This window comes from Ovis aries, chromosome 1 (assembly GCF_016772045.2).
Source record: "Ovis aries strain OAR_USU_Benz2616 breed Rambouillet chromosome 1, ARS-UI_Ramb_v3.0, whole genome shotgun sequence".
Lineage (NCBI taxonomy): Eukaryota > Metazoa > Chordata > Mammalia > Artiodactyla > Bovidae > Ovis > Ovis aries.
The window spans coordinates 163815014-163944264 of NC_056054.1; the positions used below are offsets into that span (position 1 = coordinate 163815014).

Sequence of the window (129251 nt, forward strand, 5' to 3'; positions counted from 1 at the left end):
GACTTCCTGGAAGTCCAGTGGTTAGAGGCCAGCTTTTCACTGCTGTGGGCCCCAGTGGGATCTCGGGGGGGAAACTAAGGTCCTGCAGCCAGGCCATGAAGCCAAAAGAAAAATAAAAATAAAACTGTAAGAAGGACTGTTATTGGCTAATTTGTCCCTTAAATATCCAATTTTAATTTCTAGTAGTAGATAATTAAGCCATTGGGGGTGGTTTCTACGTTTTTTCTTTGTGGCTGCTGCTGCTGCTAAGTCACTTCAGTCGTGTCTGACTCTTCGCAACCCCATAGACAGCAACCCACCAGGCTCCCCCGTCCCTGGGATTCTCCAGGCAAGAACACTGGAGTGGGTTGCCATTTCCTTCTCCAATGCATAAAAGTGAAAGTGAACTCACTCATCAATGGAACTTCCATGGCTACAGGTCAAACCAGTTGTTCAAGGCAGATATTTTATCATCCACAGATAACTACATCCAGTGGCTCCCACACAGAGAACATTCTTGGCTGGATGGGTATACTTGACTTCCTAGCAGATTCAATGAGTGTTAAATGCCTGGATTAAGAAGTGAATAAACTACATTAGAGAAAGTTTTAGCCATAGTATAACTTGCCAGGAGGCTGAGTTGGCAAAGGAAAAGAAAGGTAACTATCGCTGTATAATGTGACCCACTGCAGGGAACATGGGGGCTGAGTGAGCACCAAGAGGGGACCAAGCCCAACCTGGAAGCCTGGTAGGTCTTTTGGCAGAAGAGACACCAGAGCTGAAGAACCTTAAGGTGGTTTGGCCCTCAGCAGAGACAGGGAGAGTCCAGGGGCCGTGGGTGAAGATAAAGAAACGTTGTTGCCATGGTCGACTTAGTTGCTTAGTGTCCAGCTCTTTGTGACCCCATGGACTGTAGCCCACCAGGCTCCTCCATCCATGGGGTTTTCCCGGCAGGAATACTGGAGTGGGTTGCAATTTTCTTCTCCAGGGGACCTTCCCAACTCAGGGATGGAACCTGTGTCTCCTACATTGGCAGACAGATTCTTTACCACTGAGCCACCAGGGAAGCCCAAAAGAAACATTAGTTGGGTATTAACACTTCTTGCGGAGAAGGCAATGGCACCCTACTCCAGTACTCTTGCCTGGAAAATCCCATGGACGGAGGAGCCTGGTGGGCTGCAGTCCATGGGGTCACTAAGAGTCAGACACGACTGAACAACTTCACTTTCACTTTTCACTTTCATGCATTGGAGAAGGAAATGGTAACCCACTCCAGTGTTCTTGCCTGGACAATCCCAGGGACGGGAGAGCCTGGTGGACTGCTGTCTATGGGGTCGCACAGAGTCAGACACGACTGAAGTGACTTAGCAGCAGCAACGCTTCTTCAGAAGTCTAGACCATTGGAAAGAATACCTCAAGATGCAAGAGAGGAGATGAAGGGCAGATGGTGTCTGTATTCAGAGAAGAAAGATCCACTGGGCAGTCTGGGACCTCAACCCCATCAGGGATACTCTTGCTGCATGCTGGATTCCAGGCCAGTGCACCAGCCCACAGTCACTAATCACTGTTAATCCCATTCCTGCCCCCCTTCTCTTTACCTGACCAACTCTTGTGTGCCCTTCAGAACTGGACTCTGGCCTCGCCTCCCATGATGCCATCCCTGACACTCGCAGGTTGACTTGGATAGCATCTCCTCCCCTCGGACCCTGTGCTCACCTCTACCTAATACTTGTCCTACAGACAACAATATCTGTTTACCCTACCAGGCTGTGAGCTTCATTAGAGCAGGGTCTTTGTATCCCCAGCACCTACCACAGTGCCCAGAATGTAGTTGGCCCTGAATGCTTATAGAATGAATGAACAGAGGGCAGACTAGACAGGAGAAACAGCCAGGTGTTCCGAAGGAATCAAGAAGAGTGTTGTGAGACAGTGAAATGGGGCCAGGGGGGAGAAAATGAATGAAGGGAGTTAAAAGATACAAACTTTCAGTTATAAAATAAGCCCTGGGACTGTAAGCTACAAGCGTGATGACTATAGTTAACAATACTATATTGTATATTTGAAAGTTGCTAAAGGAGTAGGTCTTAAAAGTTCTTATCACAAGAAAAAAATGTTAACTCTGTATGGTGATAGATGTTAACTAGCTTATTGCAACCATCATTCTGCAATAGATACATGCTTATAAAATCATTATGTTGTACAACTAAAATCAATTTAATATTATAGTTCAATTATACCTTAATTAAAAAAAAGCAAACAAACAGAAAAAGAACTGTCACTCAAGAAAGGGTTTATTTGCCTTTTCCAGATGCCTGTGATGGAATTTGACTGAGCCTGGTTGTGATGAATGAAATTCATTAATAAATGAATTCATAAATAAATTAATTAATAATTAATTAATTCATTAATAAATCATTCATTAATAAAAAGGAAACTTTCTGGCCTATTAGTGCCTTAATTCTGGGAATACCCATAAAGTTAGTAAAAGATAAGCAGGCACAGGCTATTTTGAACATTTGTTCAGGCAGATAGGCTGGTCTTGAGCCCAACTGTCTGCTAGTTTCCAGATTTCCACCCCTCCCCATCCTTAGCCTTTCTATGCCCGGGGCCTCTCTCATTTCTTCTGGTTTCCAGTGCCTTCCCTACCCTCACCTTGTTATGCTATGCTTGAAAAAAAGACCTTAACAGCCTGATCAGTGCGAATTTAAACCACAATTCCTAGGGATTCAAATTGTCTCCAAGGAAGACACTAGTATGTAAGTTTTATTTGTCACTGTAGAGTAAAAGACAAGTCCTAATCAAGCAGTTTCAAGCATCAGAAAGTTGGCAGGGATAAAATCTTGCAAGTTTACAGTAAGTGGTAAGACTTAAGGTGTAAGGTAGAGGTTCTCATCCTTTTCGAACCCAGGTGCCTGCACTGCTTTGCGTTCCATGTGACCCTACCAGCCAAAAGATTCTGGCTAGCCTTATTCCAGGTCACAAGGTATAGGTACATTATCAGTTTTCAAATCCACATGCTTCTCAGAATCCTTATGGACTTCCCCTCCTCTATGCCCTAAAGTTGTCAACTAAAACACATCTCACAACCTAAATGTTAACAGTTGTGTTTCATTTGATGATAATTTTTAGGAGGCAGCATCTCAAGTAATCCTGAGAGAACTGTTTTGAGAAGGTGAGGGGTGGAGGTGGGGAGTCAGGATTTATAGAAAATTTGCAACAAAGGGCAGGTAGTCTGAAGTCAAAGGTTATTAACAATAAAGAAAACCAGATAGCTCAAGTTAAGGAATTTAGTGCCTTTTCTATGCATGAGAAGGTGGAAGAGCCTGGGCTCTCTGAAATAATTCCTTTGATATGCACCTCACCTATGGGGCCAATATCCTGTGTTTTCACAACCTGAGTTCCCTCAGGGCTCACTAGCTCACTGTCCTGTGGTGGCTGCAATCTCTGATGGTTGTGATAGCCTTTGTTTACTGATACGGCAGGAAATATCCCATTTATCAAAGCTCTGTTGAATAACTGACTTCAGGCCTGCCAATAATATATGAGTCTCCCTTTTGTAGAGAGAATTAGAAGAGACCCTGACATCCCTCTGGTACCTTTCCTGCCTTCTAACAACACACACAGTCATAACTCCACTGCAGTTACTAAATTGTATTATGTTCACCAATTCCCAAGTCTGGAGAGCCAAACGTAAGAAATGTATTATTCAAGTGACTCAGTTTAGTTACTTTCAGCTAGCTACAGAGTCAGGCTAATTATTAGCAAAGTACTGTATTGCAAAACAGATAGATATGTTTGACTTGGCTTACTTAGGCCAATTTATCAGAAATTCTAATGGGGGTGGTTGTTGGTTTATAGGGCTTCTCAGATGTTGCTACTGATAAAGAATCCACTAGCCAGTGCAGGAGACAGAAGAGACTCGGGTTTTATCCCCCGGTCAGGAAGATCCCCTGGAAGAAGGCATGGCAACCCATTCCGGTATTCTTGCCTGGAGAATCCCATGGACAGAGGAGCCTGGCGGGCTACAATCCATGTGGTTTTACAGAATCAGACATGACTAAAGCAGGTTAGTACGCACAAACGTGGATTGATAGCAGTGAGATTATCAAAGAAGTGGAATATTTTAAATTTTTACTCTATTTTTGACTGAGAATTTGTATTCTAAACGTTTAGGTCTTTAGGGGCAAATATTTCCATGAATCATTAAAATGATTTTTAAAGCTAAATATAAGCTAAATATCCAATTCAGTGTTGCTGACTTGCTCTTTTTCTTTACTGAAGTAATTTCAAAATTAGCTTTTCATAGAGGTATAGATATTACCAAGTATTCTAGAAAATTTGTATAAAATAAAGAAAACCATGGTGCCAGCCCCTTAAGTCTTTCATTTTCTGTCTTTAGCTCCTCTGTAATTCTTCCCTAGAGTAATATGTATGTGATATCTGGAGTTGCAGCAACTATTTTGTGACCAAGATTAAGAAAGTCCCATGAGAAATATATTTCTCCTTCAATATTACAGAGCAGTAATATTGAAAGAGCCTGGCTCCTGACGACATTCTCGATCGGATGCACCAGCCCTGGGCTGTCTACCTTTGTAGTTGTTGTAATACAGGAAAAAATAAAGAAGGTACTAGTTGTCAGATTTTGTTTTACTTGCAGTTTAAGTCTTTCTAATACTCTAATTATTCCTCCTTTGCTCAGATACCCACCCTGGAAGCAATCAACAATAGCTAAGGGTAGAAGATAGGATCATGTTAAGACACAGGGGACCTCCCTCTATAATTAGTGTTGGAGAGAATGGGTGGTGAGTGTGGGATGTTATTTCTAGAAAATGACAATTAAATAGAAAGGAAAATGATATTGTAAATGCCTACTTTAGAGAGAAGTTTTTGAAGATGATTCCAGCAATTGAGCCAGTGTGGATCTAAAATTAACAAAAATATGAAATTCAGAAAGAGAGGAGATAGGAGGTAATAACTTTGATCCAGACAGTTATTGAAAGCGTTATTTCCTCCAGCTTAGCTGACGCTCTCCAGATGGTCATTTGCGTGAATGCAGGAGTTCCACTTCTTTCCACCCACCCCTTCACTATACTATGTTCTCAGCATCCATTCTAGATGGCTTAAAAATATCATGGGTCAACTGAAAAGAGGAAGCAGGGGGGTCATTTTGGAAAATGTTAGGGGAAAAGTGTGATATATGCAAGTGTCCTTTCTGTTAGGCAGTCAAGGAACAATGGGCATTAGATTGCTACTGAGTAATCTTAATGAGCAGACAGAAATAAGAATAACAATAACATTGCTCCTGGGTACCTGCCTCCATGATAACTTCACTTGCAACTGGTGGTTTTTGCATAAGAGATGAAAGCTGCTCCTCCCATTCACATCATGGAGAATTCATCTCAGGCTGTGGATGGACTAGAATATTGTCTTGGAAAAGGAGAGGGTAACAGGCAGGAAGGCTAGGGGCCCCGAACAGAGGAACTAGGCTGCAAGTGTCAGATGTTTTTTGTCTCTCTCTTAAGTGGCAGGAGGGAAAAAGCTACAAGTGTCAGATTTTTTTTTCCCTTTTCTATACAAAATTAAAAGGAGGTTTCTTTTAGAATTCTGTGTTGACATGATGATACCTGGTTCCATCTGAACTTAACTTTTCTCAAACCTTGAGCTAACCGATGTCTTTTTCTTATGGAAATATTCTTCTTGAGCTATGTTAATGAATTATGTATTTACCCTAGACTCTGTCTTGCTTCAAGTCGGTTCTGCCTAAGACTCAGAACCTATAATGTTTCAACAAACCAGTGCGTTTTACCCATGGAAATGTTCTCTTAAGCTGTGTTAATGAGCCTATGTATTTACTTGGAAACCTGTCTTTCTTCAAGACTCATGTCAATCATTTTATGGCCCAGGATGACACCTTGTGCCAGTGTTATCTCAAAATGAATGTTGTGGGGTGCGGGGCCTGGTGCCACTCTCTGAGTTCTGAGACATTTCCTTTCTCTAATTAGCAGCCTGCTGATAGGTATGTAACTTCTTGCTAAAAACTAGCAATGGGGCACTCTTTCTGCCCCCTCTGATGTCTGTGTCAGAAGCTTTCTTTCTTTTACACTTTAATAAAACTTTATGACACAAAAACTCTGAGTGATCAAGCCTTGTCACTGGCCCTGGATCGAATTCCTCTCCTCTGGAGGCCAAGAATCCAGGCATCTTTCATGGCTCAGCAGCAATCTTTCAGAAAAATATACATTTTAAAGCCTTTTGACGTAAACCCATAAACCCAAACATTTTAGTAAGTTTAGGAGCCAAGAATCAGTTTCCTTTGTTCTCTGCATCTATCTAGAGTGAGCTTTTCTCCCCTATCTGTTTAGCTAGAACCAGGAGTTTCTTCTAGAAGTGATGGGGTTGAATGAATGTAGAGGGAGATAGAAGCACATTTGAAACACTTCCCTCATTACAGACACATTGAACTTAAGATCGTGGTGGTGTGTGTAAACTGAAATGTGGGTCTAGAGAGGCATAAGGACTGAAAGGGTAGATTTATGAGATACCCATAGCTGAAATGATGTAAAGTTCACAGAATAACTTTGAAACAAAGGGATAAAGGGCTCAAAGTTAGAAGACAGGGCACCAGACACATTTAGGGACAAAAGAAACAAGAAGTCTTATGTCCCAGAAGCATGAGATGAGGAGCCAAGGAGATAAGTGTGGCCAGTGGATAGAAAGCTGAACTTTCTGATTGGAGAGCTTAGTGCTGAGTACTGGATACTAGAAATTATGAAATCACTAGATGCCTTTGTAACAAGAGGTTCAGAAAACCAGAGGAGGGCAGGTAATTTAAAGGAATCTGTAGAACAATAATAGCTTGGGTAGGCACTTGTAAGACTGATCTTTTGTCTGAGTTGGAAGACTTGAGCATGTTTTTTGTTTTTTGCTGAGAAGAGTGAGGCAACAGAGAGAACCAAAAAGGCAAGAATAGGCACCATTAGGAGACCCTGAGGCCAGACCCAAGGTCTAATTCCTTTGCTCCTTTTCCCAAATTGAACCATTCAACCTCCAGTAAGAGAGCACAAAGGTCAAGGGGAATAGGAATGAGGACTGAGGGAAAAGATTAAATACTTTTGGTGCTAATACATGTAGCTTCAAGGGATCAGGCTTTCTTGCTCCATGTATTTGACCCCCCTCTCACCCTCATTCTCACTAGTTCTGAGGCAGCCTGTCCTAGTCTCCACTGTAATTCAAGAGGTTATGAGAACTTTGTGGGATAACTATTCTCAGTGATACTGAGTCCTGGTCACTCATTCTTCTATAGACATTTATTTAGCACCTTTTATGTGCTACATTGAAAACAACCTCATAAAAGAAAGAACCACTGTTACTACCCTCACGTGATGGATCAAGAAACTGAAGCTTAGGTTTAGACATAGAGCAAGCGTGGAGTTTGTTTCTAATGTTGTTTTAACATCACTTTACTATCTGATTCAGAGCCTTTCTACTAAAACAATGAGATCAATATTTTCTAAATCCTTACATCTTGCTAGAAACTTCAGAGTACACAAAGGAGCTAATACCCTCTCCCACTGTCCCAGAAAGAAATTCCATTTGAGCCACCAGACAATTTCCTTAAATGAAATATCACACAGTCAGTACCCATTTTGCATAAAAATGACCATGTGAACAGAAGCTAAACCAATCAATCTTAATAATCAATGTAAAAAAAGAACTGACTGTTCTGTAATCTTTAAACTATTTTGTCAAAACATTAAAGATTTGGTTACTGTAAGTTATAAATAAAAAAATATCAAAACTTGTAAGGCTCGGAGAACCGTGCTCTGAAAAGGACACTCAGGGACAGCCTCTAGTGGACTGACAAAGTTTATTACCCAGTTGTGTAGTTTTATAATTTTCAGGGAATAGAGCATAAGGCTGACTTGCACGTAGCCATTCCAGATAAACATTAAAGCATTCAAGCATAAAATACAGTTCCTACCGCCCAAGCCATAACGTAGCTTTGGCGAAACTCTAAAGGGAGTCTTATCATGAAACAACAGTCCTTGCTCTCAGAAACAGGTGGTCAGAAGGAAGCCTTCGAACGCCTCAAGGCCGGACGTATTGACCCTTTGTCATCCGTTCCCAGCCTTGGGCACTCAGTGAACGCTCATAACCCTTTGTTATGCTCGTCCCAGCTTCCAACCTTCGTCAGGAGTGGAGCAAATATATTTTCAGTATTTGCTTAAAGCCTTCCAGCTTCTCCACAAAAACTAATATTTACTTAGTTCCCTTCAATTTAAAACATTAGAAACATTCGGAAGTAAAGTGTTATATATCAAGAATAGTTTTGGGAATTGCTTGGCTATCCAGTGGTTAGGACTCTGTGCTTTCACTGCAAGCACATGGATTCAGTCCCTGGTCAGGAAACTAAGATATTGCAAGCAGTGAGGTGTGGCAAAAAAAAAAACAACAAACTGCCTTTTTTGTTGTATATCTTGCAATATGAAACAAGCATCTTTTCTATTCCTTGGTGAATTGTCAGTCTTCTTTCTAAGTTTGTATTAGCTTCTGATATTTTATCCTTGCACTTTTGATGTTGTCAAATATTCCAAGAGTTTTGTAATGTGAAGATTTCCTGTTTGTTTCTTTGTTTACCACCAACACTTCCTCTGGGACATCTTTATGTGGCTTGTCATAACCAGTTTTTTCATCTGTGTCAATAAGTTAACCTTCACGAAGTTCCTTTGATGCTTAATGCTGCTAAGTCACTTCAGTCGTGTCCAACTCTGTGTGACCCCATAGACAGCGGCCAACCAGGCTCCTCCATCCATGGGATTTTCCAGGCAAGAGTACTGGAGTGGGGTGCCATTGCCTTCTCCGAATGATGCTTAATGTTATGTATCAACTTGGTTGGGCCATTGTGTCCAGATATTTAGTCACATCTTGAATTACACCATCGGCTTTCACCTAGGTCTCCAGTACGCTGGTTCACTCTGCGCATTTTCACATGTTGGCCTCCATAGTCATGTGAGCCAACTCTTTAAAATATGTCTCTCATTATGTGTGTGCGTGTGCATGTGTGTGTATGTGTGTATATATACAAGTCCTATTGACTCTGTTTCTCTGGAGAACACAGACTAACAGTTCCTCTGGCTAAGCATCTGTGTCTCAAACAGCGGCAGTGATGACATTTCCTTGATCAGCTTTTTCTAATTCCATTTATATTCAATTAGAATTTCACTTTTTGTTTCTTTACTCCACTTTCATCTCTACTGTCCAATTATCATTTTTGTAAAATGTCACATGGATTTATCACTGGTAGACAAAGAAGCAACATAGCTACACACTCTGCTCTCTGTACGTAAACTGAGTAGCAGATGCGCAGTGGCCAGTCACCACAAAGCTCTTTTTAATTTTTATTTTATATGGAGTACAGTTGATTGACAATGTTGTGTTAGTTTCAGGTGCACGGCAAAGTGATTCAGTTATACTGATATGTATACATCTATTATCCCATTCTTTTTCAAGTTCTCTTCCCGTGTGGGTTTAAAAAATATTGAGTAGAATTCCCGGAGCTGCACATTTGATCCTCATTGATTACCTGTTTTTAAAAATAATCCATCTTATTTATTTTTGGTTGTGCTGAATCTTCATTGCTGCATGCAGGCTTTCTCTAGTTGCAGTGAGCAGGGGCTGCTCTTCATTGCAATGCATGGGCTTCTTATTGTGGTGGCTTCTCTCGTTGCGGAGCACAAGCTCTAGGCACACAGACTTCAGTAGCTGCAACACTTGGGCTCAGTAGTTGTGGTGCATGGGTGCAGCTGCTCCATGACACGTGGGATCTTCCTGGACCAGGGATCAAACCTGTGTCTCCTGCATTGGCAGGCAGATCTCCATCCACTGTGCCACCAGGAAAGTCCGGAAGTCCCAATTATCTGTTTTGTATATAGTAGTGTATATGTGTTAATCCCAACCTTCTAATTTATCCCCCACCCCAGCCCCATTTCCTCTTTGGTAACCATAAGTTTGTTTCTGAAATCTGTGAATCTGTTTCTATTTTGAAAATAAGTTCATTTGTATCATTTTTTTAATTCCACATATAAGTGATATCATATGGCGTTTGCCTTTGTCTGACATATTTCACTTAGTATGATAATCTCCAGGCCCACCCATGTCGCCGCAAATGGCATTATTTTATGGCTGAGTAATATTCCATTGTATATATGTACTACATCTTTTTTATCCATTCCTCTGTCAATGGACATTTAGATTGCCACCAATAGACTTTCCAAAAAAGTAATGTGATTGGTCCGTGAAGAGCATGTGCATCTCTTATCTATGTAGTGATCTGTGGACTGAAGAGCTAGCACCCAGTTTGTACTTTATGTATCCATCTCTATCTCTGTCTACAACATATATGTGTGTGTGTATGTGTGTGTGTGGGGGGGTGGGGTGGGTGTAGTAACTGAAATTTGAACTGTGTGGTTCGGCAACCAGTGATATTTAACTAAACCATAGTAACTAATTAAATGTATGCATATTGAAGCCATGCAATGCAAGGACTGCTTCTATTTACTTTTGAACTAATTGTCTAGGTCCATAAATCTCTACTATGAAGGACAGTCCCTTGGACAGGAAAGAGATCAAATGAGTCAATCCTAAAGAAAATCAACCCTGAAATATTCATTGGAGGGACTGATGCTGAAGCTGAAGCTCCAATACTGTGGCCACCTGATTCAAAAAGCCGATCCATTAGAAAAGACCCTGATAAAGCTTGAGGGCAGGAGGAGAAGGGGGCAACAGAGGATTAGATGGTTGGATGGCATCACCAACTCAATGGACATGAGTTTGAGCAAACTCTAGGAGATAGTAAAGGATAGGGGAGCCTGGCATGCTGCAGTTCATGGGGTCTCAAAGAGTCACACACAACTTAGCAACTGAAGAACAACTCTGATGGATAACAAAACAGGTTCTCAACTGAATCAGTAGCACCTATGTAAAAGTTGTATCATTTCATTAACTGTTATTCTTGAAATACCTGATACTTGCTTTCTTGCCTATTTTCTGTGAATAGCTGGCTGCTTAGCAAATCACATAAAAATGTTCAAATATAGAAGGTGGTTTGTGGTACAGACAACTATTTGTCCACTGAAAATCCGTTCTGCAATCCTTTCTTGAATTGTGAAAGTCACAGTTTTAATTCTAACTAATGGATGGTTTCCTGTTTGGGAATATGCAATAATGTAACATAGTAATACAGGGGATTTACATATATTTATAACACACTAAAGAGTTAATTGATTCTCTTCCCTTCCAGCTCTAACTTAAAGAGGATAAGAAAAAACAAGGTTCTAAGTGTAATCCCCTTCTGAGAAAATAAATTGAGCAGAACCTGTTGAAGACAATTAATGATGTCACGAAGCCACCACAGATAGGATGAGTAAGATCTGCCACTCTGCAATGTGCATGTGATGTTTCACAGTTAGCAGTTACTGCGCACTAAGGCTATGAGCCTCCATGTCTAGTCATCAGACATGCTGGGATGAAGGCTTCCAATAATTAAATTTCCAGGAGCTGCTAAAATCTGATGAGAGACAGTTACTGCAATAATTACATAATTTTTGTGGCAAAATAAATTTAATATAGTGTTAATCAGTTAAGTTATTGACATGGAAATACTTTATCCTAATGCAGTTCTTAAAATTTGTGCATCATGCAATGTGGCTTCTCAGTAAGCAACATATTTAAAAGATCTGATTTAACATGAACAAATGCGTAACACTTCTCTTGTGCCTCAGCTGGTAAAGAATCGGCCTGCATTGCGGGAGACCTGGGTTGCGAAGATCCCCTGGAGAAGGAAAAGGCTACCCTTTCCAGTATTCTGGCCTGGAGAGTTCCATGGACTGTATTCATTAGTCAATTCAATGTGTAACACTTATGTATATGCACTAGAGGGCACTCACCTACTGTTTTCTAGTTGAGCAAAATGGTTTCAAACAAGGCTATTGAAGAATTGCCTTAGAATCTTGTTTAAAATATAGACTCTTAGACTGTAAAGGAGCCCTGTGAATCTGCATTTTTAGTAAGAGCATATTATAAGGGAGCATGGTTAAGAGGATGACTTGTGAAGCTTGACTGCCAGGATTTGAAACCTGGCTTTGATACTTGTGAACTAGGATAATTATTTAATCTCTCTTTACCTAAGTTTCCTTATCTGCCAGATACAGTCAGGAATAGCACCTATGTCTTAGGTTGTTGAAAAGATTAAGAGAGTTAACCTAGAAGATACAATATAATGCCTGGCAGTAAATATTCACTCTATTATTAAAAGTTTTTTGTTTGTTTGTTGTTTTGGTTTTTGGTTTACCCAAACAATTTTATTTGGGCAGCCCTGGGGACTGGGAAGAACTGCACATAAAATAAGGTATTGGGCCTCTTGTTGGTGAACGTGGCCTGTGCTAGCAATGCAGGACCTGATGGGGCAGTGCGAAGTTACACACTGAATTGATCTTGGAGTAGCGGAACTGCTTGACTCCTGGTCAGCGGCACTCATACTGACTGTGGTCTCCTCCACCTTCATGATCAGTATTCAGTGTGCTCAGGCACCCACATCTCTGTCTGCAGGGATTGAGAGAGGGCACAGTACATGTGTACATTCCCCCATACCTCCCATCACATATAGGGGAAGAAGGCACTCGGGGACCCAATGGCCACAGCATCCGTCCCCAGCAGGCACTGGCTACCAGAGCTGTAGAACCTTCAAATTCATTTTGAGGGGCAAGGCCAGAGCCTCCCAAAGGCAATGAAATCCACTTGGTACTAGCACCTCTCTTTAAACTATAGCTATAAGGAACAGCAGGCTTCCTTGGCGGCTCAATGATAAAGAATACACCTGCCAACGCAGGAGACTCAAATTGGATCCCTGGGTCGAGAAGATCCCCTGCAGAAGGAAAAGGCAACCCACTCTAGTATCCTTGCCCAGGAAATCCCATGGACAGAGGAGTCTGGTGGGCTACAGTCCCTGGGATTGCAAAAGAGTCAGACACCACTTAGTGACTAAACAAGAAACAGCAGTTTTCAGGTTTAGGTGCTTAGAAGTATTTTTTTTTTACTAAAGATGCACATTGATATTGTTGCAAGAAGACTTGATAACTACTCTTGAGCAGCACAAGACTATTTTTAAAAGGAAAAAGAAGATATTCTCAACATTCTACCCAGCTGGGCTAAAACTTCAGGTTCTGACCCCCAGCTAGAGTGACCACAGAATGGGAAGAACCAAAGGTACAGGATAAAGCTGGTGTTTGTATGTTCTGCCAAACAGTTTTTCCTTTATTCAGAAGTCAATGGAAAGTCATCACACGCATTGAGGCAGAAGAAGGCAAGACCAGGTCTATATGTGAGATGGATTACTCTGCAAGCAGAGTGGGGGTTGGAATGGGATGGGTTACATTGGAGGCAGATGGGTGAGGGAGCTCGGGTAGATACAACGCTTCTCCTTTTCCAGCCCAGGGAACGGTCTCCAGAAAGCATTGCAATTATCCACATCAGTGACTCTAGTATTAACAATTTGAACCTTATAAATCTTTTCTTCTTAGGTGAAAATAGAGTTTGTTATAAAACACTCTGTGCCAACTCTACCCGATGTTTTATACACAGTATAGAGCACACAGTACCTGGAAGGCATCCTCCCTAAGTTTTGAGGCAGCTATGCAGTCATCAAGGAAAAACTGGACTGCTTTCCACCATACCGGAGGCTATGAAAGGACCACATTCTGTGCATCAACTGGTAAGCCTGTCAAGGTTGGGGTAGATTTCCAGGAACTGTGGCAGCTTTGAAGTGTCTGACCTAAGAGAGATTAAAATAAACTTCAGTTCTGCTCTATCACACCCCAGCCAAAATGGGAGGAGCCGCCAGGGGGGCAGGAGAAAGTGGTGGAGGAGGAGGGGAAAATTGAAGTCACAGTCTCCTCGTTGGTTTTGCCTTGAATTCACCAACACTGCTCTGCTGTCATTAAATTAGTGGAGTCAACAGTGCTTGGGGAAATAGCTACAATACATGAGTCTTTTCTCTAGTTGCTGAGGAGGGGCTATGAATGATTTTATGAGAAAAGAATCCATCCCTGGGGCCCTCTCTAACAGGATCAATTCCTGCTTGCTCCCTCAGCCACGCCTCATGTATCGCCCATCTACCTAGTCACTTAGTTCCTTAGAAACATATCTGTTTCTGAGTCTCTGAAAACCCACACACTATAAAATGATAAAACAACTCTTTCCTCTGTTAACATTGCAGAATCAATCTTAGACTGCGTAGAGCTAGAAAGAATCTAATCCAATGGTTTTCAAGTTCGTTTTAGTATCTGATCCCTTCAGAGGAAATCCAGTGAAGAAGTTCAAATAATATGTGAACAGAAAGCAGAGCTGCTTTTTTGAAAGGGATTTCTGGCTGGGCAATGCCTCTATCTCCAACACCCTATTTTGTGAATTAATTCTTTGAACACCCAGGACTTAAAGGAGCAAAGTCTGAAAGTCATGATTAAACAAGTTCTTCCATTTTACAGAGGACAAAAATGAGTCCCAGAGAGTTCAGAGTTATTTGGTTTCATGAGGGCTCCCCAGAGTAGTCATTTGCTAAGAAACACTTGTGAAAAAAAAAATGTTTTCTTGATGGATGATGATGTAGGTACACAGATATATTAAATGCAACTAGAGCATTTATCAGTGGATATTATTTTTTATTCAGCCCCTTAATTTTCACATTATATTTTAAAAAGTAAAGGAAGTGAATTTGCCATTAACCATATGAAAATTTTTGGAACGAACTGATTCTCCCTAAGGCTTACTAAGAGAAAAATTTAACCCTAAAGTTATAGCCAAACATATGAGACTATGAGAAAATCAGAATACTCAAAAATTAATCCAGAAAATGAGTGTATCCCATGCATGCATGCGTGGTCAGTCATGTCTGGCTCTTTGAGACCTCATAAACTGTAGCCCACCAGGCTCCTCTGTCCATGGGATTTCCCAGGCAAGAATACTGGAGTGGGTTGCTATTTCCTTCTCCAGAAGATCTTCCTGACCCAGGGACTGAACCCACATCTCTTGCATTGACAGGTGGATTGTTTACCGCTGAGCCATGACACACTTTATAACTTGTATTTTTTATATATACATATAGTAGCTTTATTGAGCTATGATTCACATATTATGCAATTCACCATTTAAAATATACAGTTAGGGGGCTGAGATTGTGGAGTAGGAAGAGCCTAAGCTCACCTTCCACAGGCGTATCAAAATTACAACTATTTACAGAGCAACTATTAATGAGAAGGATGTGAAGACTAGCTGAGAAGATCTCTACAGCTGAAGATATGAAGATGGGTAATGAAGATGGGTAAGAGGGGCAGAGATGTGAGATATGTGAGACCCACATTCTCAGGTAGATGACTCACAACAAAAAAGATAATTACAGACATTCTTCCCAAGGAGCTAGGAGTCTGAGCCCAATACAGAGCTCTAGGCCTGAAGAATCCTACACTGGGAGGTTAAGCCACCAAAACAACTGGCTTGGAAGGCCAGTGGGGGTTTTATATACGTATATGTGGTATGTTAGACCACAAAACCCATCTCAGTGAATTTAAGAAGACTAAAACTATATCAAGCATCTTGTCCAACAATATAGGACTAGAAATCAACTACAAGGGAAAAAAATTTGTGGAAAACCACAAACACACAGAGGCCAAATAATATGCTACTAAACAACCACTGGGGCTTCCCATATGATGTAGAGGTAAAGAATCTGCCTGCCAATGCAGGAGACTCAGGAGACATGGGTTCAATCCCCGGATCAGAAAGATCCCCTGGAGAAGGAAATGGCAAGCTGCTCCAATATTTTTGCCTGGAAAGTTCCATGGACAGAGAAAACTGGTGGGCATGAAAACTGATCGATAGGGTCACAGAGTCAGATGCTACTGAACGACTGAGAACACACAACCAATGGATCAATGCAGAAATCAAAGAGGAAATTAAAAAAAAAAAAACAAACACCTGGAGACAAATGAAAATGAAAACAATGATCCAAAAATCTGTGGGATGCAGCAAAAGCAGGGCCAGGAGGGAAGTTGACAGCAATACAACCCTTCCCTAAGGAAATAAGAAAAATCTCAAACAATCGAAACATACACCTCAAGACACTAGAAAAAGGAGGACAAACAAAACTCAGTTGAGAATGTTTCCTTTAAATCAAAGATTAACCAATGTAGTTCACCATTGTAACAGAATAAAGAGGGGGGAAAAAAAACATAAGAACTAAACAGGCGATGATAAAGGTACTTGATAAACTTCAACATTTATTCTTGCCTGGAGAATCCCAGGGACAAGGGAGCCTTCTGGGCTGCCATCTATGGCGTCGCACAGAGCCGGACACGACTGAAGCTACTCAGCAGCAGCAGCAACAGCATTTATTTGTGGTTTAAAAACCTCTGTGGTATAGCCACACTGGGAAATAGTTTGGGACTTCTTTATAAAACTAAGCATGAAACCGCCATACGACGCAGCAATATGCACTCACGGACATTTATCCCAGAGAAGTGAAAACTTACATTCACACAAAAATCTATACATAAATTTGCAGAGCAGCTTTATTTGTTTAGCCCCAAACTGAAACAACCCAGATGTCTTTCAATGGGTGAATGTTTGCACAAAGTGTGATATATCCATACTAAGGAAAGCAGTAAAAAAAGAATGAATTCTTTATCTGTGAAACAACTTGGATGAATCTCCACGGAATTATATTGAGTGAAAAAAAAAAAACAGTTCCTGAAGATTGCATACTACATGATTTATTTGATTTGTATAACATTTTTTAAGATGAAATTTTAGAAATTAAGAACAGATTAGTGATTCACAGGAGTTAGGGAAAGAGCTGTGCATACAAAAGGGCCACATGAGCAATCTTTGTGATGATGAAAATGTTCTGTATTTTGACTATGGTCAATTCACATGTGATGAAATCACATAGAACTAAATACACATGAGTATAAGTAAAGTGGAGAAAGAAACGGCAACCCACTCCAGTACTCTTGCCTGGAGAATCCCATGGACAGAGGAGCCTGGTGGGCTACAGTCCACGGGGTCACAAAGAGTCGGACACGACTGAGCAACTTCAATTTCACTTTCACTTTCACTATAAGTAAAATGGGAGAAGTCTGAATAAGATTGTGGGATTGTAATGTCAAGGTCCTGATTGTAACATTACACTATATCTCTGCAAGATGGTACCATGGGAATAAACTGGGTAGATGGGACAGACTTTCTCAGTATTATTTCTTACAACTGTGTGTAAATCTACAAATTACCGCAAAAGCGAAGTTTAATTGAAAAAACTTCTCCTAAAAACCTAGTAATAGGTGAGAACTTCCAAATCCGATCAACAGTAGTTCTAAAAAGCATATAACAAACATACTTCTGGGGAAAATATTGAAAGCTTTTCTTGAATATTAAGAACAAGATAAATGCCTGCTTTCCCCCATTTTTATTTGTCACTGAATTAAAGGTTCCAGCTACAGAATAATGCAAAAATAAATAAATAAATCTAAGTTATAAGGGCAGGAAAAGAACTAAAATTACTATTAGTCATAGGTCATATGGTTGCATATGTAAAATTCCAAAAGGAAGTACAGTTAAATTTCAGAATCAATAAGTATATTAGCAAAGCTAGAGGAAAAGTCAGCGTACAAGACTGTGTAATAGTATTCAAAAATCAATTGTAACGTTAGCCAAAAGAACCCCAAAATATCTACAATATGACATTTAAAATAAAATTAAACACATGAATAAATCTACCAAAAGATATGCAAGGCCTCTACACAGAAAACTATTAGGATTATTAGGAAAAATCGTTGTTCAGTTGTTCAGTCATGTCCAGCTCTTTGTGATCCCATGGAATGAAGCATGCCAGGCTTCCCTATCCTTCACCATCTACAGGAGTTTACTCAAACTCGCGTTTGTGTATGCCATCCATCGAGTCAGTGACGCCATACAACTATCTCATCCTCTGTCGTATACCTCAGATGTTTTAAATGCCCGTGTTATAAAGCGGTCAAGTTCCTGAGTTAATCTATGCAGCAGGTGCAATACTGATCCAAATCCCAGTGAATTTTTGTTATTGCCTTTTCTGAAATTGACAAGTGGTTTTGCAATTAATATTGAAATGTAGAGAGGTAAGGAAAGACAAACTGCTGTTAAAGAACATCATGGGAAGGACTTCCCTGGTCATCCAGAGGCTAAGGCGTCACACTTTCAAAGCAGGTGGCCCAAGTTTAATCCTTTGTCCCAAACTAGATGCCACATCTGCAACTAAGTTCACACGTTGCAACTGAAAAAAAGAACCTGCCACAAAGAAGATCTCGTGGGCCACAGCTGAGACCCAGTGCAGCCAAATAAATTAATTTTTAAAAAATCATGGGAAATTTTGCTCTGAGAATTAGTTCACAGAACTACTTAAAACATTAAAATCTTATAGAAGTTAAAGGAGTAAGATTTGTTGTTGTTCAGTTGCTAAGCCATATCTGACTCTTAGTTGCAACCCCATGGACTACAGCATGCCAGGCTCTCTTGTCCTTCACTGTCTCCTGGAGTTTGCTCAAACTCACACCCATTGAGTCGGCGATGCTATTCAACCGTCTTGTCCTCTGTTTCTCACTTCCCCTGCTACCTTCAATCTTTCCTAGCATCAGGGTCTGTCCCAATGAATACAAAGGTGTACAGTACTGGCACAAAAAATGGACCAAAAGACCACTAAAACAGAAGAGAGCATGTAGAAATAGGCAGTGAATAGATGGATACACAATTATGAGAAAAGTGGAGGTACAGAGAAGTGGGTAAAAGACAGCCTTTTCAAAAAATAGTGCTGGATCGATGCGTAAAGTTTCTGTAGCTGCAATAACAAATAACCACAAACTTAGTGGCTTAAAACAACACATTTATTATCTTACCATTATTTAAGTCAGCAGCCCAACACAAACCTCACTAAGATAAAATAACCGATTGGCAGAAACGTTCTTTTCTGGAGGCTCTAGGAGGGAATTAATTTCCTTGCCATTTCCAGATTTCTAAAACCACTGGAGAATCCCATGGACGGAGGAGCCTGGTAGGCTGCAGTCCATGGGGTCGTTAAGAGTCGGACACGACTGAGTAAATTCACTTTCACTTTTCACCTTCATGCATTGGAGAAAGAAATGGCAACCCACTCCAGTGTTCTTGCCTGGAGAATCCCAGGGACGGGGGAGCCTGGTGGGCTGCCGTCTATGGCGTCGCTCAGAGTCGGACACGACTGAAGCGACTTAGCAGCAGCAGCAGCAAAACCACCCACATCCCCTATTCTACATTGGCTTGTGGCCCCTTTCCTCAATCTTCAAGATCAGCAGTGTTGCATCTCTCTGGCTTGTTCTTCCCTAATTAAGTTTCCTTTTGACTGCAGCCTGGAAAGATTCTATTTTAGAGCTCTATTTGGTTAAGCTGGGCTCAATCAGATAATACAGGATAAACTGGTCATCCCAGAGTCACATCTGCAAGGTCCTCTCTGCAGCAGAAGGTAACATATTATGAGGCTCCAGGGATCAGGACCAGGACATCTTTGCAGGGTCCTCATTCTGCCTACGACAGTCAACTAGATACTCTTAGTGAAAAATAAGAAAACTTCCTTCACCACTCATCAAATACCAAATCAATTCCAGATGGGCCATAACTCTACATGTGAGAGTTTGAAAAATTAAACTTTTGGAAGAAAATATAGAAAAACGTTTTCATGATATGGGGGTAGTAAAGGATTTCATGACCAGAACAACAACAACAACAACAAAACACCTAAGACTGAGAAATTGATTGAGATTAAAGTTAAGAATTTTTCAACAAAATCTCCTATGAATAATGAAAATGCAAGCCACAGAGTGGGAGAAGGTATGGGCAACACACATCATCAATGAAGGGCTGTGTCAAAGTTTGGGTTCCCCTGAAAGCAGAACCTGAGAAAAAGGCTTGGTACAGGAGCTTCCAGGGATCCATCGTGTGTGTTAGGCTTCACAATAAAACAAGTTAACACCAATAAAAACAAAAGTCTTAAATGTAATATCTAACATTTATTCAATGCTTTCTATGGGCTAAACTCTGTTCTAAGCATTTTATGCAAATCAACTCGGTTAATGCCTCAGACATGCCCAGAAGTAGATGCCTTTATGGGCTTCCCTGGTGGCTTAGACAATAAAGAAGCTGCCTCCAATGCAGGAGACCCAAGTTCAATCCCTGGGTTAGGAAGATCCCCCAGAGAAGGGCATGGCAACCCACTCCAGTATTCTTGCCTGGAAAATCCCACAGAGAGAGGAGTCTGGCAGGCTACAGTCCATGGGGTTGCAAAAGAGTCAGATGTGACTGAAGTGATTTAGCAAGCAAGCAAGATGCCTTTGTAATCCCTGGAGAAGGAAACTGAATCACAGTGTAGTTAATGTCCTAAAGCTACTAGGCAAGGTTGTGATGGCAGGGATTGCTGTCTGTTTTGTTGACTGCTACATTCCCACTGCCTGGAAAAGTGCCTCTTCATTGAATAAAGTTGCAAAATAAGATTCACACCCATGCTGCCTTTGGCAAATCTTGCATTCTTAACCATAACACGGAACAGCTTATAATGTTATTCACTTAAAATCTCCTATTCAGATCCAGGGTAAGCAGAGAAAAATTAAAATTATTTTTTAATTTAAAAATTAAGTTTTTATTAAAAAAAATAAAGATGCATTTAAAAATGTTATCCATTCATCTAGATTTCTTAGAAGAAAGGGGGATGGGAGAAACCAAAGGCCAGAAGAATGTTTTCAAATACTTTTCTTCCCCACAGGTTTGTTTAAGATCATATTCCCGTCTTTGCCAGCCAGCATTTTAGCCCTTGCCAATGAACTTTCCAGATCACGGAAAGCCACCTCATAACCCTTTTCCCAAGAACTGAGCCTAATCCCAACCCTCTCTCAACTGAAAGACATGTTCGTGTTGACTGTTGGTTCAGCAGTTGTGTTTCTAACCACTGAATCAAATTAAACTGAAATCAAAACCAAACACATGTTCCTCTAAGAAACAGCCAAGACTTTCACGCTAAATACCAAACATTCTCCCTCCAGCAGTTCAGGAGTTCTAGCACACAACTTTAAGATGTTAACCAAGAATTGTCCAGACTACAGATCATTGCTTGGAAAATTTCTGTTGCTGCTGGTGGTGATGATGTGTGTGTGTGTTTAAAACCAGTGTAGAAAAGTTCATGTAACAATATGCTCCCATTTTAAGAAAAAATGATTACGGTATAATTTTGTACAATAAAGTCTCTTCTGAGTGATCACAGTTTTTCTTCTGTTGGATGATGTTTTTGGTGGTCAAGGGAAATATTGAAAAGTAGTATTCTTTCTTTTTTAATGAAATGGGCATTTAAATGAACCATAAATCAACATTAGTCAATTGAAGCTATGGAAGTGACTGTTACAATGACTTTATTATTATTTTTTTTATATTGGTGTAAACCAACAATGTCATGTTAGTTTCAAGTATATAGTAAAGTGATTAACTTATACATATATATGTATATATTCTTTTTCAAATTCTTTTCCCATTCAGGTTGTTACAAAATATTGAGTAGAGTTCCCTGTGCTATACAGCAGGTCCTTGTTGGTTATCCATTTTAAATATAGCAGTGTGTACATGTCCATCCCAAACTCCCAAGGTTTTGGTGCAATGTCTCCAAAGAAACTACGCAGCCTAAAATAATAATATATTACTACTCTGTGTACATTTTACTTTCTATGAACTATATTTATGTACATATCCATTTTCATATCAAATCATAATCCCTGCTTATTATTATTTCCTTGAGCCTATTAAAATACATGATTTCTATTTTCCCTAGAAGTTCATACACAGTGTTTTATTCAGTCATAAAAAACATTTTTAAAAACTAAGGTCATGGCATCCAGTCCTATCACTTCACGGCAAATAAAAAGGGGAAAACTAGAAGCAGTGACAGATTTTACTTTCTTGAACTCAAAATTCACTGCAGACAGTGACTGCAGCCATGTAATTAAAAGATACTTGTTCCTTGAAAGGAAAGCTATGACAAACCTAGGCAACATGTTAAAAAGCAGAGACATCACTTTGCTAACAAAGGTCTATCTAGTCAAAGCGATGGTTTTTCCACTGTCATGTACAGAGCACCAAAGAACTGATGCTTTGGAATTGCAGTGCTGGAGAGGACTCTTGAGAGTCCCTTGGATTGAAAGGAGATTAAATCAATGAATCCTAAAGAAAATCAACCCTGAACATTCATTGAAAGGATTGATGCTGAAGCTGAAGCTCCAATACTTTGGCTACCTGATGGGAAGAACCAACTCACTGGAAAAGACCCTGATGCTGAGAAAGATCAAAGGCAACAGGAGAAAGATGTGGCAGAGGACGAAATGGCTAGATAGCGTAACTGACTCAACGGACGTGAATTTGAGCAAACTCTGGAAGACAGCAAAGGACAGGGAAGCCTGGTGTGCTACAGTCCATGGGGTTGCAAAGAGTCAGACAAGACTGAGCAACTGAACAGCAACAATGAACAATAAAACTCTATTCATTCAAATTATTGACTTAAGAAATATAAATAAAAAAGATAAAGTAGACTGTAACGCCTTGTAACATGTCACTGGAGCCTTGTGCTAAGGTGTTCCCAATCCAATAAATGGCTACCTTTGATTTTCAGATGCCTTCTAGTGTAACTACGTGTATTATCATCTGGTACATATTTCTACATCTTTTCCACCAAGATATAGAAGTCTTTAGTTGTATTCTGGCATTCCTCTCCAATATTCTTTAAACATTACCAAAGTACTTCTATAGTCTCTCACAGAAGTCATTATGCCAACCAAAGAATAAAGTTCATCTAGACCTGGACATGTCCTACCTAGATTTAAATTACCTAGGTACCCTTATTCCCTACTACTCTATCTGGACTTCCTTCAGTCTTCTTGGGTGGCTCAGACAGTAAATAAAATCTGCCTGCAATACAGGAGACTTGGGTTTGATCCCTGGGTCAGGAAGATCCCCCAGAGAAAGGAATGGCAATTGACTTCAGTATTCTTGCCTGGAGAATCCCATGGACAGAGGAATCTGGTGGGCTATAGTCTATGGAGTCACAAAGAGTTGGACACAACTGAGTGACTAACACACACACACGCACACTACTTCCTACTTCCCTACTATTCATATTTCTCTATTAATATTTGAGATTGGGTTTATCTACATGTTTCTCTTTTATATACCACTTCAGTTATTCTGCTTTCTCTCTGTCTTTGTCTAACTTCAATTTTTGTCCCATTAGTGTGTCTCTTTCTCTCTACTGTGTTCTCTTTTTTTCATTTAATGGTCTTTGTTTTTGGCTGTTCTGGGTCCTCATTGTCGTGCGCAGACTTTCTCCGGTTTTGGCAGCTGGGGGCTACTCTCTAGTGCGGAGCTTGGACTTCTCACTGCGGTGGCTTCTCTCGTTTCAGAGCATGGGCTCCAGGCGCACAGGCCTCAGTAGTTGCGGTGCACCACCTTAGTTGTCCTGAGGCATGTGGAATCTTCTTGCACCAGGCATCAAAGCCATGTCCCCGGAACTGGCGGGCAGATTTTTTAACCACTGGACCACCAGGGAATTTCTCTACTTTGTTCTTTTTGGCTAAAAACATCTCCATCTCCTAACCCTGCCATGTACTTCTTGCCTCAGATCTTTGTTGCTATTAGCTTGAAACATATGAATACATATGAAAGTTCATATTGCCTGATATTTCTTTTACATTCCATTCCCCCGTATATTTGTCTTCCGTGTTTCTGTTTTTGCCCTCCCAGTGTTTGACCATTTACGCATTCACTCTTAGTGGATGAATATCTATTGACGACCTGCAACGTCCAGGTCTATGCTAGATGATGGTAATACCAAGTCATGACCCAGCAAGCACCTTCAAAGAGCTCATGAACTCGTAGAGAATTCATACAGATAAGCAAGAAGTCACAAAGATGTGGAAAGAATGACTATAACCAAGGAGCACAAAGGTGGGGATACCAAACCCAGACTGTGAAAGTCAGAAAACATGTTCTGGAAAATAAGATAGCCATTCTAAAGCCAGAAGTAGAGGCTACAGGACATATGTGCAGGCACACAGATTTCTGGAGATGTCTTTTTTCATCAGAATCACTTGTGACATCTGAACTTTTAAAGTTTACTAGTGAGCTATCTTGATAAATTACTTCTCACTCTTTCATTAATAAAAATGTTTAAGGACCCACTCAGTACCAGGACCACATTAAGTGTGGTCTTTTCTTTTTAAGGCTCATTCTTCAATATTTGTTTTAATTTATTTATCTCATCTTAGCTGCAGCATGTGGGTTCTTCAATCTTCATTGAGCCACACAGAATCTTTTTTAGTTGTGGCTTGTGAAATCTATTTCCCTGACCAGGGATCGAAACTTCATTGGAAGCATGAAGTCTTAGCTACTAGTCCACCAGGCAAGTCCCTAAGACTCATTTTAAAGATTCAAGGAATTCCCTGCTTTCACCCTCCCCCATAATTTGGGGGAACTTTTAACCTGCTTTTCCAAAATGCAAAGTACTCATTTGGCTCTTGCTACTGTTTCTTCCTCGACAACAAATGACTTTAAATTTTTAGTTTCCTTTTTACTTTGAAACTGCTCAGTGTAATTTATCGAGTGCTTTCTATGGACAAGGCACCATACTATGAGCTCTACAAAGAGATATACAAAGATGACTAAGCTTCCTCATGAAGCTTATAAACTAATAAGGGAAACGTGCACAAAGAACAGAATATAGAGAATAATAGATGCTCTACTAAAGATATTTTATGTTTAAAGATAAGGATTTATTAGTTTTAATTAAATTCAGAAGAGCATTGCTTGTTTTTTCCTGAATCATTAGAGAGTTGATAAGATTAGGACAGAAAGTCTAGATTAGGTCAAAACATTTTTGAGAGGCATTGTGCAATTTTTTAAAAACTATTTTTGTTTTCAATAGATCCCAGAGGAAAGGGTGCCTGTACCAGTCTGATTGTATCCAATAATTCAGAAGTCAGTTCATTAGATTAACAAAATTTAATAGTGGTATTATGGATCAAATTAGCTTTTAAAATAGGTATTGGAATTTCAGTGTTACCCCTGGGCTTTCACATTCTACATTATGTATTTCTGTAATTTTGGAATACTTCTTAGTAATGATAATGCGTTACTTTTTTAACTAGAAAAAATATATTCATAAATACATATATGGAGCTACAATTAGGAAATGAATGTGTGCGCTAAGTCACTTCAGTCATGTCTGACTCTTTGCAACTCCTCTCTCCATGGAATTTTCCAGGCAAGAAATCCTGGAATGGGTTACCATTTCCTACTCCAGGGGATCTTCCTGACCCAGACTGAACATTCACCTCTAATGTCTCCTGCGTTGGCAGGTGGGTTCTTCACCACTAGCGCCACCTAGGAAACCCAATTAGGAAAATACATTGTGCTAATTCTCCAGAAAGGTATCTGTTAGCTTCCTTTTTTAAAATGAAATATATATATACATAATTATAAAAGTTGAAAAAATATGGGAAAAAATTACTTATAAAGCCACTACACTAACTCAGTTGTTTTTTATGATGTGTTATTTCCCTCTTGTTTTTTCTATACATTGATGAGGTTGTTTTTAAGTGATTGGATAGCAACAGTTCATTTTAAAATGTTAATTTGTCTTATTGAAGTATGGCTAACTTACAGTGTTGTGTTAGTTTCTGATATAGAGCAAATAATTCAGTTATGCTGCTGCTGCTGCTAAGTCACTTCAGTCGTGTCTGACTCTGTTCGACCCCATAGACGGCAGCCCACCAGGCTCCCCCGTCCCTGGGATTCTCCAGGCAAGAACACTGGAGTGGGTTGCCATTTCCTTCTCCAATGCATTAAAGTGAAAAGTGAAAGTGAAGTCACTCAGTCGTGTCCGACTCCTAGCAACCCCATGGACTGCAGCCCACCAGGATCCTCCATCCATGGGACTTTCCAGGCAAGAGTACTGGAGTGAGGTGCCATTGCCTTCTCCAATTCAGTTATACAGGTATACAATAGTTTGCATTTGTTTATCCCAAACTCCCAATGCATTCCTTCCCAGCCCTCCTCCTTTTTGGCAATCACGAATCTGTTCTCTATGTCCTGTGAGTCTGCTTCTGTTTATAGATAAGTTTGTTTGTGTCATATTTTATTTATTTATTTTTATTTTATATTGGAGTATAGTTGATTAACAATGTTGTGTTCTTTTCAAGTGTACAGCAAAGTGATTCAGTTATATGTACATATATGAAAGTGAAAATCACTCAGTCATATCTGACTCTTTATGACACCATGGACTATATAGTCCATGGAATTCTCTAGGCCAGAATACTGGAAAGGGTAGCCTTTCCCTTCTCCAGGGATCTTCCTAACCCAGGGATCGAATCTAGTTCTCCTGCATTGTAGGCAGATTCTTTACCAGCTGAGGCACCAAAGAAGCCCAAGAATATTGGAGTGGGTAGCCTATCCCTTCTCTAGTGGATCTTCCTGACCCAGGAATCAAACCATGGTCTTCTGCTTTGCAGGCAGATTCTTTACCAGCTATACATGTATTTATTCTTTCTTCAATATCTTTTCCCATTTAGGTTATTACAGAATATTTAGTGGAGTTCCCTGTGCTATACAGTGGGTCCTTGTTGGTTGTCTATTTTAAATATAGTAGTGTGTCACACCAATGTTTGCTGCAGCGCTGTTTACAACAGCCAATACATGTAAGCAACCTAAATGTTCATCAATAGAATAATGGATAAATAAGATGCGGTGTGTGTCTATATATACACCACATATATATATATATATATATACACACACAACGTATATGTATAAAGACCCCACACCACATTCTTTTTAACGGCTGAGTAATATTCCATCATATATATATATATATATATATATATATATATATGTACACATAAATAATGCTGTTTGCAGCAACATGGTACTCTTGCATGGAAAATCTCATGGATGGAGGAGCCTGGTAGGCTGTAGTCCATGGGGTCGCTAAGAGTCAGGCACAACTGAGTGACTTCACTTTCACTTTTCACTTTCATGCATTGGAGAAGGAAATGGCAACCCACTCCAGTGTTCTTGCCTGGAGAATCCCAGGGACGGGGGAGCCTGGTGGGCTGTCATCTATGGGGTCACACAGAGTCAGACATGACTGAAGTGACTTAGCAGCAGTAGCAGGATAGACTCTAAGAGATTATCATACTAAGCAAAGTAAGTCAGAGAAAGACAAATATCATATGATACCACTTTTATGCAGAATCTAAACAAAATAATACAATTGAACTTGTATTTACAAAACAGAAATAGGCTTACAGACTTAGAAAACAAACATATGGTCACCAGAGGGGAAATGAGGTGCAGTGAGGGATAATTGGGAGTTTGGGATTGAGAGAGCAATATTTCTTAATAATATTTAATCCACAAGAATAGGAACATTTTCTTCAGATGTGTGCAGTTATGTGTTTTTGGCCCAGATGGAAAGGTAGAATCATGGAATATTTACATAAAAATATCTTCTAGATTATCCTGAAATATTCAAACTCTCATTATCATCTCCCACTAGGTAAAACCATTATCTTCCAGATTTACAACTTGTAGATGGAGTCATATTAACAGTAATAATCCAGATTTTGTTGACACTTGTCATGAACAGAGGTTCATGACATTGTACAGGAGGCAGGGATCAGGACCATCCCCAAGAAAAAGAAATGCAAAAAAGGAAAAGGGCTGTCTGAGGAGGCCTTACAAATAGCTGTGAAAAGAAGGAAAGCAAAAAGCAAAGGAGAAAAGGAAAGCTATACCCATTTGAATGCAGAATTCCAAAGCGTAGCAAGGAGAGATAAGAAAGCCTTCCTCAGTGATCAGTGCAAAGAAATAGAGGAAAATGATAGAATGGGAAAGACAAGAGATCTCTTCAAGAAAGTCAGAGATATCAAGGGAACCATTTCATGCAAAGATGGGCATAATAAAGGACAGAAATGGTATGGACCTAACAGTAGCAGAAGATATTAAGAAGAGGTGGCAAGAATACACAGAAGAACTGTGTCAAAAAGATGTTTATGACCCAGATAACCAGGATGGTGTGATCACTTACCTAGAGCCAGACATCCTGGAATGTGAAGTCAAGTGACTTAGGAAGCATCACTGTGAACAAAGCTAGTGGAGGTTATGAAATTCCAGTTGAGCTATTTCAAATCCTGAAAGATGATGCTGTGAAAGTGCTACACTCAATATGCCAGCAAATTTGGAAAACTCAGCAGTGGCCACAGGACTGGAAAATGTCAGTTTTCATTCCAGTCTCAAAGAATGGCAATGCCAAAGAAAGCTTGAACTACCACACAATTGCACTCGTCTCACACACTAGCAAAGTAATGCTCAAAATTCTCCAAGCCAGGCTTCAACAGTATGTGAACTCTGAACTTCCAGATGTTCAAGCTGGATTTAGAAAAGGCAGAGGAATCAGAGGTCAAATTGCCAACATCCGTTGGATCATTGAAAAAGCAAGAGAGTTCCAAAAAAACATCTACTTCTGCTTTATTGACTATGCTAAATCCTTGACTGTGTGGATCACAACAAATTGTGGAAAATTCTAAAAGAGATGGGAATACCAGACCACCTTACCTGCCTCCTGAGAAATTTGTATGCAGGTCAGGAAGCAACAGTTAGAACTGGACATGGAACAATAGACTGGTTCCAAATAGGGAAAGGAGTATGTCAAGGCTGTATATTGTCACCCTGCTTATTTAACTTCTGTGCAGAGTACAGCATGAGAAATGCTAGGCTGGATGAAGCACAAGCTGGAATCAAGCTTGTTGGAAGAAATATCAATAACCTCAGATATGCATATGTTACCACCCTTATGGCAGAAAGTGAAGAACTAAAGAGCCTCTTGATGGAAAGTGAAAGAGGAGGGTGAAAAAGGTGGCTTAAAACATTCAGAAAACTAAGATCATGGCATTTGGTCCTATCACTTCACGGCAAATAGATGGGGAAACAGTGGGAATAGTGAGAGACTTTATTTTGGGGGGCTCCCAAATCACTTGCAGATGGTGACTACAGCCATGAAATGAAAAAACACTTGCTCCTTAGAAGAAAAGCTATGACCAACCTAGATAGCATATTATAAAGCAGAGACATCACTTTGCCAAAAATGTTCTGTCTAGTCAAAGCTATGGTTATTCCAGTAGTCATGTATGGATGTGAGAGTTGGACTATAAAGAGAGCTGAGTGCTGAAGAATTGATGCTTTTGAACTGTGGTGTTGGGGAAGACTTTTGAGAGTCCCTTGGACAGCAAGGAGATCCAACCAGTCCATCCTAAAGGAAATCAGTCCTGAATATTCATTGCAAGGACTGATGCTGAAGCTTAAACTCCAATACTTGGCCACCTGATTTGAAGAACTGACTGTTTTGAAAAGACCCTGATGCTGGGAAAGATTGAAGGGAGGAGAAGGGGACAACAGAGGATGAGATGGTTGGATAGCATCACTGACTCAATGGATGTGAGTTTGAGTAAGCTCCAGGAATTGGTGATGGACAGGGAGGCCTGGCGTGCTGCAGTCCATGAGGTCACAAAGAGTTGGACTGTGCAACTGAGCTGAATGGAACTGTCTTCACTTCTCACATAGGACCGTAATGTCACGAAAAGGTCCCCCAAATTTTTCTGGGATTTCAGATAATGTTTCACTTGTGCTATAAGTAAAACCAGTTACCTGTCTAGTCACCTCCTTTTTTCTTTCCTCTTCTCAGCTCTAACCATCATGGGCTAGATGTTGCTGAGTTCTCTAGTGACACTGCCTTCCCCAGGATGCTGCCACAGACGTCCTGGAAATGCCAAAGCAGTGCTGTGGTGTGTGCAGAAGCATAGACTGCACTTCCCTGGTGGTTGATAATCTGCCTTCCAAAGCAGGGAACATGGGTTCGGTGCCAGGTCAGGGAACTAAGATCCCACATGCTGCAGGGTGACTAAGCCCTGAGCACCACAATGAAGATCCCAGTGCCTCAACTCAGACGTATTTACATTGATGTATGACAGAAACCAAACCAATATTATAAAGCAATCATCAGTCAATTAAAAATAAAATTTTTAAATAATATAGATATTTTTTTTTAAACAAAAGGAAACACGGAATGTCCCCTTGGAGGTTCCCCAGCAGACTATTTGTGTCCCATGTCTTGGGACAATTTCTACTCAAAATGTGATCCATGGGCCAGCATCATTGGGCAGAATTGTTAGAAATGCAGACTCTCAGGTCCTGTATATCAGAATCTGCCTTTTAAGAAGAGTCCCAGGTGATTCATATACAAGTGACGGTCTGAGGAACACCCACTCAAGACACACTCTGAGGCTACAATAAGAGCAGTGTTGGGTCAGAAAACAAAAGTAGCAAATAATAGCCCCTTTTATAATGATTTCTTCTCTCTGAAGAACTTGTCTTCATGACTGGGCCAAACGTAGGCTGCGTGGCCCCTTCTCTTAGGATGCACTCTCCCTCAGGAGCCCCTCGATCCTCACTGCCTCACCGAGAGAGACTTTTGATGACCTGTCACTTCTATTTCAGTGTAACCAGATGTGGCTTAGGCTCAAACTAAGAATCCACCACACTATGGGAGATCTTATACCACTACACATGTAAAATAATTTTTTTGGTAACAAATATTGATTCAGCAGCTATCATTTCCTAATGGAGAAAGAACCAAAAGGTTCCCACATGGAAGGGTCTTACTGTAGCTTGGAGAAACCAGCCTTATATCTGGACCCTACAGCCTGTCTGTGCCCTTTCTCCAGGTGAAACACCCTCTTCCAGTTCTATTTCTCTACATTCTTACCCACACTCCAAGGCCAATTTCAAATGCCAGTTTATCAATGTAACCCGCTGTAATTCCCTCCTATAAATATGCCTTTAAGAATTCAGAAGCTTGTGTGTGTTCAGTTGTGTCTGACTCTTTGCAACCCTGTGGACTGTAGCTCACCAGGTTCTCTGTCCATGGAATTTTCCCAGCAAGAATGCTGGAATGGGTTGCCATTTCCTCCTCCAGGGGATCTTCCTGACCTAGGGATCGAACCCGCGTCTCTTGTGTCTCCTGAGTTGGCAAGCAGATTCTTTACCACTGGGGAGCTCTGACAAGTCAGAAGTCCCATCATATCCTGCTCTAAGATTGTATATGTTGAGGCCTTGTGAGAAGGGAATATGTCCCTTATAGGCAAAAAGTGTATTTTAGTCAGTTTTCTTAGATTCTCCATAGGACCTAGCATCATATGCCATAAGTACTTTTTGAAAAAAAGGAAACAATTAAAGGTAATGAGTCTATTCTGTTACTGCTTCCCCATTCAGGAAGTGTTTAAATCAGCCTCCTCAAATCAGTCAGAGAACATGAGGGCAAATACAAAACACTGGCTGGGATAGTTAGGAGAATTCACTTTTTTCCCCACCTTTTCCTCTATCAGATTGGTTCTTTCATGCAAAACAACATCCGCATTGGTAGGTCAGTAGCTGTAATCTCAGCTGAATAGCATTTCATCTTGTTTCCAGCTGAATAGAAGTGGGCTGGCTATATATATATTTAAGCCTGTTAGTATTTAAGAAGTCTCTTACTTTGGCGGGCAGCACTTTTTATGCCTGGTTTTTCCTAACGTTGAGATGGCATCCCAGGCAAAGGGCCTTCTTTCTGAAGAATGTAGGGATGCTATTAATCGGATAGCATCTTACGAGCTGCATGTCAGTGATGCTTATTTATCTATGGTTAGTATGTGTCCTGGAGTCACTGTCAGGGAGGTTTCAGATCTGGTCTGGGTAATATATCTCACAAAGCCTTACTCATTTTTGTTGCAGGCATGTTTGTTGTTTGATACTAGAGGGAACAACAATTTAGCAGCTGGGATTTTGGTGCTCTGAGGCCCAGTGATTTAGACCTGTGATTGCAAACTGTGGGTGAATAGTTGGAGGAATAATTCTTTTCCAGAGTAGTCCCAAAATTGGCGTGGGCATCAGACACGGTTATAAATAATTTTTCATCTATCTGCTAGTGTGAAGCTAGTGTTGATATGGTAGGGTTAATGAAATAGTTTGACTTTCGTAGAGTTCAATGGTTTTACACATTTTCTTAAGTTTATTTACTTACTGGCTGCGTTGGGTCTTCATTGCTGTTGTGTGTGCTTTCTCTAGTTATGGTGAGTAGAAAGTACTGTAGTTGCAGTGCATGGACTTCTCGTTACAGTCACTTCTCTTATTGTAGAGTACAGGCTCCAGGGCACATGGGCTTAGTTGCCCTGCAGTATGTGGGATCTTCCTGGACTAGGGATCAAACCAGTTTCCTTTGCATTGGTGGGTGGATTCTTAACCACTGGACCACCAGAGACGTCCCAAGATTGACTCTTGAACGTCACTTACTTTATGCTGGACTTCTGCCAGTTGTCCACATAAATACTGGTTATAGTGCTAGCATATAGGGTTCATAAACCTGACCCTTAAAGAGGCCTAATGGCCAAATGCTAGGCACCAGTGTGTTAAAACCTGAGTCGCATCTCTTTGAGGTAGCCTGGGTTTATGAAGGCAGTTGGGGCCTTCTGGAAGTCAAAGAGCAAACTGAGAACCCTGGACTGAACAAAGAAGGCCTCTTTTGGACAGCCATAGAGATAACAGTGTGTTTGCGTGAGATTCTGGTCCTAAACATCGACTCCTCTCACCTGCAGTCTCTCCCCATTCTTATCCCTGCTCCAGGCCTGTTATTACATTGAAGATTCAGAAGCACCTACTTTTCATACATTCTTCCAAGACCAAGCTGATGTGAAGAGGGAGCATGCAAAGCAGTTCATAAAATATCTAAGAAAATATAAGTGTACAATCTGTCTTCCGGTGATTAAGGTGATGATGTAGCTTTGTTATGGTGATCTCTATAGGGCCTTTGCTGGGTCTAGATAACAAAGTTATTAGTTGTTGTCTGACTTGTTTCATTACTCATGTTCCTACATGGGATTATAGCAGCTGACTGAGGGTAAGCAAGTATCTTGTTTATAACCTCTTCATATCATTTTGAGTAAATTTCAGTCACTAAATCTTAGTTTTTCTTTTCTGAAAGAGCGATACAAAGTGTGACCCTCTGGACCAGCAGCACCAGTGTCACCTGGGACCTTATTAGAAATGCAAATTCATAGGCCCCACTCTAAGAAACTGAGTTACCCTCTCTAAGAGTGGGGCCCAAGGAGCTAAAGAGCTTAACAAGCGCTCCAGATGATTCTAATCCTCTGTATAGTTTTGAGATCTACTGTTCTCTTCTAGAGTGGTTTGTATCTTATGTTAGCTCTTTAATTCAGATACATCCTCATGTAGTTAATACAGCTGCCTCTTCAATGTATTTAATAAAACAAACCTTTTTTCCACTGGAACAGACTCTACATTTGTAGAGTTGTACATTCTAATTGCTACATGCTGCCACTGCCGCTTAGTTGCCTCAGTTGTGTCTGTCGACTCTGTGCGACCCTATGGACTGAAGCCTGCCAGACTCCTCCGTCCATGGGATTCTCTAGGCAAGAGTAAAAGAGTGGGTTGCCATGCTCTCCTCCAGGGGATCTTCCCAATCCAGGGATTGAACCTGGGTCTCCTGCATTACAGGCAGATTCTTTAACGCTGGGCCACCAGGGAAGCCCTGTTGCTACACACTTGTCTCTTATTTCCTCTTTCTTAGGAATAATTACTATTACCAACTTAAACATTATGAATAGGGACACACCCAAATGATAGAGAATAGGCATTTATGTTCTCAAAGGGCTTCCCCTGTGGCTCAGATGGTAAAGAATCTGCCTGCAATGTAGAAGACCTGGATTTAATTCCTGGGTCAGGAAGATCCTTTGGAGAAGGGACTGGCAACCCACTCCAGTATTCTTGCCTGGAGAATCCAGTGGATACAGGAGCTTGGCGGGCTACAGTCCATGGGGTCTCAAAGAGTCGGACACAACTGAGTGACTAACACAAACATACATATTTATGTTCTAAAACCAGGAAAGAGAAAGTGACAATCTAAAATTGATTTACTCCTAATCTTTCTGATATACTCTAAAGAAACAATCTAAACCTTACTTGAAGCTATTACATTTGGAAATATCCCTCCTTTTCTGAAGGGTTCTTCTAACTCCAGGTCTCCAAAGACAACTAAATGTCTGGTGATGATTGAACTGAACTACTCTCCAAAGCTAAAGGAATTCCAGAGCTAATGGAAGAGCACACATAACTGTGCCTAGTGGTAGCCATGCTTTGCAGAACATTAAAGTCACCTGGAGAACTTTGAAAAGCCCTGCTCCTCAGTACCAATTAAGTCAGAAGGTCTGCTGCTGAAAGCCAGACAGCAGTATTTAAGGGGCTTCACTGATTCCATCATGCCACAAACCATGGAAACTACTGGCCTCTGCAGGCCTATAAATCTACCCAGGAAGTAGGGTATAACTAAGCTGTGCCTCAGCTAGGAGAGTGACTTCCCTGTTTCTCTCCAACAGAGGCCTGATTTAGATAACTGGGGAACTGGTAAACAAGCTCTACTGTCTGCTGTGCAGTTGGAGAATGAGTTAAATGAGCTCCTTCAAGACCTGAAGGCCTCAGCTTCTAGGAACAGAGAAACCAATGTAAGTAGTAAACGGGTCATTTCACTTCTAGATGATGGCTTGCTTCTAGGAAATGAACCCAAGGCAATGGATCATCTAATGAGTTTATTTCCTCTGAAGGAAGTATATGAACTTATTTCTTAGAGTAGTTGGGAGGTGGAGGAGTAGAGGAGCAGGGACCCTGGTAAGGAGGAATGCAACTCAACACAAAATGGAGAAGACTTTTCGGGGATAATCTGCACTCTGGATATTTAAATAAACCCATCTTGAGAATTGCTATCCTAGACTACCCCCACAAAAGTGAATGTCGATGGTGACCTATTCTATAGACTTCTCTGAAGTGTTCTTTGGTCAATGTGAACACTCTATTGCAGTGATAACATTTCTCACCAAACTTCTTAGTTTCTCTGGAGGTTGAAGAAAATGATCTAGTAGAAGAGCTATCAGCCTTGCTGCATATTGGACTCACTGTAGACCCCTGAAAACTATCAAATGCCTGAGCCTTACACCAGAACCCTAAAATTTCAGTGCTTGGGAATGAGGTCTGGGAGCCTACTTGACACTTACCTACGATTCAAATAGGGTGAAAAACCACTACACTAGTAGCTTATTAAATTAATCTGTGCTTTTGAAGAGATGCCTTAATGCTCATACTCACTGAAAGTGGGTGTTTGGTGAGAGGGGGGTTCAGAATGGCGGGGGGAGACACACATATTCCTGTGGCCAATTCATGTTGATACATGGCAAAAACAATCACAGTATTGCAAAGTAATTATCCTCCAATTAAAATAATTTTAAGAAAAGATAACATTGTAAACCAACTATACTCAAATAACTTTTTAAAAAAGTGGATGTTTGTGTTCATCTGGAGGTCTTGAATGTCAGAGATTGATGCCTTTGAACTTCATTATGCATGTAAATCATCTAGTTCCTTCTTAAAACATAGATTTTGATTTAGTAGGAGTGGAAGAGATTCGAGATTCTGCATTTCTGACAAGCTCCTAAAACTGCTTGTCCATGAACTATAATTTGGGTAGCAGATTAGATTGTCTCCTGCTGCAGACAAGGTCCTTAATGAGTTTTTTCTTGTTTTTATTTCTGTAGCTCTTACGCTTCACGAAAAAGTTCCTGGATGAACAGACCAGGAATTTAAGCTATCTGGAATACCAGCTTAATTATCAGATGGATTTGGAAAAGTCAACCCAGAGTGAAGGACAGCCTGAAAATGTCGCCGGACCATCTGGAACAGCAGGTCAAGAGACAGAATCTGCAGGCAACTCTCCAAGTCCTCCTGCCCAGAAGGTCCCAAAGTCAGCTCCTTAAGAATCCTGATCTCCATTCGACAGAAGTATGTTTTTCTTTTCATCTCAGATCCTAATCCTCCTTGTTGTACATGCAAATAAATGTGTTTTGCATTATGATTATGTGTAGAAAAATTGCTATTGGAGCACAAGTAAGTTAGGTTCATACATGGGAGTTTGAAAGCTTCCTGAAGTACCGTGGATGCATTAGACTTAAAAAACAAAAAAAAATCCCTCAACACCCAGATGTAGAGTCAGGTTCTAGTAGACTCAGTTAGTCCAAGTGGACACAGATGAAATTAAATAGCAAAACCTAATGTCTTGCTAATTCTCCTCCCCACAACTTAATATATTGCTGCTGCTGCTGCTAAGTTGCTTCATTCATGTCCGACTCTGTGCGACCCTATAGACAGCAGCCCACCAGGCTCCTCTGTCCACAGGATTCTCTAGGCAAGAATACTGGAGTGGGTTGCCATTTCTTTCTCCCCTGAATATATTAAGTTTACAAAATACTAGGGTTTTCTAGTAAATGCAAAGCTAAACTTAAACAAGAGCTCTTGGTCTAGAAAAGATGACTTCACTTGAAAGATATACAGTGAATACATAGCTGCAACCCAGGTGCCCTTCCAGTGCTGGAGGCAGGCATAGAGAACGGGTACACAGGTAACTAAGACACGACAGACCAGTGTTAGGATGGCCCTACCCCCTCCTCTGTGGGCTAGCCAGCAACTACTGGGGGAATTGCTTTCAGGAGCAAAGAATGAGCATGCAATCACGGATCACACCCAAGGGCCTCAGGTGTCTAGTAGCACCTCGGTAAAGGAGGGGTCTGTAACAGGTGCCTAAACTCTGGGATCTAATGTCTGATGATCTGAGGTGGAGTTGATGTAATAATAGAAATAAAGTGTGCAATAAATGTACTTGAGTCATCCTGAAACCATCCCCAACCCCTGGTCGGCAGAAATACCTTCCTTGAAACCGGTCATTGGTACCAGAAGATTGGAGACCACTGCTCTATAGGATTGTGTCCTGACTTGAAAACTAACTCAGTGGCTTCAAATAAGTTTATTTGCCTTACTCATTGATCTAGTTTAATCATCTGTAAAGTGGGATTACTATTACTTAGTTCATAAAGTTAATAAAAGGATTGTGCTGTGTTGTGCTTAGTTGGTTAGTCATGTCCAAATAAAAGGATTAAGGATTATATAAAGTATCTAAAAACAGTGCCTGCTCAGATTATGTATTCTGTTATTTGTTCAATAAATAGTGCCACTGCTTAAACATGTAGAAAGCCGGTACATAAGAGAAGCACTGACAGTAAGAAAACAAATCACTGAAATTAAGCCAGAATCTTAATACACTTAATCTTAGAATAATCTTGTTTGAAACAAGGATAAGTGATCATGAGAAAGAACCAACTATATATCTTGGGAAAACTGAAGTTAACAAATGGGCTGAATATTCAAATAAACACAGCTAATCAAACAAGTGATCTGGAAGTAAGCTAAGAAGTTCTCTGGCAAAAGAATAAAGAAATGGTCTTTAAAAGTTAAAACATGGAGTTGCAACAAAAGATCTAATTAGAGTTCCAAGAGGAAAGAAATCTATTATAGTGACATTTTAAAGCATCAAGGATGAAAAAGTTTGCCATTAAGTCATCATTTAAGGAAAACTGATGTATTAACTTTGGAGGGGCTCCAAAATCACTGCAGATGGTGATTGCAGCCATGAAATTAAAAGACACTTACTCCTTGGAAGAAAAGTTATGACCAACCTAGACAGTATATTAAAAAGCAGAGATATTACTTTGTCAACAAAGGTCTGTCTAGTCAAGACTATGGTTTTTCCAATGGTCATGTATGGATGTGAGAGTTGGACTGTGAAGAAAGATGAGCGCTTAAGAGTTGATGCTTTTTAACTGTGGTGCTGAGAAGACTCTTGCGAGTCCCTTAGACTGCAAGGAGATCCAACCAGTCCATCCTAAAGGAGATCAGTCCTCGGTGTTCATTGGAAGGACTGATGCTGAAGCTGAAACTCCAATACTTTGGCCACCTCATGCAAGGAGTTGACTCACTGGAAAAGACCCTGATGCTGGGAGGGATTGGGGGCAGGAGGAGACGGGGACGACGGAGGATGAGATGGCCAGATGACATCACCGACTTGATGGACATGAGTTTGAGTGAGCTCTGGGAGCTGGTGATGGACAGGGATGCCTGGCATGTTGTGATTCATGGGGTTGCCAAGAGTCGGACACAACTGAGCAACTGAGCTGATGTATTAATAACAGCTTTTTCACCAATATTAGAAGCAGAAATAAGAAAAATCTTCCAAACACTGGAAGGGGAAATTAATAGACCTAGGATAGAATAGACCAATTCAGGTATACACTAAACTTATCAGAAGCTTTTAACCTGAAGACCTTTACTGTGAACAATATCACTGTTTCAATAGCAAAATGTAAGGGCATGGGCTTCTATGGGCAGATTCAAAGTAACCTAGCTGATATTAATATAAGTGTGCTATGCTTGAGCAATTCTAATGGGAAAGGGTATGCCCCTAGGGAATAGTCAACCACATCATGGATTTTTCCTACCTTTTCTACAAGTCACACATCTTGAAAATCATTGCCATGTCAAACTTGTCACCACTGGAGAAATACTAGTGTACAAAGCACTCTTCAATAAAGTTCTCACTTTTACAGTTACTAATTTATATTAATTTTATACTTATTAGTGAATGATAGAAATTCATATTAAATTGAGAATAAGACAAAACCACATTATCCTCAGCACTAATTATTTTGTTCTGAACGTTAAACAGCATTTCTCAACCTCAGTACTATTTTTTTTTAATTGATGATATTCCCCATTCTATATATTACATTCCTGTGACTAATTTTTTTTATTATTTTATTTATTTTTGGCTGTGCTGGGTCCTCATTGCTGAGCAGGTTTTCTCTAGTTGTGGCGAGTGGGGGGCTACTCTCTGGCTGTGGTGCACAGGCTTCTCACTGTGGTGCTTTCTCTTGTTGTGGAGCACAGGCTCTAAGGCACATGGGCTTCAGTAGTTGCAGCACATGGACTTAGTAGTTTTGAGTGCCAGGCTCTAGAGCACAGGATCAATAGATGCAGTACAAGGGCTTAGTTGCACCATGGCATGTGGGATCCTCCTGGAAAAGGGATTGAACCCATGTCTCCTGCATTGGCAGGCAGATTCTTTACCACTGAGCCACCAAAGAAGACCTCGACCTCAGCACTATTAGTATTTTGAGGCTAACGACCCATTGTTATAGGGAGTAATCCTTCCCATTGTAAGGTGTCTAGGAGCATCCCTGGCCTCTAACTATTAGATAGAGCCTTCTCCAGTTGTAACAAAAATGTCATTCTCTTGTGGCTAAGCAATATTCTATTGTATATACATATTACATCTTCTTTATCCATTCATCTGTTGATGGATTCATAGGTTGCTTCCGTACTTTGGCAATTATAACTAATGCTGCTATGAATGTTGGGGTACATGTATCTTTCTGAATTAGTGTTTCTGTTCTTTTCAAAATTTACCTAGGAATTAAATGGCTGGGCCATGTGGTATTTCTATTTTTAGTTTTTTGGGAAGCCTCCATACTGCTTTCCACAGTGGCTGCAGCAATTAACATTCCCACCAACACTTCAGGAGGGTTCCCTTTTCTCCACATCCTCACTAACATTTATTTCTGTTCTTTTTTTAAAATGTGACTTTGGATTGTTCTTTTTATATTTATTTATGTTCCACTTCATGGCATGTAGGACCTTAGTTCCCCCACCAAAGATGGAACATGAGGCCCCTGAATTGGAAGTATGGAATCTTAACCAACAGACTGCCAAGGAAGTCTCCTATTTGTGTTCTTGATGATAACCATTCTGACCACTATGAGGTGATAACACATTGTGGTTTTGATTTGCATTTCTTTGTTGATTAGTAATGTTGAGCATCTTTTCATGTGCCTTTTGACCATCTGCATTTCCTCTTTGAAAAAAATGTATTCAGTTCTTCTGTACATCTTTTAAATGGATTGTTTGTTTTTTTGATGTTGAGTTGTATGAGTTATTTATATATGTTGAATATTAACCCCTTATTAATCATATCATTTGCAAATATTTTCTCCCATTCAGTAGACTCTTTTTATTTTGTTGATGGTTCCCTTTGCTGTGCAAAAGCTTGTAAGTTTAATTAGGTCTCACTTGTTTATTTGTTCTTTGGTTTCCTTTGCTTTGGGAGAGGGATCAAAAAAAATATTGCTACAATTTCTGTCAAAGAGTGTTCTGCTTATATATTCCTCAAGGAGTTTTATAGTATCTGCTCTTACAGTTAGGTCTTAAATCCATTTTGAGTTCATTTTTGCATATGGTGTTAGAGAATACTTTTGTTTCATTCTTTTATATGTGTCTGTCTAGTTTTCTCAGCACTACTTATTGAAGAGACTATCTTTTCTCCATTGTATATTGCTGCCCCCTTTGTCATAGATTAATTAATCATAAGTACATGGGTTTATTTCTGGGCTTTCTCTCCTGTTCCATTGATTTATTTATCTGTTTTTGTGCCAGTTCCACACTATTTTGATTACTGTGGCTTTGTGGTATAGTCTGAAGGCAGGGAGTATGATTCTTCCAGCTCTGTTCATCTTTCTCTGGATTGTTTTGAGTATTTGGGGTCTTTTATGTTTCCATACAAAATTTAAAGTTATTATAGTCTTATGAAAAATGCCATTAGTTCTATTTTCTTGAATCTACCACCTCTGTGTGACTCCTCATCCAAACGTATTCTACTTCTATCTCCAACCCTCTTGTTGCACTAACCCTCTTTGATCACAGAAGTTCTCACTCATAATGGGACCTCATCCTTTTGGGAGTGAATATTTGCTATTGATTTCTGACAATTACCACTTTTGCAAATCCTATTCTCAGAAAAACCTGTGCACTGTTGTGGCTTTCTGAACTAAAGCCTATGACTTCAGTTGCTCCAAACAGTTATCATCTAGGATACTTAAAGGAAGAGAATGAGGAGAAAAAAAATCCAGTAATAATAGAGTGTGTGTCATACGACACACACTAAAATGTTTACTTCCTAAAAGTGAGGAATACTTCTTGAGTGCAAAAATTATATCATTTATCTGCTAATGAGGCTTCAGTTCATTCCATGTTCAAGGTCAGGAGAGGCGGCAGTGAGGAGATACCCCTCGTCCAAGGTAAGGAGCAGCAGCTGTGCTTTGCTGGAGCAACTGTGTAGAGATACCCCATGTCCAAGGTAAGAGAAACCCAAGTAAGACGGTAGGTGTTGCAAGAGGGCATCAGAGGGCAGACACACTGAAACCATACTCACAGAAAACTAGTCAATCTAATCACACTAGGACCACAGCCATGTCCAACTCAATGAAACTAAGCCATGCCACCCAAGATGGGTGGGTCATGGTGGAGGGGTCTGACAGAATGTGGTCCACTGGAGAAGGGAATCGCAAACCACTTCAGTATTCCTGCCTTGAGAACCCCATGAACAGTATGAAAAGGCAAAATGATAGGATACTGAAAGAGGAACTCCCCAGGTCAGTAGGTGCCCAATATGCTACTGGAGATCAGTGGAGAAATAATTCCAGAAAGAATGAAGGGATGGAGCCAAAGCAAAAACAATACCCAGTTGTGGATGTGACTGGTGATAGAAGCAAGGTCCGATGCTATAAAGAGCAATATTGCATAGGAACCTGGAATGTCAGGTCCATGAATCCAGGCAAATTGGAAGTGGTCAAACGAGAGATGCCAAGAGTGAACGTCAACATTCTAGGAATCAGCGAACTAAAATGGACTGGAATGGGTGAATTTAACTCAGATGACCATTATATCTACTACTGCAGACAGGAATTCCTTACAAGAAATGGAGTAACCATCATGGTCAACAAAAGAGTCCGAAATGCAGTACTTGGATGCAATCTCAAAAACAGCAGAATGATCTCTGTTCATCTCCAAGGCAAGCCATTCAATATGACAGTTATCCAAGTCTATGCCCCAACCAGTAACACTGAAGAAGCTGAAGCTGAATGGTTCTATGAAGACCTACAAGACCTTTTAGAACTAATACCCCAAAAGAATGTCCTTTTCATTATAGGGGACTGGAATGCAAAAGTAGGAAGTCAAGAAACACCTGGAGTAACAGGCAAATTTGACCTTGAAATACAGAACGAAGCAGGGCAAAGACTAATAGAGTTTTGCCGAGAAAATGCTCTGGTCATAGCAAACACCCTCTTCCAACAACACAAGAGGAGACTCTACACATGGACATCACCAGATGGTCAACACTGAAATCAGATTGATTATATTCTCTGCAGCCAAAGAAGGAGCTCTATACAGTCAACAAAAACAAGACCAGGAGCTGACTGTGGCTCAGATCATGAACTCCTTATTGCCAAATTCAGACTGAAATTGAAAAAAGTAGGGAAAACCACTAGACCATTCAAGTATGACCTAAATCAAATCCCTTATAAATATACAATGGGAGTGAGAAATAGATTTAAGGGCCTAGATCTGATAGACAGAGTGCCTGATGAACTATGGACTGAGGTTCATGACATTGTACAGAAGACAGGGATCAAGACCATGCCCATGGAAAAGAAATGCAGAAAAGCAAAATGGCTGTCTGGGGAAGCCTTACAAATAGCTCTGAAAAGAAGTGAAAAGCAAAGGAGAAAAGGGAAGATATAAGCATCTGAATGCAGAGTTCCAAAGAATAGCAAGAAGAGAAAAGAAAGCCTTCCTCAGCAATCAATGCAAAGAAATAGAGGAAAAGAACAGAATGGGAAAGACTAGAGATCTCTTCAAGAAAATTAGAGATACCAAGGGAACTTTTCAAGCAATGATGGGCTCGATAAAGGACATAAATGTTAGGGACCTAACAGAAGCAGAAGATATTAAGAAGAGGTGGCAAGAATACACAGAAGAACTGTATAAAAAAGATCTTCAAGACCAAGATAATCATGGTGGTGTGATCATCTAGATCACACCAGAGCCAGACATCCTGGAATGTGAAGTCAAGCGGGCCGTAGAAAGCATCACTACGAACAAAGCTAGTGGAGGTGATGGAATTCCAGTGGAGCTATTTCAAATCCTGAAAGATGATGCTGTGAAAGTGCTGCACTCAATATGCCAGCAAATTTGGAAAACTCAGCAGTGGCCACAGGACTGGAAAAGGTCAGTTTTCATTCCAATCCCAAAGAAAGGCAATGCCAAAGAATATTCAAACTACCGCACAATTGCACTCATCTCACACCCTAGTAACATAATGCTCAAAATTCTCCAAGCCAGGCTTCAGCAATACATGAACCGTGAACTTCCAGATGTTCAAGCTGGATTTAGAAAAGGCAGAGGAACCAGAGATCAAATTGCCAACATCCGCTGGATCATGGAAAAAGCAAGAGAGTTCCAGAAAAACCTCTATTTCCGCTTTATTGACTATGCCAAAGCCTTTGTGTGGGTCACAATAAACTGGAAAATTCTGAAAGAGATGGGAATACCAGACCACCTGACCTGCCTCTTGAGAAACCTGTATGCAGGTCAGGAAGCAACAGTTAGAACGGGGCATGGAACAAGAGACTGGTTCCAAATAGGAAAAAGAGTACGTCAAGGCTGTATATTGTCACCCTGCTTATTTAACTTATATGCAGAGCACATCATGAGAAATGCTGGGCTGGAAGAAGCACAAGCTGGAATCAAGATTGCAGGGAGAAATATCAATAACCTCAGATATGCAGATGACACCACCCTTATGGCAGAAAGTGAAGAGGAACTAAAAAGCCTCTTAAAAAGTGGAGAGTGAAATGTTGGCTTAAAGCTCAACATTCAGAAAACGAAGATCATGGCATCTGGTCCCATCACTTCATGGGAAATAAATGGGAAACAGTGGAAACAGTGTCAGACTTTATTTGGGGGCTCCAAAACCACTGCAGATGGTGATTGCAGCCATGAAATTAAAAGAGGCTTACTCCTTGGAAAGAAAGTTATGACCAACCTAGATAGCATATTTAAAAGCAGAGACATTACTTTGCCAACAAAGTCTGTCTAGTCACAGCTATGGTTTTTCCAGTGGTCATGGATGGATGTGAGATTTGGACTGTGAAGAAAGCTGAATGCTGAAGAATTGATGCTTTTGAACTGTGTTGTTGGATAAGACTCTTGAGAGTCCCTTAGACTACAAGGAGATCCAACCAGTCCATTCTAAAGGAGATCAGCCCTGGGATTTCTTTGGAAGGACTGATGCTAAAGCTGAAACTCCAGTACTCTGGCCCCCTCATGCAAAGAGTTGACTCATTGGAAAAGACTTTGATGCTGGCAGGGATTGGGGGCAGGAGGAGAAGGGGACAACAGAGGATGAGATGGCTGGATGGCATCACTGACTCGATGGACGTGAGTCTGAGTGAACTCCAGGAGTTGGTGATCGACAGGGGGGCCTGGCGTGCTGAGATTCGTGGGGTCATAAAGAGTCGGACACGAATGAGCGACTGAACTGGACTGAACTGAACTGAGGTTTCAGTTATAGGGCTATGCTAACAGAAGATCCTTATGGAAACTTTAGGTACATAAGTGCAAAAAGGCAAGTCCTCATAAAGTATCATGAAGGCAACCTAGACTGTAGGAAGCCAGTTAATTTTTGACTGCAGAAAAGATGTACTGGTTTAGCAAAAAGTATCAAAATCACTTAGCCTAGGTTTTAACCTTCAGGAAATTCTTAAAAAGGAATGATTTAGAAATTCCCATCTCAAATAACAATGATCAATACAAAAGAGGAAAGGGCTTGGTGGGGAACTGATATGTAGATGCTATAGAGAAAAAGGAAGGGAAATAAACCATAGTTTATTAACATATGCGGACTACTTTGATATGGAATAGTTGCAAACTGTGAACGAACATTTATTTATTTACTTGGATCTTGTTTGTTTATTCATCAGCCACTCAATATGTTTTGACTGGGAGTTTAACCCATTTACATGTAATTAAATTACATGTAAATTACTGATGGAGAAGGGCTTTCTATTGCCATTATACATTGTTTTCTGTATGTCTTTAGTGACTTTCCTCTCTTACCGCCTTTCATTGTGTTTTTTCTTTTTTTAATATAAATTTATTTATTTTAATTGGAGGCTAATTACTTTACAATATTGTATGGGTTTTGCCATACACTGACATGAATCCACCATAGGTGTACATGTGTTCCCCATCCTGAACCCCCCTCTCACCTCCCTCCCCATCTCATCCCTCTGGGTCATCCCAGTGCACCAGCCCCGAGCACCCTGTATCATGCATTGAACCTGGACTGGCAATGTGTTTCACATATGATAATATACATGTTTCAATGCCATTATCCCAAATCATCCCAACCTCACCCTCTCCCACAGAGTCCAAAAGACTGTTCTATACATCTGTGTCTCTTTTGCTGTCTCACATACAGGGTTATCATTACCATCTTTCTAAATTCCATATATATGCATTAGTATACTGTATTGGTGTTTTTCTTTCTGGCTGACTTCACTCTGTATAATAGGCTCCAGTTTCATCCATCTCATTAGAACTGATTCAAATGTATTCTTTTTAATGGCTGAGTGATACTCCATTCTGTATATGTACCATAGCTTTCTTATCCATTCATCTGCTGATGGACATCTAGGTTGCTATTATAAACAGTGCTGTGAAGAACATTGGGGTACATGTGTCTCTTTCAATTCTGGTTTCCTCAGTGTGCATGCCCAGCAGTGGGATTGCTGGGTCATATGGCAGTTCTATTTCCAGTTTTTAAAGGAATCTCCACACTGTTCTCCATAGCAGCTGTACTAGTTTACATCCCCACCAACAGTGTAAGAGGGTTCCCTTTTCTCCACATCCTCTCCAGCATTTATTGCTTGTAGACTTTTGGATCACAGCCATTCTGACTGGCATGAAATGGTACCTCATTGTGGTTTTGATTTGCATTTCTCTGATAATGAGTGATGTTGATCATCTTTTCATGTGTTTGTTAGCCATCTGTATGTCTTCTCTGGAGAAATGTCTATTTAGTTCTTTGGCCCATTTTTTGATTGGGTTGTTTATTTTTCTGGAATTGAGCTACAGGAGTTGCTTGTATATTTTTGAGATTAATTCTTTGTCAGTTGCTTCATTTGCTATTATTTTCTCCCTTTCTGAAGGCTGTCTTTTCACCTTGCTTATAGTTTCCTTTGTTGTGCAGAAGCTTTTAATTTTAATTAGGTCCCATTTGTTTATTTTTGCTTTTATTTCCAATCTTCTGGGAGGTGGGTCATAGAGGATCCTGCTGTGATTTATGTTGGAGAGTGTTTTGCCTATGTTCTCCTTTAGGAGTTTTATAGTTTCTGGTCTTACATTTAGATCTTTAATCCATTTTGAATTTATTTTTGTGTGCGGAGTTAGAAAGTGTTCTAGTTTCATTCTTTTACAAGTGGTTGACCAGTTTTCCCAGCACAACTTGTTAAAGAGATTGTCTTTACTCCATTGTATATTCTTGCCTCCTTTGTCAAAGATAAGGTGTCCATAGGTGCGTGGATTTATCTCTGGGCATTCTATTTTGTTCCATTGATCTGCATTTCTGTCTTTGTGCCAGTACCATACTGTCTTGATGACTGTGGCTTTGTAGTAGAGCCTGAAGTCAGGCAGGTTGATTCCTCCAGTTCCATTCTTCTTTCTCAAGATTGCTTTGGCTATTCTAGGTTTTTTTGTATTTCCGTACAAATTGTGAAATTATTTGTTGTAGCTCTGTGAAAAATACCATTGGTAGCTTGATAGGGATTGCACTGAATCTATAGATTGCTTGGGTAGTATACTCATTTTCACTATATTGATTCTTCTCATCCATGAACATGGTATATTTCTACATCTATTAGTGTCCTCTTTGATTTCTTTCATCAGTGTTTTATAGTTTTCTATATGTAAGTCTTTTGTTTCTTTAGGTAGATATATTCTCAAGTATTTTATTCTTTTCGTTGCAATGGTGAATGGAATTGTTTCCTTAATTTCTCTATCTTCTCATTATTAGTGTATAGGAATACAAGGGATTTCTGTGTGTTGATTTTATATCCTGCAACTTTATTATATTCATTGATTAGCTCTAGTAATTTGCTGGTGGAGTCTTTAGGGTTTTCTATGTAGAGGATCATGTCATCTGCAAACAGTGAGAGTTTTACTTCTTTTCCAATTTGGAATCCTTTTATTTCTTTTTCTGCTCTGATTGCTGTGGCCAAAACTTCCAGAACTACGTTGAATAGTAGTGGTGAGAGTGGGCACCCTTGTGCCCACTGACTTTAGGGGAAATGCTTTTAATTTTTCACCATTGAGGATAATGTTTGCTGTGGGTTTGTCATATATAGCTTTTATTATGTTGAAGTATGTTCCTTCTATTCCTGCTTTCTGGAGAGTTTTTCTCATAAATGGATGATGAATTTTGTCAAAGGCTTTCTCTGCATCTATTGAGATAATCATATGGCTTTTATTTTTCAATTTGTTAATATGGTGAATTACATTGATTGATTTGTGGATATTGAAGAATCCTTGCATCCCTGGGATAAAGCCCACTTGGTCATGGTGTATGATCTTTTTAATATGTTGTTGGATTCTGTTTGCTAGGATTTTGTTAAGGATTTTTGCATCTATGTTCATCAGTGATATTGGCCTGTAGTTTTCTTTTCTTGTGGCATCTTTGTCAGGTTTTGGTATTAGGGTGATGGTGGCCTCGTAGAATGAGTTTAGAAGTTTACCTTCCTTTGCAATTTTCTGGAAGAGTTTGATTAGGATAGGTGTTAGCTCTTCTCGAAATTTTTGGTAGAATTCAGCTGTGAAGCCATCTGGTCCTGAGCTTTTTTTTGCTGGAAGATTTCTGATTACAGTTTCAATTTCCGTGTTTGTGATTGGTCTGTTAAGATTTTCTATTTCTTCCTGGTTCAGTTTTGGAAAGTTGTACTCTTCTAAGAATTTGTCCATTTCATCCAAGTTGTCTATTTTATTGGCATATAGTTGCTGATAGTAGTCTCTTATGATCCTTTGTATTTCTGTGTTGTCTGTTGTGATTTCTCCATTTTCATTTCTAATTTTATTGATTTGATTTTTCTCCCTTTGTTTCTTGATGAGTCTGGCTAATGGTTTGTCAATTTTATCTATCCTTTCAAAGAACTGTCTTTTGGCTTTGTTGATTTTTGCTATGGTTTCTTTCGTTTCTTTTGCGTTTATTTCTGCCCTAATTTTTAAGTTTTCTTTCCTTTTACTAACCCTGGGGTTCATTTCTTCCTTTTCTAGTTGCTTTAGGTGTAGAGTTAGGTTATTTATTTGACTTTTTTCTTGTTTCTTGAGGTATGCCTGAATTGCTATGAACCTTCCCCTTTGAACTGCTTTTACAGTGTCCCACAGGGTTTCGGTTGCTGTGTTTTCATTTTCATTCGTTTCTATGCATATTTTGATTTCTTTTTGATTTCTTCTGTGATTTGTTGGTTATTCAGCAGCATGTTGTTCAGCCTCCATATGTTGGAATGTTTAATAGTTTTTCTCCTGTAATTGAGATCTAATCTTACTGCACTGTGGTCAGAAAAGATGCTAGGAATGATTTCTTTTTTTTTTTTTTTTAAATTTACCAAGGCTAGATTTATGGCCCAGGATGTGATCTATCCTGGAGAAGGTTCCATGTGAGCTTAAGAAAAAGGTGAAATTCATTGTTTTGGGGTGAAATGTTCTACAGATATCAATTAGGTCTAACTGGTCTATTGCATCACTTAAAGTTTGTGTTTCCTTGTGAATTTTCTGTTTAGTTGATCTGTCCATAGGTGTGAGTTGGGTAATAAAGTCTCCCAATATTATTGTGTTATTGTTAATTTCCCATTTCATACTTGTTAGCATTTGTCTTACATATTGTGGTGCTCCTATGTTGGGTGCATATATATTTATAATTGTTATATCTTCTTCTTGGATTGATCCTTTGATCATTATGTAGTGGCCTTCTTTGTCTCTTTTCACAGCCTTTGCTTTAAAGTCTATTTTATCTGATATGAGTATTGCTACTCCTGCTTTCTTTTGGTCTCTGTTTGCATGGAATATCTTTTCCAGCCCTTCACTTTCAGTCTGTATATATCCCTTGTTTTGAGGTAGGTCCCTTGTAAACAACATATATAGCGGTCTTGTTTTTATATCCATTCAGCCAAGCTTTGTCTTTTGGTTGGGGCATTCAACCCATTTACATTTAAGATAATTATTGATATGTGTGATCCCATTGCCATTTATTTTATTGTTTTGGGTTTGAGTTTATACACCCTTTCTGTGTTTCCTGTCTAGAGAATTTCCTTTAGCATTTGTTGGAGAGCTGGTTTGGTGGTACTGAATTCTCTCAGCTTTTGCTTATCTGTAAAGCTTTTGATTTCTCCTTCATATTTGAATGAGATTGTTGCTGGGTACAGTAATCTGCACTGTAGGTTTCTCTCTTTCATCACTTTAAGCATGTCCTGCCATTCCCTCCTGGCCTGAAGAGTTTCTATTGAAAGATCAGCTGTTATGCTATGGGAATCCCCTTGTGTGTTATTTGTTGTTTTTCCCTTGCTGCTTTTATTATTTGTTCTTTGTGTTTGATCTTTGTTAATTTGATTAATATATGTCTTGGGGTGTTTCGCCTTAGGTTTATCCTGTTTGGGACTCTCTGGGTTTCTTGGACTTGGGTGATTATTTCCTTCCCCATTTTAGGGAAGTTTTCAACTATTATCTCCTCAAGTATTTTCTCATAGTCTTTCTTTTCATCTTCTTCTGGGACTCCTATGATTAGAATGTTGGGGCATTTAACATTGTCCCAGAGGTCTCAGAGATTGTCCTCATTTCTTTTAATTCGTTTTTCTTTTTTCCTCTCTGTTTCATTTATTTCTACCATTCTATCTGCTACCTCACTTACCCTGTCTTCTGCCTCTGTTATTCTACTGTTGGTTCCCTCCAGAGTGTTTTTGAACTCATTTATTCCATTATTCATTATATATTGACTCTTTTTTATTTCTTCTAGGTCCTTGTTAAACCTTTCTTGCATCTGCTCAGTCCTTGTCTTCAGGCTGTTTATCTATGATTCCATTTTGATTTCAAGATTTTGGATCATTTTCACTACCACTATGCAGAATTTTTTATTGGGTAGATTCCTTATCTCTTCCTCTTTTGTTTGGTTTGGTGGGCGTTTATCCTATTCCTTTACCTGCTGGGTATTTCTCTGCCTTTTCATTTTGTTTATATTGCTGTGTTTTGGTTGGCCTTTCCGTATTCTGGCAGTTTGTGGAGTTCTCTTTATTGTGGAGTTTCCTCACTGTGCATGGTATTGTACAGGTGGCTTGTCAAGGTTTCCTGGTTAGGGAAGCTTGTGTCGGTGTTCTGGTGGGTGGAACTGGATTTCTTCTCTCTGGAGTGCAATGTAGTATCCAGTAATCAGTTGTGAGATGTCAATGGATTTGGTGTGACTTTGGGCAGCCTGTATATTGAAGCTTAGAGCTATGTTCCTGTGTTGCTGGAGAATTTGCATGGTATGTCTTGCTCTGGAACTTGTTGGCCCTTGAGTGGTGCTTGGTTTCAGTGTAAGTATGGAGGTGTTTGATGAGCTCCTATCGATTAATGTTCCCTGGAGTCAAGAGTTCTCTGGTGTTCTCAGGATTTGGACTTAAGCCTTCTGCTTCTGGTTTTCAGTCTTATTCTTACAGTAGCCTCAAGACTTCTCCATCTGTACAGCACCGATGATAAAACATCTAGGTTAAAGATGAAAAGTTTCTCCATAGTGAGGGACACCCAGAGAGTTTCACAGAGTTCCATGGAGAAGAGAAGAAGGAGGAGGGAGATAGAGGTGACCAGGAGGAGAAGAGGGGAATCAAAAGGGGAGAGAGCAAGCTAGCCAGTAATCACTTTCCTATGTGCTCTCCACAGTCTGGACTGCTCAGAGATGTTCACGGAGTTATACAGAGAAGAAAAGAAGTAGGAAGGAGACAGAGGTGTCTAGGAGGATAAAGGGGGGAATCAAAAGGAGAGAGACAGATCCAGCCAGTTCACTAAGTGTTCTCCACAGTCCGGAACACACAAAGAGATTCACAGAGTTGGGTAGAGAAGAGAACGGGGAGGGAGGAAATAGAGGCGACCTGGTGGAGAAAAAGGAGAGTCCAAATGGGGAGAGAGCAGTCAAGCCAGTGATCTCGCTCCCAAGTAAAAATGGGTACTGAAGATTGGGTTCTTAAAGGTACAAAATTGATAACAAACACCAAAGAGCAAAGATTAAAAATCTAGAGTAGAGGTTGGATTCTCAAAAATACCATAGTAAAGAAAAAACAAAGTCACAAAAGTTATAAAATATATATATATGAAGTTTTCTTTAAAAAATAGGGTCTTTTTTGCAAAATAATAGTAGGTTATAAAAAAGAAAATTAAAGAAGTAATAGAGGACTTAAAATAAAAAAAAATTTTAATTTGAAAAATGATAATAGTAAGAATATATCTAGGACATTCTCTGGTGTTGTTGTGGACGGTGTGGGGTCAGCTCATTTTCAGATAGTTCCTTAATTTGGCTTATACTTCTCAAGAATTATAGGTCCCTTCCTATGTAGTCGGTGCTAACTATAGGGTTTTAATCTATTACACCTGTCACTTCCAAGGTGGTTCCCTCTGTTTGTTTCAGCTTCTTCTGTTTGCTGGTCTCTTCCGTGTCTATAGCCATGAAATTAAAAGACACTCCTTGGAAGAAAAGTTATGACCAACCTAGATAGCATATTCAAAAGCAGAGACATTACTTTGCAGACTAAGGTCCGTCTAGTCAAGGCTATGGTTTTTCCAGTAGTCATGCATGGATGTGAGAGCTGGAATGTGAAGAAAGCTGAACGCCGAAGAATTGATGCTTTTGAACTGTGGTGTTGGAGAAGACTCTTGAGAGTCCCTTGGACTGCAAGGAGATCAAACCAGTCCATTCTGAAGGAGATCAGCCCTGGGATTCTTTGGAAAGAATCATGCTAAAGCTGAAACTCCAGTACTCTGGCCACCTCATGAGAAGAGTTGACTCATTGGAAAAGACTTTGATGCTGGCAGGGATTGGGGGCAGGAGGAGAAGGGGACGACAGAGGATGAGATGGCTGGATGGCATCACTGACTCGATGGACGTGAGTCTGAGTGAACTCCGGGAGTTGGTGATGGACAGGGAGGCCTGGTGTGCTGCGATTCATGGGGTTGCAAAGAGTCGGACACAACTGAGCGACTGAACTGAACTGAACTGAACTGAACTCAGTGTCTAATTTCCACCCTGACACAAGGGGGTGGGGGGAGGTGGTGGATACTTTTTTAGGCTCATTTGTTCAGTCGTGCTGTGGGGAGGGAAGAACCCTGCAAACAAATAACACTGGAGTGTGTTCACACTGTCTTGGCCACACTGGGTTTGCCCCTGCTCACGGAGTGTGTGCTTTCCCTGTCTACACTGCTTAGGCTCTAGGTTGCTCTGCCGGGAACTGTCTGAGGCCAGCCCTGGGTTGTATGCACTTCCCAGGTCTAAGCCACTCAGGTTCAGGTACTTGGGTACTCCACAAAGGCGCAGACTCTGTTGGGCCTACATTTTGTATCCTTCCCAGGTCTGAGCAGCTCAGGTGATGAGGTGCTTGGCGAGCACGGTCGTTGAGACTTATCGCCTCCCCCATCCCTGCCAATCGGTTTTCTGGGTGTACAACCAGCGCACCTTCTCAGGTGTGCCGTGTGTCTCTTCTGGAGCTGATCTCTGGCTGCGACCTCCCCCTGCGGATGTTGACTGTCCAGAATCCCAAAAAGTCTTGGTTAGCAATGAAGCCTGCTTGCAGTTTGGTAGTTGTTGCCTCTCTGGGGCCTCGATTGCCCCCTTCCTGCTCTGGCCGCCCTTGCCTGCCTGTCTCTGGTGGGGGATAGGCCAGTCCACAGCTGGCTAGCTCTGCTCAGTCCTTTGTTCTGTGAGTGGGCCTGGTGGTGTCTTAGGTTAGAGTTTCTGGCGGGATAGCTATTCCACAGTCTGGTTTGCTATCTCAAGTTAGTTCCCTCAGATTGCCCTTGGGGCATTCAGGCCCGGTCCTTACCCTAAGCAATGCAGCCCGTGCCTCCCTTCCCAGCCCCTGCTTGCTGGTGGTGGATGTGGGCATCTGCGCTGCTTCTCTGGTAGGGGAGTATTACGTGTCCCACCTGGGCACGTAATCTGTGGGTTTAAATTATTTATTTATTTATCCTCCTGGTTCTGTTGCCCTCTGAGGTTCCAAGGCTTGCCACAGACTCACCAGTGAGAGTGTTTCTTGTTTGGAAACTTCTCTCTCTCTTTTTTTTCAATTTATTTATTTATTTTTTTAATTTTATTTTTACTTTATTTTACTTTACAATACTGTATTGGCTTTGCCATACATTGACATGAATCCACACACACACCCATGGACAGATCAACTAAACAGAAAATTAACAAAGAAACGCAAACTTTAAATTTTACAATAGACCAGTTAGACCTAATTGATATCTATAGGACATTTCACCCCAAAACAATGAATTTCACCTTTTTCTCAAGTGCTCACAGAACCTTTTCCAGGATAGATCACATCCTGGGCCATAAATCTAACCTTGATAAATTCAAAAAAATCAAAATAATTCCAAGCATCTTTTCTGACCATAATGCACTAAGATTAGATCTCAATTACAGGAAAAAAACTATTACAAATTCCAACTTCTCTCTTTTTTAAGTCTCCCTTCCTGGGATGGATCTCCATCCCTACCTCTTTGTCTCTCTTTTTATATTTATATTTTTTCCTATCTCCTTTCAAAGACAATGGGCTGCTTTTATGGGGCCTGATGTCCTCTGCCAGCATTCAGAAGTTGTTTTGTGGGATTTACTCAGCATTCAAATGTTCTTTTGATGAATTTGTGGGGGAGAAAGTGGTCTCCCCATCCTATTCCTCTGCCATCTTAGGACCGCTCCCCAAACATTTAATTTTAGCTATTCTAGTGGGTATACAGTGCATCCTATTGTAGTCTTCATTTGCATTTCCCTGATGACTATGAAAAGCAAATGTTTAAAACTGTTACAAAATAATATTGGAAAATAACTTAACCTTCTGCCCTGGTTCTTTGAAGGAGCAGAACCAAGTCTGATTAAGAGGAATATTACAAACACAGTCTGCTAGAATGGCAGCATACAGACACTGAAGCCTCTCTAGGATCCTGCCTGTTAGCATTAGACGTATGAATACTGGATCACTGCATGGAGGTTTGCTGATGCTCCCAGATACTATTATTACCAATATTGTTATGCATATTTTTATTTTTTTGTTTATTCATTTATTTTTGGCTGTGATGGCTCTTTGTTGCTGTGTGTGGGCCCTCTCTAGTTGTGGTGCACAGCCTTCTCATTGCAGTGGCATCGCTTGTCATGGAGCTAGGGTTCTGTGGCATGCAGGCTTCAGTAGCAGCAGCAGGTGGGCTCAGCAGTTGTGGCTCTCGGGCTCTAGAGCATGAGAACTCAGTATTTGTGGCACAGGGGCTTAGTTTCCCTGTGGTATGTGGGATCTTCCTGGAACTGGGGTTGAAACTGTGTCTCCTGCACTGACAGGCAGATTCTTAACCACTGGACCTCCAGGGAAGTCCTGTTTTGTTTACTTGACTCCTGAAAGATGAAAAAGCAATTTTGCCTGTGCAAATAATTTATCCATGCCTCTTTAATTCCTAGAAATATGATGTTACCAGTAGAAAAAATTTTTTTCTTCTTAAAAACACTGCAGAGAACTCTTCTTAAACATTAGAAAACAAAACTGCTAGATTTTGTGTCTCTTCAGTCATAATAAATCAGCTCAATTAAACAAGTACCTGTAGAGTACCTTCTATTTATCGTGGACTTTACTCGGATGCTGGGAATACAAAATTGAATGAGCTATGCCATCAAGATGTGCACTATCTCGTAAAGGATGCATAGTTATGTAAATAATTAGGACTGAATGTGGTAAATGCACCAATAAAGGCCTATGTGCGACAGAGTGGAAAACAGAAAGAGTGACCATTTGTGTCAATGTAAGGGGAATACAGGGCTTCCCAGGTGGCTCAATGGTAAAGAATTTGCCTGCCAAGCAGGAGACTCAGGTTTGATCCCTGGGTCAGGAATATCCCCTGGAGAAGGACATAGCAACCCAATCAGGTATTCGTGCCTAGGAAATCCCATGGACAGAGGAGGCTGGCAGGCTATAGTTCATGGGGTCACAAGAGTTGGACATGACTTAATGACTAAACAGCAGCAGCAGCACCCAGAAGGATGCTACATAAAAAAATCATCTGATGTGGACTTGGGCAGATGACTCAGAGTTCAGTGGGATGGGGAAGCAGAATAGAAACTTCAGGCTTAGCCAGTGGTATAAGTTCAGATCCTGAAGGGTTTTACAGCATGTTAACATCCCTTAATTTTGTGCTTCAGAGGGTGGGAATGAAACAAGCAGTTTAGACAAAGCTTATGACTTGATAAACTTGGTCAGTTTATGACTTGATCAGATTTGCAGTTTAGAACAATAACCATGGTGGCACAGTAGCTGATGGTGTTCTTTTTATTCTGACATCGCTGTCTATCTGTATTATGTGATGAAATAAATAAACATTTATGTCGTTGTTTTTGAGAACTGAGATTTTCTGTGTGAAATGAAAATGTAGGATGAATGAGATTAAGTAAAAGTCCTATAGATATTTAATTGTAAAGATCAGAATGAGCTCATGATATAGTTACCTTTTAAAGAAAATTCTTAACTATCCACTGAAAAGACTTAGAAACAAGTAGCAAGGGGTACCCCAACAACCTCATTTTGGTCTCTAAATACCTTTTTTCACTAAAAGGAACAAGGGCTCCTTTGAGAAATGGGTGCTTGTAGTTCTGAGTCAGGAAATATATTAAATAATCCTGAAACATATTATTATATTAGAAATCAAAGCTATCAGAAAGAAGTCAGAACAGAGCAAACTAGTGGTCACCAGTAAGGAGGGGCAATATAGACTAGGTGGGGGAGCAGGAGGTACAAAGTATCTAGAGCAAGATAGGCTACAGGGATGTGTTGTACAACACAGGGAATATAGTCAGTATTTGTAATAACTGTAAATGGAGTGTAATCTTTAAAAACTATATTTAAAAATTTTAATTGTAAAAAAAAAGAAAGCAAACTCAAAGAGGCTTCCTTTGGGTAAGATTAGCCACTTTGAGGAAAAAATAACTGCAGTGGACTACATGCGTGCTAAGTCACTTCAGTTATGTCTGACTTTTTGCAACCCAACCCTATGGACTATAGCCTGCCAGGCTCCTCTGTCTATGGGGATTCTCCAGGCATAATGGAGTTGGTTGCCATATCTTCCTCCAGGGGATCTTCTCAACCCAGAGATCAAACCCATGTGTCTTATATCTCCTGTACTGGCAGGTGGATTCTTTACCACTAGCACCATCTGGGAAGCAGAGGACTAAGACATATCAGATGCTTGAATTTATGAATAAAATATTAAATAATAAATTATTAGTAATTGTTACTACTTAATAATTATAATAAATGATACCAAAAAATAGTAGTCACCTTTGGAGGATAGTAGAGATCTAACTGAAAACTGTATATTGTCACCCTGCTTATTTAACTTATATGCAGAGTACATCATGAGAAACACTGGGCTGGAGGAAGCACAAGCTGGAATCAAAATTGCCAGGAGAAATATCAATAACCTCAGATATGCCGATGACACCACCCTTATGGCAGAAAGTGAAGAGGAAATAAAGAGCCTCTTGATGAAAGTAAAAGAGGACAGTGAAAAAGTTGGCTTAAAGCTCAACAATCAGAAAAGGAAGATCATGGCATTTGGTCCCATCATTTCATAGAAAATAGATGGGGAAACAGTGGAAACAGTGACAGACTTTATTTTGGGAGGCTTCAAAATCACTGCAGATGGTGACTGCAGCCATGAAATTAAAAGACGCTTAGTCCTTAGAAGGAAAGTTATGACCAACCTAGGCAGCATATTGAAAAGCAGAGACATTGCTTTGCCAACAAAGGTCTGTCTAGTCAAGGCTATGGTTTTTCCAGTAGTCATATATGGATGTGAGAGTTGGACCACAAACAAAGCTGAGTGCTGAAGAATTCATGCTTTTGAACTGTGGTGTTAGAGAAGACTCTAGAGAGTCCCTTGGACTACAAGGAGATCCAACCAGTCCATCCTAAAGGAGATCAGTCCTGGGTGTTCACTGGACAGACTGATGTTCAAGCTGAAACTCCAATACTTTGGCTACCTGATGCAAAGAGCTGACTCATTTGAAAAGACCCTGATGCTGGGAAAGATTGAGGGCAGGAGGAGAAGGGGATGACAGAAGATGAGATGGTTGGATGGCATCACCAACTCAATGGACATGAGTCTGGGTGAACTCTGGGAGTTAGTGATGGACAAGGAGGCCTGGCATGTTGCAGTTCATGGGGTCACAAAGAGTCAGACATGACTGAGTGACTGAACTGAACTGAAAACTGGTAAAAGAAAGAATCAAAGATTTATTTTAACCTGTCTTTCCTACATAAACTACCTTAGAATAACCAAATTTTAATAAGGGAAAGTTTTCATTCTAGAAAATAATATGGTGTGAAATTTACCCTTTTGCCAGTCTTTAAAAATAACTAGGCAATGACCATCAATGAGTATTAACAGAAGGAAAACCAATCAGGCATTTTGTGCCCGCTAACAAAATCACACACTACTACTTATGAAGTCATTTTGAAAAGAAAAGGTGAAATTACATCATATCAAGCCTCAAGGTTTCACTTTCCCCTTTAGGAAATATGGGAGAGAAGTGTCTACTGAAGAACAACAGAAACGCAATCAACAAAATCCACAATGTGAGAAACTATTGAACAAATGTCTTAAGTTATCCAACAAATTATATGGGGGAAAAAAGGAGAGAAGAGGCGTGTGGTCTTTGATCCTGATTAAATCGAATTTCTAAAACTTTAAAGAATTTTGTCTCATAACTTTATGAGACAAGCAATAAAATCTGAACATTGATAATATTTGATATTAAGGAACCATTATCAGTTATTTTCAGTGTGATCATTATATTATGGTTATGTATAAAATAAGAATCTTTACATTTACATTTTAGAAATATAAATTAAAATATTTATAAATGATGAAATTTTAAAGGGAGGAAAGAGAATGGGGTAAAAATGAAGCAAGACTGATTATTGTTGAAACTGGGTAATGGGATTCTTGGGGGTTTACTACACTATGCTGTATACTTTTCAAAAATGATTTTTTAAAGTTGCTTTTGAAGGGCAATTTTATTTCTTTAATATCTGATTCAGAACAAGGGAAGTTCAACTCACCACAATCTCTAGGTGCTGATATTGGCACCCTGAATTTCTTGCCCAAGTGTCCATCTTTCCTTCACAGAGCTCTCTGTAATCATCATTACATTAATGTTCACCTTGTCATGCTTTACAGAGAGGTCAGAGGTTTTTAAAATTTTTATTAATTAATTTATTTATAACTGTGCTGGGTCTTCGGTGCTATGTGGCTTTCCCTAGTTGCCACGAATGGGGGTTTCTCTTCCTTGTGGTGCGGTAGCGTCTTTGTTGAGGAGACAGGCTCTAGTGCACAGGCTCAGTAGTTGTGGGGCCTGGGCTTAGTTGCTCCCAGGCAAGTAGGGTCCTCCCTGGCCAGGAATGGAACCCATGTCCCCTACATTGGCAGAGGTATTCCTAACTGCTAGACCATCAGGGAAGTCTCGAGGAGGTCAGAGTTTGGAGAGCTAGTCATGTAGTCCTTTTCAAGTTGCCTCAGTTATCACTGGGCCCAAGGATGTCTGGTTTCCTGTTTCCTTGAGTAAAGCACAGTGCATATTGCCACCAGTGAATTACTAGACTATTTCAAGAGTGCTCTTTTCTGCCTGGTGGACTTCCCTGGTGGCTCAGATGGTAAAGCGTCTGCCTACAATGCGGGAGACCCGGGTTCAAACCCTGGGTCGGGAAGATCTCCTGGAGAAGGAAATGGCAACCCACTCCGGTATTCTTGCCTGGAAAATTCCATGGACGGAGAAGCCTGGTAAGCTACAGTCCATGGGGTCGCAAAGAGTTGGACACGACTGAGCAACTCCACTTTCACTTTCACTTTTCTGCCTAGTTTTTCTTTAGAACAGAAGGGTTTCCAAAAATGGCCTCCAAACCATTTTGTCCTTGATGTCCCTGACTTTCACACTAAATCAAAAGGGTCTCACTTAACATCTTCTCAAGTGGGCTCCCTGTGTGTAGCCCATGCCGCTGCCATGATGATTGAGTTCCCACTAGCTTCATCTTACGCCTGCATATGCCTGCACTGCAGATTTTCCTGAGGAGTTAGAAGTAATAAATGAAAATTACACAAAGCACAAAAAAGGCAACACGTAAATAGAATACTAGCTGTTTCACTGCCCCAAAGCCTCTCAGCCATCCTGCCATCTCTAGCCATCTTCTTTTCAGAATCAGCCAGAATATTGTGGGTCCACACCTCTCTGTCCTAGGCTTTCTCCAACATCTCAGCATTTGGATCTCCATCATGGACCAGTGAAGACTCTAAAAATTATTCCTTCTTTAATATGAAAGCCCTAAGCTCTTCTTTGTCTGAACCTGACCCAGAGGGCCAAAATCTGCTCACGCATTTTACTGAACAAATGTGCAGCTGTCTCTCCAACAGGAATTCTGATTTCCTCTAAGCTAACAAGCTCCAACTGGTGCTTACCTTCCAGGATAACAAGCTTTTACAATAACGTTTTTCTCTTTTCCTTTCACAATATTTCTCCTTAAACTGCAGTAGGCGCTATGACTTTCCTTACACATTGAAAGAAAAAAAATAAGATTATCAATTATGCACATAGAAAAAGAACATCTAGTTGGGAGCAAATATACCCACAATGAATATACCCAGAAAACTATATATATTTTTACTATTTACTTTGTGTTTGGGGATGTGTATTGTCTTAAAATATTATCTAGAATGGGAAAAATGACCTTCCTGTACTGTGACTAAATTTTGCTTGTTTGTGGTAAGCTGACCTATTGTGAAGCTGAAATTATAAACATACATGGAAAAGCAGCTTAAATGTGCTACTTACTAATAAGCATAAAATGATGTAGAAGCATGACACATTTTAAAAACTACCTTCTGGAGTTGGGGTGATGACAATGAAAGTCACTATTTCCCGAGGGCATGTGATGTTATACTTCTAAATGCTTCACATTGGTGCACTTGATTACCTTAATCATCCTAAATGGTTCTTAAGCATTAATGCAAGGAACACTCTTTGCAGGAAGTACTGATATTAGTCCCAACTACAGTGAGGAAACTGAGAGGCTAAGTAATCAGCAAGTCAGTCTGGTGAGTTACTCTTAAGGCGGTGGTCCTTGCCTGCTCAGTTATGTCCAACTCTTTGTGACCCTTTGGACTGCAGCTCACCAGGCTCTTCTCTCCATGGATTTTTCAGGCAAGAATGCTGGAGTGGGTTGCCATTTTCCTCCTCTAGAAGATCTTCCTGACACAGCGATTGAACCCAAGTCTCCTGGGTTTCCTGCATCACAGGCGGATTCTTCACCCGTTGAGCCCTCAGGGAAGCCTTGCCCCATGGTAGTGACTCTGTTATGAGGATGCTGAGTGATTTGATTTAGAAACAAAGGCAGGTAATCTCTTGGCTCCTTGTTCTCTAGAGCTATATCGTGTTTTGTCCTGTCTCTATACGTGCACCTGCGTCTTTCTTTTCCTTTTTCCAGTTTCTCTACATTCTTAGCTCATAGTCAACTGAGTCCTCGCAACTTGGTATGTCCTTCATTTAAGCAACCAGCAAAAACTGACCACTAGCTTTGAATTTCAGTTCCAAAGTACTGTGAGAAAGACTTCAATTAGCCTTAGGAGTCAGGAGTCCCTTGCTCCTGGGGACACGGGCAGTGGCTTTAGGAGTAAAACAAGGTCATATACTATAAATATAGCTGCCAGAGTTCACTAGTTCTGAAATTAGTTTTCAGAGATGTGTATGGGTTGGCAGAAAAGACCCAAATATATCTATTATTAGACTGGTATAATGTGTTCACTGCATTGGTATCTTTTGATGTACAAGTCTGTTTGGATTAAGGTCACAAGAATGTTTTTAGACAGACACACTCTTTCAGCTCGTTCCAGAACAATGATTGCTGGTATTCTTCCATGGCCTGACAAATACAGAGTCTGTATAGACTTACAGCAGAACTCTGGGTTAGCTCTCTGGAGCCACCACAACAAACTAGGAATTCATTTTCCCACAGTCCTGTAGGCCAAGGTCCAAAATCAAGGTGTGAGCATGGTTGGTTCCTCCTTGAGACTCTAAGGGAGAAAATGTTTCATGCCTGTCTCCTAACTTCTGGTGGTTGCTGGCAACCCTTGGCATTCCTTGGCTTGCGGAAGCATCACTGCCACCTCTATCTTCACATTGCCTTCTCCCTGCATTTCCCCTCTCCTGTCTCCTATAAGGACATTTGCATTGTATTTAGGGCTCACCCTAACTCAGCATGATTTCATTTTGATCCTTATTCTAAGTATATCTGAAAAGACTCATTGCAAATAAGATCCCATTTTGAGTTTCTGGGTAGATATGAATTTAGGGGAACACCATCCAACCCACCAAAACATCCAGAAAGTGTCTGCAACTGACACCTTAACACCCCTACTTATTGCCTCTAAATTGATTTGTTCTACTTTTAGCAAATACTGACTCTATGACAGGTACTGTTCTCAGTATTTCACAGATAATAATTCATTTAATAGTTGTTATCAATTGGTGGGGGCTTCCCCAGTGGCTCAGTGGTAAAGAATCCACCTGCCAATGCAGGTAGACATAAGAGATGTGGGTTAAATCCCTGGATCAGGAAGATGCCCTGGAGGAGGGCCTGGCAACCCACTCCAGTATTCTTGCCTGGGGAATCCCATGGACAGAGGAACCTGGTGGGCTACAGTCCACAGGGTTGCAGAGTCAGACTGAACCAACTTAGCATGTACACACACACACACACACACACACACACACACACGAATTGTTGTTGTTTTTCTTCTGGGTTATTGCTCCCATGTCTAAAAGACAGGCCACACTTTCCTTTGCAGCTGGTCCAGTGCTCTGTGCTCTGTGTGTGGGAATTTTGATAAAGACTAAGCTGAGACCCAGCTGCAGTGCCTGACTCTGACAGTTCATGTAGTCTCTCACTTAAGAATAATGTGTCCCCTCCTGGAGAGAGCTAAGTAAGACATTCAGGAAACTAACACATAGGACTTAAGATCCCTTGTATTAGTATTTCCCTGGAAAATGAGCAGCAGGAGAGCTCCATAAGGAAAGAAAGGGACAATAATGAAGACGGCCACACAGCCACAGCAGGAAGCAGAACTGGCTGTTTCATTCCCCGCGGTGCTCAGGGATGTTCCCAGAGTTTCAGGGACAGGGAGGAGATGTCCAGCTCACGTGCCCCACCCACCAAGTTTTCCTAGGTTGCTACTTTTGTCTTCTTCTCCTCCACTTAGACCCAGAGGGACAACTCATAAATAAGGTGCTAAGTTGAACTGAATATTTGGGTTTTGTTTTGTTTTAAAATACTGTGAGGATCCATAATGTAGCAATCTGGGAGCCAAATTAAAAATCCAGAAAATAGGGACTTCCCTGGTGGTCCAGCGACTAGGACTGTGCCCCCAGTGCAGGGGTCGTGGGTTCAATCCTTGGTCAGGAAACTAGATCTCACATGCCACAACTAAGAGTTCATATGCCACAACTAAGCTTGGTGCAGCCAAATAAATAAATAAAATTAAATTTAAAAATTAGAATCCAGCAAATGAATTTTATTTCCTTTTAGTGGAGTAACAAATATCAAGAGTATATGTAACATTTGGAGCTATTGATTTACTTGGACTGTATATGTATCAGCCTGGGATTCAATGCTATTTATTCACTATACTTATGCCTTCACAAAGCATAGATGAGTTGAAGTTTTTATTCTGTAGGCACTCCATAAAATCTTATGATACTTGTGGTTAGCTGGAAGGATTAACTTCCACCAGATGATAAAGGCAGATGTCACAGAACACTAAAAGAATAAAAGTGATACATGTGATAGAATTTTTTTTTTTTAAAGAATGAAATCTTACATTCGGGACAACATTTTAAGGGGTATTATGCTATGTGAAGTAAGTTACAGAAAGACAAATACTGCATGATTTCACTTATATGTGGAATCCAAAAAACAAAACAAATGAAAATGTACAAACATTAAAAAACCAGAAACAGTTATAGATACAGGGACCAAAAGGTAATTGCCAGAGCAGAGGGAGGTAGGGGGAAGAAAAAAATAGATGAGAGAGATTATGAGGGACATACTTCCAGTTATAAAACAAGTGACTCACAAGTATAAAGTGTATAGTGTAGGGAAGATAGTCAATAATTATGTAATACCTTTGTATGGTGATATATCATAAATAGACTTACCATGATGATCATTTTGAAATGTATGGGAAAAAAAATCACTATGTTATATAACAGGAATCAAGGTAGTGTAGGTAATTATACTTCAAAATGGAGTGCAATCACACTCATAGAAAAAGAGATCAAATTTGTGGTTATCAGAGGTGGGAGGGGCATGTAGGGAGGAGGAACTGGGTGAACGCAGTCAAAAGATACAAACTCCCAGTTACAAGATAAATAGATACTAGGGATATAGCATACAATATGGTAGCTATAATAAACATGGCTGTATGGTGAGAGCAAATCCCAAAAGTTTTCATCACACAAATTATTTTCTACTATTTCTTCAATTTTATGTTTGTGTGAAATGATGGATGGTAACTAAATTTTTGAATAATAATTTCATGATGTATTTTAAATCAAAACATTTTGCTGAAAACCCTAAAATTATATAGTTCTATTTTAATTGTATTTCAATACAACTGGAAAAAAACATTGGCCACAATAAGAAGTATTGAAAATTGGAATAAATTGTGATGTCCTCTATTCCAAAAACAAGGAAATGGACAACTACAACAACCCAGTCCAGGCAGGATTACTAAAAGCCTCTACCCTTCAGGAATGAAGGTTTGGGTCACCACCAAACAAGGAACTATGACTAACTATAACTAACTGAGGTGCTTGCTGAAGGCAAAAGAATACATAGTGGGTAGTAAAAGAAGGTAGTTATAAATACCAGCTACAATCACATGACCAGTCAGAAATGAGGACTATACTGGCTGTGAGCATTTACTCCTTATTATTAATGAATATTAATAAGGAGAATTTCTTCCAATTTTATTATGAATAGATTTGTATATATATGTTGATATATAAACAGTTGACCCTTGAACAACTTGGGTTTGAACTGCATGGGTCCCCTCATACATGAATTTTTTTCAGTAGTAAATCCTACAGAACTATATGATCCATGGTTGGTTGAATCCACTGATGCAGAACTGAAGATATGGGGGACTGTGGATATGGAGAGTCAACCATAAGCTACAGACAGATTTTCAACTGCAAGGAGGGTCAATGCCCTTAACCCACCTGTTGTTCAAGGGTCAACTGTGTATCTTTGTTTTCTTTCCTCTTTTATCCCCTTACCATGTAACATAGATGTATTGACTTTATATCATGGTCACTTTTTATTGATTATACATAAATATTGATTTAACAAAATAGTATTTAAGTTATACGATTTTAAGGAAAAGAGTAAGCATCACTCAAGGACTTTATCTTCTCTTCTGGGGAAAGGGTTAGTGCTTTTCCCCCCCCCTTGGCTACACCATGAGAAATGTGGGATCTTTGTTCCCCAAGCAGGGATCAAATCCACACCCCCTGCAATGAAAGTATGGAGTCTTTTCTGCTAGACCTCCAGGGAAGTCCCAAGTGCATTTTTTATTATATGCAGAATAGTTGTATCAGGTTAGGCATGATTGTCTTGTCATTGTCTTTGTTTTGAGATTAAGCATGGTTGAAGGAGATGGTATGGGTGCCAAGTTAATAAGGATTGGACTTATGGTTAATTTTGTGTGTCAGCTTGATGGAGTCATACAGTGCTCAGATATTTAGCTAAGATTTTTTTTTGAGTTTGTCTGTGAGGATGTTTCAGGATTACATTAGCATTTGAATCGGTGGACTCAGTAAAGCTTCCTTGATGGGGACTCAGTAAAGCACATGGCGTTCCTCATCCAATTCACCGAAGGCCTTGAAGGCAGAAGGGAGAATTCACCCTTTTTGCCTGACAACTTGAGCTGATCACTGGTCTTCTATTGCCCTCAGAAAGACTACCATCAGTTCTCCTGGAACTCAGAAGAGTTGGTCTTTGGACTTAGACTGAATCACACCACCAGCTCTCATGCATCTCCAGCCTGCAGATTTATTTGATATCAGATATATAGGGGTGGCGACCGGGAGGAGCAACCCCACGCCCAGGCCAGGGGCGGCGGCTGGGAGGAGCAACCCCAGGTCCAAGGAGTGGCGGCTGTGCCGTCTCAGGAGGGTCTAGAGGAGTCATCCCATGTTGAAGGTCAGGAAGGGTGGCAGTGAGGAGATACCTTTCATCCAAGGTGAGGAGCAGCAGCTGTGCTTTGCTGCAGCAGCTGTGAAGAGATATCCCATGCCCAAGGTAAGAGAAACCCAAGTAAGATGGTAGGTGTTGCAAGAGGGCATCAGAGGGCAGACACACTGAAACCATACTCACAGAAAACTAGTCAATCTAATCATACTGGGACCACAGCCATGTCCAACTCAATGAAACTAAGCCACGCCCACAGGGCAACCCAAGACGGGCAGGTCATGGTGGAGAGGTCTGACAAAATGTGGTCCACTGGAGAAGGGAATCGCAAACCACTTCAGTATTCTTGCCTTGAGAACTCCATGAATAGTATGATAAGGCAAAATGATAGGATACTGAAAGAGGTACTCCCAGGTCAGTAGGTGCCCAATATGCTACTGGAGATCAGTGGAGAAATAATTCCAGAAAGAATGAAGGGGTGGAGCCAAAGCAAAAACAATACCCAGTTGTGGATGTGACTGGTGATAGAAGCAAGGTCCAATGCTATAAAGAGCAATATTGCATAGGAACCTGGAATGTCAGGTCGATAAATCAAGGCAAATTGGAAATGGTCAGACAGGAGATGGCAACAGTGAACGTTGACATTCTAGGAATCAGCAAACTAAAATGGACTGGAATGGGTGAATTTAACTCAGATGACCACTATATCTACTACTGCAGACAGGAATTCCTTACAAGAAATGGAGTAACCATCATGGTCAACAAAAGAGTCCAAAATGCAGTACTTGGATGCAATCTCAAAAATGACAGAATGATCTCTCTTCATTTCCAAGGCAAACCATTCAGTATCACAGTAATCCAAGTCTATGCCCCAACCAGTAACACTGAAGAAGCTGAAGTTGAACGGTTCTATGAAGACCTACAAGACCTTTTAGAACTAACACCCAAAAAAGATGTCCTTTTCATTATAGGGGACTGGAATGCAAAAGTAGGAAGTCAAGAAACACCTGGAGTAACAGGCAAATTTGACCTTGGAATGCAGAATGAAGCAGGGCAAAGACTAATAGAGTTTTGCCGAGAAAATGCTCTGGTCATAGCAAACACCCTCTTCCAACAAGACAAGACTCTACACATGGACATCACCAGATGGTCAACACCAAAATCAGATTGATTATATTCTCTGCAGCCAAAGAAGGAGAAGCTCTATACAGTCAACAAAAACAAGACCAGGAGCTGACTGTGGCTCAGATCATGAACTCCTTATTACCAAATTTAGACTGAAATTGAAGAAAGTAGGGAAAACTGCTAGACCATTCAAGTATGACCTAAATCAAATCCCTTATGATTATACAGTGGAAGTGAGAAATAGATTTAAGGCCCTAGATCTGATAGACAGAGTGCCTGATCAACTATGGAATGAGGTTCGTGACATTGTACAGAAGACAGGGATCAAGACCATGCCCATGGAAAAGAAATGCAAAAAAGCAAAATGGCTGTCTGGGGAAGCCTTACAAATAGCTGTGAAAAGAAGTGAAAAGCAAAGGAGAAAAGGAAAGATATAAACATCTGAATGCAGAGTTCCAAAGAATAGCAAGAAGAGATAAGAAAGCCTTCTTCAGTGATCAATGTAAAGAAACAGAGGAAAAGAACAGAATGGGAAAGACTAGAGATCTCTTCAAGAAAATTAGAGATACCAAGGGAACATTTCATGCAAAGATGGGCTCGATAAAGGACAGAAATGGTATGGACCTAACAGAAGCAGAAGATATTAAACAGATGGCAAGAATACACAGAAGAACTGAACAAAAAAGATCTTCATGACCCAGATAATCACGATGCTGTGATCACTCATCTAGAGCCAGACATCCTGGAATGTCAAGTGGGCCTTAGTAAGCATCACTACGAACAAAGCTAGTGGAGGTGATGGAATTCCAGTGGAGCTATTTCAAATCCTGAAAGATGATGCTGTGAAAGTGCTGCACTCAATATGCCAGCAAATGTGGAAAACTCAGCAGTGGCCACAGGACTGGAAAAGGTCAGTTTTCATTCCAATCCCAAAGAAAGGCAATGCCAAAGAATGCTCAAACGACCACACAATTGCACTCATCTCACACGCTAGTAACGTAATGCTCAAAATTCTCCAAGCCAGGCTTCAGCAATATGTGAACTGTGAACTTCCTGATATTCAAGCTGGATTTAGAAAAGGCAGAGGAACCAGAGATCAAATTGCCAACATCCATTGGATCATGGAAAAAGCAAGAGTTCTAGAAAAAACATCTATTTCCGCTTTATTGACTATGCCAAAGCCTTTGACTGTGTGGATCACAATAAACTGTGGAAAATTCTGAAAGAGATGGAAATACCAGACCACCTGACCTGCCTCTTGAGAAATCTGTATGTAGGTCAGGAAGCAACAGTTAGAACTGGACATGGAACAACAGACTGGTTCCAAATACGAAAAGGAGTACGTCAAGGCTGTATATTGTCACCCTGCTTATTTAACTTCTATGCAAAGTACATCATGAGAAACACTGGACTGGAAGAAATACAAGCTGGAATCAAGATTGCTGGGAGAAATATCAATAAGCTCAGATATGCAGATGACACCAGCCTTACGGCAGAAAGTGAAGAGGAACTCAAAAGCCTCTTGATGAAAGTAAAGGAGGAGAGTGAAAAAGTTGGCTTAAAGCTCAACATTCAGAAAACGAAGATCACGGCATCCGGTCCCATCACTTCATGGGAAATAGATGGGAAACAGTGGCAACAGTGGCAGACTTTTTTGGGGGGCTCCAAAACCACTGCAGATGGTGACTGCAGCCATGAAATTAAAAGATGCTTACTCCTTGGAAGAAAAGTTATGACCAACCTAGATAGCATATTCAAAAGCAGAGACATTACTTTGCCGACTAAGGTCCATCTAGTTAAGGCTATGGTTTTTCCAGTAGTCACGTATGGATGTGAGAGTTGGACTGTGAAGAAGGCTGAGCGCTGAAGAGCTGATGCCTTTGAACTGTGGTGTTGAAGTCCCTTGGACTGCAAGGAGATCCAACCAGTCCATTCTGAAGGATATCAACCCTGGGATTTTACTTTGGCCACCTCATGCAGAGAGTTGACTCATTGGAAAAGACTTTGATGCTGGGAGGGATTGGGGGCAGGAGAAGAAGAGGGATTGGGGGCAGGAGAAGAAGGTGGCAACAGAGGATGAGATGGCTGGATGGCATCACTGACTCGATGGACGTGAGTCTGAGTGAACTCCGGGAGTTGGTGATGGAGAGGAAGGCCTGGCGTGCTGCCATTCATGGGTTGCAAAGAGTTGAACATGACTGAGCGACTGAACTGAACTGATATATGCTCCAATACTTTGTCCACCTGATGCTAAGAGAGGAATCATTGGAATAGACCCTGATGCTGGGGAAGACTGAGGACAAGAGGAGAAGGAGCAGCAAAGGATAAGATGGTCAGATAACATCACCAACTCAATGAACATGAATTTAAGCAAACTCCAGGAAATAGGGAAGGACAGAGAGGCCTGTGTGCTGCAGTCCATGGGGTCACAGAGATTCAGACATGACTTAGAAACTGAAAAGCAACAAAAAATTATGTAGATATGGTATATCTGATATCAGCTATATATTTTTTTAAGATTTTCTTTGGCTTATTTGATTAGGAAAACTGAAAAGTCCCACAGTTTGCAAGAGGATATATATATATATATATTTGTGTGTGTGTGTGTGTGTGTGTGTGTGTGTGTGTGTGTTAGTTGCTCAGTCTTGTCCAACTCTTTGTGACCCCATGGACTGTAGCCCACCAGGCTCCTCTGTCCATAGGATTTCCCAGGCAAGAATACTGGAGTGGCTTGCCATTTCCTTCTCATGTGTGTGTGTGTGTGTGTGTGTGTGTGTGTGTGTGTGTGTGTGTGTGTGTGTGTGTGTGTATCTAGATTAGAATAAAATTAAGTCCAATCTGAATTTGTACTTGTCTTTTGGATTGGAACAACAACAACAAAAGTCATAATGGCTAAAATTTTCAAATTATACCTGACAAAGGGAAATGACATTGGTAGGTAATTTAACCACTTTATATAGAGAGAGTAGTTTGGTTTTGAAACCTATGAGGAAATCTATGCCTGATCATTTAAAAATAAATTTTACTTGTGAAATTTTAATCTTTGTTTATCTTATTTTATTTTTTTACTTTTGAAGTATTTTTATTTATTTATTTGACTGCACCAGGTCTTAGTTGTAGCTTGTAGGATCTTCCATCTTCATGCCGGCATGTGGGTTCTAGTTCTCTGTCTAGGGATTGAACCCAGGCACCCTGCATTGAGAGCATAGAGTCTTAGCCACTGGGTCACCAGAGAAATCCCTATTTCTCTAACTTATTTTAAAATTTGCAAATAGTTTCAAGAAAAAAAGACCAATCTTAACATATCTCTACAGTACTTCACTGACTTAAAAATCTAGCAGACATAAAGTAAAGCAAGATTTCATATTACATGGCTATGTTTTTTCAAATTAGCCCTGGAGCAAAAGAAAATAATTTCCCTCTGCTTTTTGCCATTAGCTGCCTATCTGCCTACCCCTGATTGCTCTCAGGCCCTTGCCAGTAACCTGCAGCTCTGACTTGAAGGGGTAAAAGAAAAGTAGAAATCTGCAGTTCAGGACTGGCTCTCCTAAAATTTGTCTTCCTTTGCCTCTAAGCAGGATATTCTCTTTAAAGGTGCCCATATATATACTTCCTCAAAAATCTTGAACTTGTTAATAATATCCCAGCTTGGGTATGATGATGAGAATCTAAGATTTGGAGCAAAAGACCTTGATCCTAATTCTGCCATCAGATTCTAATTGATGCCATCTGACATCACTGTGTGATGTCAGGCAAGTCACCTGACTTCTGAAATTTCAGGTTCATCCCATGTAATTACTGGCAATCAGCTATATCTCTAAGAGCTATAGTAAATACAAGGGAAGTGAGTAACTTCTCAGTAACTAATATATTGTTGGATAAGAACAAATGCTTATTCTTCATAGATAAAATCAGTCTATTTTATCTGTTTATAGATTTTATCTATTCATAGATAAAATCAGTCTTCATGACATATCTGAAATTTCTTCCTACCAACTAGAGTCATGGAAATTTGCTCAAAACTAAAAATTCAGTTTAATTTAAGAAGTGCCTGTTAACTACTAGGTATTTTGAAAAATTCAGGATAAGAATGCGATACTGTTTTGCTTTCAATTTTCTCATGATTGCCATAATTTACTCTGGAATCTTAAACTCCTCAGTGCCTAATGCAAAAGTCACATTAATTTCCTCTCTTTTTTTTTTTTTCTTTTTTGTTGTTCAGTCACTAAGTTATGTCTGACTCTGTTTAACCCCATGGACTGCAGCATGCCAGGCTCCTCTGTTCTCCACTATCTTCCAGAGTTTGCTCAAATTCTCATCCATTGAGTCAGTGATACTATTAACTATCTCATCTTCTGCCACCCCCTTCTCCTTTTTCCTTCAATCTTTCCCATCATCAGGGTTTTGTTTCCAATGAATCGGCTCTTCAAATCAAGTGACCAAAGTATTGAAACTTCAGCATCAGTCCTTCCAGTGAATATTCAGGGTTGATTTAGAATTTACTGGTTTGATCTCCTTGCTATCCAAGGGACTCTCGAGTCTTCTCCAGCACCATAATTCAAAAGCGTCAATTCTTCAGTGCTCTGCCTTCTTTATGGTCCAACTCTCACATCCACACATGGCTAGTGGAAAAGCCATCGCTCTGACTGTATGGACCTTTTTTGGCAAAGTGATGTGTCTCCTTTTTAATATGCTGTCTAGGTTTGTCATAGCTTCCTTGCTTCCAAGGAGCAAGCGCCTTCTAATTTCATGGCTGCAGACACTGTCCGCAAACAAAATAAAGTCTGTTCCTGCTTCTGCTTTTTCCCCATCTATTTGCCATGAAGTGATGGGATGAAATGCCGTGATCTGAGTTTTTGAATGTTGAGTTTCAAGCCAACTTTACTTTTATAGCTAATTCTTATTGAAATACAGAGAATAAAAGTAATAGCTAAATAACAAACACAGTTGCTAAAAAAACTTTTTTTTTTGGGTGTACTAGGTCTACACTGCTTTGCACAGGCTTTCTTTAGTTGCAGCAAGCGGGGGCTAAACTTCATTGCAGTGTGTGGGCTTCTCATTGCTGTGGCTTCTCCTGCTGTGGAGCATATAGGCTTTAGGCACACAGACTTCAGAGTTAGGGCCCACAGGCTCAGTGAAAGTCCCTCAGTTGTAGTTGGGGTTACTCAGTTGTGTCTGACTCTTTGCGACCCCATGGACTATACAGTCCATGGAATTTTCCATGCCAGAACACTGGAGTGTGTAGCCTTTCCCTTCTCCAGGGGATTTTCCCAACCCAGTGATGGAACCCAGGTCTCCCGCATTGCAGGCGGATTCTTTACCAGCTGAGCCACAAAGGAAGCCCACAGGCTCAGTAGCTCCGATTAATGGGCCCTAGGCCTTGGGCTCAGCATTTTCAGTGCACAGGCTTAGTTTCTCTGCAGCATGTGGACTCTTTGGACCAGGGATCAAACCTGTGTCCCCTGCATTGGCAGGTGGATTCTTATCCACTGCACATTACTAGGGAAGTCCCACATTTGCACCAACATCCTACAAAATTTGTGACCTCATTTAGGAAATGGATGTGCATAATTTGAAAGTCTTCAGTATTGTCACAATTGCTTGGAGAATCAACAAGTAGCTTTACAATAAGGGAAGAGAGAATTGTACTACACAAAGGGAAGAAAGGATGAAAGAAAAGCTAGGGAAACAATTTATTATTTTTATTATTTTTTCAATTTTAGAAAAAAATATTAAAAATATGTTTCATTTGGTTTAACTGAGAGTTAGCATTGCTTCATCTTTAAAATATTTACTTGCAGGAATTCACTTGCAGTCCAGGAGTTAGGACTCAGCACTTCCACTGCCCAGGGACTGGGTTTGATCCCTGGTCAGGGAACTAAAATCCTGGAAGCCATGCAGCACAACCATCCCCACCTCCCAATTCTTTTTTTCTTACTTGAAGAATCCTCTTCGAATGCAATTGAGAAAGAATACTATTTGAGTTTTTCCAAAATTATAGAATACATTATGATGTTAACTAATCAAATACTTAAATAAAGGAAGAGGCTAGAAAGAACAGTAAGATGAGTGTGAAAACCACGTTGTTAGTAGCATTAAAATTGATGTAGTATTTCTAGCAACATATAACAAGAACCCTAAAACAGTCAGGGCTTTTGACCTGTAATCCCAGTATTGGGAATATATATTAAAGAATAAAAGTTGTATGTACATACCTTTGTAAAACAGTATTTGCAAAAGCAGAGTGCTAAAAACAATTTACTCACACAGCAGCTACACAATGGCTAATTGAACAATGAGGGAATCTGTGCAACCACAAACAATACAAATAGGCAGCTGCAGAAAAGGGAATGTAAAGCGATTTTAAGTGCAAACAAAGTAACTATGATTAGGTGAAATTAAAGTATGCATACATGTAACAGAAGAAGTGGTGCAAAGACATAGATAACTCTCCAGTATGAAAGCATACTTTTCTATTAAATGGTTTAGAGAAATACTGGGATGGCCAAAAAGTTTATTCAGGGATTTTTCCATAACATCTTGTGGAAAAACCTCAAAGAAACTTTTTGGCCAACTCAATACAGTAAATATACCATGAGAGTCATCTGTTTAAAGTTTACCATTCAAGGGTTTTAAATATACTTATAGAGTGCTTATTTTTTAGAATTATTAAACTTTTCCTTTCTTTTTTTTAAAAGATGAGATCAGTAGATCTAATTGCCTGGGACAAAGAAAGAGGAGTTACATTTTAATTTAAGATCTATTTGTTTAAGATCTTTTGAAAACTTGTTGCTGCTATACCCAGGCAATGAGCATAGTTTCCACTTACTATCTAAATAGATGTCCAGGCAATCCAATAAGACTTTCTTAAAAATCCAAATACACTGCTGATAGTCAATTACCTCTTTATTTTTCAGCTTACATAAGGTTTGTGTAGTCTGGTCCTTGCAAGTTTAAATCCGCCTTGTCTACTGTCAAATACAGGGACCCCAGTCTCTAGCTCATTCTGTGCTGATCTGAGGCTTTATTCTCAGGAATAACTGTGGTAAACACATTAGGCGTTGAATTTAGACTTTCTGTTTACAAACAGTCCTGCTGTTTATCATCTAATCTTGGCCTCACTTGCCCAGTTACTTCATCTGCAGAATGGGGATAATGGCATTTTCTTTCAGGGTGGTAACTGACATGATGGATACAACACAACACAGTAGCTGGAATGCTGGTGAGGTTCACTCAAGGGTGTAATTACTACCACTATTACTCCTATTATGTTAGTATAGACCCAAATAACCACGAACAAGTCTTGGTTTTCAGATTGACCAACCGTGAGTAAACCAATTAAGGACGTGAGTTGCTCCTAAGGAATTTTTCAGCACCCCTCCCATTTCCTGGGGTGCTCCTTTGCACCAACACTCAGGCTATGAGCCATTCTAGAAAGGAGGGGAGACTAGCCACCCTATTCTGCATGTGTGTGCACGCATATCCATGGAACTGTTCAGTAGCTACAACACCTCCAGCACTAATCTTCCTCCTGCACTCATAACCTGCCCCCAAAGGGCCATCCACTCCTCCAGATATGTGGCTCTGCTTTACTCCCAACTGTAGCTTTTGGGAAATTCCAAAGGATGGGCTTATCGGAGGAATAACCCAGTCACCTCTGCCTTTGACTGTAAAATTAACTGAAAGTTCTGCTGTGTTGGCAGCAGCCTCACCAACCTATTTGCAAGAATATTCTGTACCTATGCAGATACAAACCTGCTTAAGCTGTGACCCAAATATTTTTTAGATGTGCCCAAAGTGCTACCCAAAATATTTTGGTTATAGATCCCTTGTATTCTTCCAACAGTGTTCCTGTAATTCTGTGCATATGTGTGTGTTCTTGGGCTCAGAAAGACTGCTTCTTATTCTAAAGAGGGTAGGCAAGGTTTTGTATTATGAGAGCCTGAGCTTCACTTTGGCCAGGAAAGAAGTTTAAAAGGCTTTGTTTTCAAAAACCTGGAGCAGAGTCTCTGAGGTCAGTTATCTGAAAAGATCAGGGTTCCAAGATGGAAATAGAGGGCAGAGGCCTAGACTTGAGGGACAGGGGTGGTGGGAAAGACTGACTCTGGTGGGGCTGCCCACTTCTCACATGAGGCATACCTGCCTGACTGCATGACAGTGAGGTCCCTGACAGTGTAGTTGGGGATGGAATACACTATTTAACTTGAACAGTAGACAGTTTTGACTGTGACAATCAGAGTCAAGGTCAAGGTTCCATCTCAAATTTCCAATAAGCCCCAGAATTCCTTATAGAATTGTGAGATAGGAAAAGGGTTTCACCCACCCACTCCATGAATAAAATTAGGTTTTCTGCCAGATAAAAACTAGATTGTCTTCTAAGCTGGATGGAAGTGTATGGGGAGACAGATTGATTTGATTTAGGGGAAAAAAGTTACATTCCTTTCATTTTGAATGAGTGGAATATATCAGTGTTGGTTACTTTCCCACTTCGGCTGCATTTAACTGGAAGGGCTTTGGCAAGTATTCTTAGGCTTATTGTTGAGAAATTCTATTAAATTCTCTGTTACCTTGAGAAGTTGTATTTGTAAGACATTATCTGCAAAGCAAAAACAGATTTATATATTTATATGTGATAGATTATTATTCTTTGGAATTTAATTTACATGATTAGATTCAACCATCTAGATTATTTAAATGAGGTATTGTCGGACAAGGCAATTTGTGAATTTGGAAAGAAACTACAAGAGAAGATAAATATTGTGCAAAAAACAAAAGTTTTAGAGGCAGAAAAACATGTTGTAAGAACTTGGACAATTTGCCTACTTCCTCTTAGGCTTGGTATTTTCATCTGTAAAATAAAGATACAATAAGTATATTTTCCAACAAGTTATAGTGAGAAAGAAAATGAATATATATTCAACAGCACAAATCCTTCAATAAATGCTCATTTTATTTTCCATTATAACCACACTTGGCTTCTTTTGATCTCTTTTATTTTTTAAAAGATTTATTTATTTTGGCTGTGCAGGGTCTTCATTGCTGCTTTTGGGCTTTCTCTTGTTGTGGCACACGGGCTTCTTATTGCACTGGCTTCTCTTGTTGCAGAGCACAGGCTCTAGGTGAACTCACAGGCTCTAGAGCGCGTTTCCCCTGTACTGGCAGGTAGATTCGTAACCACTAGACCACCAGGAAACCCTGATCTCCTTTAGTTTTAAATAAACTTTATTAGTATGTAACATACAGAACAGTACACCAAAAGCATAGAGTTTCATGAATTATCACAGCAAGAATACACCTCTATAGTTACCATGAGGTCAAGAAATAGAACATAACCAAGTCAAGGAAGCCCCTCCTTCTCTCCCAATTTGTTACCCCCTTTATCTCCCCAACTAATATAATCACTATCCTGACTTCTAACACCATCATTTAGTTTGGGGAGTTGTATTTTTCTTTTAACATTTTTTTGTGTGTGTGATAAGGATACCACATGAGATATATCCTCTTAGACTTTAAGTATACATTGTTGTTGACTACAGGTCCAATGTTGTACAGGAGATCTCTAGAGCTTATTTATCTTATTTAACTGACAGTTTATGCCTGTTGATTAATACCATTATTAAGCTTGGATGATTTTTAAACTTAACACATATTGAATCATGCAGTACTTATCAGTTTGTATCTGGCTGCTTTAACTTACCATATTGATGAAATTCATTCATATTTTGCATTAAACAGGAATTTATTCGTGATCATTGTTGAAGAATTCTTCCATTGTTTGAATACACCATACTATGTATATCCATTCTTATGTGAGTGAGCATTTGTGTTGTTTCCAGATTAGGACCATTACGAGTAGTACTGTGACAATTTTCACTCATGTGTATGCATTTCTGTTCAGTTCAATTCAGTCGCTCAGTCGTGTCTGACTCTTTGTGACCCCATGAATCACAGCACTCCAGGCCACCCTGTCCATCACCAACTCCCGGAGTTCACCCAGACTCACGTCCATCAAGTCAGTGATGTCATCCAGCCATCTCATCCTTGGTCGTCCCCTTCTCCTCCTGCCCCCAATCCCTCCCAGCATCAGAGTCTTTTCCAATGAGTCAACTCTTCGCATGAGGTGGCCAAATTGCTGTGTCCTATGGTATGTGTGCAAACAGGTTTCATGTATACTGCCAAACAATTTTCTCAAGTTCCTGTGCCAATTTTCTCTCTTACAAGGAGCATGAGAGTTCCTGTTTTTCCAGCTCTGTACCTGGTATTGACAGTCTTTTCTTTTTTGATGTAGACTTTCTTTTTGGGATAGGTTATCTCACTGTGGTTTGATTTAGATGCCCCTGATAACTAATGAGGTTGAAAAACTTTTTCATGAATTTGCTACTTACTTGGATATCCTCTTTTGTGAAGGCCTTGTTTAAAAGCTTTATGGAGCATTTTTAAAATTGGGTTGTCTGTTTTACTGTTAATTTTTTTTATTTTGTTTTAGTAATTCTACTGTATCGATACCACATCTTTAATCCATTCACCTGTTGCTGGCACTTGGATTTCCCTGGCTTGGGGCAATTTTGAGTAAAGTGTATACAAATATTTGTAAATACATATGCATATATGTCCTTCTATGCACATACGTTTCCATTCCTCTTGGTCAGAGTGAAATTGCTAAGTGAAATGGTACTTAATAAATAGCTACCAAACTGTTTTCCAAATTGCTTATACCATTTTCTATTCCTACTGTATGAGTTCTAGTTGCTTCATATGCTCACCAGCCCTTCTCCCTACCTCCTTCTCTTTCTCTCTCCCTCCTTCTCTTTCTCTCTCCCTCTCTCCTAAATTGCTCCTAAGCTACTACTTTTGCCTTTTAATTTTATTTTTTTTTTCAGTTCTATAATTTCCATTTGAAGAATTTTTGACTTTTTAGTTTTAGACTTAGATTTTCCATTTTGTCGTCTTATTTCTGGAACATATTAATTCTGATATTTGGATCTCCAATGAGTATATTTCTATAATCTGTTTTCCTCTTGTTTTTCAGTCAGGTGCTCTCACCTCCTGGTATACCTGGTAATTTCTGGTTGGCAGCTAAACAATATATATGATAAATTGTAGAGATATTTTAAAATTCTAGATAATACCTTAAAGACAGCATTCATTTTTGCTTGGCAGTTTAGCAGTTACCTAAAGGAAGACTAAGTTTCATTAAATCAAGGGTTTAGTTGATTTACTGTCTAGCCCTTGTAGAGTTTTAAGTTAAAACTGGAGTGTTTGCCTGAGTCTCTCCTTGGTCAGCCTGAAGTCTTCATTTTTGACCACAAGCACTGTAAGAATGTTGGAAACTCTGCTTAGCTTCTCAGCCTCCTAACTTCTACTCATAAACATACAAATGGCTAAAGTGAGATATTAGGGTCAAACTGGATTCACTTTTAAATTTTCATTCTGTCTTAGCCTAAGTTCCTTAGAAAACAGATGCTGGGATAGAGGTTAAGTGCTAATTTTTCACTAGGAAGTATACACAACACAAGAGAAGGCTCTACACACGGACATCACCAGATGGTCAAAACTAAAATCAGATTGATTATACTCTTTGGAGCCAAAGATGGAGAAGGTCTATACAGTCAGCAAAAACAAGACTGGGAGCTGACTATGGCTCAGATCATGAACTCCTTATTGCCAAATTCAGACATAAATTGAAGAAGGTAGGGAAAGCCATTTGACCATTCAGGTATGACCCAAATCAAATCCCTTATGATTATACAGTGGAAGTGAGAAATAGATTCAAGGGATTAGATCTGATAATCAGAGTCCTTGAAGAACTATGGATGGAGGTTCATGACATTGTACAGGAGGCAGTGATCAAGACCATCCCCAAGAAAAAGAAATGGAAAAAAGCAAAATGGTTGTCTGAGGAGGCCTTACAAATAGCTGTTGAAAAGAAGAGAAGTGGAAGGCAAAGGAGAAAAGGAAAGATATATCCAGTTGAATGCAGAGTTCCAAGGAGTTGCAAGGAAAGATAAGAAAGCCTTCCTCAGTGGTCAATGCAAAGAAATAGAGGAAAACAGAATGGGGGAGACTAGAGATCTCTTCAAGAAAATTAGAGATACCAAGGGGACATTTCATGCAAAGATGGGCTTGATAAAGGACAGAAACGGTATGGACCTAACAGAAGCAGAAGATATTAAGAACAGGTGGCAAGAATATGCAGAAGAACTATGCAAAAAAGATCTTCATGACCCAGATAATCACAATGGTGTGATCACTCACCTAGAGCCAAGCATCCTGGAACACGAAGTCAAGTGGGCCTTAGGAAACATCACTATGATCCAAGCTAGTGGAGGTGATGGAATTCCAGTGGAGCTATTTCAAATCCTGAAAGATGATGCTGTGAAAGTGCTGCACTCAATATGCCAGCAAATTTGGAAAACTCAGCAGTGGCCACAGGGCTGGAAAAGGTCAGTTTTCATTCCAATCCCAAAGAAAGGCAATGGCAAAGAATATTCAAACTACCACACAATTGCACTCATCTCACATGCTAGCAAAGTAATGTTCAAAATTCTCAAAGACGGGCTTCAACAATACATGAACCGTGAACTTCCAGGTGTTCAAGCTGGATTTAGAAAAGGCAGAGGAACCAGAGATCAAATTGCCAACATCCGCTGGATCATCAAAAAAGCAAGAGAGTTCCAGAAAAAACATATATTTCTGCTTTATTGATTATGCCAAAGCCTTGGACTGTGTGGATCACAACAAACTGTGGAAAATACTTAAAGAGATGGAAATACCAGACCACCTGACCTGCCTCCTGAGAAATCTGTATGCAGGTCAGGAAGCAACAGTTAGAATTGGACATGGAACAACAGACTAGTTCCAAATAGGGAAAGGAGTATGTCAAGGTTGTATATTGTCACCCTGCTTATTTAACTTATATGCAGAGTACATCATGAGAAATACCAGGCTAGATGAAGCACAAGCTGGAATCAAGATTGCCAGGAGAAATATCAATAACCTCAGAAATGCAGATAATACCACACTTAAGGCAGAAAGCAAAGAAGAACTAAAGAGCCTCTTGATGAAAGTGAAAGAGGAGAGTGAAAAAGTGGCTTAAAACTCAACATTCAGAAAACTATGATCATGGCATGTGGTCCTATCACTTCATGGCAAATAGATGGGGAAGCAATGGAAGCAGTGACAGACTATCTTTTTAGTCTCCCAAATCACTGCAGATGGTGACTGCAGCCATGAAATTAAAAGACGCTTACTCCTTAGAAGGAAAGTTATGACCAACCTAGATAGCATACTAAAAAGTAGAGATATTACTTTGCCAACAAAGGTCCATCTAGTCAAAGCTATGGTTTTTCCAGTAGTCATGTACGGATGTGAGAATTGGACTGTGAAGAAAGCTGAGTGCCAAAGAATTGATGCTTTTGAACTGTGGTGTTGGAGAAGACTCTTGAGAGTCCTTTGGACTGCAAGAAGATCCAACCTGTGCATCCTAAAGGAAATCAGTCCTGAATATTCATTGGAAGGACTGATGTTGAAGCTGAAACTCCAATAGTTTGGCCACCTGATGTGAAGAACTGACTCCTTTGAAAAGACCCTGATGCTAGAAAAGATTGAAGGCAGGATGAGAAGGGGATGACAGAGGATGAGATGGCTGGATGGCCTCACCGACTCAATGGACATGAATTTGAGTAAGCTCTGGGAGCTGGTGATGGACAGGGAAGCCTGGGCATGCTGTAGTCCATGGGATCACAAAGAGTCGGACACAACTGAGCGACTAAACTGAACTGAACTGAATAACTCTGAGATAGTAAAAGGAAAAGGAAAATTAAGCCGGTAGAAAAGGAGGAAAAGGAGGTATAGATTAGTCTGCAGATGACCACAGCTTCATGCAGAGAAGTTCACTGTGTAGAAGCACTTTGTCTTGGAACAGTCTGTTAGAGGAAGAAAAAGACAGGAATTTATTCAATGGCCCCCTCTGTTGATTGACTTAACCTTCATTGGTCAACATTTACCCTGTAAGATATTAACATCTATGCATTCCTGATATTTCAACTGACCTCTTCAGACCCAACAAGGAAACAGAATCCCATACCCTACAACATGTTACTTCCTCTAACTCCAGAACTAATGAAAGAAATCAGATCCTTATGGATACGGTGGGACCTGGTGCGGTAGCTGCAGCAGCTCATCCCACTTCAGGAGCAATGCAATCTGTGCTGGAGACTAGCACTCACCTTGGAGGAAACGGAAGCACCCTGCAAAGCCTGTTGATGAAATAGTTGTGACTTCATGCCCATAGTAAGTTTGAGGACCTGGGAAACAGATAGGACCTTGAAGATTTAAGAAGGTTCCTCAATTTATCCAATGAATCTTCTCCTAGGAATCTTGTTCTCTCAAAGCCCTTGGTGGTATCATAGTTTTCAAATGTCTTTAAGCAATGTTTTTATGTATTGTCCAGAATTTCTGACTGTCAGGGGAAGGTTTAGTCTATAACCAACTACTTTACATTATTAGGAAAAAAAAAAAAACAACTCACCACTCTCTTTTAAAAGGGACTTCCCAGATGATTTAGTGGGTAAAGAACCCACCTGCAATGCAGGAGACACAGAAGACATGGGTTTGACCCCTGAGTTGGGAAGAGTCCCTGGAGGAGGAAATGGCATCCCACTCCAGTATTCTTGCCTGGAAAATTAAGTGGACAGAAGAGCCCGGTGGGCTGCAATCCAAAGAGCTGGACACGACTGAGCACTATCGTGGGTCCTTTAACGATCTTAATAATGTTAACCACAGGCATAACTGACACCCAAATATGGCTAAAAAGTGAGTTGAATTTAGCTTCAGAGTAAAACTTGTGGGACACCAAGAAGCCAGGTTCTCATGTGTTATATATAAATCACCCCTCATCTCTGTATTGACTTCTTAGGTAAATTCAGCTGATGTTTTCAAAGTCATCTTACCCGGATTTCCTCAGATTAGTCACAGACTATATTACTCATTTAATGGAAATTCCCATCCTCACTAAAGCACTAAACTTGGGCAAGGCCATAAGAGACGGGTACACAATATGCCAATCACATCATCTCATAAGTGGTTTATTACATATTTACTCTGTGTTAACTGGTGCTGCTGCAAAAACTCAGCTCATACTAATTTTTATCTTTCCTTCCTTTTTCAGACTTATCTCTGGTCTTACCTACAGTGTGTGATTCAACTCCTTGGGACAAACTCTAAAAATTTCAGGGCCTTCTCTGGCCGTCCAATGGTTAAGACTTTGTCTTTCAACGCCGGGGGAGAGATTTGATTCCTGTTGGGGGAGCTAAGATCCTATATGACCCCCGGCCAAAAAACCAAAACGCAAAACAGAAGCAATATTATAACAAATTCAATAAAGACTTTAAAAAAAAAGAAAAGAATTTTACAATCTCCTCACCAGTTGCTGTTCTGAAACACTGCTGACATATATGAACCCTGAAATTTTTAGCCTTGTCCAAGTTAGACCAAAGATTTTGGTTCCTAATGAAACCTTCTTACAGAAATTTACTGTTGTATCTTCTCTATACTTTTATGTAATATTGAAAACAGGCAGTATACTGTAAGGAGCTCTATTAGGAATGTTAAATAAAGGTCTTGTCTTCTACTTGTTACCTTCTCAGAGTGCCTTAGATGCCTCTCTTTAGGAAAATACCACCCTTTGGAGAATGGTAATAGATGCATGCTTAATGATACAAGCCATGGATATCCAAAAATGTTTCATTAGCTTTCTGCGAAAAAAAAAAAAAAAGCAAGTTTACTATGAACATTTTAGAATAATAACCCTTCTCTACTTCCTCCCAATCAATTTGAACATTTGTGACCAATGGGAAATGGTGATTTTTCCAAAGAGAAGAGGACCTTTCTTCAATGAAGGGAACATGCATGGCTGTGGTTCCCTGCTAATGTATAGGCCCCATCACAACATCAAGAAATACTTTATCACAAAATTGTGTATACAGTTAAAAAACCGTGTGCAGTATGATCTCAATTATATGATATGAGTGTCTATAAAATATATATGCATGTATGATGATATACACTAAAGTGTTAACCAATTATGAATCATAGAATTATGGGTATGAGCTAATTTTTTGTGCTTATCTATGCTGTCATCATTTTATTTACTGGGCATATAATTTTTTTCAAAAAACTTAAAAAAGACTGCTTTTGTCAGATGTTGTGCTCTCCCAGGTAAAATACACATGCTATGCTATTCTAGACAATAAGTCAGTAAATAAACATCAAATGCATAGAATAGGACTTAGCACATAGTCTGTTCTCAATAAAGATTAGTTATTATGTATACTACACAGGAAATTAAATTCAGCTTTTTGTTAACTGCAATTTTAAAATATCTATGTGCTGCATGCTAAGTTGCTTCAGTCGTGTTTGACTCTTTGTGACCCTATGGACGCACCAGGCTCCTCTGTCCAAGGGATTCTCCAGGCAAGACTACTGGAATGGGTTGCCATTTCCTTCTTCAGGGGACCTTCCTGATCCAGGGATCAAACCCACCTCTCTGTGTCTCCTGCATTGGCAGGTGGATCCTTTACCACTAATGCCACCTGGGAAGCCCCCCAAATTTCCAGTTAAGGTTTAAAAGATACCTTTTCAGTCATTATATCATTTAAATTTTAAAAAATGTTATTCATTTATTTATTATTTTGGGGCTATGCTGGGTCTTCATTGCTGTGTGTGCGCTACTCTCTAGTACGATGAACAGACTTCTAATTGCAGTGGCTTCTCTTGCTGTGGAGAATGGGTTCCAGGAATGCAGGCATCTATAGCTGTGGCTCATGGGCTCCAGAGCTTGGGCTCAGTAGTTGTGGCACAAGGGCTTAGCTGCTCCACACCATGTGGAAACTTACTGTTTTTGAACTGTGGTGTTGGAGAAGACTCTTGAGAGTCCCTTGGACTGCAAGGAGATCCAACCAGTCCATTCTGGAGGAGATCAGCCCTGGGATTTCTTTGGAGGGAATGACGCTGAAGCTGAAGCTCCAGTACTTTGGCCACCTCATGTGAAGAATTGACTCATTGGAAAAGACTCTGATGCTGGGAGGGATTGGGGGCAGGAGGAGAAGGGGACGACAGAGGATGAGATGGCTGAATGGCATCACTGACTCGATGGATGTGAGTCTGAGTGAACTCCGGGAGTTGGTGATGGACAGGGAGGCCTGGCGTGCTGCAATTCATGGGGTCGCAAAGAGTCGGACACAACTGAGCAACTGAACTGAACTGAACTGAACTGATATTGACATTATTTTCTATAATCCTCTAAATCAAGTAGGCTTAATAAGGCTTTCAATAATTTAATATGAGGAGACACGCCAAGATCTAACAATAATACCATGTTCCTATTTTCCCAACTATAAGTTGTCGTTAATTCTAAGACATTATATAATATTTTCAAACTTATTACACATAAAATTTTACTAAAGCATAAAGAGAAACTCATAGAATACTTTTTTGGAAAGCATCAAATAAAACAAAATTATGTTTTGGCCCCAGAATTCTAATGTTGTCACCATAAGTGCCAGACCTCTATATTGCTGCTCACTTAATAAGGAGATTTCCTATTAACAGTTGAATGGGAAAACTGTCTGATGTTAAGTTTTACACTTCTCTCAGTATCTGGATAAAAGGGTTCTGGATTGATAAAGAGTCCAGATACAGGTTATAGCTTGTGCTCTGTCAGCGTGTAATCTTTGACCTAGGCCCTAACTTCCCAGGGACATAGTTTTCTTTTTTTGTATAATTGTACTTATTTATCTTTGGCTGTCCTGGGTCTTCACTGATACAAGGGTTTTTCCTATACTTGCAGCAAGGGGAGGCTACTCTCTTGTGGTGCGTGGGCTTCTTATTGTGATGGCTTCGCTTGTCGTAAACCACGGACTCTAGAGCACACTGGCTTCAGACTCTATAGCACAGGCTCAGTAATCGTGGCACACGGGCTTATTTGCTCTGCAGCATGTGGGATCCTCCTGGTTGTTGTTCACATGATGTACTCTGCACAGAAATTAAACAAGCAAGGTGACAATATACAGCCTTGACATACTGCTTTCCCAATTTGGAACCAGTCTATTGTTCCAAGTCCAGTTCCAACTGTTGTTTCTTGACCCAAATATAGGTTTCTCAAGAGACAGGTAAGGTGGTCTGGTATTTCACCTCTGAGAATTTTCCAGTTTGTTGTGATCAACACAGTCAAAGGCTTTAGCATAGTCAATGAAGCAGAAGTAGATGTTTCCTGGAATTCTTTTCCTTTCTCCATGATCCACTGAATGTTGGCAATTTGATCTCTGGTTCTTCTGCTTTTTGTAAGCTCAGCTTGTACATCTAGAAGTTCTCAATTTACATACTACTGAAGCCTAGTTTGAAGGATTTTTGAGCATTACCTTGCTAGCTTGTGAAATGAGCACAATTGTAGAGTAGTCTGAACATTCTTTGGCCATTGCCCATTTTGGGGGATTGGAATGAAAACTGGCCTTTCCCAGTCCTGTGGCCACTGCTGAGTCTTCCAAATTTGTTGACATATTGAGTGCAGCACTTTCACAGCATTATCTTTTAGAATAGTAAATAGCTCAGCTCCAATTCCATCACTACCTTTGTTTGTAATAATGCTTCCTAAGGCCCACTTGACTTTGCACTCCAGGATGTCTGGCTCTAGGTGAGTGACCACACCATTGTGGTCATCCAAGACTGGGATCTTCCCAGATCAGGGATCAAACCCATGTCTCCTGCACTGGCAGATGGATTCTTTACCACCTAGCCACCAGGGAAGCCCAAAGGTCTTAGTTTTCTGTTCTGTAAAATAAAGGTTTAGGCAATATGTTTGGAAAATCCTATGAATGTTTAGCTTCTAAAAAAAAAAAAAAAACCAAGGCAGGGTGCTCTCTTATGATTAGAATTAGAATAAGGAGAACTCAGAAACTAATATTTTAATGTCTCTAATACTTTGTTAACATTTTTTTTCATGTATTTAATCATGACTGTTGACTTCTACTTGGTGCTATAAATGAAGAAGGATTTCCCTGGGGGCTCAGTGGTAAAGAATCTGCCTACAATGCAGATGTGGGTTTGGCCCTGGGTCAGGAAGATGCCCTGGAGGAGGAAATGGCAACCTACTCTAATATTCTTGCCTGGAAGATTCCATGGGCAGAGAAGCCTGGCAGGCTACAGTCCATGGGGTTGAAAAGAGTGGGACATGACTGAGTGACTGAATACACATAAGTGAAGAAAACAGAGGCACTACACTCTTGGACACTGGTCTTAACGATATGTTTTTTGGAAATGTCTCTTCAGGGAAGGGAAACAAAAGCAGAAATAGACAAATGATACCACATCATACTAAAAAGCTCTTGCACAGTGAAGGAAGCTATCAATAAAACAAAAAGGCCACCTGCTGAATAAGAGAGGATATTTGCAAACAGTCTATCTGAGAAGGGTTTAATATATCCAAAATATACAAAGAAGTGATACAACTCAACATAAAAAAAAAAGAAACATGATTCAAAAATAGGAGGGGGATCTGAATAGACATATTTACAAAGAAGACAGAGAGGTGGCCAATGGAGACAGGAAAAGATGCTCACACTCACTAATGATCGGGGAAATGCAGATCAAAAGCACTGTGAGATATCACCGCAGACCTGTTAGAATGGCTATTATCAAAGAGACACCAAATAACAAGTGTTGGCAAGGATATGGAGAAAAGAGAATCCCCATACACTGTTGCTGAGAATATAAACTGGTGTAGCTACTATTGAAAACAATATGGGGGGATTCCTCAAAAAATTAAAAAGAGAAGTACCAAATGATCAAGCAATTCTATTTCTCAGTATTTATCCAAAGAAAAGAAAAACAGTAACTCAAGAAGATATATGCACCCCTGTGCTCATTGCAGCATTATTTACAATAGCCAAGATATGCAACCAAATAGATAAGTGAATCAAGAAGATGTGGTGTACATATATATATATACACACACAAAATAATAGTATTAAACCATAAGAAGAATGAAACCTTGCTGTTTGCAGAAACATGGTTGGACCTAGAGGGCATTATGCTAAGTGAAATAAACCAGATGGAATCCTCATGATTTCACTTATATGTTGAACCTAAAAACAAAGCAAATGAACAAACATAACAAAATAGAAACAGAGTAATAGATTAGAGGAGTAAGAGATGATTGCCAGAAGGTAGTGGAGAGGTGGGAAGTTAAGAAATAGATGAGGGAGATTAATATGTACAAACTTCCAGTTGCAAAATAAATGAGTCATAGGTATGAATTGGGCAATGTGGGAAATACAGTCAATAATTATGTAATAACTTTGCATGGTGACAAATGAGAACTAGTTTCATCATGGTGATCATTTTTAAATGCATAGAATTATTGAATTAGGAACTGATTATATATCAGGAACTCACATCATATTGTAGGTCAATTATACTTCAAAAATAGACAAACAGAAGAAAGATCATAGTTTTGGTTACAGGGGTTGGGGGAGATTGGATAAAGGCAGTCAGAACTTCTGGTTTTAAATAAGTGCTAAGAATGTAACATACAGCATAATCAATATAATTAACACTGCTGTGTTATGTATGAACGCTGAGAGTAAATCCCAAAAGTTCTTATCACAAAGAAAATTTTTTTCTATTTCTTTAATTTATATCTATGTGATATAATGTTGTTTTTCAGTTGCCCAGTCATGTCCGACTCTTTGCAACCCCATGGATTGCAGTACACCAGGCCTCCCTATCCCTCACCATCTCCTGAAATTTGCCCAAGTTTATGTCTATTGCATCAGTGATGCCATCCAGCCACCGCATTTCATATGTGATATAATAGATGCTCTCTAAATGATGCTAAAGCTAAAACTCCAGTACATTGGCCACCTCATGTGAAGAGTTGACTCACTGGAAAAGACTCTGATGCTGGGAGGGATTGGGGGCAGGAGGAGAAGGGGACAAAAGAGGATGAGATGGCTGGATGGCATCACTGACTTGATGGACGTGAGTCTGAGTGAACTCCAGGAGTTGGTGATGGACAGGGAGGCCTGGTGTGCTGTGATTCATGGGGTCGCAAAGAGTCAGACACGACTGAGCGACTGAACTGAACTGAAACTTATAATAGTAATTTCACAATGTATGTAAATCAAATCATCATGCTTTACACCTTAAACTCATAGAGCACTATGTGTTAATTATAGTTCAATAAAACTGGAAGAAAAAATAAGACATATTACCAGTAGGTGATAACGCTAAACCTAAGAAAAAATAATAAGCCACCAATTTAGTGAATGCTAATACCAATTTGACTTCCCTGGTGGCTCAGAGGTTAAAGCATCTGCCTGCAGTATGGGAGACCCGGGTTCGATCCCTGGGTCGGGAAGATCCCCTCAAGAAGGAAATGGCACCCCACTCCAGTACTCTTGCCTGGAGAATCCCATGGAGGGAGGAGCCTGGTGGGCTACAGTCCATGGGGTTGCAAAGAGTCAGACACGACTGAGTGACTTCACTCACTCACTCAATACCAATTTGGTGAATGCCATTCACCTTTATCATTTTGTAATGATTTGGTTAAGATATGCCGCAGCCAACAGTTTGGTCAAAACTGAGGTAATTGTATGCATTTTACTGATATACGTAGTAGTAATTAGAGTGTTGACAGCCAGTTACAGTGTGTCACAGGGGCATGGAGGAAGAGGGGAAATAATTACTCAATAGCCCTTGGAAGCCATCCTTCAGTTCAGTTCAGTTCAGTCGCTCAGTCGTGTCTGAATCTTTGCGACCCCATGGATCGCAGCACGCCAGGCATTCCTGTCCATCACCAACTCCCGGAGTTCACTCAGACTCACATCCATCGAGTCAGTGATGCCATTCAGACATCTCATCCTCTGTTGGCCCCTTCTCCTCCTGCCCCCAATCCCTCCCAGCATCAGAGTCTTTTCCAGTGAGTCAATTCTTCACATGAGGTGGCCAAAGTACTGGAGTTTCAGCTTTAGCATCTGTCCTTCCAAAGAAATCCCAGGGCTGATCTCTTTCAGAATGGACTGGTTGGATCTCCTTGCAGTCCAAGGGACTCTCAAGAGTCTTCTCCAACACCACAATTCAAAAACATCAATTCTTCGGCGCTCAGCCTTCTTCACAGTCCAACTCTCACATCCAAACATGACTACTGGAAAAACCATAGCCTTGGCTAGACGGACCTTATTCGGCAAAGTAATGTCTCTGCTTTTGAATATGCTATCTAGGTTGGTCATAACTTCTCTTCCAAGGAGTAAGCGTCTTTTAATTTCATGGCTGCAGTCACCATCTGCAGTGATTTTAGAGCCCCCCAAAAATAAAGTCTGACACTATTTCCACTGTTTCCCATCTATTTCCCATGAAGTGATAGGACCGGATGCCATGATCTTCATTTTCTGAATGCTGAGCTTTAAGCCAACTTTTTCATTCTCCACTTTCACTTTCATCAAGAGGCTCTTTAGTTCCTCTTCACTTTCTGCCATAAGGATGGTGTCATTTGCATATCTGAGGTTATTGAGATTTCTCCCGGCAATCTTGATTCCAGCTTGTGTTTCTTCCAGTCCAGCATTTCTCATGATGTACTCTGCATATAAGTTAAATAAGCAGGGTGACAATATACAGCCTTGACGTACTCCTTTTCCTATTTGAAACCAGTCTGTTGTTACAGAGTCCAGTTCTAATTGTTGCTTCCTGATCTGCATACAGATTTCTCAAGAATTAAGGTCAAGTCACACTAATAAATCACAGCATTAAGATTGTATAGCTTACTATTTATGATACTTTTTCTCAGTTGAAAGATTTCAAAATCTTCAAAAGTGGAAACCTTGAGAAAAAGTTTTTAAATAAAACTTTAAGTAACTATATTTTTCAAATCACTTAATGTGTATTTGGCTTCAAGCAATACATACACTACTTAAAGTGGTTTAAAAATAGAAATTTGTTGCTTTACATTCAAGAAGTCTGAAGGGAAATGTTCCCAGATATCTTAAAGCAGCTCAACAGTTGTATTAAGTGGCAAACTCTCCAACCACCAGCCTTGGTCATTGGCTCAATGCCTTCATGCTTACATAATGGCCTTTCATGTTCCATGCATCACAGGTCAATATGACAATATTTGGACCCCAAAACGATTATTTCTCCCATATGTCATTTTTTTTTTTTACAGAGGAAATTCTTCCCTAGACTTCTTATTTTTCACTGTCCTGAAATGAATCTCCTACTAGTTCCCCAGCTGCAAGAGGTTTTCCTTGCAAAGCAGCACCTGCCTTTTCCAGTACAAAAGGCAAAACACACTCACTCTTCCATGTTGGTATGTGTCCTCCCAAACATTTCTTTCTTGTGGAGTTTTAATCTACTTTGTTTAAATCATATTGAATATCAGGTTTTGTAACCTGTCTTTATATTTTACCATAAGCATTTGTTCCACAGTAATAGTCTTTGGAGATTTATTTTAAATGATGACATGATATTCCATGCAAAAAGAGTACATCCTAGCTAACTTATAATAAGCAGCATTCTTTTTATTTTTGGAAATTATACTGGGTAAAAAGCACTATATACCAGAAGATTTATACAAGTACCTCTAATCCTTAGAACAATCCTGCAAGGAAGCTATCATCATTCCAAAACAGGAAGCTAACTCAGAGTTTAAAATTTACTGGACAAAGGCTATTCAGTTCTATTTAAATAGAATTAAAGCTACACTGTATCATTTTGCTTTCAGTAAGCTATCAGCAGTTATTCAATTTATGTCAATAGTTACATGGAACTTACTCTGACATCCTATGTTTCACAATTTTGGGGAAGGCTTACTCTGATGCTTCATCCTTCATAATTCTTTAACAGTACTTCCTGCAGTTGCCCTGACAGTTCATCTAGCACATACAATTAGCCATATTCTTCAACATTCTTAAAGTTATGTTCAGTCTCTAATAGTACCAACAATAAAAATTCCTGGTTTGATTCTGTTTAGCAAAATTAATTTCCTTATCCAATATAAAATTCTGTGAACAAGATATGCAGATACTTGTAGAGAGATACAGACAAAAGTATGCAAAGTAAGATTAACAAGTAAAGTTTATATTAATGCATCTATATATGTGGGTACTTCCTATAAAAGGCTTGGCCCATATCCTCAAACAGGTGACAGTGTTTTTCTTCTGAAAATACTATAAACAGCATCTAGAGGTGTCAGTCATTTAAAGGGAATCCCTGAATAAAAAAGGAAAAATAAGGAGTGGGGAAAGCAGGGAAAGAAAGAAGGAAGAAATATATATATAGGGCAGCGGAAGGGAAAAGCGGACATTGCTATAATTATTGTCGATTTTGCTGCGACAACGAATTCTAGAGCGGACTGGGAAACAGCACAGGGCAAATGTTTCTGGCCGATCAACAGGACTCGCAGAGGTTAATCCAAACTCAACTTTGTCACTGACTGCATCACCGCAGTTTACCTTCCCTGAGTATACACCCTCCTCCCCTCCCATCCAGGCATGTGAACTCTGCATCACAGCATACTCCCTGTCCAGTTTCAAGCACTTTGCGTGATTTGACTTACTTCCCGTCTCCCTCCTTCGGACTTCCCTGGTAGCTCAGATGGTAAAGCGTCTGCCTACAATGCTGGAGACCCGGGTTCAATCCCTGGGTTGGGAAGATCCCCTGGAGAAGGAAATGGCACCCCACTCCAGTACTCTTGCCTGGAAAATCCCATGGACGGAGGAGCCTGGTAGGCTACAGTCCATGGGGTCGAAAAGAGTCGGACACGGCTGAGCGACTTCACTTCACTTCCTACTCTCTCCTAGGACATACACCAGGGGCTTGCCTCCATGTGCTTCCCCTCCCCACTTGCCATTTTGGCCTTTGGTGAGGATGGTTCCAGGACAAATTTGACAGAAACAAGTTTCCTCTGGACTCCACACAGCAAAGCCAAATAGGAAATGATACTGGCAGCTTCACTTATGAGGCCAGACACTGGAAAGTGCTGACTAGCAGATGGGAACGCAGTCCCTTAGAGGAACTCACAGATCCACCCGGCCACACTGCTTTGCCCTCTCGCCTAGTTCCCTAGGCTGCTTTAGGGTGAGTGAATCAAAAATTCTTCTGTTTGTCTGAAGAACTCAGTTTGTTGTATTGAATTAGACTTCCTGGTGGGTTTTTTTGCTCTATCCTAGTGGAAGCCTCTGGGAGGGAGAAAGAAATTCAAGAGTTTGCTGTGGTTTGATCTGTGTAACTAACCAAGAAAAAGTGTTGGTTTTATCTTTTCTTCATTCTAGATTACCAGTGTGGTTATTTAGTATCTTGTTAATAACCTAGTGCTAAAAATTTAGCGTTACTTGAGAGGGAAAAATGATGAATGAATGAAGACATGAAAAATATATCTTGTTGATATGCATATTGATATTTTATAAATGTATTAAAAGATAGACTTTTGATAAATACAGATCTGGTTTTCATTCCGCCTTCTATGTGTCCTAGCAGAGTGGCTTAGGACTAGTTGGCTAACTCCCTCAAGCATCATTCAATTTCTTCATCATTGAAATGAAGATGATGGTTCCTACCTCAGAGGGATGTTATGTTTGATAAGAAAGGATGTCTATGAAGTGTAAGACATAGAGTGATCAAGCAGAAATACTAGTTCGCTTTCCTTTCTCTTTAACCAATCATTCCCAAGAGAATATAGATTTTTTTTAAGTTTTTGAAATAATAAACAAATGCACTGCAGCATTAAAACAAATGCATTTTGAGCTTAAAACCCTCAAAGAGTTTATAAACTAGTTGGGGACATTAATCGAAGAAGGCAATGGCACCCCACTCCAGTACTGTTGCCTGGAAAATCCCATGGACAGAGGAGCCTGGTAGGCTGCAGTCCATGGGGTTGCGAAGAGTCGGACACGACTGAGCCACTTCACTCTCACGTTTCACTTTCATGCATTGGAGAAGGAAATGGCAACCCACTCCAGTACTCTTGCCTGGAGAATCCCAGGGACGGTGGAGCCTGGTGGGCTGCCATCCAGGGGGTCGCACAGAGTCAGACACGACTGAAGCGACTTAGCAGCAGGGGACATTAATGCTAATTCACATAGAACAATAAAAGAATGTTACAAGCTCATAATTTGATGAAGTGTGTATTTCTGGTTATAAAAATATGATTGTTAAGAAAAAAAAAAGTAAAAATGGACTAGGGTTTTCTGTTAGGCAGGCCTTCTCCTAGAATTTTCTAGGTATTCTGGGGAGTAAGAAATAGATCTGGCTTGAGGTTAATTATGTAAAAATAATAATTTATATTTTTCTATTTAAAAAATGTCTAACTTATACCTGATGAAACTTTTAGGGGTGTTCCAGACAAAGTCCTACTAATCGTCTGAGACCTAGTCCAAACTCTCTTTCAAAAACAAAAATTCTTTTAAGAGCTCATATTAGAATTAACCTTTCCATAAAACTCTCCTATAAATCCCTAACACTTTGTTGCCACTTTATACCTATCATGATGATTACAAAAATAATTTACATGGGCAAATTTCCCCAGGCTTATTCACATTCATTAAAAGAACCATCAAAAATGTATGATGTAAGTAAGAATTCCCAAGTTCCTTCCTGCTCCTGTTTATCAAAGAGGTAGGTACTGTATCAAATAACAAGAATGACTTGAAAATACAAATTCCCCATTTGAAATTCCACATGGAATCAAAACTCCATAGGAAAAACTTCAAACCTAGACTTTTCATCTTGTGTCTTACCTTTAGAAGCAGTTGATGAAACACATTTGCAATTTTTAAAGCATTTTCAAATGACTCATGAATCATGTTCCTTCTTGGCTATCTAATACAAATCCAGGGTGTTATTTACCATCTTTATGGAAACTATTCTTCTGTATCTCTCTGGCCAATTCTTTTGCCACGTACTAAGGGATTTTATGATGCTTTTCCTCTCAAGAATCAGACAAAGTAAGAAGTATACAGAAAGACTGAAAATATCTGGATAAAAAACAAACAAGCTCAGTCAAAATTAAAGAGAAGAACAAAAGAATTTACATATCCTTCCTCTACTATGTGTCAGACATTGTTCAAAACATTTTATGATTAACATTTAATCCTTACAACAGACGTATGGGGTAGGTATAATTGTCTTCTTTTTGAAGATGAAAAAATGAAGTGAGAGAGATGAATTCACTTACCCAATGTCAAAGAGCTGGTGAAAAAAAAAAAAAAAACGTAAAATAAAATTCCTTTATTTAAAGAATTGGCTCACACAATTACTCAGGCTGGTAAATCCAAAACCAATAGGTTGAAACTGGCAGGCTGAAGACCCAGAAAAGAACCTGTGTACCAGTTCAAGAACAAAGGCCTTCTGCTAGTAGAACCCCGTCTAGATCTGAGGAGTTCAGTCTTTTGTTCTTTTCAGGCCTTTAGCTGATTGCATGAGGCTCACTCACACTTCAGAGGGTAATCTGCCTTACTCAAAGTCAGCCACTTTAAATGTTAATCTAATTGAAAGAAACCCTCACAAAAACATCCAGAATAATGTCTGACTACATCTACATATCTGGGCACCATGGCCTACACAAGTTGACATGAAGTTGGCCATCATAACATAAATACATATATACTTTTTCATAAAAGATAGAAGATATTTTGATGGTACCTTGGGGATCATGAGTTGGAATATTTGAAGTTCCTGCTTAAGGGCTAAATATATACAAGGCATTGGGCCAAATTCTGTACTGATCACTGAACATAACTGAAAATTTGGTATCATAAATAAAAGTTGACTATTATTAATGGCTTCACTTGCAATTAGGCTCTTCCTCCTAAAACCTGAGGGTAAACCAAACAAAAAAAGAGATTCATCAAGATTTTCAAATAAAATGATGTGTTTCTACACTTAAGTAATCTATCTATCTGAGAGAATTAGAAATAGCTCTACAGTCTACCCAAGTCTGAGCTGGAAATAGGGCAAACGTGGACAAAGCATTCAGACTTCTTTGTTTTCCAAAAGGACAATGACTAGAACCACAACTCTCCCCACCTCCTGCGTGAAACACACACACACAAGTTATGCACAATGATTTAAAATTAAATTTAAACAAGTTAAAGTGGTGTGATTTCTCCCAGAATGTTATAGGTAGCCCTGGTGATAAATTATCAAAAGCAGGGGATATATTAGACAATCCGCTGGGATGCAGGTAGAAAATATCAGAACCTATCAAATCTTTAATGAGAATGAGTATGTAGTTTTTAGTTTAAAATAAATATCTAAACAATAGTCATATCGACATTTGTCCTTGTGATTATCTACCAATCGTTTGTCACATACAGTATGAAAGGGGACCTAAGGAAGGAGGGAAAGGTGTAGGAGGCCAAGAGGTTGACAATGGCACTCTTCCTTGTTGGTTTCCTGTGTATTGTAGACCACATGTGCCTGGTTCAGTGGATTTATATATCCTGGTTCTGATTTCAAACTAACACTCACAAAATGAACAGATGACTGAAAAAACATATCCTGGCAACGAGGTGAAAGGGTGAATGATGCATGCCCAAATGAACAATGAGAAAACTGTAGAGCTGACACTCATTCGCAGCACAAACTTGTCGGGAACATTATCAAAAATATTGAAATATCAATTTAGCATTACGTTGTATGATTAGCATTATGTTGTACGGTTAACATAAGGTTTTATGTTAATTTTTATGGTTAACATAAAAATACTATTTTTATTTTGTTATTTTTAAAAAAATACTAGTTTTAAACTATTTCATTTTTATTTCATTGTATCAATTGATTGCAAAAGTGGCCACAAATTGTATCCATTCTGTATGCATGTTCCTTTGCAATATGACTACAGTTCCTCCCATGAAGAAGGGAAGTCTATTCTTCTATCCATTGAATCTGCACTGCAGACAATGGGATGGTAGAAATAATTACACAAGGAGAGACTTAAAAAGTGGTTGTCCACTGGGGATTGTTCCCTTGCTGCTCTTTGGCACCGTGAGGCCCCTGCATGTGTAAATAAGCCTAAGTTAGCCTGGTGGATGATGAGGTGTGGCCCAGTCCCCGTAGGAGAGCCAGCTAACTGACAGCGAGGCCGCTGAGCGCCAGCTGACCAGGAAAGCATAGGCAAGACCACCTGAGACCGGAGCAGAACTTTGCAGCTGAGTCCAGTCCACAATGCTAACCCACAATACCAGGAGTTGGTAAATGAAAGACCGCTATTTCAGGCAAGTTAGTTTTGGAATGGTGAGTTATACAGTGAAAGAAACTAACTGATAGAGAAATTAGTACCTAAAAGAGGGTTGCTATGGTAACGAAAACCTAAAACATGTGGCCCTGGGTCTCTGAATTGGGCAGAGACTGAAGAACATTAAGAACCTGGTAGCAAAATCTAGAAAGGATGAACAGACTATTAACGGTCGCTGGAAAAACAGTGAGGAAATTGCTAGAGCAGTCCAGAAAAATGGCAACATGTATCATGTACTTAAAAACAACTGGCCCCCCAGTGGTTGCCTGCAGAAACTTGGAAGATTTTTTAAAATACATATTGCTAATGAATTTATGGGCCTTGTAAAATGATTTTCTGGCAAAATGTTGAAAGTGTCGATTGATTTCACTTAGCTGCCTAGGAAGACAGAAAAGAGCTGAAGAAAGAATTTAGAGGCAATAAACAGGAAATGAGTTTCTTATCACTTTAACCAGTAAAATCCTCCAAGTGAAAGAAACCTGAGATCAAAGATCGTATCACAGTGTGATCATTAAAGCTTTAGTAAGAGATTTGAAAGAATCTAGTTTGAAGGCATCTAGTAGATCCTCTTTAACTGTGAAAAGTTGAGGGGGGGAGGGGAGCGTCTAAGAATTTTAAGGCTGCTATCCCACAACACACTGACACACCCACATAATTCGACTTCTAAAGAATTGTGGATGTGGCTTTCCTTGCACTGAATAGACTCCAGTCAGCTTCAGAGACAAACCACAAAGTTTCAAGAGTTGTACTAATGAACCACGTACTTGGGTCAAAGATATTAGATTGCTTAGATTACAAAATATGAGTCTTATGTTAAAGGAACAAAGTCTCGGAAGACAGCCAAGAGCTAAGCTAAGATAACTAAGATAGAGCTAAGAGACTTGGAGGAGAGTGATGCAGGGAGATGAAACTAGACTTAATCCAGAAATATATCCACCCCCAGAATGGGCAGACCTAGTAACAAACGTCCTATTGGATCTCAGAACTGCTGTAAACCAGTGGCTGCTATGTCTTTCAGATACCTCCCCTTTGTGATGGCAGTGTTTCCTGTAGCGACCCTGTCTGCCCAATCACATACATTACTGGGTGTGCTGAGGGCAGATAATCAGTCTCTTTTAGATCATATGTTGCCAGAACAAGCAATGTATGATCTAAAAAGCCACAAGCTCTGAGGAGCCTCATCTGATCTGATTTAGATCACAAGATTCCACACTAGCCTGATGCCGTAATGAGATGAGATTTGGGGGATCTTACACATAGATGAAATGGTAATTTTTTCCAAAGGATAGACTACTAGATTGCAAAAGTGGCTATAATACCTTGTAGCTTCTTCCATCAGGAGATGTCTGTTTTTCCACCCTTTGAATCTAGACAGATATTATGACTTATTTCACCATTTGTGTGCAACAGAATTGATACCACACCAATATAAGGCACCTTTCATTTCATAAACAAAATGAAAAGACAACCTACAGAATAGGAGAAAATATTTGCAAATAATGTGACCAACAAGGGCTTAACATCCAAAATAGACAACTCATAAAACTCAATAACAAAGAAATTTAAAACAAAGTTAAAAATTGGGCAGATGGCCAAAATAGACATTTCTCCAAAGAAGACATACACTCTGGGCATGTATCTGGAAAAGATGAAAACTAATTTCGAAAGATACATGCACCTTGATGTTCATAGCAGCACTGAGACATGGAAACAACCCAAATGCCCATCAATAAACAACTAGTTTCAGAAGATGTGAGATCTATCTATCTATCTATCTATCTATCTATAGATATGATACATACACACACACACAATGGACTGTTACTCAGCCATAAAAAGAAATGAAATATTGCCATTTGTTACAACATGAATGGACCTAGAGATTATTATATTACTAAGTGAAGTAAGTCAGACAAAGATATATGATATTACTTACATGTAATCTAAAAAATAGTACAAACGAATCTATATACAAACAGAAACGAACTCACAGACATAGAAAACAAACTTACAGTCACCAAAGGAGAAAGGGAGGAGGCAGGGGAAAATTAGGAATGTGTGATTAATAGATACAAACCATGACATATCATTTAGGTAAACAACAAGGACTTACTGAATAGCCCAAGGAACTATATTCAATATCTTATAATAACCTATAATGGAAAATAATCTGAAAAATCTATATGTATATATAATTGAGTCACTTTTTGTACACCCCAAATTAACACAATATTGTAAATCAACTATACTTCAATTAAAACAAAAACAACGTAAGCTTTTTAAAATATTTTATTTATTTTAATTGGAGGAAATTGCTTTATAATGTCATGTTGCTTTCTGCCATACATCAGCATGAATCAACCATACATATGTCCCCTCCTTCTTGAACCTCCCTCCCACCTCCCACCCCACCCTACCCCTCCAGATTGTCACAGAGCAACAGGTTGAGCTCCTTGTTTTGTATAGAAACTTCCCATTAGCTATCTGTTTTACTTATGGTAATGGGTATATTTCAATGCTACTCTCTCAATTCATCCTGCCCTCTCCTGCCCCTGCTGTGTCCATAAGTGTGTTCTCTATGTCTGCATCTCTATTCCTGCCTTGCAAATAGGTTCATCAGTACCATTTTTCTAGATTCCATATATATGAATTAATATATGATATTTGAAAAACAATTTAAACTTTATGAAATAAAGCATAAGGTATATTTCATGTTTCTCTGAGATGTCAAGGAAACTAAGGTATCCATAAAAACCAACATCAGAGTAAAAGTAAAAATGGGCTTCCCTGGTAGCTCAGTTGGTAAAGAATCCGCCTACAATACAAGAGACCCTGGTTCGATTCCTGGGTTGGGAAGATCCGCTAGAGAAGGGATAGGCTACCCACCCCAGCATTCTTGGGCTTCCCTTGTGGCTCAGCTGGTAAAGAATCCACCTGCAATGCAGGAGACCTGGGTTCTATCCCTGGGGTGGGAAGATGCCCTGGAGGAGGGAAAGGCTGCCCACTCCAGTATTCTGGCCTAGCAAATTTCATGGACTGTATAGTCTATGGGGTCGCAAAGAGTCAGACACGCCTGAGCAACTTTCAGAAAGTAAAAGTGGAAAACCTGAGTGGTAATCAAGAACAAAACCTAGCATTTCTCTGAGGCCATCTCCAGAAACCCTGGTGGCTTTGAGTTTCAGTTTTCATGTCTGGTTAATTCTGGTGACACATAACAATGCTCAGGGACCTCCGAGACTGAGAGTTTACTTGGATCACATCCTGCATTGCCTAGGCCCTGTGGGCAAATAATGGCCCTCCAAAGACGTCCATGCCACTGTCTCCTAAACCTGTAAGTTGTTACATGGCAAAAGGAAACTAAGGCTGCAGCAGGAATTAAAATTGCTAATCAGCCCACTTGAAGGTAGACTGTCCTAGCTTATCCAGTGGATCCAGTGTAATCACAGGGCTTTTTAAGTGTGGAAGAGGGAGACAGAAGTTAGAGTCAGAAAGGGATTTAAAGATGTTATGCTGCTGACTTCAAAGGCAGAGGAAAGGGCTATGACTCAAGGAATGTCTATGGCCTCTAGAAGCTGCAAGAGGCAAGAAAACCGATTCTCTCACACAGACAGAAGCAGTGGAGCCCTGCTGATATCTTGAGTTTACCTCAATGAGCCTCTTCAGATTTCTGACCTCCAGAACTGTGACTTTTTAAACCATGAAGTTGGTGATTATTTGTTACAACAGCAACAGAAAAGTAATACAAGCCCTAAAGGGATAATATATTTCTAGAACATTCTCAAACAAGATTAAACATTTTCAAAATAAGATTATGCCTATGGAGATGACAGAATAATTTCTATAATAAATGTTAAAAATGAAATACCAACATATTCAACCCACTCAGGAATTTAACAGACAGACTCTTAACTTTTTGAATTGGATTTAATCAAATGAAAGGTGTTATTTGCCTCGGGGAAAATCAAAGCAAGTTTCTTCAACAATTATATTTACTGAAAAGGAAAGAGCTGCCTCACCATAAGTCTGAAACATGAAAATGACTTCAGTCCTTCTGCTGAATTCAAAGCCCTAAGTAGAAATAGATGCCCCTGTCTGAAGCTGTTTCCTTCCTAGTGTTTTGGATGATTTGCTCTTCTGCCCTAATTGGAAGAAGTGGGTTTTATAAGTGAAGTACAGTGGACCTTGGTGTCTGCGGGGGATTGGCTCCAAGAGCCCAGAAGACACTGGATCTGCAGATGTTCAAGTCCTTTATATAAGACAGTCTATGACAGTCAGCCCTCTGTAGAGGCAGGTGCAGAGGACCCACTACCAATGATTCCAATTTCATGGCATTCAAAATATGAATCATGAGGGTTATTTTGGGGCACACTGTACATATAGGAAATGCAGCAGACCCATAAGTTCCCAGAGTGAGAGCCCAGTACTGCTTCTGTCTCTAGCCTTTTCATCTCCTTTAAACTCCACAGGCATTTGCTACTACAGCAGTAACCTCAGAGTTTAATATTTTCCTTTCAGAGTTCTGTCCTGTGTTTTAGAACACTTTTGCTAAAGAAAAACTTTTACAGGGGTGTGTGTGTAGTTACTTCAAAAACATTTGAAGCAAAGATAAATTAACTGGCTGGGTTGAAAGGGATTCAGTGTTGGGGAGAAAGGAGCTGAAGATAGGATGCAACCAAGAGAACAGAATACTGGCTTTATCCAAAGCTAAGAAACAGCAAATTGTATTCCTCCTTAATGCCCTTACCCTTGACTTCTATCCCTTGCTAAGTACTCAGGAACTAATACTGAGCCCTGGCAGCCTTATATCCTGCACACCTAATCTGCATACCCCTATCAGAATGTAATTTCTTTTTAACAACCTCACATCTCATCAAGACTCAACTGTTATGATTTTTTCATTCTCCTGCTTCCATGCTAGTTCTTACCAGGAAGGAGCTCACAAACTAACCCATGTGTGATAGTGCACATACAAGATTCTGGTATTTTCCTTCCCACACAGAAGTGGGTGATACCTCAGACTACTCAGTTTATCTCCTCCAGGAATCCATCCACCCAAGGAGTATCTTCTCTGTCCTTGTCAAATTAGTTTATGGAATTGACGTTGAAAGGTGGCAATAAAGGTAGAACCTGAGCTATGGGAGGAGAAAGAAAAGATATTATCTTCAAAATAAAGAGAGAAAACAATTTTGGAAATTTAGAGTAAATGTAAAGTGCTTGAATGGTGCGGGTACCAGATAAGTGGGGAAAAAGTAAGAGTTATCACTGGGGAGGGTTAAAAAAATCAACCTTAATGCATTTCTAAAAGCATGAAAATTAAAACCCAACTCCATTTTTACGCCTAATGAATATTTGATCTGTGCTTTTATGAATGAGACTATACAGAGACTGGGGTGTGTGCTCACTCGCTCAGTCGTGTCCAGCCCTTTTGCATAAGCTGCTTGTATATTTTGGAGACTCAGTCTTTGTCAGCTACTTTGTTTGCAATTATTTTCTCCCATTCTGAGAGTTGTCTTTTCATCTTGTTTATAGTTTGCTTTGCTGTGCAAAAACTTTTAAATTTAATTGGGTCCTATTTGTTTATTTTCGCTTTTATTTCCATTACAAATAGGAGGTGGGTCAAACAGGATCTTGCTATGATTTAAGCCAAACAGTATTCTACTTATGTTTTCCTCTGTTTTATAGTTTCTGGCCTTACATTTGAGTCTTTAATCCATTTTGAGTTTATTTTTGTGTGTGGTGTTAGGAAGTGTCCTAATTTCATTCTCTTACACATAGCTGTCCTTTTCCCAGCACCACTTACTGAAGAGGCTGTCTTTTTACCATTGTATATTCTTAATTCCTTTGTCAAAGATAAGGTGACTGTAGGGTGCCTGGGTTTATCTATGGGCTTTCTATCTTGTTCCATTGGTCTATATTTCTATTTTTGTGCCAGTACCATCCTTGATGACTGTAGCTTTGTAGTATAGTCTGAAGTCACGAAGGTTGATTCCTCCAGCTCCATTTTTTCTTTCTCAAGATTGCTTTGGCTATTCAGGATCTTTTGTGTTTCCATACAAATTGTGAAATTTTTCATTCTAGTTCTGTGAAAAATGCCATTGGTGATTTGATAGGAATTGCACTGAATCTGTCGATTGCTTTGGGTGACTTTTCTAGTAGCGGAGCTAGTAAAAAATCCACCTGCAAGGCAGGAAACCCCAGTTAGATTCCTGGGTTGGGAAGATCCACTGGAGAAGGGGTAGGCTACCCACTCCTGTATTCTTGGGTTTCCCTTGTGGCTCAGCTGGTAAAGAGTCTGCCTGCAATACAGAAGACCAGGATTTGATCCCTGGGTTGGGAAGATCCCCTGGAGAAGGGAAAGGCCACCCACTCCAATATTCTAGCCTGAAGAATTCCAAGAACTATATAGTCCATGGGGTCGCAAAGAGTCAGACACAACTGAGTGGCTTTCACTTCCACTTTGGGTAGTAGTGTCGTTTTCATAATATTGACTCTTCCAATCCAAGAACATGATGTACAATGCACACACATTCACACATATGTATTAAATATATGCAGCAGGCGCTGTCCTAAGCTCTTTACAGATATCACCAGATTTAATTCTCAGCCTTGTAAAGGTAGGCTTTCAAATCTCCATTTTATAAATGGAGAAACTAAAGCTCAAGAAAGTAAAGTTCCCTCTCAGAACTCACAGAGGTCACATAACAAGCAGCTATTAGACCCAGAAGATGAATTCATTATGCTCTCAATCCCCACTAATACTATTTCCCTTCTTATGGACAGAGTAAATATTAGAAAATGAGTGGTTATATCAAGCACTTGTCATCAACTCCATTTTGTACCTAAGGGAGTTGGGATCTGTGTGTGTGTGTGTGTGTGTGTGTGTGTGTTTAATTTAGCTGCTCTGCACGGCTTGCAGGATCTTAGTTCCCTCACCAGGGATTGAGACTAGGCCCCCCGCCCCCCCCCACCCCAGTGAAAGTTCCCACTGTTGTACTGACTACTGGGCCATCAGGGAATTCCCGAAACTGGGATTTAGACAAGCTAAATGAGTTATCTAAGATCACAGAGTTTGTTAGAGGCCCAAACTGGAAAATTTTTACTTCAGTCTTCTATAATTCAAGAAATCCACAATATAGTAGTCACATAAAAAGGATAATACACTTTCTTTGTTCATCCAAGTTAGGGATAAAGTGGCTAGTATAAATGGTAAGGGTTTTCATTTTCTCCAGATAAAATATATAGATGAATTTTACTTTTTTTTTTTTCTGTCTTGGTCCAAAGTCATTAGCTAAAAGTTCATATTTTAATAAAGAAATGCTTGCACACTTAAACATGCATGTAGAAACTGGCATTTTAATCCTCAAAAATTTTTATATAAAGGATTTCATAACAGCAAAGAAAAAAACAAAGAAAAAAGAAAAAAACCTTCCTCACTCAAGGTTTCTTTGTTAATGAGTCAAAATAGACAAAATCTGGAAGAGTTTCACTTATGTGCTGGTCAGATCGTCACAATTTTCTTTCACTGTTTAAAGTCAGCCTTTCAGTCACAGTCTCTAAATGAAGTGTGGTTCTATCCTGAGCTTCTCAATATATAACCTCCTGGGAAGTATCTTGTACTGGGTTGCTAGAGGCTTTCTTTATTCAATTTTACATCTTCAATATACATAACCTTCCCCTGATGAGCTAAAGGCCATTCATAAAGTTACTGAAAACAGATCAGAATGAATTGTTACCTTTACTTACACCTTTTAAAGCTACCATTTCAGCAAGAATCTCCAAATTCTCTATTCATTATTCATGGGTCCTCATTATTCCGAGAAACAGATCATCTGTTTTCATCTTCCTTCGTGGACTCTCCCCTTGCTCTCATGGGCCACACGAGGGGTTCACCACTGTTTCTAACGACACACAACACTCCGGTTTCTTCTCTCATCTTTACTCCCAGCCAGTGTTGTCTACCAATGAATGATACTCACCTCAGTGTACCATGACCTCAGAAACCTGCCCACAGCCACCTCCCTGCCTCTGTTATGGTTATTCACCCTTCTGCTTCTTGTATTTATAGAGAAGGATATCTGTGCCTCTCCTGTAGTACGAGTTTCTATTAAATTTGCTTGTGTGTCTGGAGCATGAACTCCGTAATGGCAGAGATCTGTTTTTCATCCTTGCTTCCCCTGCACTAAGATCAGGGTCTGACGTGACATAGGCGGGTCTGTAGAACTATTGGATACAAACTGTTTGCTGGGCCAGTCCACGTCACTACGTTACATTCCTCCCAAACCTGCACGAGGCAGGAAGAAAAAAAGAAAGGCAGGCCCCGCCAAGGGCCGCAAAATAAATTTACAATTATTGATAAACTGGATGCTATAAGGCATGGGACTCTTAGAATAGGTCCAGAGGGAACAGCTCATAATCTTGAAAACAAGATATGATCCTGGGGTCAGAAAACCGACCCCAGACTGTTTCTCAACTGGCATCTCAGAGTCACATGTTTTACATATCTGGTGGAAAATCTATAGATAAGTATGTTAGTCTTAGTAACTGATTTGTTATGATAACTATTTCCTAATTACTCAATGGTTAATGATCATTTTGTTCTTTGGCCCTGAAGGCCACATGAGTTATAGTTTAATTCCCGCACATTCTTTCATTCATGACTGTAAGTAAAATAAAGCTGGCTTGGATTCAGTTTCGGCACCTTCACCTTGGAGTGGTGTTGGTCCCCGATCTTCACTTTTCTCTGAATTCTTGTGTCTTGTTTCTTATTCTCTAACAGTATCGCGCTTTTGGAAACCCTGCTTGTCGAGCTGATCTCGGCACAAACCAAAGCTTCTTAGTCTAATAGAAAGAGGGAAACATGGGATCCATTCTCTGCTGCTGCTGCTGCTGCTAAGTCGCTTCAGTCATGTCCGACTCTTTGGGACCCCATGAATTGCAGCACGCCAGGCCTCCCTGTCCATCACCAATCCTGGAGTTTGCTCAAACTCAGGTCCATCGAGTCGGTGATGCCATCCAGCCATCTCATCCTCTGTCGGCCCCTTCTCCTCCTGCCCTCAATCCCTCCCAGCATCAGAGTCTTTTCCAATAAGTCAACTCTTTGCATGAGGTGACCAAAGTACTGGAGTTTTAGCTTTAGCATCAGTCCTTCCAAAGAACACCCAGGACTGATCTTTAGAATGGACTGGTTGGATCTCCTTGCAGTCCAAGGGACTCTCAAGAGTCTTCTCCAACACCACAGTTCAAAAGCATCAATTCTTCAGCACTCAGCTTTCTTCACAGCCCAACTCTCACATCCATACCTGACCACTGGGAAAACCATAGCCTTGACTTAGACGGACCTTTGTTGGCAAAGTAATGTCTCTGCTTTTTAATATGCTGTCTAGGTTGGTCATAACTTTCCTTCCAAGGAGTAAGCGTCTTTTAATTTCATGGCTGCAATCACCATCTGCAGTGACTTTGGAGTCCCAAAAATATAGTTTGCCACTATTTCCACTGTTTCCCCATCTATTTGCCATGAAGTGATGGGGCTGGATGCCATGATTATTTAAAGTTTCAGCATCTGTTTTCTGTGAGAGTTTTGGAAAAGTAATAAGCAGTGCATTGAAAATATATAAAATGCCTATCGTTGTAACACAATGCTATACACATTGTAGCAGTATGTAACACAATCCAGTGAAGTGTGACTGCTATAACTATTTTGTTCTTGTGGCCCTTGGTGACCACACCCCTACTAAAGGGTGTGTGTGTGCACGTCACACACCTAGCTGGAGAGGACAACTCTCACCTGGTCAGCATGATGTGTTCTTTAGAAAATTTCCTGGCCCTCACTTCCCACTGGGATCATTCACCAATCAATGCCACTGTTTAATCTTGCCATAATCCCTGTGTCCTTACTTCAGTGATAGTCATAACCTATGGAGGTTATATTTTTCTTTCTTTGGAGATTTTTTTGTTCTGACATGTTTGCTATTTTGTGGTGGTTTAATCACTAAGTCATACCCAACCCTTGCAACCCCAGGGACTGTAGCCTGCCAGGCTCCTCTGTCCATGAAATTTCCCAGGCCAGAATACTGGAGTGGGTTGCCATTTCCTTCTTCAGGGGATCTTCTCAAACCAGGGATAGAACATGGGTCTCCTGCATTGTAGGCGGATTCTTTACTGACTGAGCCACCAGGGAAACCTGTTTGCTATTTTACACTAAAATATTCTGTACACTTATAAAAGAATCACACTTTAAAATATAGGAAGTATTCTCTTTTTAGAACCAGCCCTTGAGCACTCACTAAATGCTGAAACTTAAATTTTCTTATCATTAAAAATATACAGTAGCACTCTATGTATTAATATATATCTCCCTGTCATACAAAGTGAAGAAGTTTCTTTGCTTTGAACTGAGAGATACTTTAGTTAAAAGCATCAGTTGTTAGGAAACCTTACTTGCTTTCACAATACAAAGAACCATCTGGCCTCCGGTAGTTTAGATGGTTTGATAACAGATCACTGGCTAAATGTTGAGGGCAAGAGAATGACCATTTATTGCCGCTGCCAGATCAGAGAAGAGTGTCTGTCATAAAACAGGTAAGAAAACTCTAAGATTGAAGGTCTCTTCACCAGGACCCAGCTAGTATTGGGGCTAGCAGAATTTGGACCTAGGCCTGACTGACTAAAACCCTAGAATCTTGCGCCTAAAGTCCGCGATCATTTTATCATTGCAGGATGCAGTGTGTGAATGATCCTTCTAACATGTTGTCCGGCTGCCATCCCTCCTACCACAAAGTACAAAACCTATAACCTATTCCCCTTCTCATGCAATATGGGTAGCCCAATTTGTCACTCTACTAGAACTACAGAAGAAAGGGAGGGCTTAAAAGAAATCATCCCCCCAAAAGAAATTTCCACCATCTCAAGAATATTTGGAGCTAATTGGAATCTAGAAAGGCAGGTGGTGTTTTGTACATCTGCAGATAACAGTGACCCTAGTAAACCATTTCCTAGAAATAATTTTTTGGTGCTTATCTGGAAGTGAGTGGTTTTGTTTGGTTGTGTTTTGTTTATGGATGGTTGGTTTAGGGAGGGATGAATAATTTTATAGTTATGGGATTAGGGTTAGAGTTAAATCCCCTCCTCAGGTTCGTCAGACCAGTTGGAAGAAATGAGCTTGTCAGTTGCAGACAGTTATTTTCAGGCTGTAGAAACTGTAGAAGGAATTTGAGGCAATCCATTATTTTCCAGATCTGAGGTCCCTCTGCCAAACTTCTTTCTGGCTAACACTCTAATTTCCCTTGGGGTTTTCCTTCTATAACAAGATGTCTTTGTTTTGATTTAGCCTAGGACTAGGCTGGGGTCTTAGGGAGGAAAAGACTTTAAACAATTTGCATTTGAAATGAGGAAGTGGAAAAAAAAAAAGAAACAAAAAACCAATGTTGTGGCAAAGGCAGCTGTTTCCTACAGAACCTTGATAACTTGCAGCTGTTCACTGTCCTTTGAAACCAGTGGAAACTGGCTTCCACGCTGGCCTTGCCTGCTGCTTCTCCAGCCTCCTTCACCTGTCCAATAGCTCTGACTTCCCCACTGTCATTTCCCCTGCAAGGTGACATCCTGGGATACATGTGTGAGCTCTGGTACAACTCAATCAGTTCTTCACTCACTTATGAGCAAAGTTATGCTTTTCTTACAATGGCGATGACAGATGACACTTTACAAATACTCCCTCGTATAATCCTCAGAGTTCCCCAGTGAGGAAGACTGTATTATTATCCTCATTTCATCGAAGAGGAAAGCAAGACTTCAGCCTTGTGTCCAAGTTGTTTTTCTAACTCCAAGGTCTGCTATCTGAACCAAAGGGTTTCAAAATATCTTCCTATCAGCAGAGTGCTTGTCAGGAGCAGAGATTTCCAGGCAGCCAGCTCAGAGATCCTAACTGAGTAAATGTGGAGTGAAGCCCAGTAATCTGTTTTCAACAGACATCTCTGATGAAGGCAGGGTTTCAATCTTCCCAGTGAGCTTCTCCATTTTTATATACCCTGCTTGGCACAGCCCCATCACATGTCTCATTTCTGATTAATCACTCCCTCTGGTTTCTCAGAGCACACAGCTCTCATGGACAGTACAGCAGGAACCACGGTGTGTGTTAAAATTAGCTGGTTTTATTTCTGTCTCCCTGACTAGCTGGGAGCTACTTCATGTCCAGAATACTGTTTCTTTTTGATTTCCTCTTCCTGAATTGCTCCCTCCGCTGATCTTTACATAGCTGGGTTCTCTTCATTACTGGGGCTTCAACTTAAAAGTTCCCTTCTCAGAGAACCTTTTATAATAGTCTTAAGAATTTAAGTCAGAAGCCCACCAGTAACTCACTGTTGTATCACTCAATGTTCATGTAGCGCAGAGCACAGGGCTTGGCGTAGTAACTGTTCAGTTAGAATTCTTGATAGATTATCCAAAGGTAAATTAAGTACATTCTTAGGGCACCAGGAGAAGAGGTACCCTATTTTTCTTTTTAATAGAGGTTGGCATATAATTATATTTATAAACTTTAGAAGTCAAGTGCCCAAAACAAAAACAGGCTCTTGCTGATCTCTTCCACATATATTATGGCTTAGAATTATTTTATATTGGATTATTTATTGAAAATGAGCTCTGTAGCATGTGGGGCCTTTGAATCTCTAAAGGCTTTACCTTGGCACTGGTATATATTTAATATATTTGTCTTCCAAAACATTTTGAAAATAAATTTGGCAGATATTATTATCCAGTCCCATGTTAAAGAGCACACTGCTCTCCCCAAATCTTCATGTGTTCACCAACCAGGAAGCTCTCTGAACCCTATCTTGTTGGGCTTTTACAGTAGGCACGATTGATTAAATGATTGGCCAATGGTTGATTAAATGACTTAATTCACCCTCCAGTCTCTCTCCCCTTCGGGGAGGTCTGGGAATGAATCCAAAAGTTCCATCCCTCTAACCGCAGAGTCAAACACCCTCTTCCAACACCACAAGAGAAAATTCTACACATGGACATCACCAGATGGTCAACACCAAAATCAGATTGATTATATTCTTTGCAACCAAAGATGGAGAAACTCTATACAGTCAGCAAAAACAAGACTGGGAGCTGACTGTGGCTCAGATCATGAACTCCTTATTGCCAAATTCAGATTTAAATTGAAGAAGATAGGGAAAACCACTGGACCATTCAGGTATGACCTAAATCAAATCCCTTATGATTATACAGTGGAAGTGAGAAATAGATTTAAGGGACTAGATCTGATAGACTGCCTGATAAATTATGGACAGAGGTTTGTGATACTGTACAAGAGACAGGGATCAAGACCATCCCCAAGAAAAGAAATGCAAAAAAGCAAAATGGCTATCTGAGAAGGACTTACAAATAGCTGTTGAAAAAATGAGAAGTGAAAGGCAAAAGAGAAAGGAAAGATATACTCAGTTGAATGCAGTGTTTCAAAGAGTAGCAAGGAGAGATAAGAAAGCCTTCCTTGGTGATCAGTGCAAAGAAATAGAGGAAAACAATAGAATGGGAAAAACTAAAGATCTCATCAAGAAAATTAAAGACACCAAGGGAACATTTCATGCAAAAATGGGCTCAATAAAGGACAGAAATGGTACGGATCTAACGGAAGCAGAAGATATTAAGAAGAGGTGGCAAGAATACACAGAAGAACTGTGCAAAAAAAGACCTTCATGACCCAGATAATCACGATGGTGTGATCACTCACCTAGAGCCAGACATCCTGGAATGTGAAGTCAAATGGGTCTTAGGAAGCATCATTACAAACAAATCTGGTGGAGGTGATGAAATTCCAGTTGAGCTATTTCAAATTCTGAAAGATGATGCTGTGAAAATGCTGCACTCAATATGCCAGCAAATTTGGAAAACTCAGCAGTGGCCACAGGACTGGAAAATATCAGTTTTTATTCCAATCCCTAAGAAACACAATGCCAAAGAATGCTCAAACTACCACACAGTTGCATTCATCTCACATGCTAGCAGGGGAAGGCAATGGCACCCCACTCCAGTACTCTTGCCTGGAAAATCCCACAGATGGAAGAGCCTGGTAGGCTGCAGTCCATGGGGTCACTAAGAGTCGGACAAGACTGAGCAACTTCACTTTCACTTTTCACTTTCATGCATTGGAGAAGGAAATGGCAACCCACTCCAGTATTCTTGCCTGGAGAATCCCAGGGACGGTGGAGCCTGATGGGCTGCTGTCTATGGGGTCACACAGAATCTGACATGACTGAAGTGAGCAGCAGCAGCAGCAGCACAGTTAGCAGCAGCAGCAGCACATGCTAGCAAAGTAATGCTCAAAATTCTCCAAGCCAGGCTTCAACAGTACATGAATGGTGAACTTCCAGATGTTCAAGCTGGATTTAGAAAAGGCAGAGAAACCAGAGATCAAATTGCCAACATCCACTGGATCATCAAAAAAGCAAGAGAGTTCCAGGAAAACATCTATTTCTGCTTTATTGACTATGCCAAAGCATTTGACTGTGTGGATCACAATAAACTGCAGAAAATTCTTTAGGAAATGGGAACACCAGACCACCTGACCTGCCTCTTGAGAAACGTGTATGCAGGTCAGGAAGCAACAGTTAGAACTGGACATGGAACAGACTGGTTTCAAATAGAGAAAGGAGTATGTTAAGGCTGTATATTGTCTCCCTGCTTATTTAACTGATATGCAGAGTACTTTGTGAGAAATGCTGGGCTGGATGAAGCACAAGCTGGAATCAAGATTGCTGGGAGAAATATCAATAACCTCAGAAATGCAGATGACACCACCCTTATGGCAGAAAGTCAAGAGGAACTAAAGAATCTCTTGATGAAAGTGAAAGAGGAGAGTGAAAAAGTTGGCTTAAGCTCAACATTCAGAAAAGTCCCATCACTTCATGGGAAATAGATGGGGAGACAGTGGAAACAGTGACAGACTTTATTTTGGGGGGCTCCAAAATCATTACAGATGATGATTGCAGCCATGAGATTAAAAGAAGTTACGACCAGCATGCTGCTGCTGCTGCTGCTAAGTTGCCGCAGTCGTGTCCGACTCTCTGCGACCCTATGGATAGCAGCCCACCAGGCTCCTTTGCCCACAGAATTCTCCAGGCAAGAATACTGGAGTGGGTTGGCATTTCCTTCTCTGTATGACCAACCTAGACAGCATACTAAAAAGCAGAGACATTACTTTGCCAACAAAGGTCCGTGTAGTCAACACTATGGTTTTTCCAGTAGCCATGTTTGGATGTGAGAGTTGGATTATAATGAAAGCTGAGTGCTGAAGAATTGGTGCTTTTGAACTGTGGTGTTGGAGAAGACTCTTGAGAGTCCCTTGGACAGCAAGGAGATCCAACCAGTCCATTCTAAAGGAAATCAGTCCTGAATATTCATTGGAAGGACTGATGTTGAAGCTGAAACTCCAATATTTTGTCCACCTTATGTGAAGAACTAACTCATTGGAAAAGACCCTGATGATGCGAAAGATTGAAGGTGGGAGAAGGGGACGACAGAGGGTGAGATGGTTGGATGGCATCATTGACTCAATGGAGATGAGTTTTGGTAAACTCTGGTAGTTGGTGATGGACAGGGAGGCCTGGCGTGCTGCAGTCCATGGGGTCGCAGAGTCGGGCACAACTGAGCGACTGAACTGAACTGAACCACAGAGTTGGTTAGGTGCTTCAGTTAGGTTCTTCGGTTAGGTACAAAATTCACCTCCTTGACAACAAAAGATGCCTTTGTCAATCTCATCACTTAGGAAATTTGTGCCAGAAATGGGTACTGAGACCAAATATATAGTTCTTATTATAAATCACAATGTCACACTAGTCAGTGAGGCCCCAAATGCAAGAGCATCAAAAGTACAGAAAATATAAGAAAATACAGTTTATTTTGTTTAGTCCTGTAAACTCCCAAAAGATGATTAAAACATAGGTGCAGGTTTCTGGAAATCTTCACTTTCTAACTGGAAGAGTGCCTGAGAGAAGTGGAAACAGCTTTTCTTTTTCCATTGTCTTAGACTCTGTAATTAAAATTTGACTTGACATTCTTCCTTAGACTTGGGGTTGACAGACCAAATTTTCCTGCTCTGTCCAGTTTTAAAAGAAAAGATTCTTGTAAGTGTGCTGTACTTTATAGATATTCTTAGTAAACTTTGGCAAGGATGTGGCTCAGAATGAAACTACTCTATTCAGCTGTAAATGCAGACTGAGGACCTGTAAAATAGTTGAAGAAAAGCTATGTGAGAGGAGAAAACATGCACTGTTATCACTGGTGAGCTGATCCTTTCCGGAACCTAAAACTGGGCCAGGAAACTGTTTCAACTCATCCCAATTGAAAAGGAGAATGAGACGGATGGGATAAAACTGAAAATGGAGAAGTGAGAGGCTTAAGGAGATTGTAAGGGTATTTAGGAATATATAGTCCCAAACAGACATTTATCAGAAATCAAAGGGACAATTCTCTCTTCCACATGAGGGAAATCATCTTTTGCTGCTGTTGGCATATTTTTCTGAGTATCTCTTGGCTGAATTTTCAAAATAGCAGAAGAATCAGTTTATCAATATATAGTGGGTTTAGTGCATTACTTAGAAATGTTGATATTATAGACTCTTAGACATATACATTTTAGGAATTAGAAAATTAATCCTATGTATATGCAGAAACTGATTCTGAAAACAGTTATATTGTTAATACAGTCAAGTTATTCTGTTGCTAGACACCATGTGGTGTTACTTTGAATGGCTGGATAAGTATACTGCCCTTTAAAGAAATGCGTGTGTGCTAAGTCGCTTCAGTTGTGTCCGACTCTTTGCGATCACATGGCCTGTAGTCCGCCAGGCTCCTCTATCTGTGGGATTCTCCAGCCAGGAATACTGGAGTGGGTTGCCATGCCCTTCTCCGGGGGATCTTCCTGACCCAGGGATCGAACCTGCATCTCTTACATCTCCTGCATTGGCAGGTGGGTTCTTACCACTAGTGCCACCTGGGAAGCCCCTTTAATGATATGGTTTGGTCCAAAAGATAAAATTAAAGATAAGTAGAGAAAAAATGAACCAAGAAACATGTCTAACAGAATTTTCTACCTGGAAATCAAGTCAGTAATCTTGATTTAAAATTAGTTCTCAAAGACTGCATTTTTATAAATTCTATAGAGGGACCATGAAGGGAAAGGCTACCCACTCCAGTTTTCTGGCCTAGAGAATCCCATGGACTCATGGGGTCACAAAGAGTCGGACACGACTGAGCGACTTTCACTCACTCACTCACTCACTCATAGAAGGTCCGTGGTTATTTTCTGATGAGAGACTGGATTGTCAGCATACTAGAGTGCCATTGTACTGCAAGATGCTTTTCAGGCTGTGAGATGAAAAATGTGACTGACTTTAACACTGAGTGTACTTTAATATTACATATTAATATAATAAATGGCATGCACAATTCAGTAAATTAACTTCACAACAATTCCAGAGTTGCATAATTTAGCAGCTGGGCCACCTCATGAAGGATCCATCCTTTCTGTCTTCTTGTTCTGCCATCTCCAGATGCTAACTCCATGGCTCATTCCTGGAAGAAAGACAGAACACTCACTTTTTTTGTTTACCTTCTGAAGAGATAAGGAAAATTTTCCAAAAGCATGCCTGTTCTTGACCTCCTCAACCACAGTGGTTACCATGGTTGGTTCAAGCCAATCCTGATTTACACCCCTGGGGCTGGAAATAGTCCAATCTCCCTTAAAGTTTATGGCCCATCGAGTTCTCAAAATACTTGGGTTTCTATTGACAAGAGAGCAGGGGAAAATGGATTTCAGACCAACCATTCCTTCAAGAAGGCACTGTGTCTGACAGTCAGTGGGGCACAAAGAAGGGTTTGCATCACTCCTTCTCCCACCATTTATATCAGCTTCTCCCTGATAGCTCAGATGGTAAAGAATGCAATGCAGGAGACCCCAATTTGATTCCTGGATTGGGAAGATCCCCTGGAGAAGGGAACGGCTACCCACTCCAGTATTCTGGCCTGGAGAATTCCATGGGGTTGCAAAGAGTTGGACCCAACTGAGAGACTGTCGCTTTTCCCCACCACTTTATAAAAAGGAATCCTTCACTTAAGCTTGGCTATTTTTCTGGATAGAAGTAAAATAAATAATTTCTTTCTGTTGCTTTAACTGCAAAAGGATTTAAATGCAGCTCTCATGTGACTCTGATCCCTATTCCTGAAGCTACTAAGCTTAAATCCCTCAATCTGCTCAGCCAGTCCTTGTGGTTTCCAAACCCTTCACTATGTCTTCTCACTACATGTTCTTTATTTCTCGTTGATGAACTAGGAGAAACGCAACTTTCAAGACTTACCTCTGGAGAGCCTTTTCAAATTCCTTGTGGTCATTCTGCACCCCCTTCTCTCGTGTTATCCTCTCATGCCTCCTCAGTTCAGTTCAGTTCAGTCCAGTCGCTCAGTTGTGTCCTACTCTTTGCGACCCCATGAATCGCAGCACGCCAGGCCTCCCTGTCCATCACCAACTCCCGGAGGTCACTCAGACTCACATCCATTGAGTCAGTGATGCCATCCAGCCATCTCATCCTCTGTCGTCCCCTTCTCCTCCCGCCCCCAATCCCTCCCAGCATCAGAGTCTTTTCCAATGAGTCAACTCTTCTCATGAGGTGGCCAAAGTACTGGAGCTTCAGCTTCAGCATCATTCTCTCCAAAGAAATCCCAGGGCTGATCTCCTTCAGAATGGACTGGTTGGATCTCCTTGCAGTCCAAGGGACTCTCAAGAGTCTTCCCCAACACCACAGTTCAAAGGCATCAATTCTTCAGCACTCAGCCTTCTTCACAGTCCAACTCTCACATCCATACATGACCACTGGAAAAACCATAGCCTTGACTAGACGGACCTTAGTCAGCAAAGTAATGTCTCTGCTTTTGAATATGCTATCTAGGTTGCTCATAACTTCTCTTCCAAGGAGTAAGCGTCTTTTAATTTCATGGCTGCAATCACCATCTACAGTGATTTTGGAGCCCCTCAAAATAAAATCTGATACGGTTTCCACTGTTTCCCCATCTATTTCCCATGAAGTGATGGGACCAGATGCCATGATCTTCGTTTTCTGAATGTTGAGTTTAAGCCAACTTTTTCACTCTCCTCTTTTACTTTCATCAAGAGGCTTTTGAGTTCCTCTTCACTTTCTGCCATAAGGGTAGTGTCATCTGCATATCTGAGGTTATTGATATTTCTCCATGCCTCCTTAGTACCCACATATACTGAACTCAACACGCAGTTATTATGCCAAAGGCTTCATCGAGAGTCTCACTTAGCCTTCACAGGAACACTATGGGACAGTTAAAATTTTACCTCAGTTTCATAGGTGACAACACTGAGAGGTTAAGTCATTTGTGAGGTCACACAGTATATAAATGGTGAGACCCGGATTCAAAACCAGATGATTAGACTCCAGAGTCCTGGCTCATGAGCATTAGATTCTTCAACCTCCTATGCTTTTAGCTCCAGAGTTCTCGCCAAGTGACTGGAACATAGTGAACACTACAAATGTTTGCTAAATGAATGATTGACAATTTTTCTCTTCTGTAGAATATCATTTATTATGTGATGCCTGGTATTTAAAACACTGCTCCAAATGGTTTTTGACCAGAACAAAATAAGTGGCACATGTGGGAAGCCAGATAATGCTCCCTCCCAAAATTGTCTATATCCTAATCCCCAGAAGCTGTGAATGCTGTGCTACAGTCCATGGGGTAGCAAAGAGTCAGACATGACTAAAATCACTCACTCAGTGACAGCTAGCAGTCCTCTAGTCCTCTTGACATTAGGCACGTTGAGTTTTCAGACTACAGACAGATTAATCTACGAATCTAGATGCTCTCTTCTCATTTTTTAAAGGCTCTTAGTTGGCAGCTGCCCCCTCATGTTGCTCAAACCTTCTGGATTGTCGCCACCATCCTATGCCTGTTGTTGGCACTCACTGATGCTGCTACCTTAGAAGTTTGTTTCCCAAGAGGCCCATTCACAAAAAAAAAACCAAATTCCCCCACAGCCTTGGGACTGTGTTCTCATCACAGAATCTAACATTATGCATTTGGATGTAGTTAGAAATTGTTTTTAATCTAAATTTCTAAAATATCTGTGTATGGGAGAGAAAATTTATGTGAAGTTAAACTATAAAACACCTTTAAAGTATTTTGAATACTGACAATCAGTGATAGAAGTTCTGACCTCAAGCTAATAGATCTTTGCATTTATTAAATAGGATATAAAATATTTATTGCATGGCATCACTGACTCAATGGACATGAGTTTGGGTAAACTCCTGGCGTTGGTGATGGACAGGGAGGCCTGCCATGCTATGGGGTTGCAAAGACTCGGACACGACTGAGTGACTGAACTGAACTGAAAATATTTATTATTGTCTTGCCTACCTATCTACATTTGTGTTTTGTTAAGAACCTTGTTATTCCTCCTATGAATCAGAAAAATCATCTTTCTCACATTCCTTTAATAAAGTCTCTAACTTGGGAATTTGGTATATTTAATTCCCTAAACCATTTTTGAAGTGGCATCAGCTACTTCTGGAAACCTATTAGAAATAAAAATTCTCAGGCCGCACTCTAGTCCCACAGAATTAGAAACCCTGAAGTGGGGGTGACAATCTGGAGCAATCATTAGGCTATTGAGCTATGTTAGGTGGCCAGGGTCACAGTGTAAGAACTCTAAAGCTCTTTTAGGAAAAGTCATTCATATTTCAGTGGCTAAGAAACTTGGGTAAGATTGTCTTCTGGCAAATTCTAAGGGTGTGCATGTCATTTTAAGCAAACACTAGAAAAGAAAAATCTTCAGGAAAAAATAGACCAGGACGATTATTTTTTGCATAAAGCAAATTTCCAAAGTTATCTTTCCAAGTTCTCCCAGGAAGTTGTTTCCCCTAGTTTCCACCAGGCTGTTTATGTACAGCAGTTACAATACCCTGATAAACAGTCTACATGTCTGCTCATTTGCAATCATCATCAAGTTGGGAACTCTGTGCATTCACCACTGTGTTCTTTGAACTTAACCAATGTATAACACAGAATCTCAGAAAATGTTTGTAGTCTGAAACTTATGAGCCTATTTCCCTCATATCACTTCTCAAGGCAGGAACTCCAGTGTCTAGGATACTCTATGTTAATGCCTCTATTGTCATTGTGCTGGGCTTACAGTAGGTTCTCAATGAACCTGTAAATGAATAAATCAATGAAACCCTGATTGTTCACTTGCTGTCATGACCAACTCTTTGCGAATCCCATGAACTGCAGTACGCCGGGCTTCCCTGTCCTTCACTTTTCTCCTGGGGTTTGCTCAAACTCATATCCATTGAGTCAGTGATGCAATCTAAACCATCTCATCCTCTTCCACCCCTTCTCTTCATGCCCTCAATCTTTCCCAGCATCAGAATTGACTGGTGTGATCTCCTTGCAGTCTAAGGGACTCTCAAGAGTTTTCTCCAGTACCACAGTTTGAAAGCATCAATTCCTCCATGCTCTGCCTTTTTTATGGTTCAACTCTCACATCGATACATGATTACTGAGAAAACCATAGTTTTAACTAGACGGACCTTTGTTGGCAAAGCGATGTCTTTTCTTTTTAATCCTCTGTCTAGTTTGTCATAGTTTTCCTTCCAAGAAGCAATCATCTTTTAATTTCATGACTGCAGTCACCATCCATAGTGATTTTAAAGCCCGAGGAGAGGAAATCTGTCACTGCTTCAGCCTTTCTCCCTTCTATTTGCCATTAAGTGATGGAACTGGATGCTGTGATCTTAGTTTTTTTAATATTGAGTTTTAAGCCAGCTGTTTCACTCTCCTTTTCACCTTCATCAAGAGGCTCTTTAGATCCTCTTTGCTTTCTGCCATTAAAGTGATATCATCTTCATATCTGAGGTTGTTGATATTTCTCCTGGCAATCTTGGTTCCAGCTTGTAACTCATCATGCCTGGCATTTTGCATGATGTGCTCTGTATATAAGTTAAATAAGCAGGGTGACAATAAACAGCCTTGACCTACTCCTTTCTCAGTCTTGAACCAGTCAGTTGTTCCATGTAAGGTTCTGACTGTTGCTTCTTGAGCCACAAACAGGTTTCTCAGGAAACAGTTAAATGGTCTGGTAGTCCCATCTCTTTAAGAGTTTTCTACAGTTTGTTATGATTCACATAGTCAAAGGCTTTAGCATAGTCAATGGAACAGAAGCAGATGTTTCCTGGAATTCCCTTGCTTTCTTTATGATCCAGCAAATGTTGGCAATTTAATCTCTGGTTCCTCTGCCTTTTCTAAACCCAGTTTGTATATCTGGAAGTTCTTGATTCAAGTACTGCTGAAGCCTAGCTTGAAGGTTTTGAGCATAACCTTACCAGCAGGGGAAGTGAGTACAGCTGTCTGGTAGTTTGAACATTCTATAGTCCTTTCCTTCTTGGGAACTGGGAGGAAGATTGACCTTCTCCAGTCCTGTGGCCACTGCTGGGTTTTCCAAATTTGCTAATGTATTGAGTGCAGCACTTTAATAGCATCATCTTTTAGGATTTTAAATAGCTCTGGTGGGACTCCATCACTTCCACTAGCTGAGTCCCTTTTAATTCAAAAATTGAGAATAACAGAAACCACAAAACACCATCACTATCAGGGTTCTGATGAAAATGGTGTGCAATCACCCTTTACAGCAGTTTTTATCGTCACTTCTCAGAAAAACTACTAGAGGAGGGTCAAGTATTCCAAGTATTTCAATATGCATCTATGCAAGTTTCTACTGCATGTAAAAAATCCTAAAACATGTTTTGAAATTTTGGTTACAAATAAATAGGTGCTTATTGTGAAAATCAAACATTCATAAATTTATAATTTAGAAAGAAAAGTCCTCCATGAATACATCCTCCAGAGGTGGTTCATGTTCATGGCCGGTGTGTATCCCCTTAGACACCTTCTGTTAGTGTTCTAACATAAGCTTTTTATAACCATCATTATTTCTATTACTTTTTTTTTTTCTACATCTCACAATAACAGGATCCTACTAGGCAACCTGTTTAGCAACTTGCTGTTTAAATTTAATAATATCTTAGACATTACTCCAAGTTTTTAGATGCAGGACTAGCTCATGGTTTTAGTGATTACACAGAAATCTCTTGTGTATGTGATCCCTACAGCTCCAATCCCTTAGCAATGGCTGTTTGAGTCATTCTGGTATCTCTTCAGTATATTTAATAAGCAATAAGAAAGAAGAAAGTGAAGTCGCTCAGTCATGTCCAACTCTTTGCGACCCCATGGACTGTAGCCTACCAGGCTCCTCTGTCCTTGGGATTTTCCAGGCAAGAGTACTGGAGTGGGCTGCCATTAATAAGCAATATCTAAATGGCAATTCTTAAGCACAACTTTGCATACCTATGTAAGGTATCTACAACAGAAGTTTCTATCAGTGGAATTGCTACAATAAAGTATACATTATGTATACATAAAGTGTACACATAAAGTGTACATTGTATACATAAAGTGTACATTCTACAGTAAAGTATTCATGTTTAAAATTATAATTGACTTTACTAAAATATCCTTTGGAAAAACCTCACCAGTTTGCATTTTCACCAAAAGCATGAGAAATCATCTTTACACTAAGTTTTAATCACGATTTTCACCAATAAGTGCAAATGATATATAACTTTAAATTTGATTAGTGAAGTCAAGACTCTTTTCAAATTTACTAAAATGTAAGCTCCAAGGAGACAGAAATTACTGTTTCCTTCTCTGCTATTAATATATACCTGTTTAGAATGGTATCTGGCACATAGTAGGCATACATATTTGTTTAATTAAGTAATGTATTTTTCTCCTCAGAATGCTGTTTTTTCCATGTAGTTTGCCTATTTTTCTACTAAATTTTTGATTTTTTTTTTTTTTTTTGCCTCCTAAGAGCTCTTGGCATAATAAGAAGAGAAACCATTTGATATGTGCTGCGAGTATTTTTTCCCAGCTTGTCTTTTTATTTTTTGGTGTACTTTATCTTTAGAAACTACATTTTTGTGAAGTCAAATGTATTAACCTTTTTCTTCGAACTTCTTTCATGCCTAGTTTTTCCCACTTCAAAATAAAAGCAAGATTCACATAGATTTTCCTCTTGTTCTTTCAATGTGGGCTTAAGGGTTTTATTTTTGTTTCCATCTGATATTTTAATCTGGTCTCTATTGATTGGAAAAACACGTTGTATAGAATAAAGAGCACACAGGTAAGGAATCACCAAGTTAAAGAATTCAAATTTGTACCTAAACATGGATGCATTTTTATTTGACATTTCTTTCTACTCTCTTTCCCAAACACAAACAAATAACTTTGTTAGTGTCTTTTTTAAAATTACAAATATTACTCATATGCATTATAAATATCACAAGTTAGAAACATTTAGAGTATACAGCAAAAAATCCTCCTTCCCTTTCTTTCTCTGCCACTGTAATTCTAGAAGAAATCTCTGTCAATATTTTGTCCTGTAGTCTTTGGGACCTTTTCTTACGTACTCACAAATATATACACACATCAGTGACGCTTTATTTTTTCTGCTTCATATAAATGAATTGCACAATATGGTTTATGAATGTAGAACTTCTAAAGCCAATATAATAGCTGTCACCATATTAGTGTATGTATATGCAGATTTCTAATAGCTTTGCAACAGTTGCATTCATTTTTCCAGGCCAGAATACGGAAGTGGGTAGCTGTTCCCTTCTCCAGTGTATCTTCCCAACCCAGGGATCGAATCCAGGTCTCCCACATTGCAGGCAGATTCTTTACCAGCTGAGCCACAAGGGAACCCCAAGAACACTAGAGTGGGTAGCCTATCCCTTCTCCAGTGGATCTTCCCAACCCAGGAATCAAACTGGGGTCTTCTGCATTGCCCACAGATTCTTTACCAACTGAGCTATCAGAGAAACCCAGGATATACTACCATAATATAATTAATCACTTCCTATTCTTTCTATTATTTTCCTGTTTTAAAACATTACAAGTAATGGTTCTGTGACGAACCCCATACATATTTTTTTGTTCCTATGTAATTATTTCTGCAGGATGGAATCCTAAAACATGAAATTGCTGATTTGAAAGGAACATGCATTTACAGCAGACCAGAGTTTGGGAAACACAGAGAGGCCTTTGTGCCACTCATAGCCCACTGTGATGACTCCACCTTGCACTGCTTCAGGAGTGCTATGGAAAATATTTTCTTTTCAGCATATATTTTTGAACATAAAAAAATATAATTATTTGAGTGTAGGTTTATGTACACTTTGCCCAGCAATTCCACTTTTAGCGATCCATCCTATAGCAACACTCCCATGAAATGAAGTAGCAAAAGTTCAGCTCTGTAAACCAATTATGAGAGAAAGGTATTAGTTTAAAATGTCATAATTTTTATCATTAATGGGCTAAGAGCTCTCAGTGAAGTGACCTGTATATTTTGCTTGAATTATCAGTCACAGGACTGGAAATTAGCAGAGCATCTTCACAGATAGATGAGGAGGGGGCGTATCTGCTAGGACAGTGGCCCAGGCATTGAATGCTTCTCAGAACTGAACAGCGCTGAGCAAGCTGCTCCACTGCCCTACAGAACTCTGGGGGGTGTCCTACTATTTGGGGGGAGGGGCTGTCCTGCCATCAGGGGGTGCTGTGAAGGGAGCTACCCAGCAATCAGGAAGGCCACTCTCTTCATTGATGGGGTAACTGGGAGTTGGTTGAGAGATCTCAGGTCCTTTCTCTTCTGATCTTCATTCCTAAATCACTTGGCTTGAGGCCAGAACTATCTTGCAGGGAGAAAAGTCAAGGAACTTTAATGAGGGTTTTGAAATTCAAATCCCAAACAACTTTTTACATCTGATCGGTTCAGTTTAGTCGTTCAGTCCTGTCCGACTCTGTGACCTCATGGACTGCATCACACCAGGTCTCCCTGTCCATCACCAACTCCCAGAGGTTACTCAAACTCATGTCCGTTGAGTCTATGATGCCATTCAACCATCTCATCCTCTACCATCCCCTTCTCCTCCTGCCTTCAATCTTTCCCAGCATCAGGGTCTTTTCAAATGAGTCAGTTCTTCCCATCAGGTGGCCAAAATATTGAAGTTTCAGCTTCACCATCAGTCCTTCCATTGAATATTCAGGACTGATTTCCTTCAGGATTGACTGGTTGGATCTCTTTGCAGTCCAAGGGGCTCTAAAGAGTCTTCTCCAACGCCAGAGTTCAAAAGCATCAAATTTTTGGAGCTCAGCTTTCTTTATAGTCCAACTCTCACATCCATACATGACCACTGGAAAAACCATAGCTTTGACTAGACGGACCTTTATTGGCAAAGTAATGTCTCTACTTTTTAATAAGCTCTCTAGCTTGGTCATAGCTTTGCTTCCAAGGAGCAAGTGTCTTTTAATTTCATGGCTGCAGTCACCATCTGCAGTCATTTTGGAGCCCCCCAAAATAAAGTCTCTCACAGTTTACACTGTTCCCCATCTATTTGCTATGAAGTGATGGGACCAGATGCCATGATCTTAGTTTTCTGAATGTTGAGTTTTAAGCCAACTTCTTCACTCTCCTCTTTCACTTTCATCAACAGGCTCTTCAGTTCTTCACTTTCTGCCATAAGGGTGGTGTCATCTGCATATCTGAGGTTATTGATATTTCTCCCAGCAATCTTGATTCCAGCTTGTGCTTCTTCCAGCCCAGCGTTTCTCATGATGTACTCTGCACGTAAGTTAAATAAGCAGGGTGACAATATACAGCCTTGACGTACTCCTTTCCTGATCTGATAGCAACCACCAAATTGCCCTCTAAAAAGGAAGTAGTTCTTTATACTTACTTGAAAAGATTCCTTGCCACCTTTGCCAGAAACTCATTAACTCACTTATTAAAAGAAAAAAAGAAGATTCACTTATTTTATTTTTGGATGTGCTGGGTCTTTGTTGCGGTGTTCAGGCTTCTCCTTATGGTGGCTTCTCTTGTCATGGAGCACGGAGTCTAGAGCAGTTGAGTTCCAGTACTTGCAGCATCTGGGCTGCAAAGTTGTGAAACCCATGTCCCCTGCACTGGCAGGAAGATTCTTAAGCACTGGATAGCTAGCGGAGTTCTCATTAACACTTTCACCACCCCCCCTTTTTGTTTTTGCTTATCTGATTTCTCACTACTGTCTAGATTTTCTCACATAGTGTAATTATAAACAAAAAAGACACTAAAAATTTTGCAAGTTTTTGGATAATTTGTATTTCTTCAGTGAATTGCATGCTGATGTCCTGTGCTCTAGTTTTAAATGGGTTGTCTTATTTTTTTTGATCCATAGGAATTCTTAATTTATTCTGGATATTAACCATTTTTAATAATATTGCAATCATTTTCCATTAGCTGTCTTAATCGTTCCTCCCACCATATAGATACTGACATGCTCCTGTGCTTAGAACACTTTGAGGCCCAGTTCCACCCTCCTCTGCTAGCTTGTCGAAGGAGAGTAAATGCAGTCCCTGATAACTACTGAGCCACTAAGACCTCTGAAACCTTGACAGGACTAGCACAATCAGGAGACACTATCGTTTATGAAGTGGCAAATAAGCTTTCTGGTAGACTTGAAGTCCTTTTTCATGCACTCATAATTCTGGGGAAGACAATACAATGCCTATTTATGTATGCAAACATGTAGCTGATACCCTGCTCTGGAATAGAGGTGTTGGAGAAGTTAGGGTTCTGCTTGAGAGTACTAACTGCCATTTTCTACATCGCTGGCAGAGTCATAGCTCTAAGTTAAGATTTACACTCCTTGCACACTGGTTTATTATTTTTGAGATCCACATATCCTTGAATTCTTTATCTTTTTGGCTGCACCAGGTAGTGTGATAGGTTCCCTGTACTCAGTCACTTAGTCGGCTTTGACTCTTTGCGACCCCATGGATCGTAGTCCACCAGGCTCCTCTGTTCATGGAAGTCTCCAGGCAAGAATACTGGAGTGGGGTGCCATTACCTGCTCCAGGGGATCTTCCCAGGGTGGAACCAGTGTCTCTTACATCTCCTGCACTGGTAGGCAGATTTTTTTTTACCACTGTGACAAATAATTGCTTGTAGGAGATAAAACCACAAGATAATCAGAAGACAGAGCTGGCAGGATCTTTACCTAGAGTTGGAGGAAGGACTGTATGTTGGTCAAGTTCAGTCTCAGCCAGGTACTGTTTAAAACTGAATCCCCCAAGCCTTGAGAATGTTCAGTTCAGTTCAGTTCAGTTCAGTTGCTCAGTTGTGTCCTACTCTTTGCAACCCCATGGATTGCAGCACACCAGGCCTCCCTGTCCATCACCAACCTCCCAGGACTGATTTCCTTTAGGATGGACTGGTTGGATCTCCTTGCAGTCCACGGGACTCTCAAGTCTTTTCCAACAACACAGTTCAAAAGCATCAGTTCTTTGGTGCTCAGCTTTCCTTATAGTCCAACCCTCACATCCATACATGGCCACTGGAAAAACGATAGCTTTAACTAGACGGACCTTGTTGGCAAAGTAGTGTCTCTCCTTTTTAATATGCCGTCTAGGTTGGTCATAACTTTTCTTCCAAGGAACAAGTGTCTTTTAATTTCATGGCTGCAGTCACCATCTGCAGTCATTTAGGAGCCCCCCCCCAAAAAAAAAAACAAATAGTCTCTCACAGTTTCCACTGTTCCCCATCTATTTGCCATGAAATGATGGGACCAGATGCCATGATCTTAGTTTTCTGAATGTTGAATTTTAAGCCAACTTCTTCACTCTCCTCTTTCACTTTCATCAACAGGCTCTTTAGTTCCTCTTCACTTTCTGCCATAATGGTGGTGTCATCTGCATTTCTGAGGTTATTGATATTTCTCCCAGCAATCTTGATTCCAGCTTGTGCTTCATCCAGCCCAGCATTTCTCACGACGTACTCTGCATGTATGTTAAATAAGCAGGGTGACAATATACAGCCTTGACATACTCCTTTCCCTATTTGGAACCAGTCTGTTTTTCCATGTCCAGTTCTAACTGTTGCTTCCTGACCTGCATACAGGTTTCTCAAGAGGCAGGTCAGGTGGTCTGGTATTCCCATCTCTTTCAGAATTTTCCACAGTTTATTGTGATCCACACAGTCAAAGGCTTTGGCATAGTCAATAAAGCAGAAACAGATGTTTTTCTGAAACTCTGTTGCTTTTTCAATGATCCAGCAGATGTTGGCAATTTGATCTCTGGTTCCTCTGCCTTTTTAAAAATCAGCTTGAATATCTGGAAGTTCATGGTTCATGTATTGCTGAAGCCTGGCTTGGAGAATTTTGAGCATTACTAGTGTGTGAGATGACTGCAATTGTGTGGTAGTTTGAGTATTTTTTAGCATTGCCTTTCTTTGGGATTGGAATGAAAACTGACCTTTTCCAGTCCTGTGGCCCCTGCTGAGTTTTCCAAATTTGCTGGCATATTGAGGATGTTAAAGAAAACATTCCCTCCCCCCTCCCCCATAAACTTAAAAGAGGATATTGTGTGAAAGAGGTCTCTTGTCACTTTGTATCTCCAGTCCTGGGGTTCATCTACTATGATCTGATGTGACCTGCTGAGAGCATGCCCCTACAAGCAGGTCTCTTCTGCATAGAGTAGACAGTCCTATGTCAATCATGCCAAGAAAGCCTCTGCTTGGGTTAGGGTGTGAGAATTTGGAAGGCAGATCATATATTGGGGCCAGGAAGAAATACTACTTTCTTGAACTTTAGACTGTGATTCTCCAGAGTGCTTAATGGCACTCCAGGGTAGTGTGGGGAACCTGGCTTTCATCAGTCCCTGTATACCCTGGGATACATCCCATCCAACAATGTCATTTTAATTCAAAGAGATCACACCATCTATAATCAAGAAACAAACCTAGCAAACTGGGAGAACCCTATGTGTACACTGCCTAAATATTATGATTTCAAGGGCCTTTAAAAGACCCTGCATGTCCCAGTAGTTCTCTATTTCCTGGCCCTTCCCCTCCCACTTTATTAGAATAAATCTTCTACACAAAGGCTGAGATAATTGCTTAATTCTTTACTACCTTCCACAAGAATTCAAAAATTTTACATAGTTGCAATCATGTGCCCATGCAATAATGTATTCTGCATTAAAAAAAAAATCTTTGACATGTCAAAAGCACCTGCCCAGATAGTTACATAACAGGTAAAGGATTCTGGAAAGAGAGCTGATTCTGGTTCTAGGTACTTTCATTCAAATCACAGCTCCAAAATGGGTTGGTATGATCTTGGGCATATTACGTAACCTCCTGACTCTGCTTCGTCATTTCTGGGATAAGATTATTCTGGTTTGCAGGATGAATTGGAGGAACAGACATGAAACATGAAGGGTAGCTGACTCATGGTAGGAAAGAACTGGTAGTTAATATTCATACTGCCTGACTGATGTTTTTTTGTGATAAGCATTGTGCCAAGAACTCTTTACTTCATCATCTATTTTAATCCTCATCACAACCCCTGAAGAGAGGTTGTACTCTCTCACTTTACAAGTGATCAAAAGGAAGCACACTGAGGTTAAGTCACTTGTTTAAGGTTACACAAGCCAGAGGAGGAAGTGGAATTTGAACTAGGTCATGGTGAGTAGTGTCTTCTTGGCCACTACTGACTATGAAGAAGCACAAATGCCTCTTCCCTTAGCACATGACTTTGCAGATTCAAGAGTCCTAGGAAAGGGACTTTCCTGACAGTCTATTGGTTAAGACTTCACCTTCCAATGCCTGGTCAGGGAGTTAAGGTCTCACATGCTCTGGGGACGAAATACCAAAACATAAAGCAGAAGCAATATTGTAACAAATTCCATAGAGACTAACAAAAAATGGTCCACATCTTTAAGAAAAAAAAAAAAGTCCTAGGAAAGCTAGAGTAGGGGGTAAAATCACTGCTTTAATTCTGAAGGTGATGAACATAAGAAAGGTAATAAACTCAGGAGAACCTAAAAGAGCAAAGTAACTTCAAGAAAAATGGGCCCCCAGTGGGACAAATACCCTCTTCCTTGTGGTTCAGTCGGTAGGGAATTTGCCTGCAATGCAGAAGACCACCTGAAATGCAGGAGGCCCAGGTTCATTTCCTGGGTGAGGTGGGGAAGATCCCTTGGGGGAAGGAAATAACCCACTTCAGTATCCTTGCCTGGAAATTCCATGGACAGAGGAGCCTGGAGGTCTACAGTCCATGGGGTCTCAAAGAGTCAGACAGAGTTTAGGAACTAATCTACCACTACCACTCAGATGTCTTAAGTACCACCTTTATAATTACAAAATCTGTGTGGGTTACTACAAAGGCAATTTGTAGAAAGGGTAAGGGTTGGGGACTTCCTGAACTGTCTGGGTTTTTTGATTGTGCGTGTGTGCTCAGCCGTGTCCGATTCTTTGATAAAATTGGGAAAATAACAAATGCTGCCTCCTAGGGCCGGTGTTAAAATTAACACTAACACCAGAAGGTCCATCACAAAGGACCTCGTTTCAGGGCCTGACACGTTACTCACTCTGAACTGCACCCAAGTCTGTGGCTCTTCTCCCAGGGCATATTTTTTATTTCACAAACACTGACATTTAAAAAATAAAGCTATCCAAGTATCATCACTATAGTATACGCATTTCTCAAGGGAGACCTATTTCAACAAGCAAATACACATTTCATCTTCCTTCCCCCTAACGTATCGTTTCCTCCAAAAGATAAAAAGCACTAACACATTTGTCCTTGAAGGGCAGAGCCCAGAAATTCTGGTCTCTCTGGACACACCCGCCCTTTCTGCTGGGGACCAAACCGCCTGCCCCGCCTCGTGTCACACAAGTCCCCGCCGAGCCAAGCAAAAAGTGTTTACTTCTGCCGCCTGCCAGCCCGGCGGGGAGGAGGAAGCTCCCTAGCCGCCCCTCTCTTTCGCCCCTGCAGCTTTCCAAATAAACCGGGGCGGGAAGGGAGTGTCCTTGTCTGTGGAACCCGATCCTCCTACCTCGTCCAAAGCCACCCGCCGCTTTCCCCGGGCCCTCCCTTGGTGATTTTCCTGTCCGGGACGCCCGGGGAGGGCGTGCGGCTGGAGTCCAGCCAGCCAGAAAGGTAGGAGCTCGGCCCGCTCCTGCCTCGCCCGCCCGGGGACGCCCCAGCGGCTCTCTCTGCACCTCACTGCCCCGCACCTTCCTCCGCGCACTCGGGGGCGGCCGCAGCCGCTGCCGCGGGAGGAGCTTCCTCGCGACTCCGGAGGCGCTCGGCGCAGTCGCCGAGGATCCGGCCCCGGGCGCGGTGGGCAGCGCACGCGCCGCCTGGCGCCTCGGACTCCTCGCTGGACCCCGCCGGGTCCGGGGAGACTGCCTCCTTCCCGGGCCGCCGCTGAGCCGCGCCACCGTCCTCCGGTTTCCGCCGGCTCGATGCTGCGGCTGCCGCGGGAGAGGCAGCACCCGGCTGGAGCGAGCGGCTGCGGGCGAGCTCCCGGCCCCGGAGCCCCGCGCGCCTCTGCGGTCTTCGCGCCTGGGCCTCGCCGGGTAACTCTCCCCGGCCCGCTTCGCTGCGGGTTGGCATCGCCCGGGGGAGGGTGGGGGAGGGAGGTTGGGGGTGCGGGGAGATCCGCGGGCTTTGCCTCTGAGGCTGAGGATCAGGGGCCGGGGGGCGCGCCTCCGTGCACCCTCCCACCTCCAGGAGCCTGCGTGCGCTTGCCCCGCGCCCCGGGTTCAGGGAGTGGGGGGCGCGCGGACCCGGGTGCTCCCCGGCTAAGGGCGGCTGGGGCGCTGGGCACTGGATTGGCCGGCGGGGGTGGGGGTTTCCTCGCTCACTACTGTTTCCTTGTAAAAGGGGATGTACGCTAGCGGGGGCGAGAGGTTTGGAAGGTTCTCTCGTTTTACCTTAGAAAAAATTTACGAGAAACCCTTCTTCCCGCCACAGTGGAACTAGACCTAAAGAAACCAGCTCTGAGGCGATTTGGCGCAAAGTGCGGCGGCGAGAAAATTGCAGGGACTTGGCCTGCCGTTAATTTGGGGGAAAAGGGAGAAGAAACTAGTGGTTTTGAGGCCGAATGCTACCGAGCTCCCTGGCGATCTCAGCCCCTTAGGTGGTGTTATTTAGGCTTGAAAGAGAATCTATAAAAGGCAGTTTTCAGAAAGTAAAAACAAACCCAAAGCACCTTTCTTGGGGGGGGGGGGTGCAGGTCTTCAGTGGAAGGGAGGGGAGAGAGGTTGGGGACCGGGTTGAGGGTGGGGTTGCTGTTCGAAGATGTTGTTTTAAAAACGGTGCTTGGGA

General features: G+C 40.5%; 2 protein-coding genes and 1 non-coding gene across 23 annotated transcripts in view; 2 read left to right on the forward strand and 1 right to left on the reverse strand.

Moving 5' to 3' along the window:
• Positions 1-3858: 3858 nt before the first annotated feature.
• On the forward strand, positions 3859-82087 carry LOC105609869 (soma ferritin-like). Of its 3 annotated transcripts, XM_060416583.1 has the most exons (5): positions 31691-31851; positions 32830-32973; positions 34599-34724; positions 35808-36051; positions 56667-60239. In XM_060416583.1, the coding sequence occupies exons 1-4, from the start codon at positions 31750-31752 to the stop codon at positions 36024-36026; spliced, it is 591 nt and encodes a 196-aa protein (XP_060272566.1). In that variant the 5' UTR covers positions 31691-31749; the 3' UTR covers positions 36027-36051; positions 56667-60239. The 3 variants fall into 3 exon arrangements, 2 of the variants coding, with proteins under 2 accessions (XP_060272566.1, XP_012043895.2); XR_009600882.1 differs by lacking the exons at positions 31691-31851; positions 32830-32973; positions 56667-60239 and adding exons at positions 3859-4045; positions 60515-82087; XM_012188505.5 differs by lacking the exon at positions 56667-60239 and having other exon boundaries at positions 35808-36124.
• On the reverse strand, positions 12708-12844 carry LOC114111286 (small nucleolar RNA SNORA68). Its single transcript, XR_003587370.1, has one exon. It is a non-coding gene; the product is annotated as a small nucleolar RNA SNORA68 (small nucleolar RNA).
• Positions 82088-91719: 9632 nt separating the features above from the next.
• ST3GAL6 (ST3 beta-galactoside alpha-2,3-sialyltransferase 6) overlaps positions 91720-129251 on the forward strand; it is a 138822-nt gene continuing 101290 nt past the window's right edge. For 14 of the 19 annotated variants that reach the window (XR_009600863.1, XR_001044470.5, XR_006055848.2 and 11 more), the window contains exon 1: positions 127865-128078. The gene's annotated coding sequence lies outside the window, so the exon portion shown is untranslated. Of the gene's footprint in view, positions 91812-122597; positions 122732-127864; positions 128079-128380; positions 128501-128697 lie in introns of those variants that run through there. The other 5 variants (XM_060416527.1, XM_060416546.1, XM_060416534.1 and 2 more) reach the window with 4 other exon arrangements.

Excerpts from the sequence above, each read along its gene's own strand:
- LOC105609869 (XM_060416583.1), top strand. The coding sequence starts at position 31,750 with ATGGCATCCCAGGCAAAGGGCCTTCTTTCTGAAGAATGTAGGGATGCT. Across the intron at positions 31,852-32,829 it reads GTGATGCTTATTTATCTATG|GCCTGTTATTACATTGAAGA; the intron begins GTTAGTATGTGT and ends TCCCTGCTCCAG. Across the intron at positions 32,974-34,598 it reads TCTGTCTTCCGGTGATTAAG|AGGCCTGATTTAGATAACTG; the intron begins GTGATGATGTAG and ends TCTCTCCAACAG.